The sequence below is a fragment of the Mesocricetus auratus genome, unplaced genomic scaffold (genome assembly GCF_017639785.1).
Source record: "Mesocricetus auratus isolate SY011 unplaced genomic scaffold, BCM_Maur_2.0 Super-Scaffold_100007, whole genome shotgun sequence".
Lineage (NCBI taxonomy): Eukaryota > Metazoa > Chordata > Mammalia > Rodentia > Cricetidae > Mesocricetus > Mesocricetus auratus.
Window position 1 is genome coordinate 84,392,592 of NW_024429191.1, and position 144,179 is coordinate 84,536,770.

General features: G+C 45.1%; 2 protein-coding genes across 15 annotated transcripts; one reads left to right on the forward strand and one right to left on the reverse strand.

Moving 5' to 3' along the window:
* The first annotated feature begins 710 nt into the window (after positions 1-710).
* On the forward strand, positions 711-5,539 carry CUNH17orf58 (chromosome unknown C17orf58 homolog). 2 transcript variants are annotated; one of them, XM_005070001.4, is made up of 5 exons: positions 711-914; positions 1,044-1,142; positions 2,865-3,323; positions 3,414-3,608; positions 4,635-5,539. In XM_005070001.4, exons 2-5 carry the CDS (start codon positions 1,067-1,069, stop codon positions 4,823-4,825), a joined length of 921 nt encoding a protein of 306 aa, XP_005070058.2. In that variant the 5' UTR covers positions 711-914; positions 1,044-1,066; the 3' UTR covers positions 4,826-5,539. The 2 variants fall into 2 exon arrangements, with proteins under 2 accessions (XP_005070058.2, XP_040605913.1); XM_040749979.1 differs by having other exon boundaries at positions 3,417-3,608.
* Positions 5,540-8,212: 2,673 nt separating this feature from the next.
* Positions 8,213-114,066, reverse strand: Bptf (bromodomain PHD finger transcription factor). Of its 13 annotated transcripts, none has more exons than XM_040749974.1 (32): positions 113,382-114,066; positions 90,789-91,611; positions 77,026-77,249; positions 75,589-75,798; positions 74,892-75,080; positions 67,092-67,280; positions 62,502-62,689; positions 60,061-60,416; positions 59,578-59,709; positions 54,280-54,409; positions 53,537-53,675; positions 52,038-52,217; positions 47,674-49,942; positions 43,175-43,299; positions 42,022-42,150; positions 38,737-38,887; positions 38,406-38,448; positions 36,257-36,503; positions 35,591-35,752; positions 35,227-35,378; positions 33,439-33,547; positions 31,770-31,987; positions 28,579-28,798; positions 27,182-28,050; positions 25,917-25,999; positions 25,488-25,713; positions 22,499-22,836; positions 20,168-20,341; positions 19,291-19,483; positions 18,068-18,152; positions 15,311-15,497; positions 8,213-10,921 (listed from the first exon to the last, which is right to left on the reverse strand). In XM_040749974.1, exons 1-32 carry the CDS (start codon positions 114,049-114,051, stop codon positions 10,885-10,887), a joined length of 9,447 nt encoding a protein of 3,148 aa, XP_040605908.1. In that variant the 5' UTR covers positions 114,052-114,066; the 3' UTR covers positions 8,213-10,884. The 13 variants fall into 13 exon arrangements, with proteins under 13 accessions (XP_040605908.1, XP_040605902.1, XP_040605911.1 ...); XM_040749968.1 differs by having other exon boundaries at positions 67,092-67,277; positions 113,382-114,051; XM_040749977.1 differs by having other exon boundaries at positions 27,605-28,050; positions 113,382-114,051.
* Positions 114,067-144,179: the final 30,113 nt, after the last annotated feature.

Consider the following 144,179-nt stretch of genomic DNA (forward strand, 5'->3'; position numbering starts at 1 on the left):
TTATTTCATCTGAGGGAAAGGGGCCTTTAACTCCGGACCAATCTAGGTAAGATGCTGTGTCAGGGAGCCGGAAAGGAATGTGCTTTTCTTAGAAATAAAAGGTGGGCCTTTCCCCAAGCAATGAGACGCCCCCAGGATTGGAAAGGTGGATTGCCAATTTTTTGTTGTGGTTGTTGGTTTTTGTTTTTAGAGACAGGGTTTTTCTGTGTTACAATCCTGGCTGTCTTGGAACTCACTTCGTAGACCAGGCTGGCTTCGAACTCACAGAGATCCGCCTGCCTCTGCCTCCCGAGTGCTGGAATTAAAGGCATGCGCCACCAGCGCCCGGCAGGATTGCCAATCTTTATGCATTCAGTGTACACTTGAATCTGGTCAACTGAGTACCAGTTATCAATGGATGGATGGAGTGAAGAGAGAAGAGAAGAGGGAGGAGGGGGTGGAGGAGGAGGAGGACAGGTCGGGCAAGAAGAAATATTTTGTTAAGGTCTCCCCTGACCGCCCCCGGCCCCCCGCCCGCCCCGTTTCTGGTTCTAGGATATCAAGATTGCACATATAGTCAAACAGCTTTGCCAAACTTGGTTTGTCTGGCAATTGCCTCACACGTTCTGGAATGCATTTTTTGTCATCTGGCGTCCCCTCCCCTCCCCTCCCCAAGCCCAAGCTATTCTAAGCACTGATTTATTTGTTGTTGACTTCATCACTCACTTTCCTTCATCCAGTCCCTTCAGCTCCCTCAAAACCCTCACTCTCCCCTCGCGCGGTCACCTCACCCCGAGCACACCGCCCGCCCAGAGCGAGAGCTCAAGGCCGTGGTGTTCTCCTGGCCCCCAGATCCCGTCCGGACCACACATCCGACCCCCACCCCCCCTCCCGGGAAGAGGGCGAGATCCCCGCCGCTCGGTTTTGTTTCAATGGTCTGTGCAGAGCCAGAGATGCCCGTTTCCCCAAAGGCTGCCCCTCATTAGCATGAACGGGGGTGGGGGGTGTGGAGAAGGGGTGGGGGGAGAGGAAGCGAGCCAAAGCCCTTGCTGCGTTTTTTCCAGCCCTGGGAACCCTGTCTACAAAAATGACAGCTCGAGCCCTCTGGCTTCTCTGTTTGATCATCGGATGGTCCCCCGAAGCCCCGGTGGCGGAGAGAAAAGGTGAGGTTGCTGAAAGGCAGCGTCCCAGGGACCGGGGGAAAAGGGCGCGATGCAGGGCGGGACGAGCCAAGGGTCAGAGCCTGCGGGACAAGCGACTCCGGGTCTGCGTGCGTGCCAGCGAGCGGCAACAAGGGTCCCCCAGGATTTCATGTTCTTTGGCAGCCTTTTCGGGAGGAAAGACGCGGCTTCAGCTGCTGAAATGATCGCATGAGAGCCAGGCAGGCTGGAGAAAACTTTGCATGTTAAATAGCTGCATCCCAAAGGAGGGAAAGTGTCAAAAGGGGTCGTGGCTCGCTGTGGATAGGTTCCCAGGCTAGGCATGGTGACACAGGCCAACATGGTTCGACAGCCCCGGGCATCCTGCCCCTCTCCACGTAGCTCTGGTATAGCCTCTAGTATACCTGAACCTTGATAACACATACACACACACACACACACACACACGCACGCACGCACGCACGCACGCACAAATCAGGAGGTCTTGATGACGTTTTGCTGTTTTTGTTAGGATGTTTTGTTCATTTCACTATCTCTGGGAAAAACAGTTTCCACACCTCACAGGGCAATTTATTTTAGTGTTTTTCCCCCCACATGGAAATTAAAGGACTTCAGTGGCATTTAACCCAAATGTCAAACCATCTTTCCCATGACAACAGATGGCGGTATCAGTAGGGAAGCAGTTGAGGTCAACAGTTGACACTCAGGAGTTGGATAGTAACCAGAACTTTATTTGGCTGTGCATTGTGCGTGGGTTTAATACATGAAGTTAGAACCAATGGCTTTGCAAAAGCACAGACTGTATAACTAGTCATTCCTACTGGGAGAAAGCTGATTTTTCAAAATTATTCATCTGGCAAGAGGCATCAGTATAACGAGGTGTTGTCAAAGCTGCAGGGGACAGACCAAGCTCTTTATTTAATGCAAACGGAGAGAAAAGTAGGCTCTGGGCTGTGCTTGGCTGGAGGGGCACTGGGAGGTGATATTGTGTAACTGTGCATGGAAAGTTGCCCAGATTTCAAGCTAGCTTAAGTTTGTGCAACAACCTGTATGCAGAGCTGGAGAAAATCATTAATAAGTTTTTTAAAAAGTGTCTTCATGGTACTTGGGAGAGTTTTCTAATGGGGACTAATAGAACTAATGTATGCTTTTATACTTAACCAGGCAGGGGCCTTTGCCTCTTAGCTGAGCTTCTAAAATCCTTTCTAAGCTGTTGTTTACTAGTAAGTGGTGTCCAAGAAGCCAGATAAAAATCCACTCAGAAATGCTTGATGCTGCAGGAGACCAAGATGACAGTGTAAACACGGATGGGAAAACCAAATAGTTCTGTTGTCAGGGGCGCTTAAACAATTAGGAGAAACCTGTAACTCGAGACGTTTCCCCTCGGGGCTTGCTCTTGCTACTTTCTCAACAGACTGTAAATAGCAAAAAAAGGTGTGTGTGTGTGATATATTGAAGGGTAAAGACAGAAGTTTCATCAGTGTTACCCGAAGTGTTTAGTTCTAGAATAAATAGAAGAGTCAAAAGATTTGGCAAAGCTCCTTGGCTCCATTCTTGGATTTACTTGTTTATTCTGAGGCTAGTTTGACACCGTAGCTCAGGTTGACCTCGAACCCGCCGAGGCCTGGTGCTGCTGGCGGTGCACCGATCGGGCAGGTGCTCGCTCCGAGGCTCCTTTGCTCCGGCCCCACCACCCCGGGCTCACCGCCTTGCTCTCTCCCGCAGCCCCGCCGCCGCACCGAAAGCCTGGCGCCCGGGAGACGCCGGGGCCGCGCACAGTGCCGCTGCCCGAGTTCGCGCGCCGCCCGCGGTCCACGGACGCAGGGCCGCGCGCCTGGCCCGATCCCCGGCGCCGGAAGCCCGCGCCGCCCGCTGACAACCGCGCCGGCTTCCGGGATGCGGCGCGCGCGCCCGCGGGGCTTCCGGGCCCGCGCCTCGCCCAGGCGGACAACCGGGCGTCCCCACCCGAGGACTCCCCGCGGCGCGGGCGCTCTCGAGGCCCGCGACTCCCGGCCTCGCGCGCCGCCGGCCCCGCCCACCCGAACCGGCCGCGCGCCGCCGCGCAGCCCTCTGGAACCCCGCAGGCGCTGGCGCCCGAGGACGCCGAGCTGGAGACCCAGCCCTGTGCGCGCGCCTGCAGCGCGGACGCGGACGAGCGCGAGGCTTACTGCGCCAGCGAATTCGGTGAGCTCACACACCCTCCCGGGTACCCGCGCGCCGGAACTCACGCGGCGCTGGTTGTAATGCTTCTCTCCAAATCCCCTTTTCCCAAAGCAGCCGTGAACGGAATCGTGCACGACGTGGACGTGCTGGGCGCGGGCATGCGGCTGGTTACTCTACTGGTGGACCCCGACGGGCTGTACAAGATGAGCCGCCTGTACATCACTCCCGACGGCTTTTTCTTCCGCGTGCACATACTAGCCCTGGACTCCTCCAGTTGCCATAAGCCGTGTCCAGAATTTAAACTTGGTATCGAAACTGACCCAAAAGACCAGCTCATACGTGCCATTTATTTATCTATTTGTTCGTTCGTCCATCCATCCATCCATCCATCCATCCATCCATCCATCCATCCATCCATCCATCCATCCATCCATCCATCCATCCGAGACTGGGCTTCTCTCTGTATCCCTGGCTGTCCTGGAACTTGCTTTGTAGATCAGGCTGGTCTGGAACTCAAGATATCTGCCTACCTCTGCCTCTGGCTGTTGGGGACCTTAATGCTGCAGCCTGGCTTCTGTTGGTCGCCACCCCCATCCCAAGACTAGGAATTTAGCAGGGTTTTTCACACATGCCAGGCAAGCCTGCTTCAACACATGCTGAGTTTCTGGTGGGGTTCGATCCCAGCTTTGTGGGACTGTAGTGTAACCAATGGAATTTAGATTACATACCATTTCAGGCCTCTTAAAAATGAACAGCGATGGACATAGAACAGGCCAGGATTGGTATCCTACACCTGCAACTCCAGTACCCAGGAGGGATTTGGAGGCAGGAGGATCAGAACTTCAAGGTCATCCCCCACAAAGAGAGTTCAAGACCAGCTTTGACTAATTCTCAAAAGAAACAACAAAAACATTGGGCGCGGCACCTTGAGTGTCGGCACTCGGGAGGTGGAGGCCAGCATGGTACCAGGACAGCCAGTGCTACACAGAAAAACCAACCCACCCAAACCAAAACCCCCAACACATCCCCACACTGATGTGTTGACAAAACACCACTTTCCAAAGTGTCGTCTAAGGGGTCCTACTACACAGCACTGAGTTGAGAAAGGCCTTTTTCTCAACTGTTCCATTTCTTCCTTGAGATGTTCTGGGGTGGACAGGGCTTTGTTCTGTCATGTTGGCAGTCTGTAGGCTGTCATCTCACAGATTTCCCACCTGTTGCCTAGAGACTACATAAGTTGCCACACGAATAGCAAGATAAAGATTCGAGCTCAGGTGTCACTGTTTCCTGGTATTTAAATGACATCCTTTCTCTCCTGGGTCTCTTGTTCAGGGAGCCGGTATATTGTGATGGGCCACATCTACCACAAGCGACGGCAGCTCCCTACTGCTCTGCTCCAGGTCCTGAGAGGGCGCCTGCGTCCAGGAGACGGGCTGCTCAGGGGCAGCAGCAGCTATGTGAAAAGATTTAACCGAAAACGGGAGTGGCACGTTCGAGGTGCCATCCACACCCGGTGCATCTGAACACACCAACCTGGCACTTGTGACTCCCAAGAGATTTAGAGCTCAGCAGTAAGACACAAAGGTGGTCTTCACCGATCTTCATGTAGCAGGGTTCTTCTGTTTGAAACTGGGCCCACAGCTGAAGAACTGGTGCAGCTTCACTCCAAAGCTGTCACTTTGCTTACAAAACGCTGACAAGGTGTGCTCCAGAGCACAGTGGGGGAGTCCCACAAAGTAGTAACAGTTACCACACGCCCCGTCAACACATCACACCACTTCCTGTTTTTTAAGTTATTTTAATTTAATACATCTTTTTCAGTAGAAATAGTTCACAAAACCTTTCTTGAATTTAAATATACAACTTTGAATAGTATCTATCATGTGTCAAGCCAGATTTTGTATTTAAAGCATCGAGTTTTAAGTTCCACACGAGAGTAAACATCCCCACCACAACTCATTTACGTATGACATGTCGTTTAGATGAGACACGAGGGTCAGAGCCCAGGCTAAGTATGAAAATTATACATTTCAAGGGCTAATTCAAGCAAAACACCATTCAAAGTGTGTTCCTGAATCACCCCTGTGTACTGTCATGCCTCCTTGCTCCCAATAACCTGTCTTGTGCCAAACTGGTGTCTATTCCAGCACGTTTTCTGGTGGATCTGATGTCATTTTTCTGTTAAGAGCCAGGATCACCATTGTGTTTGCAAAGCAGTAAATCTTGCCTTGAAATCAGATCTTGGATGCACCTGGCTTTTTTTTTTTTTTTTTTTTTTTGCCTTAATGATTTGAGAAAAAACTTTTCTCAAACTTCCCAAGCCCTGGAAGCCACGTTCAGCAGTGCCAGTCCACAGGCTAGTTTAGTGGAGCCGTTAGGTTTGGAGTGAAAAACCTTCAATCACTAGCTCAGTATGTCTACAAGGACATACTGATTTTTCTTTTAGAGGATCAGGCTGTATTTCAGTTAATTTCAGAACAGACACTAAGAACACACAAACTTTCAATTCCAGCCCTGGAGAGGTAGAGGCAGGTGGGTATCTGTGAGTTCGAGGCCAGCCTGGTCTATAGAGCGAGTCCCAGGACAGCCTCCAAAACAATACAGAGAAACCCTGTCTTGAAAAACCAAACCAAAAAAAAAAAAAAAAAAAAAAAAAAAAAAGACTGTCACAGGGAAGTTGCCTGGGAAGCAAGCAGCCATAGCTTATGACAGATGTGCAGCCAGATGTGGTTATGTGAACCTGCAATCCTGTGCCTGGAAGTCTGAGGGGTGTGTGTTAAGAGTTCAAGGCCAACCTGAGCTACTTGAAACCCTGTCTCATAAAAGAACATGACGTTGGGGGAGGCCATAGTCCACTTTCAATCCCAGCACTGAAGCAGAGGCAAGTGCGTCTCTGTGAATGAGGTCAGCCTGGTCTGCATAGTGAATTCCAGGATGGCCAGGGATAGAGGAAAAATAAAACAAAACAAAAACCATGTGCAATATGGTAACTATTGCCTCTTTGGCCTCAGACATGGGAAACATCAGTAAAATAAAGCTGAGAGGTTCTACTTAGTGGTAAGTAGTTACTTTTTGGGGGGTTTCTTTTGGTTTGCTAAAAGTTACACACAGCTTTGGCTGGCACTTTGGTAGAGGCCAGATTGGCCCTATACTCATGGGACAAAGGGCTCTGCAGGCTCGTTGCAACTATATCACAAACTCCCAGCTGAAGGTCTTTTAGAGAATATTCCAAAGGTGACACGTGTCCAAATTCATTAAAGCGTTTTTGTTTGTGAATGCCAAGTGTGGTAGAGTAAGCCTACAGTGCAGCACTCAGGAGGCAGAGGCAGGAGGATGATCAAGGTCATCCTTGCCTCATAAGTGTGATGCCAGCCTGGGATACAAGGGACTTTGGTCTCCATAGGGGAAGAGGGGGCTTGAGAGATTGCAGAGTTAAGATCCTTGCTGCTTTTACAGAGGGCTGGAGTCCAGACCCCAGCATCCCTATCAAGTGCCTCTCAATTCCCTTTACCCCAGGGCATCTGGCCCCCTCTCCTGGTACCTGAGTGCACACTTCCCTACAGACACAAAGGTACACATACAAACACCAGTGCCAGACCCCCAGGTCTTACCGACCTTTCCCTGACTTGGAGGTCAGGGCTATGCAGTAACCCTGCACTTGTTGTACAGATTGCCTGGATAAAAATAAATAAAAGCCATTCTTCAATCAAGGCTGGGTCTGTAAGACAAGACTAGCAAGGTTCAGTCACGGTCAGTTAGTGGTGGGCTGGAGATTGGAAAAGGAGACAGAAAAGAACCCTGGAGATTACAGGTTGGCCAGAAGGTTGGAAGAATCACCTTTTGAACATCCACACAGAACCTTGCTTGCAATTTCTAACTTTATAGAAAAATTTAACGAGCAAATCATTGTTGTCTCAATTCTTTTGTCCCATTGATAGATTCCACACACACTCACTCCCATCGCCAGTACTTGGCTCAGTGCTCCAAAGACTGAAGGGCCCTTTGTGTTAATGTACACACACAATAGCCCTTCAGCAATAAAATAATCAGTTGCCTTGAAAGAATTCAATAGCATCTGTCCTTCAAATTAAGCTGTTACTTCAAGGACTTGAGAGGGAAAGGATGTGCTTTTCTTTTGTTAGGGAAAGGTCTATAAGAGTCTCCTTCCTCCTTCTGCCTTTTGGTATGTGTGACACTAAGTTTTATGGCATTGTACAGTTCTCTTCTGAACTGATTTTTAGGGTGACCAAGCGAATGCCTGTGGCTGGCAGGACACTCTGTCAGTTTGTGCATGGTCTCTTCCAGTCTGAAAATACAGTATTTTATTGGTTGAAATTGGATCAAGGGGTATGCTATGCTCAGCAATGTCTTTCCCAGAATCTCATTTTATGTATCTAAATATTCCTCAAACTACACCAGATATCACCCTCCCCTTTCTCCAGCATCCTTGTTACCCCCCATGACCCCTGCCCATGGGCCAATCAGCCAGTACTTAGCTCAGGAGAGAACAACACTCCCAAGTTCAAGACCCTGCTGGGGATCTGCCTCCAGAGTGAATCCTGGGGGCTGGAGAGATGGCTCAGCAGTTAAAAATCACTGGCCACTCTTGCAGAGGACCTGGATTCATTCCCCAGCACCCATATCGTGGCTCACAACCGTAGTAAACTCCAGTTCCAGGGGACCCAATACCCTCTTCTGATCCCCATGGACATCAGGCACACACAGGGTGCACATACACACATGCGGGCAAAACACTCATATACATGAAAATAATGCACACACACACCCCCCACACACACGTACACACACACACACACACACAGAGCAAATATTGTCAGTCTAACTGTACAGCCACCAGGTTGACTCTTACATCAGAAACGCAAGAACTGAGATTTGACCTGACACAAATGGGCAGAGACAGGGAAAGTTTTATTTGCAGATCTTAAGTGGAAAGGTTACAAACAGCAACACATTGTCAGGGTCCCTACACAGCACTCCAGGCCACTCCAAATAGAAAAATGTCATTTTTACTGTAGAAACATCTCCAAAAGGTCACAATTTCGCTGACCTATTGTAGGACAGTAAATACAAACCCTGAAGAATTTGTACAGGAGAGAAAAGCCTCACAGACATTATGAAAATATCTCTTATGAAATGGCCTCAAATTGTGAACTTGGGAGATGAAGCACAGGAAATGCTAAAAATACTTTTAGCCAAAGAAATCTGTTAAAGCAAAGAAAGTACAGGTTATAGGTGTGAAGCCCGGGCAGAAACATCCTAACCATATCACCAATGCGCATCGGACCACGCAGACTGCCGAAGCTAACAGCTTAACGTTTCGTTGAGTAGCACAAGTTCCTCAAATCAGTAGAAAAGCAGCTTTTGAAGTAAGAATGCACGTTTTTCAAAAATTCCTTTTGAAAGACTAAAGCTCTATAGTCTGATAAAATTATAAAATGTCTTTATATGGTGATAGAAATTGCAAAAGTCTTTATACCATTAAGTATACAATATGAAATTAACATCTTCCCGGTCTCAGAAATCCACAACCCACCCCCCTTCTGTACAACTTGGCAATGCCAACAGCTACAGAAAATATATCAAACAGCAAACCAACCAACCAACCATTGTTTCATTAGAAACTGCACAGAATCCAATGTCAAAAACATTACTTTATTTTTTTTAGGATGAAATGTCCTATTACGTACAAAAAGAATTATTTAGAATTTGCTACAATTTGTTAAAAACATAGCAATCTATTGCCTACAGGTAGGAGAGCTGTTGCTGCAACAAGCTTAAGTGACGAGCCCATATATACTCAGATATATGAATAGATAGGACAGGGATACTGTGACATGGTTAGATGCAGAATCACATCCTATCATTAAAATGTAGAACTCTTGCATCAGCACGATGCTTACAACATGGAACATTTTCCTTTTGTAAACTAGAAGGACAAAATAGCCTGTGTTTAACTACTTCCACCTTGATAGTTTAAGCGAAAATTTTGTTACCATATTGAGCATTTAGTCTCTTTAGCTGTAAGCGAAGGCTAAAGTGACATCTTTATGTACAGAGGGAGTGGGCTCCAGCAGAGCGTGGGAGCCCAGAGGGACCTGTACACCTGAGCCTGGAGAAGAGAGAAATGCCAACTGTTGCCACAGTTTCCTTTCAAGAAACTACGGGCTGGGGAAGGCTTTGCATAGCAGGGCTACACCAAACGAACAGAGAAGACTTTGAAAAAACAAAAACTAGGTAGATTCTAGAACTCAGCAGGACAAGGCTAATATGTACTAGTGCAAAGTCTAGGAAACGTCTGAGAAGCTGCACAATCCGACTCTGGCTGATTTCACAACACAGAGCAGCAGCACAAGGGGAAGGAAGACGAGAACACGGGCAGGAGGCACATGCAGAACTCACCTGTCTGCTCTATCCTGCACCCTGCTTGTGTGAGTCTCCCCTACTGCAACAAAGAAAACCCAAAGGAACCCAACCAACAGAGAGTAGAGGCCAAAGTTATCTCAACACCCTTCACCCCACACAGACAGAAGGTACTGTGTGATATTCCTGCTATCAGAGGCCAGCTCCCTAGAGATTTCTGATGTGATGACAATGGACTGGGACTTAGAAACTCAGGCCTTCTGCCTGTGATTCCTGGTGGTCCTCCCTCTCCCCACAAGGGCTTACAAGCAATCATTAGCGCACATTCAAAGAGACCTCCATCTGTGGGAGAAAAATTATCTCCATTTATTTCGATTCATATACATCCATAGTTGAATTTTCATACAAAAAGAAAAAAATTAGAATCTGACAAATGTTTACAAACAAGATACCTTCAAATAGATTTTGCTCATTTAGCCTGGTGCAGAGTAAATGACAATTTGTACTGGTGTATTCAAGGCAACGAAGTCTGTAGTCCAGGACCACTTACTTATCCCAGCCTTCCTGCAAGCTTCATCTGTGTCTACCATGAACAATAAACTCATTGTTGATTCCCAGTTGTGTGTGCACATGTGTACATAGCAGCTCCTTTCATAGAAAGAAAAGACATCTAGAGGTCGCCTTGTACTTCACCTACAGGAATCATGATAAGATATAGGATGGATACACGTAACCAGGGCTGGATTTTATAAGAAAAAATAATTAGCTGACGAATGAGGGCAGCAATAAAAAAGCGTCTTTTTTGCAACAATAAATAAATACAGTCAAAAAGTTTTCTGTGAGACTCTAAACAGCTTCTTCACTGAAGAGCAGACGTGGCATTTCCACGGAGTTACACTTGACCCCATAGCAGCTTTTTTTTCTTGCTTTTTCTTTTTTTTTTCAATAAACAAAAGTTTCCTGCTTCTGCCACAATAGTAAAGCCATTTGCTCTCGACAAGACAATGGTGCCGTTGACTTTGCTTTTCCTTTGTCCGTTGGACAAAATTGGCCAAGAATACAATTGGACTGTTGTGACCAATAGGAACGAAGTTATGGTCAAGCCTTGTCAGGATAGCCTGACTGAAAACATGTGGCTTTAACTTAAATAGTTCAGGCCACCAGCCTCTTGCTGTGTCTCGCTTAGGTGACACGCTGAGCTCTAAGGAGCTGTAGACTGCAGCTTGTTGTTATGAGACCTACAGAATACAGAAAAGGGGGACAATTAAGCACCCTTCGTTTCTGAGACAATGATACTTTCTGTGGAGGCCAAGGCCAGTCTGGGGAAGCAGGCATGCTTTCACTCATCCTTGGCAAGCAAATATAAGAAAATTAACAATTAAGAAATCTTTAAGCGATAGTAGTAAAACTTTTCACTGTACAATAAACATGGCAGCTTGCTGAAAAAAGCCAATGTTTAAAAATATATGTATATATAATTGACTATATATTGTTTATTAAGATTACACCATTTCAACAAATGGGACAAAGACATTTACAGAAAGAAGCGTTACTGTAGTAAAAGGTGTGTCTGCCTATTTACAATGATGCAGGAAATGGAAAGTTCCATCAGAAGACAAGTAGCAATATTAACATCACATTTTTCAGTTGAAGTCCAGAAAGTCCTCCTCTTTTCACAGTTTCATTCACAACTTCTGTCAGTAACCAAATTCCTGTACAGGCAGCAGGACTAACTCGTAGCACTTTCTATTGCGCCAGCGGGGAATGACAGCATCCTGAGCATTTACAATTCTTTAAACACATTTTCCAACATGGCTGCCAGAATAAACTTTTTATATATCTATACATCTGTATTTAACATTATGAAATTATATTAACTAGTTTCAACCTTTGGGAGGGGAATTTTGAATTAGGCAATCACGTGGTACAATAAAGAGTGACCTCAACATCCAGTTCTGATTCCAGTTAAAAATTCAGACTAAAGATATCACAATCTGTAAGAAAAGAAAGAACATGGATGGTATAAATGAATCAGAACAAAGAAATGAGAATAATGTACACACAATCTTGGAGATCACAACTTAAAAGTGGAAGGTGTGGCCAGGGGAACACTGGAAACAGAAGAGGGCTTAAGGACCGCCTGCCCTGTGCCTGCCTGAAACTGGGAGAACAGAAGCCTGGAGCAGAGAACAGCAATGCAACGGTGAGCCACCGCGGCCTCTGCACAGCACTTCGTGTTCAATGCACTGCAGTAGAGCTGAGCCAACGTCTAAATTCAGTTCCAGTGTCTTAAATGCACATGAATGCCTTACCACACAGACAGCTACAGAAGCAACTCTGTGGCAAGATGTAACACACACACACACACACACACACACACACACACACACACACACACACACACACACACACACACACCACTAGGTTGCTAACCCTGTTCCTATCTTCTGCAAATCCTTGTTTTGCTACGAGCCCCAGGACTGTCAAGCCTTTCCTCCCCTTTAGGATTCTGCCTGCAAATCTGGCAGCAAAGGTAGGATTCCAAGCACCCAGCTACCTCCATGGCCTTCCTTTCCAACTTTTAAAGGGTACTTTTAGAAATGTGATCCAATGACTAACTGCACAAGGCATGATGGAAAAGCCCCCCCCTTCTGAAGGGACCTGCAGCCTTTGCTCTGCTTACCAGGCCTGCAGCAACTGTCTCCTCTCCTAAGCTGCACTTCTCACTTCTCCCAATTTCATTTTGCTTTGGCAAACGAGAAGTGAGCTCACCTAGCCACTCTCCCGCTTCTCTCTGAGCCCATATTATCTCCTAGAACTTCCAGTTCTATCTTTCAACAACACCCTTAGGCTGATTCAAGAAACTGAAGCCCTTGTGACTCTGGAGTTCTCTCTGCAAATCCCAGCATTTCTGATAAAGCATTTCTTATCCTCCCCTGCTACCGATTAATTCACAGGGTTAGGCTTTGTGGACTTCAACTAATTATCTCATGTCTAAACCCTTGCTCTCCCGAGACATTCCTGTCTTGGATACTCCACTGTTGTCTTCTGATCAACACTTGTTACACATATTGACCATAAAAATGTCACTGTAGGTTGCAGGCATTCTTGGTTGGTTGCTGAGACCTCTTGTTTCTTGGACTCTCACATCTAGTTTTCTTTTCCTTTATTTTTTGAGACAGGATCTCACTCAGTAGCTGAGATTAAAGACATGCATCACCAAGGAAAGAAAGGAGTCACCACGCCAGGCACCCAACGTCCTGTTTCTTTTCTTTGTCTTTTTTTTTTTCCTTCCACTTTTTGAGACAGGTTGAGTAGCCCTGGCTATCCTGGAACTCACTCTGTAGACCAGGCTGGTCTTGTTGACCTTGATGTGCTTATCTCTGCTGGAGCACACATCTTGTCACAGTAACCTGTGAGGTCCTTTCCTGACACATTAACGACGTCCAGTTTTCACTCATTGTTTTCACATCTATAAACTGTAAGCTGACCACATTTCCTCAAGAGCTGGGATTTAGTCTCCTATTCAGAGAAGACGGACACTGGTCTAATCCTGTTCTGCTCTGTCTTCGGGAAGCCCCTTTGCCTTCTCATTTAAAGGGTTCGGTGTTGTGCACGCAGTGGTTGTTTCCCACCTGTCCCTCCCTAGTGTACCAGCAGTCTTCCTCTCTCTCCGCAAGAATGCAAATGGCAGAGCTCAGGTTCCTCACTTCCCAGCATCCCCCGGGCAGCACAGAGCAGGCTGGTGCTCAATGTTCTATGTTCTGACAGTGACCTTGGAAATCTCCTTATGTTCCTCTGGGCTTCTCATTGAGTATCAGGCACAGCAACATTTCTATTTCATAATTTCCAAGATGTGAGCTTTCATCATTTACAATTTTGTCTTTTCCTAATTTTACTATCTTAGTCAGGTTTTGTTACCCCCAGTAATCTGTTCACCAGGATGTAGGTGCAGTGTGCTTGACAGGTTCTCGGGACACAAAACGGGGGCGTGTTTTCTCTTCCACCGCGGACCCTTCCTTTTCAATGCAGACTTTCCCTGCATGCCTGGCTGTTCTTGGGCATCTGCTAAACTTCACAAGAGGTACCACCTGGTGGGTACTGTGGATGAGTTCCGAGCTCCCTGATGGGCAGTTACTTCTCTGCGATTTGAGACAGAATCTGCTAGGTCTCCAACTTGATCTCCAGTGACTTCAGTGAAGAATGAGTTTTTCAGTGTCCCTGCGGATGGCCCATTCTTTGTCACGGAGGCTGGTCTGCCCAGCAGTCTGGCCTTTGTGTGCGAGATGCCAGCAATACTGCCAACATAACTGCACAGATCTTAGGTTACTTTTCTCCGTGTCTTTTTATTAAATGTTACAATTCACATATGTAGCTCTCTGGGCAATGTGCTGGGACCTCTCCTGAACTGTCTAGAAGTATCTGGATTAGGTTTGTACTGGACTGATCTTTTCCATCTGCTCACCACTGATGAGATCTCAGTGTACTCTCTGCCATTATCTTTTCAAAACCTCCTCTACTATCCATGTTCCAACACTGTCTGAAATACAGCTCTAGGGAACACCTATCTTGCTATGGGAGAAGAAAGACAAAACAGCCCCAAGACTTTCCTCAGAGGGAGGTTACGAGGCAGAACACTGAGTCACTGTGCAGTGGGGAATGAACCCAGGCCCCGGGAATGCATGCCAGGGCTCGGTCCCTGAGCTTTGCTTGGAGCCCACAATACTGACTTCAATACTTGCTATGGAATCTTTTAGGAATAGCTTATACACAGATGCCCAGGCGCCAGTCCACACAAGGTACATGGCCAGAACGCCTGGGATGACTGAGCGGGTGGGTGGGTGAATGTTGCATGGTTAATGATGATTCTTAAGGCTAGAAAATGGTAGCAGTGACATAGCTGTCACCACTGGAGAGGCACCAAACCTCTACAGGAGGGAGAAGTCATGGGCTGAGATGGGGTGGAGAAACAGAAGGGCATGAAGGTAACAGTGACAAAATTTCATACAAAACTGCTACAATGTTTTTATGGTTTAGAAAGATAAGGAGGACTTAAGATCTAGCATAGCCTAGAAAAAAATACCTGGAAAACTATCATTTGATGATTTCTAAGATGCAGCACACATAACTCAAGGAGAATATGGAGAGCCCTCTTGCTTGCTTACTCTGTGGGTGGCTCAAAGGGAGCCAGAGCCCTCTTGCTTGTCATAAGTCCTGTAGACAGACTCCCACGGACAGCATTTACAAAGTGACTTCATTTTAACCACATTAACAAACAAGGGGCTTTCTCAGTAAGGACCTGCTCCCATCCTGAAGAGTGGACCCCAATGCCATCATCTTTTTTTTTTTTTTTTTTTTTTTTTTTGGTTTTTTGAGACAGGGCTTTGGAGGCTGTCCTGGAACTCGCTTGGTAGTCCAGGCTGGTCTCGAACTCACAGAGATCCGCCTGCCTCTGCCTCCCGAGTGCTGGGATTAAAGGCGTGTGCCACCAACGCCCGGCTTCTAGTAACAGTCTTTTTATTTGCAAGGACAAACTTACTATGAACAAACCACTGGCTGATCTTTCAGTAGGCCAGTACAGACTTTGAAGAAGTGATTACATCAGCTTACTGAACACCCGTGCTTACCTGCTAGCCTTGAATCCTTTCAGTTTCTGTACAAAGAATGACTCAAGAACTTCTGCACACTGGTAAAAGGGGGAGTCACTGGGATTGTAGTAACGGCAGTTATCAAAAATTTTGGTCATATCTGCCACGAACTCTGTCAGCTTTTCATAATACCGTTTTTGTATTCTTTCTTCCATGGTGGCAAGGTCTTAAAAACACAAAACATAAAATATGTTCACAGCATTAAGGCTCTCCCAATGCGGTCACATCCTGCAGCTCTCGTGAACTCAACAAGTGTGTTTACTTGGAATCCTCCCGAATGTGCTACTCCACCTCTGGAGTAGTTTGGAATAGGCGAGCATGCCTCAGACTGTTCAACACTGTCTCTGTTCTGGGTTCTAAGACATCAATCCTGGCTGCTGCTCAGAAGGTGCTTTCATTACTAGTCAACTACACAAAACAGCTTCATTCAACTGCTTCTTATTATTTAATTTTTTGAGACAGGGTCTCTGCATAGCCCTGGCTGTTTTGGATTTCACTCTGTAGACCAGGCTGCCTCAAACTCAGAGATGCGCCTAAAGGTGTACGACACTGCCACCCGGCCTGTCTTTATCTTTTAACATATAGTAAGATACCAAACACAAACAACCATGCATACTGACTAAAGGCTAATTAAAATTCCAAATTAAGCCGGGCGTTGGTGGCGCATGCCTTTAATCCCAGCATTCAGGAGGCAGAGGCAGGAGGATCTCTGTGAGTTCGAGGCCAGCCTGGTCTGCAGAGTGAGTTCCAGGATAGCTTCCAAACAAAACAGAGAAACCCTGACTCAAAAAACAAAAACAAAAAATAAAGAATAAATAAATAAAATTCCAAATTATGAACACAATGTAGAATTATGAATAAATACCATCTGTAGTAGTGGCTTTATGATCTTATATTAGGCTCAGTAACACCATGCTGGTTCCCTCAGCCCTCAAAGCAACCAATCATTTTAAAGTTAGTCTATACTACCTTGGCATTTTTATATACATTTATGAACTTTTAGTAAATATACAATTGTCTCTGGGAATGATGGTATACACCAGTAATTCCAGCACCCCAGGGGGCTGAGGCAGGAGGATTACATGCTCTGGGACATCCATGACTATTGGATGAGACTGCATTTCTAAACAAGAAGGGAGTGGAGATGATTGGAATATGACATTTTATTGTTTAAAACCTAGACACAAGGTCCGGCGTTGGTGGCGCACGCCTTTAATCCCAGCACTCAGGAGGCAGAGGCAGGTGGATCTCTGTGAGTTTGAGACCAGCCTGGTCTACAAGAGCTAGTTCCAGGACAACCTCCAAAACAATACAGAGAAACCCCATATCAGAAAAAGCAAAACAAAACAAAACCCAAAAACACCTAGACCTAGTCAGCAGCTTTCACTTCTCTCAACAATGCCCTGCAAGTCTGCAGTCCCTCGACATATCTAAGAACAGGTGCACATTATGTTGAGCATTAACAAAAGCAAAAGGAAGGAGACAGGAAAGCATCCTAGCTCTTGAAAAGAGAATCTGAGGAGTGGATCACACCTGTCATCCCAGCACCCAAGAGCTGATAGCTTTGAGTGGGAGACCAAGGCCACCTGGGCTAGAGAACAAAATGCCTCAAAAACTACAAGACAGCTGGGCAGTGGTGGCGCACACCTTTAGTCCCAGCATTCCGGAGGCAGAAGCAAGTGGATCTCTGTGAGTTTGAGACCAGCCTGGTCTACAGAGTGAGTTCCAGGACGGCTATGGCTGTTATACAGAGAAATCCTGTCTTGAAAAACAAAAACAAAAAGACCCATGCAATTTTAAAACACCATGTTCATGTGCTGAGCAGGGGTGAGGGAGTTGGATCCCCTTGTGGTACAGCTGGTGTATCATGGGTGCTGGGACTCAAACCTGGGCCTGTTGGCAGAGCAGTCAGCTGTCCTACCCTTTGGGCCATCAGAACCACTGTTCTGAAGAGACCAACAGGGAAATGGCATCATTGCCTGTCCAGGCCTGTAAGTTTGTGAGGCAAACGCTCTCCCTGAGCTGTCCACTCAACTCGTGGATGGATTTAACTGAATCTTCCTTCCCACCCTCTTCATGTTCTCCCTTCTTTTAAGGATACTTTGCTGGCTTTCAAACACAGTTTTTCTATCAGCTAAAGGCAATGATTCAACGTTTTGGAAATTCTTCAGCTTCGGGTTTAACCTCATTGGCTGCCCGCTTTTATCCCGTCCAGTAGTGTTCTCTCCTGGAAAGGCTTCATGTTCCCTTGGCTGTCCACTGTGGTTGCTGGGTCTGCTTGTCCAACAGCCGGGTCCCCTGACCCCACCCACTCTTTGTACATGTGTACAACCCTAGTCACACATGGTGTGACCCAGTGACTCCTGGACTGGTGGTTTCCTGCACTTCTAGTGTTATGCCATCACAAACACTGCTGCCATGAATATACACAAGTTAAGCTGCTAGTTCAAAGGCATGTGTGTGTAAATTTCAGTAGATATTCCCAGAGAGCAGTGGTTCATTCCTGTGACCTTAGCACTCGGGAGGTACAGGCAGGAGGAGTCTGAGCCAGCCTGGACTAAGAGTGCCTATGAAACCCAGCTTCAAAAGCTATGTCTAGGACTCTTCAAAGTAACCGACACAGTTTGCCCTGTCACCTGCATGTCCAAGACACTCTCCTGATGCAGCAGCATCACGGACAATAGAGTTCTGCCCATGACTCTGAGAAGCATGCTCCTATTCATCTCAAGCACTTACCCATCGGCTCTTTAATAACGCCGTAATAGTCTGGTGCATCATTGGGGTCTACCGGCTCAAGGAAAGGCCAAGCCATCTTATGGGCCTACGATAAAGAACAAGCGTCATTACTATTAGTGGAAGTACACACACACACACACACACACACACACACACACACACACACACACACAAATTCAGCTGACTCACTGGATCAACAAACCCTGAGAATTCAAGTCAGTTTTACATTCAAGAAATGAAATGGTTTTCACAAGGTGACCCAGGTGGCAGTCACAAATTTTCTTAAATGAGCACGATTTCCAGTCACAGTCCTCAGGGTGGCTCTGAGGTCCTTGGTGACAGGTGTGGGGCACCAGCAAGAGAGCCATGAAACCTATACTCGGGTTCCTATGTGCTGACCTGTCAGCTGAGGAATGCTGGTACAGTCAGCTGGGTTGAACGGGTTCGAGTGTGCAGTGATTGCTGCTGCTGGGTAATGGGGTGTAGGGACGGCTGCGAAACAGCCAGGAACTGGGACTGACTCCCCAGGTCTTCTGACACTGTGACTGTGCTGACTCCCCAGGTCTTCTGACACTGTGACTGTGCTGACTCCCCAGGTCTTCTGACACTGTGACTGTGCTGACTCCCCAGGTCTTCTGACACTGTGACTGTGCTGACTCCCCAGTTCTTCTGACACTGTGACTGTGCTGACTCCCCAGTTCTTCTGACACTGTGACTGTGCTGACTCCCCAGTTCTTCTGACACTGTGACTGTGCTGACTTCCCAGGTCTTCTGACACTGTGACTGTGCTGACTCCCCAGGTCTTCTGACACTGTGACTGTGGCTACAGCCGAGATTTCATCCAATGTCCTGTCTTGCCTCATCTCTAACACTCCCAGTCTCCCCTGTTCTTTCATTTCTAGTGAGAAAATAACCAGAGCTGAATCAAACTGTTTGCTCATCTATTCCTGTGAGATAAGAGCTTTCTTTAAAAGTAGAACTGAAGTGAAACCAAACACCCTGTGACTCTATAGCGCTAGACAAGCCACAGTGGAGACGGCACACTTGGGAAACTTCATGTCACTGGCACATATGAAGGTGCACTTGGTCCCTCCCTTTGCACCTAGTGCTGGGACACAGCCAAGCGTGCTCACTGGAGAATGGCAAGTTCAAACCCTCGACACCTGTTTACGGTCGGGCGGCTTTGGTTTCATCTTCAGATACCTCGCTCGGCAGCCTCTCACCTGTAAGGAGCGCAGCACCCTCTTCAAGCCTTCATAGTCTTTCTCTGTGAGCGGGGTGAGCACCGTCATGGCATCTTCTGTCGACTGGCACTGTGGACAGACATACTCATCAATGAGCTCTGCCTCACTTTGCAAGATGCCAACACAGCGCCCGTGGTACCAATTCTGACATCGATCGCAGCCAATATAAAATCTGCAAGATCCAAAATGGAAATGTGAGGCCAGAAAGAACGGGATACTTATACTTAGATTTCCCTTTAAAAACCATCATGCAACTGAAAATCGGCTAACCCCTGGGGTATGAAATAACTTCAGCATTATGCTTTTACTACTCGAGACTGACATTCCAATGTGTTAACCAAGTACTTGGGATGTTAAGAACAATAGTAAACATGTATTAAAAGTACTCTGTACTACTGTACAACCAATTTTGAGGAAAAAAATGTAAAACATTTGATTGATTTTAAAGCTCAAAACAAAATAAGGAAAAAAAAAATCTTTCAACTAGTCCCGTATCCAATGGGTTCAAAATCAATGAGCTTATCCTCAAGGGTGCTTCTCTAGCCTATACATAGCACCCCGTCAGACAAGGTCAAGTCCCACAGTCAGGCTGTTTTCATTACTTTCTATTACATATTGAAGAATCAAATCTACTGTTATAACCACATTTCCCCCAATGCAACTCAATCATTCACTAGGAAGCAACATACATTTTGAAGGAGAGAGAAAGAGGGAAAAGAGGAAAAACCAGAAAGGCTTTGTAATGTAGGTGTATAACACACACAGCAGAGAGGCCCTGCTTTTCATTTTCAGGTTAAGTGACCAGTTGAGCAATGTGGCTTCCTCAATTGTCAAACAGACGCTCTTATCAACTCACTGTGACTCATCATAAGGTGTCCTGCAGATACAGTACAATTCCTCACTGCTGCCCTCTTGTGCCCGCTTACAATCATTACAGATGTACACATCCATTTTCTTAGCCTCCTTTTCTGTGATGCCAACACATTCTCCATGATACCAGTTAGTACAAAGATCACAGCCAATATAGAACCTAAAAGTATTCACAATGAAATGACAATGTAGTTGTCATTTTGAGCTGCATGGCATGTAAATCTGTCTTCCCTACCCTGATTCACTTTCTTACAGGGTAATTTCTGCAATGAGTCAGCTAAACCCTGAATCCAACCATTCTACCAGTGGCAAACTACAGAATCTGACACTGTACCAAGGGTGGACACGTCATCACTCACATCAATTTCAACAAACACACTGTTTAGTGAAATATGGGTCTTTAAAAACATACTGGAATTTGAAAAAAAATTAACACACCGATGGTAATGGCTTCCTTGAAATGAATGTGTGTGAAATTGAACAGGCACAAAAACCAAAGCCAAAGAGAGAATCAAAGACTTACATCTGTCAAACCTATTCTACAGAAGCCATTTCAACATCAGGGCTACTTCTTAGATAGGTTTGAAAATGTATCTCACACTTTACAATGGAAACGAAGCGAAGCGCAAACAGCGAGAAGTTACAGTACAAGGGGCATGCAGGCCAGCCAGGTGGAGAAGACAATGGTCAACACGGTATGAAGGAAGCAGGGAGAGGGCCATGTATGCAGTCGTTCCTGTTTACTGAGTTGGCAAGGGGAGTTGTGTGAGGATGCACGAGCCCGGGCGCTGAGACACGGGTCCTGGAGAGTGGTCACAAGCAGCGAATGCAGGACTGCACGGCTCACAGGCTGCCAGGCTGGCCTTGCCATCACTGGTGCCTTCCACCCCACCAGGCTGTGCCGTAAGTTAACTAGAGGGATGCTTCATGACTGTGCAGAGTGACACACAGTGAGGCGCCAACCTGTCCCCAGTGACCCTTGCTTTGGGACCACGACTCCCACAAGCCCTGCCTCAGGTGAGGACCTGCTGAGGCAATTGAAATGTAGCCTCTTCAGGTGCTACATGTTCGGGAAGGAACTTCAGGACCTGAGTTTCCATTTTTAGTAACTCTACCTAGCAGCTAAGTGACTCAATGTCCCAACTAGGCTGGTCTGGTCTGAGGTCACAAAGCATTGATAAACCCTCCTTACTCCAACTATGACAGGGAGTAAAGGAGCCTGCTGTGTTGAAATGTCAATGGCAAACTAAAAAAAAAAAAAAAAAAAAAAGGATGGAATAGCCACAAAATAATGGGCAGTCTCAACACAATGAGCACATGTACAGGTGTGCCTCATTTTAAGCAACATCAGTATCCCAGGGAAGTGGTGTCAAAATGATCTTCTGTGCACTGAACAATGTCAGGTTCCCATCCTTCGTGTGTTTTACTTAAAGGGAGGCACACTTGTACTGCTTTATGGGGGAATTAGTCCACAGAGTGCCACTCTTTACACGATGGACAATCACTAATGAGGGACACACAGTGTGAAGTGAAGACGTTTACCCTCTGCTGAGTTCTGCAGGCGGCTTGTCCCCCAGCAGAGTTCCCACCGGACATTTGCAAACTGATGGTGACAGGCAACGCCACTGGAGTGGCTTCCATGTTGCCACATACAGACAGTAAGAATTCCTAATTCTAAATCATTTTTATAAACAGTCAAACTTTTGGTATTGTAAAACACTGGCCTACATAAGCATGTTGGACAGAAGTTAAATAGTGAATAACAACAATAAAAAAAGGAACAAGAAAGTATATTTATGGACTACTATCTCTAAAATCTTATTTACGTCACCAAATGTAAGTCAAGACTGTCAAAAACAGCTTCCAATTGCTGTGTCCATCAATTTTTGAATGTCAAACTCACAAAGTGCAGTAAGGAATAGCATGTACTTCCTTTGGCTTTGGTTTCCAATAAGACAATGGAAACTTAGACAAAAATATTGTTGTTTCTTTTTTTTTAAAAAGGGAACTGATGTGACACCTCTGTGCCATCCATTTTGGAATGGACTCTGGGCAGCAAGACGCTGTGCTGGCAGACTGATTAGGAGCAAGTCCACAAAGCGCTTTGGGAAAGCAAAGAGGCCACAGCAAGCTTGTTTTTGACAGAAAAGGACATTGCTGAGGACAAACAAGACCTATGAGCGTGTGGAACAGCCCCCTTACTGCACTGTGTCAAGCCAAGTATCTTATGCGAGATGAAGCCCAGCCTCACACTGGCTCACCCTCACCCAGTGCTGCCAACGCTCGCTCAACAGCGCAGCGGGGGGAGGGCACTTACTTGGACTCATCGTAGGGTGTCTTGCAGATGCAGTACAGTCTGGTGTCCTTCTTGGCCTCCTTGGAGGTGGTGGAGATCATCTTCTTTTTCTTGGACTTGGAATCCTTCTCCTCCTCCCGCTTCCTCTTCTGGGAAGCGACAGGCAGTGGGGTTGTGGGGTGGCCCGTAGATGGCAGACTGTGTGCCAAGGGAGGTGAAGGAGGAGGGGGAGCTGAAGGGGCTGCTGGTGGTGGCGCTGGCACTGGCGCTGAGGGTGTGGACACCGCAGCAGCACTGACCGGCACCACCTGCGCCATCTCTCTCTCTCTCTTCATTTTCAGGTCTCTCTTCAGCTCTTCCTGTGGTCAAGTGAAGATACACAGATGATCACCAGGGTTACGTGAAGGAATAATCTGGGCAGGAGCCGGACATTATCCCCACCTGACAAATACCCCCCCCAATTCTTTTTTGGTTCTCTATGTAGCCTTGGCTGTCCTAGAACTCGATCTGCAGATCAGAGAGATACACCTGCCTCTGCCTCCTGAGTGCTGGGAAAAACCATGTATCATGCTGTCTAAGCAGCTCCTGTTAGGAGTCTACACATGAACCAAACACAAGACCCAAAGCATGGCCTGGTGTGCAGCGAACAGATGAAGAGAAAGACTGCCCTTGTTTATCACGCTTTGTTTGGATTTAAGATGGGAGACCTAGGGGCTGGAGAGATGGCTCAGAGGTTAAGAGCACTGACTGTTCTTCCAGAGGTCCTGAGTTCAATTCCTAGCAACCACATGGTGGCTCACAACCATCTGTAATGAGCAGGCATACACGCGGACAGAACACTCTTTATATAATAAACAAACAAACAAACAAACAAAAATGATAGGAGACCTAAGGAACAAAACACACTATTTTCTAGCTGGGTGCATAGCCCTAGCTATTGTGAGAGAAGCAAGAGGATTACAAATTAAAGGTCCTCCTTTGCAACACAGTTGAGTTTGAGACTCTCCTGGCCTACGTGAGACTTTGTCTCAAAACAAAACAAATCCCATAACAAATAAACACCTCTGAAACAACACTAATTTCTCTAAACATATTTGACCATAAATGAGGATCCTGGACCCGTGAGATGGTCCAGTGGGTAAAAGTGCTTGTCCCATTCCTACAGAGATGATGAGAGGCAGGGATGGACGGATGGACGGACGGACGGACGGACGGACACACACACACACACACACACACACACACACACACACACACACACACACACACACACACACACACACACACACCCTGACTGCAGCTAGCCTCCGCTCAGTCTGTTGCTCTCACTCCGGGTCTAGACATGCAGTTCCAGCAGCTGAGTAACAGTGGGTGCTGTAAGGCTAACTGGACGGAACCCTTGTACCTACAGGAAGGAGTCCTACACATTCTAAAGAAGAACCTCCCCTGGACACAGGGTATAGGCTCTAACCCCAGCACTCAGCAGGATGAAGCAGGAGGTCCAGGAATTTGAAGCCAGTCCTGGGCTAAAGAAAGATCCTGTTTGAAGCAAATCAAAGGCAGAGGCAGATGGATCTCTGTGAATTTGAGGCCAGCCTGGTCTACAAGGCAAGTTTCTAGGACAGATTCCAAAGCAATAAAGAGAAACCCTGTCTCAAACAAACAAACAAGAAAATGAAAGAAAGAATAAAACAATTATAAGAATTGCTCCCCAAGATTTCAAAAATGGCAACTGTATTTTTTCTTAGTATTTTGTTTTCTGTTTTGCATTTAAGATTTTAATATATCTGAGTTACGCTTTTCATTTCATTTCTTTCTTTCTTTCTTTCTTTCTTTCTTTCTTTCTTTCTTTCTTTCTTTCTTTCTTTCTTTCTTTCTTTCTTTCTTTCTTTCTTTCTTTTTTTTTGAGGCATTGTTTCACTATGTAGCTCTGGCTGTCCTGCAATTCACTTAGACCAGGCTGGCCTTGAATGCCTCCCAAGGGTAGGATTAGAGGTATGCACCACCATACCAGGACTGGAATAGTCACTTAGTGTCCCGTGTGAGGCTGTAACTTAAAGGCTTGATGCTCTGTAAATAGCTCTCTTACCTGCCCTGTGTCATAGCACCAAGTGTGGAGCTGTATTTTATGTTTTCTACTGTGAATGGGTTCTCTTTCTCAGGACATTGGGACAACAGTTGTACTCAGTGTTAATACTAATGCTGGCAACCTTTATTCTGCTAAAATTTTATTATTGTTCCCTGGGGATGTAATGTAGTAATTACACCTTACACAAAACCAATTCTGTCTCCTTTCTTGAAGTTTGTGCTTCCTTCTTTCAATCTTCCTCCAGCGAATAACCTGATTGCTGGCCCTGTCTGGTTTGTCTTCTGTGGGAAGACCTTCAGTCTTTCAGGTTATGTAAGGCCGTTTGCTGGTCTGATGGGTGTTTTCTTAAAATGTATTGATGCTGTCAATCACCTGCTTCTTAATCAGAAAGGTCTGTAAACATGCATGGATGAATTAACAGTGCCTACAGTATCACTTTTAGGCTACGAAAAGTTGTATAAATGTGTTTCCCTATGTTCACATTACTCTGCATTTTTCTTCTGGAATGTGTTCTGGATGAACGGACACAGACAATAAAAGCCACACCACATCCAACATAGCTAACACAGCTCAGCCCATGCTGGGCAGTGGTGGCGCACACCTTTAATCCCAGCACTTGGGAGGCAGAGACAATTGGATCTCAGTGAATTCGGGCCAGCCTGGTCTACAGAGAGTTCCAGGACAGACAGGGATATACAGAGAAATCCTGTCTAGAAAAACAAATAAACAAAACAAACAAAAATTCCAAAAGAGCTCAACCCTCTCAGATTGGAGGAAGACAAACTTAGAAAGGTCTGCCTCATCTCAAAAGCTCAGCAGTCCTATAACTCTCCACGCTACAAACACACAACTGTAAGTTCTAGAACAGGAGCTGGCATTTCCGCAGGTGTGTGCGCCCTGGCCGTCGGCGCTCGCTCCTACCTGCACCTGGACCTGCAGCTCCTTGTCCAGCAGGGCCCTCTTTTTCAGGATCTCGGCCTTGAGCTGCTCCTTGTGCTTGAAGAGCAGGGCAGAGAGCTTGCTGGCATTCTGCTTGCTTCGCTTCTGCTCCACACTCTCCTCGCGCTTGCGTTTCTTTGCCGCCTGTTTTTCTTCTTTATCTATCTTATCCAGAATGTACTTCATCACCTGGTTACACACAATCATTCTAGAGGAAAACACACAACCTCTGTAACACTGGCTGTTCACCCTGAGAGGTTAGGCACCATTTGTCTACGTCCCTAGATGATGTACAAACGGACTGCAGAGTTTCAAGGAGCAACTATGGCCATTCCTGGCATTAAACTTGGGTTAAGACCAAAGCCAAATCAAACTGTGCAGACTCTCAGGTGGGCCTGTGTCTCTCCCTACCTTTGATTTTCTTCTCTTTCAGCTGGAGTCATGGTCTTTTTCTGTTTTAAATGTTCTATTACAGCATTATGCTTCATCACCACCTTGAGAACAGAACAAATCCATAAATGCACATTTTATAACAGATACAAGTTCAGTTGGCACACAGGTAGAAGTAACAGCACATGCTGACGTTAGAACTAGTAAGAATTGTCTAACTAATACAGATAAAAAGAAAACTGCTACGTGGTCCCAGGCTCTCACCGTGTGCCAAGTACTGAATTAGGCTGAGCACTTGACACTGTTGATTCTCCATGTTAACCCTGAAATGTAGGGATGCTTCTTTTGTTTTCAAATAAACACTGAGACACAAAGAAATCAACCAACTTGCTTGAGATTAAATAGTAAGTAACACAGCCCAAAAATTTCACCCAACACTCATGCCCCAAAGGGCTTTACCCACTGCAGGCACCAGGCCCCTTACAAAGATCTGGAAGACAGGTCCTGGAGTAACACCCAGTTTACACATGAAACAATAAGAGCTGGGATTTGAACATGCCACAGAGGACTTACGTTCATAGAAATAATACCTTACACCTTCACAATCATATACATGATGGAATTTAATCCTGACAATCCCATGTGGCCACAAAGAGACAAGTTTAATGCAGATACAGCTCAGGGAGAAAACAGTGCTTCAGAGCTCGCTAAGACTTGGAACCTCTTGCCTAGTGCTGATGGGAGCACATGGCCGATGACCGGAATGTCCTCAGGAAGACTGCAGGTCACCAGCTTCATTTAGGCAGAACTCTAGCTATCTAAAGTGACCTCCTACACCCAGATACTATTCCAAGATCCCCCTGCTGCACATTACCACCTTTCACGGATGCTATGGAGAAACATCTGGGTTTAAGACATTTTTACAAAGGTGTGGGCAAGTTATGCAAATGAATTCAGTCTGCCCACAATTTGCTTAGTCTTAGTCGATAGGCAAACGAAGAAATGACACTTGCAAATCAAATGACTTCAAATGAATCACTACATTTTGATGGTGGCCAGACCACTTGGTTTTCTACCAGGGAAAGGTCGCTTCTGATAAGCACAGGTGCTACATGTCCATTAAGAAGTCCCAAACCAGAACCAGCAAGCAGTTTTCTGGTCTTCTGAGGCTATCCACCAGTGACCATGTCTCATTCAGGAAGCCTGTCACAACCAAAGCACTAGGTCTACCACACAGCACAGTAATCCACACTACCCAACATGCTGCTTTGACTCAATGTCTTTACCTGTTTCTGAATGATTTCCCTTTGGGTAGAAGCTTGGAGGGTGTGTTCACGCTCAATCTCTATCTGCTGCTTCTTCTTTTGCTGCTGATCCCTGAGATGCTGAACTCTCTGCAACTGCTCTTGCACACTGGCTGCCTGCACTGTGACCACACTCTGAGCATGCTGAGTCTGCACAGCACTGCTTTGCTGAACTTGAATGGGTAACTGCAGTTTGATTTGCTGGGGTACACCACCTTGCTGAGCCTGTATCTGAGCCACAACCTGTGACTGGATCTGAGAGAGAACCTGGACTTGCTGGAGCTCAGGCACAGCAATGACTTGGGGCTGCAGCTGATGTGTTTGTAGCTGAGGACAGCATGGGGACGGGACAGTAACTTGACTTAATGTTTGTCCTGGAGAAAGAGTTGGAGTTGAAGACTGTACCTGGGGCTGTGACTGTGGCTGGCCTTGGGAAGGTGTCTGCAGAGATGTGGGGGGCGGGATTGGAATCGGCTGTGAGGTTGTACTCTGAACCTGGGGCTGCTGTCCAGGAGTCACCTGGGATGGAGTTGATGGCCGTATTCGAGTCAATGGTGGGCTCTGGGCACGAACAGGAGACTGTCCTTGGACACTGCTCTGAGGCTGACACTGCTGCTGGGATTTAGATGACTGTGTCTGGGAGGGCTGTGCTTCAGAAGGGACATGGGATGAGACAGCTGGCTGGGTCTGGACGTCAGGCTGAGCTGGGGGCTGGGGCTGGGGCTGGGGCTGGGTTGCAGGCTGAGGAGTCTGTGGCTGAGCTTCTGCAGGACTCACACTTGAAGACTGGGTTGTGGCTGGTTGGACCTGGGTCTGGGGTGACAATTTACTTTGCTTTTGCTCCCCTGAACCTGTAAAAAAGAAAGACAAAGTGATTTCCCCGGCTTTAGGATGCAAGAGTGTGGGGAAGGAAGACTATGAAAGGATTTCCTGAAGCCTCAGGCTCGAAGAGGTAAGCCTGCCATTTAGGTGGACTCCGATTAGGCATCTCCTAGGCTGGGGAGCTGGGATGCTTCCTGCATGCCTTCTGTATGTCACCTAGGCTTTCTGAGGCACTCTGTCAAGCTTCGCTCTTCAGCTATGACATGGCAACAGGCACTGATGGCGTATAGGGAGCTGTTTATGTGCTGTGCGGACTCACTCTCCCTAAGCTCACCTCCAGGGCAAGGACGGGCTCCACCTGGCATACTGGTGCCATGGCATCCACTATTGTGCCCTCCTTTCTATGATTTTGTTTTGTTTCAATCGGGAAGGGTATAGGGAGTCTAGGAACAAGGCATGGAAACACAGAGCTGCCCGAATCAACTGTTCAGCTGTTAAGCAGGCAGGAGGCGGAGTACTGGGCCCTGCTACTCCAAACGGCAACACAGTGTCTCTACCTGCTGCTGCAGAAGCAGTGGCGGTGCTGCTGCTGGTGGTCGTGGCTGTTGTTGACAGGGGGGTAAAGAGGAACCGCTGGACAGTACCATTGGGCATTGCAGCTTGCATGAGCTGTTGCCCTGGCCCTGGAAGGACGGTCATCCCCTGAGGTATCAACTGCAACTGCCCAGTAGTTTGGCCTTGTCCCTGAATTACTACTGTTAAACCTTGGTTGCCGCCCTGTGGAAAAAAGCAGACAACATGAAACCATACGGCATTTAAATCACAAATCTGTAAAGGATTTCAATGAAATCATTAAGTTATGGTACCAGGAAAACTCAGGTGAATTACAGACAGCGAATGTGTCCAAACTCTCCAATGGGCAGCCTGCCACCCAGCTACAAACATCATATCTGATCCAGATCCCATTTAATTAATCAGTAAAATAAGGCCCTGAGCAGTTACTGATCCTTGCAATTGCAAGTTTGAGGCCACTCTGGGCTATAGAGTGAGACTATCTTAAAAATATCCCACTCTGCCAGAAACCCAGGAAGAAAACTTATCACTTCTTACATTCTGGTAGCATAGATTAGAGCTATCATGTTCGGATCAAAATTCTTACTTCAATCAACCAATTAACTAATTAATTAAAATTTGAGACTCTGGGTCCCTCCAGTACCCCAGGATAACTCAGAACTCACTATGACTTCACTCACCACCTGATTATTACTTTAAACCACCCTTATTCATGTTATTTTATACTTTTCAAAGATTTTTATGGGACATGGAGAGATGGCTCAGCACTTAAGAGCACTGGGAAAGAAAGTGCTCGTGTCTTGACTGTTGACAGTATGCTGTCCAAATTGGACAAGCAGGAAATAAAAGAAAGGACTGCTGGACTTTGCCACGACACAGTAGGACAGCCCTTCAGAATACCCTGCTTCATAGATAAGTGTGTAGGCTGAAGATGGCTGCCCCAACGTTGTAGAGGAACCTTGGGTGTACCATCCAGGAAGCCAGATGTTTCTGTCACCTCTCTCACAGTTTTTGGAAGCTGCTTGCTTGCACTTCCTGCTTACTCAGTATTTCCTTCTCAGATCTCTGATGGAGTTGAAGAATTTATAGTTATAATTTTCCCTGTTACCAGATTTGGGAAAACAAATTCACTAAAGAAGGAGAAAGTGTAAGTGGTTGAGAGATAGGTAATGCAAGTTAGACTAGAAAGTGAACTAGGGACAACCTTGTGGACTCACCAAGATAGGATAGACAAGGAGTGTTTTCTCTGAATCTGTCAATTATTAATGGACTAGCCACTGTTCATGAATTCATTGCCTGTTATTTATTGTATATAGTTATTGTACTTATTGTATTTATTGTATATAGTTTTTCTTTTAGTAGATATAACCTTTTATTTTAGACAAAAATGGGGAAATGTAGTGATATCTTGCTTATATTCTAACAAATAAAGCTTGCCTGAAGATCAGAGGACAGAGTTAGCCACTAGTTAACCATAGAGGTCTGGAGGTCTGTACAGACAGACAGGAAGTGATATGGCTGGGTGGAGAGAAGACGGGATAAGGTGGGAGGAGACAGGACTCAGTCTCTTTTTAGCTGGGAGGCTGGATAAGTAAGGTGGCTAGGGTTTTTCCTCCTTCGTCTCTGTATCTCTGAGCATTTCTCCATATATGTGACTCTGGGCTTTTATTATTAAGACCTACTAGGACTCGTGTTACACCTGACCTCAACATTTTATTCATGAGCCACTTTTATAGAGCTGAAGTTACCTCATTTCCATTCTGCACGAATTACCACACTTGACTGCTAGCCCACCACACAGACACCTGGTTTTTCCAAGATACGGGTGTTTATGAGTTACACTGTTCTAGGTATCTGTACCAGTGCACACTGGCACTAGTAGGAGCAGGAGAGTTTCCGACCCATCAAGCTTGTACACCAACTCCACACAGCATCAAGGTTGCTATTAAAAAGGCCTTTACTCTGACCTCTAGGTAATTCTTGCTCTTAATGAACATTCGGTTTAGACCAGTCTCTTAGGTAGATGGTTATAATACACATTTCCCTCAAGGTCTAGTGGAAATTTTGAGTTTTGAACACTGATATTTTTTCCTTCTTCATCAAGTTCATTTGATCTTTTTGCTATCAGCTTCTTCATGCAAGTGTACATGAGCATTGTGCTGAGAACTGAACACACAACCTTGCACATGCCAGGCAAATTCTCTACCACTGAGCTGTATAAATTTCCAGCTCTGAATTTATCCCTTCTTGATCTGCACTAATTTAAAAGAAATGATCTAGCAGGGGTACCCACACATGGAATTCAGGTGACAACCTCAGGTTCCAGTCCTCCCTTTCTACGTTGTTTGAGAGGGTCTCTTGTTCACTGCTGCAAATGCCAGCTGGCCACTGAACTCCTGGAGACTGTCTTTGCTATGGGTTCTGGGGTCCTGACGAATAATCAGGCTAGTGTAGTGTACCCACTAGGCCATTTCCTAGTCTCTGAGTAACTTTCCACATACTCTGGTAGTTGGGTATATTTCTAAGCTTTGTCATTGTGACCATATTCCTTGTAGTGTGCTTGATAAATAAGTTCAATTCTACTTTACTTCTTTGTAAATATTCAACTCAAGAGACTTGTGTAAGCTAGGAATGTGCTCGAACACAGAATGATACTGAAGCCCTCTTTTATTTTGAAGTCTCACTAAGTTGCCTGGATGGCTTTGAACTCATTCTGTAGCTTAGTCAGGCCTTAGAACTAACTATTACCCTGCGCCAGCCTGAGCAGCTGAGGTGACACACCTATGGCACTAGGCAAAGCTAGGATTCCTCTTTGTTGCTGTTGTACTAACAACTGAACCCAGGGCTATGAAGAGTCTGGTATGGTGGAAGTTCCACCCAAGTCCCCCTCTCCCCATCTGCTGCATCTCAGAAAGCCCGTCGAAGGATGAACCCTCCCCCAGAGATTCTCAAGAGCATTCCCACAGGGTATTTAAACTCTTTGTCGTCTCCTCTCTGGGGGGAGTTGTACCAATTAAACATGGGCTTTTTACATTCAGTTTGACTTGGTCTGATTTGGGTTGCTGCATCGGCAGAGACTTATCAAGGTCAATGTATACTTCAAAGTTGACCTAAGATCAAACGTAAACTTCAGCAAAAATAAGACTACCTCTCACATGAAAGCCAAGTCACTTACGTGGCCCTGTGTTAACTGAGTGAGCTGAGCCATGGTGAGCTTCACTTGTCCTTGCTGGGGACGAGGTGGTTGTGGGGTTGAAGGCTGTATAGCCCCAGTTGCTGTTCCTGGACTTAAAGCTTTTTGCCCAGGTGATGAAGAAGCAGTACTTGGAGCAGAAATGGCAGTGGAAACAGGCTGTCCTCGGATGATCTGAGTCACCACTTGTTGGGGAGCACCTGCACAAACAACAAGATACCCTCACTGGTCACATGCTCTTAGCATACTGGGAATCGAAATGGTCTGACACTTCAGATGGATGCTGTTAATTCCAACCTTCAAACAGACATTTGGTTGCCAATAATCCAAGGTGAGTTCAAACACAGGACTACAGCCAAAGATTCCTACTGACATCAACAGAGTTAAGGAACAATAGTCCAGGCCAGGCAATGTGGCTCACGCCTTTAATCCCAGCACCAGGGAGGCAGAGGCAGTTGGACCTCTGGGAGTTCCAGGCCAGCCTGGTCTACAGAGTCAGTTCCAAGACAGTCAGGGCTATACAAACCCTGTTTGGGAAACAAAACAAAAGGCATCTCCTTGGTCATGCAGTAAATTCTCAAATGTAATGGCTTTTGGGCTATATCTATCTGGGGGCGGGGCTTTCTTGGGAATAATGTTCTTAAGTTTGGTGGCCTTATGAAATGATTTGATAATCAGCAACAAAAGTTTTTCATTATTGCTCCTCCCTATAAACTTCTGAGTTATTCTCATGCACTCAAGATGACCCACAAGACCTAACGTGATGTCCATGCCTTGAGCACTACAGTTTGGAACAATACATGGAAAGTTACCATTTAAATGTGACACCGCTAAACTACCACAGAAGCACAGAAGAGGAGAGACGCCAGTCGTTAAAAGAACTTGATATTCTTGTCGAGAACCCTGGTTCAATTCCCAGCACTCACAACTACCCATAACTCTAACTCCAGGCATCCACCTTGGCAGGCACCAGTCCAGTAACATGGTGCACAGACATACATTCAATCAAAACACTTATACATGAAAAAATGAAATAAATAAATCTAAAAACAGACTTGTTCTGGTCAGCTACATGAGGATCACTAAGATAATCCAATACATGCATGTTCTCTTTGAAGTATCATCCAACCAAACATTCAAGCCAGGTGTCCTTAACTAATGAGTCATCTCTGTAGGTCCTGTTTTTCACTCAATTTTATATCCTCCACCCCATGCCAGGGTTCATAGACAGGGCCTTCCCTGCATGCAAAACAAAAGCTCGACCATCAAGTGCCAGGCCTAGTTCACAGTCTTTGACTTCTAATATAGTTTTAACCTGCTTATATTAATTGTGATTGATTCAAGGTCGGACACTGCCTTTGCAATTTACATACACAAAACCTTTGTTCTTCTTTTTACTTTAAGCTATCTGAATGCTATTTTGTACATTTATTAGCGGTTTCCCTTACTCACTTTATAAGTAAACTTGAGTTCACTTTTCCTCTTTTTTGGCAGGGGAAAGAATAAATGGCATCTGTGTTTGCATCTCACCATGGATTAGAAACTTAGTGTGCACTTCAGTACTAATTAAAGAGGACCAAATGAAGTGGTGTGTCACAATTTCCTAGGCACGCTGTCCAAACACTGCGCTAGTAACCCTGCATGTGAATACCTGGCTGCACCATCACAGGTGCTCGAATAATTGCTTTTCCTAGTGTTGACTGCTGCAGTGGTGTTCTAATCACCGTCATGCCAGGACGGATCTGCGGCCCCGTGAGTACCTGCGGATGAACAAAGGACAATGAATTCAACCTGCTGCAGCAAGCCTGGTGGCACATGCCTTTAATCCCAGCACTCTGAGGCAGGCAGAGGCAGGTAAATCCCTGGTCTACAGAGTGAGTTCCAGGACAGCCGGGGCTACACAGAGAAACCCTGTCTTGAAAAAGAAAAACAAACAAAATAAAAAAGAATTAAAACTGCTTCAAAATGACACGATGGACTTAGAACTCAATTTCATTAAACATCCTACAGACATAGCAGAGAATCGACACTATTTTATATATATTGGAGATAAGATTCTGCTATGTAGCCCTGGCTGCCCTGGAACTCACTATATAGATCCATTCGTCTCTGCCTACTCACAAAAACATTGTATTCAGTGTGGGTATGAAAGTGGAATTTTGAAGATAGGAACTTAGGCTCAGCTCTGTCACCTGTCACTATTGCTCAAGGAAGAGGATGGACACTAGAATAAACAAAAATTCAATATCCTTTCATTGTTTAAAAGATGACAATACTGACATTACTTAAGTTTTTAAATTAGAGCTGGAATTTTTTATTCTCTTTATCTTTTTTGAGACAGGGTTTCTCTGTGTAACAGTTCTGGCTGTCCTGACACTTGTTATGTAGACCAGGCTGGCCTTGAATTCTTAGAGATCCACCTGCTTCTGCCTCCCAAGTGCTGGGATTAAAAGCGTGTGCCACCACTGCCTAGCAAGCTGGAACATTTTTACTTTAAAACTTTTTCCATGCTACTAGTGGCAAAGAAATGCTGTACTTCATGTGTGCACGATATTTTAATCTGTTCTTTTTATTCTTAAAGATGTATTATGCATAGCGTTTTGCCTGCATGTATGTCTTCAGACCAGAAGAGGGCACCAGATCTCATCATAGATGGTTGTGAGCCACCATGTGGTTGCTGGAAATTGAACTCAGGACATCTGGAAGAGCAGCCAGTGCTCTTAGCCACTGAGCCATCTCTCTAGCTCCCTCCCTTTTTAAGATTTATTCTATGTGCATTGGTATTTTGCCCACATGTTTATCTGTGTGAGTGTGTCAGATCCTCTGGACCTGGAGTGACAGACAGTTGTGAGCTGCCATGTGGGTGCTGGGGATGCTGGGTCCTCTGGAAAAGAGTAGCCAGTGCTTTTAACCGCCGAGCCATCTCTCCAGCCCCAATCTGTTCTTTTTTGATCAAAAAGAATACAAATGAATTAAAACAAAGGTGAGCAAGATCTCTTGCAAAAGGGAGGGGCTTCAAGAGAGGGTAGGAAGTACAACACGTACCAGTGCTGTTCAAGCCACAAACAATTTTCTCTAGAAAACACTGGCAAATAATTATTACTTATAACAATATCAATATGCAATTAACCAAATGCCAAAATTAATATGTCATTACCAATATAAAAAAAAATTGCTGAGCGGTAGTGGCACACACCTTTAATCCCAGCACTAAGGGATGCAGAGATGGTGTGTGTGTGTGTGTGTGTGTGTGTGTGTGTGTGTGTGTGTGTGTGTGGTGCGTGGTGGGTGTCTCTGAGTTTCAGGCCAGTCTCATCTTCAAAGCAAGTAGGACAGCCAAGGCTATACAGAGAAACTCCGTCTCAAGGGAGAAAAACAGTATTTTTCCAAAATAGCACTTCAACATTTCTCAACAGAAAAATTCTTGAGCAACACTTACCTGTGATGTGGTAGTGGTTCCTGCAGAGGCTGAGGTATTGGGCCTAATTGTGACTGTTGCGGTCCTGGGCTGGAATGAAGTAAAGGTTTGCTGACTTGGACCTGTCGTCGATGGAATGATACCCAGGACTTTCTGCTGTACCTGGACCACACCTTAAAGAGAGATGAAGAAGACATGAACCACTACCCTTCAAGGAAAGACATCAGGTATTGCTTGGTGTCTGAGGAAAAACTACGTGTGGTGGGTTGCAGAGTGGGCTACACAGAATGTGAGACCTGACGACTGAAACCAGTGAGAGGAAATGGAGTGATGGCGACAGCATGATCTGGCGAAGGTGAACTCAAACTCTGTGAGGTTCCCTTACCTCCTTGTGTTGCTGGCACATTTACAGCGACAATCTTGCTGTTTGCAGGAAGTGGCAGTTTGGTAATTACTTTTCCTGCCACAGTGACGGGATTGCCTGTAATTTGGAACGTCTGACCTGTGCTGGCAATGGTTGTAGCAGAGGTGGCAGCTGTGCTGGTGGCTAATGGGGTATAAGACATTTAATAAGCTTTAGATCTTAGATAACCAGCAGCGCAGTGACTTCTAGAAGGGCACCGATGCAGGAAATGCGACTCGTTCTGTATCTCATGAAATCAGTCCTGTCTGCTCCAAGTGCACTTGTAGGTACTGAGGGGAGAACTACAGAGGACCCACAAAGAGCAACTACGACAAACGCCTGTCACAGTCGGCCTGCGCCGGCAGCGGCAGGAGCACAACAACACCTCAAGAAATGAATGTTAGAGGGGCCGGGCGTTGGTGGCGCACGCCTTTAATCCCAGCACTCGGGAGGCAGAGGCAGGCGGATCTCTGTGAGTTCGAGACCAGCCTGGACTACCAAGCGAGTTCCAGGACAACCTCCAAAGCCACAGAGAAACCCTGTCTCGAAAAACCAAAAAAAAAAAAAAAAAAAAAAAAAGAAATGAATGTTAGAAATGTCCCCCTCTCCCCTGCAATGAAGGCAATGCTTCATCCATCCCGGCTCTACCTGAATTGGACTGGCCTTGCTTCACCCACGTGGCAAAGGTTTGGTGGAAGTTCTTGTTTTGCTGGAATGTGACAGTGGCAGGGGATCCAACCTTGGTGGCTAGCACCATCTTCGTTCCAGGGGTGACTGAGCCACCTAAGGGAGCCACCATCACCTTCTGGGCTGGAGAGACGGTGCTGCTTGTGCTGTTTGTTGGCGACGTGGTAGACGCTGCAATGACTGCAGGCTTCTGCTGCTCCAAACGCTTCTGAGAGTCAAGGAGAGGAAACGTAAACTCCAGTTCTACACGACAAACCTCATTTGCAGGATTCCACTATGGTAAACTACCAAAAAGAAAGGCATGCCTGTCTAAATTTATTCGGAATCCTTCATGAGGTCTCAAGTCCCAAGTCTCTACATCATTATAAATTGTTCATAAATAAAAAATTTAAAGGTCAAAATGTTGTATGTAACATGTAACTTTTTACTTAAAGACTGGCAGAGTTTATCCACAGTTAAGCAACGGTTGTCTAATGAACAACAGCACAGGCTTCCATGAATGAAACATTAGGTAGGACAGACTGTACGGGGAATACTTCATTTAGCAATACTTCTCATCAAATCAGAAAGCTGGCATTGGGACACTAAGCATGAGGAAATTGAGGCTCAGAGCAGCTGTACAACTAGCCCAAGGACACATGATGGAGCTGAGATTAAGCTCACGAAAGTCCACTCAAATGGTAAGGGAGGAAGGTTGCCTTGAATTTGAGGATGCCTGAGATACAGAGGAACACTGTGTCTCAAAACCACAAACAAGAGCTGGACATGGTGACCCTGCCTATACCTGCAGCTCATGCGAGACGGAGGCAGGAGGACTACAATGAGTTTGAGGCCAGCTTGAGCCACACAGTGAGGTCAGGGACAGCCTCAGCTACGGCGAGAGTCTCAGAACTCCTATTGAGCCCAATTCCCAGGCTTCACTTCTGCTCTGTAGTCATAGTCACTCTGTTTGAATTGTTTTCGCAGACAGACCACATGCTTGATGAGAAGTTGAAGTATTTCATACCAACGTTCATTTTTCACAAGAGAAGCTGTGCAAACTCAGAGATGTCACCTGACCACATGGTTAGAAGGAAAACAGCAAAAAAAAAAAAAAAAGAAAAAAGAAAAAAAAAAAAGACACACAATTAAGTAATTAAGAGCATTTTACCGGGATAAAATGCATTAAAAACTTGAAGTGCTATGTTGATGAAAGTCTGGGTCCCCAGCTCCCTCAACCCCAAGTAAACACACAGACACTATGTTAATTGTAAAGCTGTGTCTGCACTTAGGAAGCAGAGGCAAGTGAATCTCTGAGTTTGAGGTCAGCCTAGTCCCAAGGCTACATAGAGAAACCCTGTCTCGAAAAACAAAACAAAACAAAAAAGTAAAGAGCAGAACAACTAGCCAGTTGCTATAGCAACAACAGATGCCTGTGATGTCTATAAGTTTCCATGGCAGAATTGAGCACATAAACCAAACATGCTATTTCCTCAAATTTTAAATGAGAAAGACATGTAAGATTTTGAAAAAACGTGCTTTATAAAATATGAAAAAAGAATGGCTTGAAGCCTGAAAAGCATTTTAAAAACACGTGCAGCTGGGGCTGGAGAGATGCTCTTTAATGAGCACTGGCTGCTGTTCCAGGGACCAAGGTTTGTTCCCAGCACCTGTATAGTGGCTCAGAGTCACCCGCAACTCCAGCTCCAGGGGACCTGATGCCCTCTTCCGACTATCAGAAGGCAGGCATGTGGGTGTAGACATATACACAGACAAAACACTGATACACATAAACTGAACATAAATGTGTAGCTATGATGACAGTACACACTCTTCCATCTCTATCCTCTAAGTTTGCACATTCAGTAGAAGCAAGGGTCTTTCTTGGCTTCTCAGCAGATACACATACTGATCACCACATCAGATGCCAGAAAACAACCAACAACTTAGTGAGCACCGATTACTATGAGCTCAGAGCCTTAGCGAAGTTTACTTGTTTACAGGCTACATTAGAGTAACAATAACACTCAGAGGAGGAACAGACACCCTGCAGACCCAGGTTACTGTATCACATTTGCCGCCCCCTCCCTGGGAGGGCCCTCGTGGCGGGATCCCGCTGCTGTCCACTGACCTTGGCCTGCTGCTCCACTGCTTGAGCCTTCTCCTTCTCCACTCTGTAGGGAAAGAAGCAACTCATCAGAAATCGTTTAATAAATGAAATTTGGTTGACTTTGGCATCATAGAGAAGAATGGACTATTTCTATTTTAAATGAATGTTTAAGATATTTTAAAAATAGCAAATGTAAAATATTAGCACACTAAAATTTAGAAACAGGACTTAACTATCCAGGTAGAAAGGTAGAAAACAATGAACTCAAATAGACCACAGCAACTACTAATGTGACAATTCCCTAACTGTGAAGTGCTAAAATCCTTAATATGACCAGATGTCACCCGATTACCTCTCAGCAAAAGCCCTGATCTCCCAGAGTTCCAACTCCTCTTCTGCCACCCAGGTTTCAATAATAACAGGGCCCGTCTGCTTGGGCGTTTCGGGTCTCTTTGGCCGCAGTGCGCTTGATCGAAGACCTTTCCGCTGAGGTGTGGGTGTTTCTTGGTGAAAGAAATCAGAGTGTTTCAGCAATCCTATCTGAATGGAGTTCTGACATCTCATCTCTTTAAACATAGTGGGGTGGCAAACTACATTTTTAATTTGAGACAGGGTCTGCCACATAGCCCAGGATACCACCACCAGCCAAACATTTCCTTTTAAAGGGACAGATACTGCAAACCCTTGAGACCACATAAATCAGGTAGACTATATCGCAATTGTGAACCCCAGTGCCTGCGGCAGAGGAGATGGCTCAGTGGTTAAACCCACTGGTTGCTCTTCCAAAGGACCTGTGTTCAATCCCCAATATCCACATGGCAGCTGTGTTTAACCCCAGTCTAAGGGGATCCAATGACCTTTACACATTTCCAAGACACTCAGCACACAGGGTACACAGGTATACCTGTAGGCAAAACACCTGAACACATAAATAATAAAAACAAACAAACAAACAAACAAACAATGTCTGGGGGCTGGAGAGATGGCTCAGTGGTTAAGAGCACTGGCTGATCTCCCGGAGGACCCAGGTTCAATTCCTAGGACCCACACGACAACAGTTCACAACATCTGTAACTCCAGTTCTAGGGGATCTGAAATCTTCATAGAGACGTACACGCAGGCAAAACACCAATGCACATCATTTTAAAAAAAGAACCAGTGGGAAAACAAATAACAATGTCAGAGTTGCATGCTGCTGTCTTCCAACTAAACTGCCTTTGTAAAGCAGACAGTCGTCAAGGCTCACAGGATATGCCTTATGAACCTTGATAAAGGGCTCGTGGGCCTTTACACCCCTTTCTCTCTGCCTAGGACTATACTCCTCATCCCTTCTTCACATGTGACTAAGAGCAATTTAGTGCTGAGACTCCAGAACCAATACGATTTCCTTCAAAGATCTAGCGTTTCTAGGAGGAAAGCTGAGAGCTGTGACACTAGGGAGGGGAGAGAGAGTACGCCAAATTCCTGGATCCCTCGGGACTGCTTCTCCTAGGCCGGGTGAGATCCTGAAACAACGACAAAGAGGAACGGGAGTCCGGGTGAAGAGGACACCTCAGCAAGCGCCCACAGCAGCTGTGGTTCAGGACGACCACTATCTTTGATTGGCGCAGTAGGAAGCAAGGCCAATAACCACGAGCCAAAGGCCTTCTGCGGCCATACTGTGTTTGCTCCCCCCCTCCCTTACGACCATTGCCCTCCTATGTAATGGGGGCCTAGAACTCACCATGGAACTCATGCCACACTATCTTACCTCTCCGTGTTTGAAAGACTAAAGCAAGCCTGGAGTCCATCACAGCTGAGCTGATAAAACCCATTTCCCCTCCACAGCACTGAGGAGACAGGTTATATTTACCCAGTATAAAAGGGGGATCCAGCTGGGCAATGGTGGCACATGTCTTTAATCCCAGCACTCAGCAGGCAGATCTCTATGAGTTCAAGGCCAGCCTGGTCTACAAAGCTACACAGAGGAACTCGTCTCGAAAAACCAAAAAAAAGGATGGGGGGATCCAAAAGGCTGAAGAACATATAAAAACCTCCCATTAAGACTTAAAAAACTGTACAGTAAAGAGGAATGAGCACTGAGCCTTGACCAGGGCCCAGAGCAATAGTCATATCCCAAGGAGCAGAGGGGGAGTAGAGCCCAGCCTCATAGAGCATTATAAGACAGTGGCAGTGGCCATGTTGGAGGAACTGCAGTTAGCACTGGAGTTTAGGGAGTACAGCTCACCAGACAGCACAGCTATGATGCATGTACCTGGGAGAGTCAAATTCCCAGGGGAACTGTGTCTAGAGTGTCCCTCGATTCTGCTGTGCCTTCTCTTACTTGGGGCTATCAAGTTCCTACTGTATCTGGCACAGTGTGATTACTATGGGAAAGCGTCCCACTAGTATAGTGTGGCTGTTTCATGGGAAAAGCCCCCTCCTTACTGGGCAATTAACATGAAGATCATAATTAAGATGATTTTTATAGAGCAATGATGTTTAGAGAGGTGAATGAGAGTTGCCAAGGATGGAAAATGAAAACAAGGAAGCTTCATGCATTCATGAATTCTGCCTGTGGAAAAACAGGCATGTCCCTACACCCCAGGTTAGGTCTGAGTTCCTTGGTCATGTTGCTTACAGAATTAATCACAGGTTTTGATGTGCACCTTGAAAAAAAAGTAGGGCCAGGTGGTAGTGGTGCATGCCTTTAGTCCCAGCACTTGGAGTCAGAGGCAGGTGGATCTCAGTATGTTCGAGGCCAGGCTGGTCTACAGAGTGAATTCCAGGACAGCCATGACTGTTATACAGAGAAACCCTGTCTCAAAAAACCAAAAAACCAAACAAAACAAAGTTGTGAAAGGAAATTAATTAAATGACCCTACTGTGTTAAGAAAAATAGGTGGTTAGCTGACAACTTGAGTAAGGTTTTGTAGGGTAGAAATAGGATGGAAATCTACTACACTGAAGCTATAAATAGCTCTACTTGCCAGTACAAAAGAATTGGCTGAAATACACTCAGCTTTCTTAAAACCTTGTTAATCAATATTGAAATAATCATTGCTTTGGAGTGAAGATGTTATGGTAGGAAAATTAATACTTTTTATTTACGCATGTGCATGTTTCTCATATTATGGCCATCTAAAGCAGTTGGCATTAGTTTTTTTTTTGTTTTGTTCTTTATATATATATATGTGTGTGTGTGTGTGTATGTATGTATGTATATATATATATTTTTTCCCGAGACAGGGTTTAGTCTTAGTTATGTGCATGTGTGTGAGCCTGCATGAGTTTATATGTACTTACATGCAGGAGTCCATGGACTTCAGACAAGGGCCTTGGAGGTCCCTAATCTGGAGTTGTGAGCCAACATGTAGGTGCTGGGAACTGAACCTTGGTCCTCTGCAAGAACAGTAAGCGCTCTTAACTGCTGAGTCATCTTTCTAGGCCCCAGTTTGTTTTTTGAAAGTGTCTCACTCTGTAGGCCAGGGCAGCCTGGAGCTCACAGCAATCTCCTGTCTTGGCAGTTAGTCTTTATGCTTAACACAGGAGTAGCTTGTGGTGTAAGGTAAGCAGTTAGGAGACAACTACTAGCAAATCCCAACCAACAGAGCACATGGCCAACAGGCCAGTCAGGACATGGTTTTCTATTCCTTACCCTTTGGTGCTTCTGGAACTCCAATGGGGCAAATGATCTTCCTGATACAGTACTCAGAACGAATGCCGTAAGGACCCACATCACGCCTCTTAATTATCTCTGTGGTTGTGATTTCAGTTTCAGATGTTTCTATGGGAACACGGTTTACACACTGTTAATAACCATCTGAAACAGGAGGAAACTTAGAACATGTAGTACTTGGTATTTCTTCATAGATGAGAATCTGAAATGTCCTTTCAGAACTCCCGGTTTATTAATGAGCCCAGCATCACTGCTTGCTTACAACAACTGCCTTTCTTCCCCGGAGAGAATGCGGTGCTGCTGTTTCTGCAGCAGGGTCCTCACTGTGCTGTGTAGGCGGATCACACCTTTCCTTCTGACATCATAGAGTTCCTCCCTCTATGGCCCAAGTCGGTCTAGAACTTGATACATAAGCCCAGGCTGGCATCAAACTTGTGGCAATCGTTCCACCTCAGCATGAGTAGCAGGTAAAAAAATGATTTAAGGTCCGAGTTAACTCCCAGAGGTAGCACCCAGTCAAAGCAGGGCCTGAGGGCCCAGGAATCTCCAGTTAAGTGACTTACACCCTGGAATAACAACTAACATTTGAACATTTAGATGGGTCCATGTGTGCGGATTCACCTTGAATGTGACCCTTGCTCCATAACACTGACTTTATAACCCTTGGAAAACAAGCATTTAATAAATTCAATGAATGGCATCCGATCTGATTTGATTTTTGTGCTGTGCTAGGGGTCAAGCCCAGAGCCTTGTACATGTTTTGTTTGAGAGAGTTGCCCTAGCTGGCCTTGAGCTGAGGAGCCCAAGCAGGTCACTGATTAGATGCTCTTGCCTCTCCCTCCTAAGGAGCTGGCATTTCGAGCCTATGCTGCCAGGTCTGGCTAGCTGTTTTGCTACATGGCCTCATGTAACAACAGAAGATGGCCTTGAACTCACAGGCAAGGATTACCGTAAAGTTTTGATCCTCCCTCTTCCAGCTCCTCACTGGTAAGGTTACAAGCATGCACCTCCACAACCAGGTTATGCAGTGCTAGGAACCTAACATGGGTCCACATGCTAGCTAGTGCATGAGCTAACAACTAAGCTATATCCTTAGCCTACAACTTGTAAACTTAAAGTCCAACTCCCTTACCTGTCCGTGTAGTCCCTCCTCCTGGAGGAGCCTTGGCTGCCATGTCATCCCATCTCAAACTGGCCCACAGTAACCGTAACATCAGGCTTACTCCCGCTAAGGATTTTACCGTCTGAAGTCTATACCTGAAAGAACAACCCAGATCAACTACATAATAAACATACAAACACACACCCACTCATACTCTTCCTCTCTGTGAAACTGAAGGATATGTTTCTGGTGCTCACTGTAACCTCACTGTAACATGGCTCTGTAGGACTGGCATTACACATTCTTCAAGATAACAGCTTTTAGTTCCTAGGATAGCATTTTAAATCATCTAGATTCATTTCTAATGCTATATAAGTAAATAAGAAGATGTTTTATCTTAAGATCAATAAGACAAAAATGTATAAAGATTGTTATATTAATCTACTAAAATATCTGCATGAAAACTACAGAGAAAAAAACAAAATCAATAACCATGTTACTAAATATGATAGAGGGGGTCTTGAAGATTAAAATCATGATGAAATAGTTTTTGCTAAAACAAACAAACAAAAAATCAGAAAGTGTTTATATTTTATCAAAGAGTAAAAGCACAACTAAAACACTTTGCCAATGCAAGAAGACATTTAGAACCAAAAGAAGTTTGTAGTCCATGGTGGCTCTTGAAAGTGAGTACTACACATACTATGAATACTAACAACACGGGGTAAGTTAGTAATCCTATGAAGAAAGCCATTTTCAGAAAGGCACAGTTCTGTATCAGCTACTCTGATGAAGAGAAGGGAATCTGGGCTCTTGTTTTTCTATAAACACAAGTATAAAGTTACTACATCTATTTTTTTTTATAAGTAACACTAAAAACACATTTGAAAATGAGTTTACTAAATTTCAGTGGATATTTTACCATAAAATGGAATTCACTGTAATATATATTAAAGCAGCCAATGGCTGTTAATTCCCTTTAAGACCTGTATAATTAGAGTCTCCTTTGGACATTTTCACACTACATGAAGTAAACAGATTGGCTGAATGCAGTAGAGACAAAACCTATACAATGAAAATAATTTCCTTCACTAACAGGCAAATGGTAATTTCTGGACAATTTCCGCACTGGAAGGGCGTGGATGCTTTTTAACTGTTACTGACACCGTAAGAAATGAACCACGTGAAATGGTAAAGCTCTAGTCAAATGGTTGCTGCACCTCTGCCGATTTCTGGCTCCATCTGTGACATGTTTTCTTCAATGGTAACAGTCCAGGAACCCTCGACCCTGAACAGAGCCTTTAAGACGCTGACTAGTGTGGGATATCCTGGGAGGGACAAAGTGTCTGTCACTTCAGGCCATGCCCCATGGAAAGCCTTGTGCCAGTCTGGTGGGTCGGGAGGATTTCTTATTCTCTTTATCCTCTGCTTGTTCTCTAGGGTCTAACAATAACTTCAGGTGCCCACTCTGCCTGTCTTGTTCTCTAGGGTCTAACAATAACTTCAGGTGCCCACTCTGCCTGTCTTGTTCTCTAGGGTCTAACAATAACTTCAGGTGCCCACTCTGCCTGTCTTGTTCTCTAGGGTCTAACAATAACTTCAGGTGCTCACTCTGCCTGTCTTGTTCTCTAGGGTCTAACAATAACTTCAGGTGCCCACTCTGCCTGTCTTGTTCTCTAGGGTCTAACAATAACTTCAGGTGCCCACTCTGCCTGTCTTGTTCTCTAGGGTCTAACAATAACTTCAGGTGCCCACTCTGCCTGTCTTGCCTCACACACAACACTGTCTCACCTCCACTGTACTTAGGCAGAACCCAAGGTCTGTACACAGCAGGCAAGCGCTCTGCCACGATCAAGATCCCTGCCCCCCAAAAGCTACCCTATTTTAAAAGGCAGATAACATCAGTGGGTGAACACACCCCACAGATGATTAGTCTGCTCGCTCACTCGCTCACTCACTCACTCACCCCACCAATGGAGTGCTGCCAATGGGCTGAGACTGCAGGAAGTCTGTTAGAATCTAGAGTAAGCTATTAAGATCTGCCACAGTCTCAAAGCACACGCCCATCAGATGAGTGTGGCTGGGGGACTGAAGGCGAGGGGCATAAACACGAGAAGGAACAAAGTGTGGAAAACGCACACTTCTCTCAGATGCTACACCCCACGCAGCTATGGCCAGAGGGAAGGTGTGGGGCAAACGCTGAAGCAACTTGCATGGAGAAGAAAACAGAAGCCAAAATGAGCTATGCCAGAAAGAAGGTTGAAGAGAAGCACACAAACTAGGTCCCAGCTCCCCTTCTCGTGTAGTGATCCTCAGAGTTGCGTGTTCCCCTTCCTGCAGGAGTGAGCTGTGCACCAGGCACTCAGAACAGGCCCCGCATAGAGCTGTTCCAGCAGGATTCCTCTAGCAGCATTATGGAGAACAAAATGACAGTGACAGAGTCTTGGCAGGGAAAACGGATATAAGGAAATGTATGTACAGAAGTCAAAAAGGGTTTACTGCACCCATGAGACGTGTTGATTTTTCTATAGTGTTCAGCTTTAACATTACATTAAAAAATATGTACCATGCATGCAGCTGGGCCTACGTGTAGTCCTAAGTACCGATGAGGCTGAGGTGGGAGGACAGGAGTTTGAGACCAGCCTGGGCTGCATAGCTAGACCCATGAGAACCACCCCGAACACATAAATAAATATGGGTAAGTAAACAAACAAGTAAATGAGAATCACACCATCAGCTCTCGGAATTCTTCCACTAAGCAGCAAACACATGAGACTTAAGGGTTAGTATAAAAATGTACTTTACATGAATAACTTTGTAGCAATTTTTAAAAAGTATCCTAAAATCAAAATAACACATATTTTTACCCATTCTTCCATTAGTCAGAAGTGATAGTTATTCATTTCAACTTCAACAAATTAAGAATGCACAGTAAAGTATTTCTTTCCATTAAAAAATGAGAGACTGACCAAACAGATATGTTGCTTGCCAGCGCATATCAAAACATTGTAAGTCAAGGCGCCTGCCCTGAAGCCATGCACACAGGGGCTTTGGTACCCGTTAGGATTGGGGCCTGGTTCTTTCCAGGCTCAGAGAACAGCGCTTCCCAGCAAAACTACCTTTAGTTTCAGAACACAAGGAGCAGAAAGGCCAGCTCCCTGCCTGCCAGGGCATCTTAGTTCAACTACTGGTATGTCTATAGTAACTTTTCCAGTGGGAAAGAAGTTACCTGCAGGACAGTCAAGGATGCACTTTGGGACCGCTCTCAATGAAGAAAGCAGAAAAGTGCAGAGCAATCCTACAACTCCATGAACTGCAATGCAGAGTTCCTTGATTCCCTGCAGGATTCTGCAAATCCTTCATTGCAGGCCCTGCAGAGAAAGTGTACTTTTCAGCTGTCTCTAGTGCATGTGCCATGGAGTGATGACATCTTACTTCAAACCAATGATGAGGTATAAAAATGTGCTCATACAAACGATGAGTGATCACCAGAGTGAATGAATTCCTTTAGGGAGAATTTGCATTTACACCAGTTTTGTGATCTTTCCTGACACTAGCTAGCTGACTACAATATAATGGACATAAAGAAGGATGACAGTAACTGAATCTGGAAATACTTAAGACACACTAAAATGAAGTCTTAAGAGAGATGTTGCCCTGCTTGATAACCTGCTGGAATGACCATGTAAAACCAACTGTAGCCTATAGCACACTACTTTCCAAAAATTATGTTCTTAAAGCTTATGTTCAGCCCTCTCAACAAGGGCAGAAAGATAGAGACAGAGACATGAAAAGGGACAGAACATAAATACACATGTCACAGGCAAACAGCACGTGAAGTGCTGGCTGGGGTCAGGAAGACTGGGTACTGCGCTTACCCTGGCCTCTGTGGTCATAGGGAAATTACTCTATGTCCATAGGAGAACTCCTAAGCCACCTTCCCAGTGAAAAATGAACATGGATTAGCAACTGTCACTATTATAAACTTAGAATTTGTTCCCCAAACACAGAGGGCCTAGAGCATTCTTAAATAAGACTATTTCTGCATTTCCTAAGGAAATTAGTCTATCTTTTCTTATATAAATAACAGAGAAATCAAAACACATTTATCATGCAAGTAAATTTCACGAGGAAGGTTTGACATAAAGGGCTTTATGAATTTACAGGCATGATTTTATGATCCCAGAAAGTGATCATCCAATTCTGTGGTTGTCATGGTGCAGAGCAAACGACATGCAACAACTTGAAGTTAGACCATGAAAACAAGCTTGGCATTTTCCTCTTGTCTCATGGGAGTTAAAATGGACATGCGTGTTAAAAGAACCCCTTACGTTTTTGTTAAGTCCATGGCTGCTGGGTGAACATTAGTTACCACCTGCTGGCAGAGCGAGAAGCTTTCTGTATCTCATCCATCGCCAATCCTGGTCATTACACATGAGCTTCCTCTATTCTGGGAACTCATTTTATTTAAAAATGGGATTTAAAAAACTTTAGCCTCTCCTTCCCCACATAACATATAAAGTACATACCTCCAGGTGATACCAAAGGTTGGTCTAGGAGAAGGATATGGCCATATGTCCAAAGCAGGTTTTGCATTATAATTAAAGTAAGGGACTTCCCGGATCCCTCCTTTTCTGGCCAGCTTTTTCAAGTCATCATTAGGCAACACGAAAATGCTCTTTTTGCTGCTCTTGGTAACGAACTTCCTGTAGGATGGCAGGGCTGTTCCTGAGCGGGTCTTCTTGGGTCTTGAGAACTTCATGAGTTTTACCTTGTCTCTTGTGGAGTATTCTTTGCTCACTGTCATAGAGGTCACCAGCGTGCTTCCTGCAGTGGTTAGGGAGTCTGTCACAGTCGTGGTGACCACGGTTTTGCTCTGCTCCTTTACAGAGATGGTGTCCATACCGCTGTCTGGGCAGGGTGTGGAGAGCTTTGTCACCGTGGTAGTGGTAGTTGTGACAGTGGATCTGGCACAATTTTCTGTGGAAGAAACCACAGTTTGCTTGTCGCCCTTTGCTACCTTAATAACAGTTTTTGACTCTGTGGCAACTGTGGATGTCATCGTGGTGACTTCTGTGATGATTGTTTTCCTTTTGGACTCTCCATTGACATTCTCATCTTTGCTGGAGGGCAGACCATTTTCATCCACGAAGTCATTACTAAGGCTAGACACCTCTCCACAAGTAACAGGAGATGGCATAACCTTTTTAACCCCTGGACTCTCCGTTTCCATATCTTCCACCTGATTAAACGAGTTACTTTCTGGATAAGGGGCTGAGGGCATGGTTACCTGGGTACTGTCTGACTCTTTGGTGGACGGTAGGGTATGGAGGCTGTCTTGGTGATTACCTTTGGCATCTGAAGAACTCAGTGAATGCAAGCTGGTTTCTGAACTGTTCTGTTCATTGAAATCTTCCATGATAATGTCACCGTTAACAAACGGCTTCACGGCAGATTCTTTAGTAGCCAGTGACTTGCCATTTCCAGGGATGACTTTATTGATGTTATTGACCTTTGGTTCAACAGTACCACTGGTAACTTTACCTTCAGAGCCGTCCTTTATGCACTGCCCCTTGAGGTACCCCTTAGCTTTACTATCTTTGCCGTTTATCTGAAATTTACTTGCCTTCTGTCCTTTCTTTTCAGACTCTCGATTTTCATTATTCCTTTTGTCGGTGGCATGTTTTAGGCTTATTTGGTCAGTGCATTTGTTAACTGGTCTCTCATCAGGCTTTTGGTGTTGACCTGTTCTTTTACCATTTGCTTCAGTTACTTTACCCTGTAGTTTATCTTCACAGTTTTCAGTGGATTTAGGAACTAACTCACATTTTGATGGTTCCATACTCCCTGTGCCTTGGTCTGAAGTTCTGAACTGCTCAGAGGTACATTCATTGCTATTCTGAACAATCATCTCTTCTTCACTGCTATCCTGAATATCAGAACTATTTTCCAAAGTGCTATTATATTCAGAGTCACAACCGGGTTTCCCATCAAAGTCCACTGCTTTTGGGAAGGACTGGGCATCTCTGTCACTGGCACTTTTAGGTACTGATGCAGGTAAAGTACTCTTGGTGCTACTATCTTCCTTTTTGCTCTTAGAGGTCAAAGTACCAACATCATCTGCATTGGTTGGTTTAGAGTCATCAATGAAAAAGTCACTTCCTTTTGTTTTAGTCTGACTTAGCTCTGGTCCCTTACTGGCAGGCTCAGGGATACTGGCATCTAGGTCACTTTCAACAGCATTCTGTCTCTCAGAGATTGGCCCTGAACTCTGAACACAGACATCACCTGGCACTTGATCTTTTGGATAGAGCTTGTTTGTACTCAGACTAGGTTCACTGAGGCCAAGAACCGAAGAATCACTTTGTGAGTACCCCTGCCCTGAGTCCCCAGGGCTAGCCTGGCTTGGACTAGGGCTTTGTTCCTGTCTAAGCAAGTCACCCTGACACCCTTCTCTGGCCTTTGCTGTCACTGCTGATTCAGAGGGGCTTTTAAGAGTGCTTGTGGGGGGCTTGCCCACTCCCTTCACTCCGCTCTCAAGCTTCAGCTTTTCAAGACGCTGCTTCTCCTCCAGTGTGAACTGTCGAATCCGCCTTTCCAGGAGCCCATCCAGCTTGGAGGATTTCGTTTTCTTTTTGTAACTAGTCCTTAGATGGAAGCCCTCGCTGACATTGACCACATCCACTTGAGTGTTCTCCTGACAGTGTGTGTGGGACTCTGTTCTCACATGGTCGTCTACCTCCATTGGTTCTTCCTTGAAGAGTCTGTCATTATCAGAATCTGAAACTTCCTTTGTGTCTGTGAATTAAAGACATTGATAAAAACATAAGTCTTACTCTGAAGGATTTTAAGCATGAGGAATTCTCATTTTTAGAAGTATCTACTATTGGGGCTGGAGAGATAGCTCAGTGGTTAAGAGCACTGGCTGTTCTTCCAGAGGTCCTGAGTTCAATTCCCAGCAACAACATGGTGGTTCACAACCATTTATAATGAGATCTGGTGCCCTCTTCTGGTTTGCAGACAGAGCAGTGTATATATAATAGATAAATAAAATCTTTATAAAAAAGTATCTGTTATTGTTATTTTCATATATATAGGTAGGTCATGGACACTGCTAAACTTTAAATGGGGTTAAAAAAGGATACATTTCAAATACTGGATGATTCTGATTTTTGGTACCTAAATTGAAGGGATTCTATACTGGGAAAATGACGTAGCTTATGACAGGCTATTGAGTACAATATGCCTACTGTGCTGAGCTAGAGGTGTGCTACCCAGCACTGGGGGAGGCAGAGGCAGGAATAGCAGGAGTTTGAGAACGACCTAGGTCACATAGCAAACTAACTTTTGGCACATGTGCTATCTAGCTTCTATGGGTTTAAAACTTGTTTATTTATTCCTTATTTTATTTTACTTTTTTCAGATAGGGCGGGTCTGGAACTCACTGTGCATATTAGGCTTGAGTCTGCAATGACTCATTAGACTGAGTGCTAGAATTACAGATCACTTATTTTTGTTTCTTCATTTGTTAAGAATTTCCTTCCAGTTTTATTAATTATAAATATTTCAAAATTAGTGTTTGATTCTTTGGTGGTGGTCGTGGTGCATGTCTTTAATTGCAGCACTTGTGAGGCAGGTGGATGAATGTGAATTCAAGGCCAGCCTGATATACAGATTGAGTGGCAGGACAGGCCCCAAAGCTACACGGAGAACCTTGCCTCAGGAAATGAATGAATGAATGAATGAATGAGTAAATGAATAAGTCAATCGGTGTTTGATTTCCAGCAGGAAAGTCAGATCTGGATGTGTGCAGAAATGACATGTGATCCATAGTGTGTCGTAGAGTCAGTTAAAAGTCAAGCCAGGAACTCCACTTTTGTTTTTCTGGACAGAGTCTCACTCTGTAGCCCGTGCTAGCTTCAAACTCAAGTCAATCTTCTGCCTCAGTCTCCCACATACTAGGATCATAGGTGTGAACTATCATACCAAGCCTATGTTTTTGTTTCAGAGAGATCCAATGTGCCATCTTCCAAGTTTATGTGTTTAAAAGAAAAAGTGTAACATTTTTATTTATATATGTCACTGGCCCTAAAGTTTCTCAAAAGTTTAAATATAGTGTTCCTACAGAATCTAGCAATTACACTCCTTGGTACACAACCAAGAAGTGAAAATCTGTGTCTACATTAAGACTTGTGCACAGAGCTGGTGAGAAGGTCACTAAAGGCTTAGCTGTGTGTGTGTGTGTGTCCTGTGAGTTTGATTCCTGGGACATACAATACACACACATAATGTAAAGGAAAAAACAAAAAGCAAAAACAAAAACCCAAACATTAGCTGGTTGTGGTGGCACCTTTAATCCCAGCACTCAGGAGGCAGAAGCAGATGAATCTCTGTATGCTCCAGGCCAGCCTGGTCTACAGAGTTGAGTTCCAGGCCAAACAGAGTTACACAGAGTCCCTTTCTCAAAAAAAGCAAAACAAAACAAAAACAAAAACCAAGACACAAATCCTAAAACTTAAAGTATCACTGATCAATGATCACACAGACGGTTGTGTCCTTTCAATACAGTGGAGTACTCTTTAGAATATGCTGCATTGTGGAGGAACTTTGAAAACAGTGCTGGATTAAAGGAGGACAACAGACTGCATGACTTCTTCACTTAAACGAAACGTCTAAAACAGACTAATCCACCAACACTAGGCTGATGGGCTGGAACTCTTTAGTCACAGTGAAAATGCTGTCTGATTATCATAAATGCTGATCAAGTCTGTGAACATCTAGAGCAATTACAGCGTGGTGGGGTGAGTCACACTCTTATGAGGGTACGGTGCCTCGGTGGAACCTGCTCCAGGGCACTCCCATCATCCCCGCCTGCCACACGGACCCTGCTTACCTTGGTCCTTCTTCTCAGACACCTTGGATAGCTCCATTGCGCTCTCATCTGCTCCCGCTGCAGCTTCTGCAGCTTTTGCCTCCCCTTTCTCAGAATCACATTCTGTCTTAATTTTTTTTGGACTTCGTGGACTTTTTCTTTTATCTGATTCATCCTTATTTTCATCTGTATTAATTTTAGCTAAAAAGAATCACATGTATGGCCACAGACAAATTAATATTAGAATTTTTTAAAAGAACCTTTATTATTGTTTTTTGAGGCAGGTGTGGAGCCCGGCTGTCCTGGAATTCACTTTGTAGACCAGGCTGGCCTTGAACTCACTGAGATCCATCTGCCTCTGCCTCCCGAGCGCTGGGATTAAATACATGAGCCATCACTACCCAGTCTATTTTTGTTCGTGTGTGTGTGTGTGTGTGTGTGTGTGTGTGTGTGTGTGTGTATGCATATCTGTGTGCAGATGCCCACAGAGGTGAGAAGAGGAAATCAAAGCCCCCATAGTTACATGGGGTTGTGAGCTACTGAATATGGTTTCAATGACCTAATTTCTGGTCCTCTACAAGCACTCTTAACCTGAGCCACCAGGACAGCACGACAGCATCCTGATCTAAGAACCGAATAGATCTAGTTTAGAGAAAACCACCAAGTACTATTCAATAAGTATATTCCATCATTTCTAATTCAAAAACAAAACCAAATGAAGTACCATGGACATTCTTACATTTAAGTTGATGTCAATTCCTGAAGAGGGGCAATCAAGACTGACCTCTGACCTTAACATACACAACACAACCGAAAGGAAGATGTTTTTGAGCTCTATGACTCAGAATGCAGACATCTGCCATTTCCCTTCTAGATTTATATGTGCAATAGTATTGAAAATGGCAACCAGTACTAAATATAAGGTCATGGGATGGGTGAAACCAAAAAAATTCAGATTTTGAAAATAATAATTACATGTTTCAGTACTTGTAAAAATTATTTTCTCTCATTTTTCTTTAACTAAAATCCTACATATCAAAGTTTTATAGATAAAGGTAATTTAATTTAAAAGTCTTTAGAATTTATGGGGCTTAGTAGGCTAACGGCACTTGTGGTTTTTGCACAGGACCTGGGTTCATTTCCCAGCACCCAGCTGGTGACTCACAGCTATCTCAAACTCCAGGTCCAGGGAACAAAATGGCCTCTGTCTGGTTTCTGTGTGCACCAGGCATGAACATGTGTTGTACATAGATACATGAAGGCAAACACTCATAAACACAAAATATAAATCATCTTAAATAAAAGAAACTTGGGAACTTGTAAACTAGTAAATCACAACAGTATTTTCCAGATGCTATTAAAAAATTCATAAGAATATATTTATCTGGAGTAAGGTCAATATACTATGAAATTCTAAGAAATAACACCAGTTAGATAGAAGTGCTCCTATAAACAAACAAACCATGAGCACTGGAAAGGAATTTCATACTGGCTATATCTGCTACAAGTTGATTACTCACCTCCTTCAAAGGGCTTCCTATAGTTCACGTTAGTATTGCCTGGTAATTTGGGCAGAAACCTATACACATGTGTTTTACTAATCCAGCTCCAGCCACCATAACCTGTCACTCTGTATTCCTCTCCTTTTTGTTTCCAAACCTGGCAAAAGTGAAAACACAATGGTTAAGAACCAGGCAAACTGTGCCGGGCGGTGGTGGCTCACGCCTTTAACCCCAGCACTCGGGAGACAGAGGCAGGCGGATCTCTGTGAGTTCGAGGCCGGGCTGGACCGACAGCCCCCAAAACAATACAAAGAAACCATGTCTTGTAAATACAAAAAAACAAAACAAAACAAACAAACAAACAAAAAAAACAGGCAAACTGGGCCAGAGAAATGGCAGCTTGGGGAGATGCATGGGCACACCATGACCAATGCCCTGAGTTCCAGCCCCAGGACCCACAGTGAAAACAGGAGAACCAACCCCTGCCAACCATGCTGCAACCTCTGTATGTACAGTGCCCTCACACTCACGTAATAGATAAAAGTATAATAAAAGAATCAGGCAAATTAATTAAATTCACCAAATGATCAATTTTCAGTGGGAATCTAAAGAAAAACCAAGCTTACAAAATTATAAGATGTGTTCACACCACCTCATTAATTCAAGATTGTGACAAAGTACAGCAGAATGACTGCGTTTGAAACTCTACAATAAAATACTCAGAAACAGCACACACGGGAGTAGGCCACAGTGTCAGTCACCTGATGCTTCACTGGAAACGTGTATTTCACCCATGTGGCCTGCTGCATTGTCTCCTCCTCCTCTTGTTTCTTCTCCTTTTTTTTAACTTTCTCCTTTTCTTCCCTTTCAATTGATGTCATTCTATGTAACCTAGAATACAAAGATTAAAACAAAAATACATTTAATTGTGAAAAAAAAAGAGTGCTTAGTTAGAACCCTACATCCCAGACCCTGCCCACAGACAAAAATCAGCAGATGTAGCATCCCCAACACCTCCCCAAAGAAACATAGTGTTTTATTCTTGTAACATCTCATGCTCAGGCCCACACTACAGATACCCGTGTAGAGCCCACTCTAAATAAAACTGACACCATGCAAACAACTTTTACCAGCAAATACAAACGCTTGGACCTTGCAAGTCAGATTCCTTTTTCCTAGTAGTGCTGGGGATTAAAGCACAGGCCTTGGGTTTGCTAGGCAAGAACTATACCACTAAGTTTTCCCGTATCATATTTTAAAGTACTAAAATTTGGGTGTTGTAGCAGAAGTCCTTCATCTCAGCACATAGGAGGCTAAAGCAGTATCGTGAATGTCAAGTTTGAGGGCAGACTGGGCTGGGCTGTCCACTGAGATGCTGTCTTAAAAGGCATAAACAAGGAAGCAAGCACTCTCTCCCCATCTCCTCCCACGTACTGAGAAAGCTTTGTGCCTTGTTCTTCTTGACCTCCGCACGCAGCTCATACACTGCTCACTAGTGTGGCAATGGTGGGCTCCAGGATCCTCAAAAACTGCAAGGGGATGGATGCCCGTTCCCCATCTCAGAACCAGGGAGTAAAGCAGGAGCCGCCACCAGCAGCTCCCGCAACTGTCCTACATATATTCCCGGGGACCAGCTCTAGCTCAGGTACTGAGCCATCACCCTGTTGACAGTGACCAGGAGAGCAGCTGGGCCAGGCACCCAGCTCGGGCTCTTGGTTTCTGTTGACAAGCAAACAGATCCTTTCTAACCACCCAATACAAAGGCTTCACTTTGCTTTGATATAGTTCATTGTAATGTGTGCTGAAGTAACGTTCTATTGCTCTGGCCACCATCAACAAAGTCTTTATGGGGAAGGCAGCAATACAAAGAGATCTGTAGTTCAGTCTTGTCTGCTGGGCAGAAAGCCCTGGACACGACTGATGACTGGAGCTCAAGAGAGCCCCATCAGGATGGGACCATGCAGCCCCAGCTGTCATTCCACACTTCTCTGGGGGAGGGCAGGGTGAAGAGGGTGACAGATTTTCCTTTCACCTCTCCATGGTCACCTGACAGGCAGGCAGTGCCCACGACTTTGTGCTGTGGTATTACTGCAGAGACACAACATACACGCGTGTCTTTCATCCTGAGCATGAGGAATAGTCCTCCATAGTCCCCCTCAGTGATGAGATGGCAGAGACCAGAAGTTCCTGTTCTTGAAATGCTGATGAAAGGAAAGGAGCGAAAGGCACACCTGGGCCTGTCCATCTATCACAAACCCATCTGCTGTCCCCTACCTTTGGAGCTGAGTATCACACTTACAAACAATACCATTCACTGCTTTCTATTACCAGAGAAGTCGCCATTCTCTGTGTCTACTAGCCTTTCACATGTATTTCCTGCACAATGCCTGTCTGGCTCCTTTGTCTCACTTGTACTGGACTATTAGTCCTCTTCCTTTATAAAAGGTCTTTGTCAATTGAGGACATTTTCCCTCAATTTGACATCTCTCTTTGAGTTTGATTACAATAATGGTTTTTCCACTTAGAATTTTAAATATATATGTCCCATTTCCTCCTCCATGGCACCTGGATTTTTTAATCTGTTTAAAAGAAAAGTATCAGAACAAAAATATAATTAATTCATGTTTTGTCTTTCTTCTATTAGCACTGCGGTTTGTTTAGTTTTGACTTTTAATCTTATCAACTTGAAGCCATCCTCTTTGCTCATGACATGCAGCATCCACGGCAGAGGCGCCAAGTCTCAGGCTTATTTGAAGACACCCCGAGTGCACGGTCTGCTACTTCTGACCAGGAAGTCTTCTGACAGTTTCAAATAGTCTGTTATATTTTTGAGACAAGGTTAAGTATATGTAGTTATATATAGCTCAGGCTGGCCTCCACCCTCTACAATGTAAGAGATGAAATTAAAGGCATCTATTCTTGAAATGAACATTTATTTTATTGTTTATTTAATGGGTAGATATGAGGGTCTGCATGAGTTTATGTGCACCCCCTGATTGTAGAGGGCCCACAGAGACCAGAAGAAGACACCAGCTCTTCCTGTACTGGAATTACAGACAGTTGTTAGTCACCATCTGAGTGCTGGAAACTGAACTCAGTGCTCTTAACCCTGTTTTGTTGTTGTTTGTTTCCTGAGACAGGATCTCATATAGCCTACGATGACCTCAAGTTTTGGGCTAAACTGCCCTTGTACTGATGCACCTGCCTCCATATCCTGAGTACTAAGACTGAAAGCATGTGCCTGCCGCCTGGCTTCTTGTAACTTTCTGAGCTAGGAGTTTACTAAGCTCAGGTCATCAGGCTTGGAAGGAGCCTCTAGTCACTGGACCCAAGATTTTAACAGTACTTATTCGTGCCGCACGCCTGTTCGTGCGTTTGTGTGTTGTGAGTGTGGGTGTGGGGGGGTCAGAAGGCTGAGTTCTCAGACCTCATCAGAGAAGTATTCTTGTGCAGTGACAAGGACAGTTAACTCAAATATTCACAGCTGGTCACATACAGAGAGCAAATGCCTGAGGACTGCTCAGTCACAAAAGGAACATCTGTGTCACTTCACTCCCCTAAGGCTCAGTGCCCATCACTAAAGAGGGGAAGAAAGACTGTAAGCACCAGAGGCTGGGGAGGACTACACCCAACACTGTCTTTAAGGTGAGCACCAGAGGCTGGGGAGGACTACACCCAACACTGTCTTTAAGATAAGCACCAGAGGCTGGGGAGGACTACACCCAACACTATCTTTAAGGTGAGCACCAGAGGCTGGGGAGGACTACACCCAACACTGTCTTTAAGGTGAGCACCAGAGGCTGGGGAGGACTACACCCAACACTGTCTTTAAGGCACAGCAGAACTCTGCACTGCTGTAACTACGGCAACACTTCAGCAAGGACACTTTCTGGTCTTCTCCCCCGAGACCCTGACCCACGACCTAGACAGGGTCTTACCATGTAGCCTTTACTGGCCTGCAACTTGCTATGTAGACCAGGATGGCCTCAAATTCGCAGAACGCTGCCTACCTCCACCCCCACAGGCACGGAGATTAAAGGTAAGCACCAGTACACCCAGCTCAGCTTGTCCTCAAATTGGGAGTTTTGTTACTGTTATTTCTATATAAAACTTTCAATTATCTTACCAAATTCTATCCCCAAAAATCCAACTATACATGAGTGAAATTTTATAGTAACAAGACAAAAACTGATATCATCAAGAAACTTACTTTTCTTGTCTTTTGCTTTTTGTTTTGGTGTGTGTTTGGAGAGGAAGCATTCCAAGAGAGGCTTTCTCTGTGTAGCCCTGGCTATCCTCTAACTTGTTCTGTAGACCAGGCTGGCCTCAAACTCAAAGTTCCACCTGCCTCTGCCTCCTGAGTGTTGGGATTAAAGGCATGCACCACCACTGCTTGGCACTTTTTTGGTTTTAATTGCTTGGTTTGGGGACATTCTTGTTCTGTATCCCATGCCTCAAACTCAAGGTGACCCTGCTGCCTGTACTTCCCCAAGTACTACCATTACCAACGTGAGCCACCACACTCAATTTTAAAGTCATGTTTATAAAGTAAAGCAAATCTACAGGGATGGAAAATACACTCCTACTTAAAAGCTAGGGGATTATACCATTTGAATGATCCAATAGGAGGGCAGACAGTTTGCAACAATGCTTTTGATAGTTCACCTTTTTGTTTACACAGGATCCTGCAACTTGTGATCCTCTTACCTCAGCCTCAGCGCTGAAACTAAAGGAATGTGCAACCATACATGCCATACATACATACATATATATGTTTATCTATTTAGCTTGGAATTCTGGGAACAAAATCCAAATCCAAAGTCTTGGGCATATTAGCCCAGTCCTTGTAATAATTTTAAAATATAGTTTTATTTTTATCTCTTTCCTAAGGTAGGGGTGTGTGTGTGTGTGTGTCTGTGTGTGTGTCTGTGTGTTTGTGTACGCAGGTATGCTTGGGCATGCACATTCACCTGGGGGCCAGAGGTGGACACAAGGTATCTTAACACTTTTTTATTAAAGGAGAGGGCCTTTCAATGGACCCCTGTTTCAGCTAGACTAGCTGGTCAGAGAGCCTTCATGATTGGCCTATTTCCCAAATATCTGATCCCCAGCAATGGGCTTAAAGGTGTGTGCTGTCTCAACGGGAAGAGCGTGCTGGGAAGTGATCTGCGTCAGGAGGGCAGCCAGTGCTCTGGTACACACTCTACTGCTTGCTCAAGTACACAGCTTGCAGTCTACTTGGTAGCTGTGTGATCTCTGGCCAGATATTCAAGCCTACAGAGAGAAATAAACCTGACCCTTAGCACAGTGTTGGGAACATTCTAGAACAAATGCTGTGAAAATGTGATTTCTTGGGTCTGGAGATGACTCAGCAGTGACAGCAATGGCTACTCTTGCAAAGACACAGAACCCACACAACTAACAACAGCCTGTAAGTCCAGCTCCAGGGTGTTGTAACGCCTTCTGATGTCTGCACACACCAGGAACACACATGACAAACAAACATGCACATAAGCAAAGCAGACACAGGCTCTTTCCACCCTGTCAAAAATGCTTTTCACTTGTAATATCTTTTACAATGTACGTGGGACTGGCAAAACAGCTCAGGGGGCAGTCATCTGCCAAGAATAAACTTCTCTCCATCTATTCATACCCACACATATAGACACATAATAAATAAAAATGTTTTTTAAAATAGCTTATTTTTATTTTATGTGCATTGGCATGAATGTGTTAGTTCCCCTGGAACCAGAGTTATAAACAGTTATTTTAAACTGCCATGTCGGTGCTGGGATTTGAACTCAGATCCTCTGGAAGAGTAGTCAGTGTTCTTAACCACTGAGCCAATTCTCCAGCCTCATAAATAAAAACTTAAAATAATAAAAAAATATATTTGATCTCATTTCATCTTCATTACAGTCTTGTATCCTGGGAATTAATGGAGATTGGGAAGAGATAGTCTTTACTGTGACTCCCCTGGGCTTTTCCATGATTATTAATGATCTAGCATTTTAGAAGTATCCAACACTCATCAAACCCAAGGCTTAGAATTCACTCACCTGGTGTGGCCTAAAGACTCCCGCCATATTGGTAGCATCACAACCGGCTTAACTGCACACTCCAAAATTGCAAGAGCCAATGCAAACTCTCTGGGTTTACTACACATCTGAACGGCCTTGATCCAATTAGCCCTGCGTTTCAGAAGGAAGAAACCATTTCACTCTGTTGTTCTTAACTGAAAACACAACAGCCATAGTCTAGCATGATTCAGCTTGACATCTCCAGTAAGAAAGGGCTCTCTCTATGTGGCAGGAGTGCACATAGGCACACTGGGGGCACCTAGCTCAGAGAACTGGGGACTTCACACACCAGGAGCAACTCAGGCCTCACTCGGTCGTCACAACCCCCTTGACCTACAAATTCTTTAGCTTTGGTCCCCACGTGACTCCGGAGGTAAAAACTCTGATAACCCAAAGTTATCCAAGGATGGATTTTAAGTAATCAGCATATTTGCAGCAACAAATGAACCTGAGTTTCCTTACCTGTGTGAAGCCCAGTTGGGATGAAGAAAGGAGGACGGGATGTTGCTTTCTAGCTGCGTGATGGTGAGTCTCAGCGTAGATATGGTAAGGACTTTGGACCCGTGAACAGATCCGTTCCACTTGAACTCCCCGGCTGGAGTGAGGCAGAATTTGTGCGCAAGGTGCCTCCTCTTGTCATGGTCCTCCCGGTGCTGGTGCTTATTCAGGGCAAATGAATTGGTAGAGTACTGATTGTGGTACACGCGGTACTTCCCTTCCTGTCCCAGCTTAAAATAATTGTTGATATTCCCTTTCATGACCACTTCCTTTTTGGTGCTCAACCGTGAAACTTCTCCTTGGGAGTTAACTACCAACACCTGACAAGAAAAATACAGACATCATTATTCGTACAAAAGATGCAAATATTGTTTGACCAACTGTCTTTCAATAATTGTAATCAATCATTCCAGACAAGAGATAGTTTATGACTAAGAGGTTGAAGTTTAAAAGCCAGAAATTTTGCCGGGCGTTGGTGGCGCACGCCTTTAATCCCAGCACTCGGGAGGCAGAGGCAGGCGGATCTCTGTGAGTTTGAGGTCAGCCTGGTCTACAAGAGCTAGTTCCAGGACAGCCTCCAAAGCCACAGAGAAACCCTGTCTCTAAAAACCAAAAAAAAAAAAAAAAAAAAAAACAACCAAAAACCAGAAATTTTTTTTCTTTTTGTGGGGGAGGACGTGGTGTGGTTTAAAAAAAAAAACGAAAAGAAGTTAGATTTAAAGTGAAGTTGGAGCTGGCCTATAGTGCCAAAATTCAGGAGGCTGAGGCTGGAAGAATATGAACCCAAGTCTAAGCCAGGGCTACATGGCAAGACTGTCTCAGTGCAGGAGACAGTTGGTAAAGATACTTGCCAACAAGTCTGATGACCCAACTTTAATCCCTGTACCACAAAAAGGTGGAACAAAGGAATTAGCTCCACCACTCACTAATCTGGGCACTTGTATTCAAGGGCAGCCTGGTTTACAAAGGGCTACACAGAGAAACCCAGTCTTAAAAACAAACAAAATAAAAGTGAAAGCTTGCCAAATGGGCATTGGTGGTGCTCGCCTTTAATCCCAGCACTCAGGAGGCAGAGGCAGACAGATCTCCAGCCTGGTCTACAAGAGCTGGTTCCAGGACAGCCTCCAAAGCCACAGAAAAACCCTGTCTCAAAAAACAAAACAAAACAAAAGTGAAAGCTTGTCATTTATAATCGAATAAGGAAGACTTATGACTGCAGAAAGAAGAGTGGCCTTGAGGATTAGGTTAGACACCACTGGGCATGTTCATGAATCTCAGATACACACTATCACTCTATCAAATTCTAACACAAAGTTTATCAAAATAGGAGGGCACCAGATACACTAACCCCTAAAAAATATGACTTAAAACCCCTCTACTACTGCTCTTTTCATTATTCCAACTTGAGTTGCTACAGGCACTGGGATCTTTAGGATAAAGCTGGGCTCAATCTTTCAGTGGACCATAAAAATCAATACTGGCTGGTTATTTTTCTCTGCTAATGTAGAGGCAATGGTGGGGGTTGTCAGGAATTTAGACAGGGTCTTGCTACACAGTCTGCGTTGGCCTGGCTCTCAACAGTAGTCCAGGCTTGCCTCAAAACTGGCTACATTCTTCCCTGCTTCAGTCTCCTAATGGCTCTCTCCTGCTTAACTATCCAGTAAATAATCATCAGAGACACTACTATCAACCTTCTGTGCCCATTGCTGGAAGCGAGTAGAGCTACTCATTGTCAGTTTTGATCCTGCTGACCAGTTAGGGCTACTGCAGACAGCTAACTCTACTCTACCAAGAGCTACAAGCGACAACAGTTCTTCTCAAGTGATCACAGGAAATGGGCTACAGGTGGCGGTGGTGCACACCTTTAATCCCAGCACTCAAGAGGCAGAGGTAGATGGATCTCTGTAAATTCGAAGCCAACCTAGTTTAAAAAGAAAGTTCCAAGATGGAATCCAAAGCTACAGAGAAACCCTATCTAGGAACACCACCCCCTACCACCAAAAAAGAAAGGAAAAACAATAATAAAAAATTGTATGCAATTAAGCTGACTCTAACATCATCTGCCCACTGAATTTCCAATAAATAGACTAAGTTTGGGTGTATAAATTTATTTGCCAGAATACAAGACTTTGTTCTTGGTACTCACTATAAGAAAAAAAAAACATAAATCAAAACTAGGTCTATAAATTTCCCATCCCTTTTTTAACTATTTGATTGATGTGTGTCTGACTGTGGGTGTTGGCACATGAGTGCAGGTGCCCTTGGAGGCCACAGCATCAGGTTCCTTGGAGCTGGAGTTACCAGTTGGGAGGTTAGCACTGGTGCTCTCAACCTCGGAGCCACCTCTCCTGTTGAAAACTCCAATGCTGCACAGTGCACACAAGTCTGTTTTAAACAGAACACACCTCTTTGCCCTCCTTAAACAACTTATTTGCTTCGTGGGCCGCAGCTGCCACCTGCTGACTCTTCAGCTGACTAAGTTTGCTATCGGGATTCCGCAATCTGGTGATGATCCGAGTGGAGCCAGACGCTCCTCTCCCAGCTCCAGGGGACTCAGCCATCTCTCCATTAGACTTCTCCACTCTGAAGTCACCTATTATCAAATGAAAATGCCACAAAGTGATTGCTGACAGGAAGTAAATAATTAAGAATGCCTTATTTATCCAACACTTAACATGCCATATATATCTAAAGTCCAAGAGAACCAAGCAGATTAAGTCCTTTCATAGGCAAAGCAAATGTCATCAATTCTTAATGTTTTCCTAAACAGCAAATATCAAAAAGCAAAAACACTATGAGTCATTCATTATTCTGCAGAAAACAGTGTTACCTGTTTCGAAGCTCATCTACTGAAGAGGAAGGACCTCCAAAAACTTGCAAATAACAAACATAACAACTCAAATGCATACAAAAATGTTGCCTTGTATATCTAATACGGATTTGTATATTAAAAGAATAGTTAATTTTAGAAGGATTTCCCACTTAAGTAGTAATAGTCTTGAATTTTACAAGTGCCAACTTAATTTTTTCTAAAAGTTACATAATTATTTGTGAAAACTCATTATAACAATTATTTTTTAATAGTAACAATCTTTCAACATTTGTTTTATAACTTCATTTTTGACAGTGATCTGCTTTCACTGTGGGCAAATCTCACATGGGATAACGCACATACATACATACCCAGCCATTTTATCACTGAATCTCATATGGGATAATGAACATACATGCCCAGCCATTCATCACTGTACTTTTCTACTGGCCAGAAAATTGAACAAGACCTGATTTTTAATTTAAAACTTAAAAAAAGAAATTAAACAGTGTAGCACTGGTAAATCCAAGGATAAGAATCAATTGTTTTATATAAATGGTGGTATTTTAGGCAAGTAGAGACAGATGCAAAAGGGAAAACTAGTTGTTCATTTCAGGGATTGTTTAATAGTAGTTGGCTCAATCTTTTCCCTACCTGTCCTTCCCTCTGGAGGGGATGTTCTGCCCAATAACTGTGTAACAGCAACAGATCAAGGGGCCTGCCTTTGGAAGTAGGACATAACTCGACATAACCAGACAGAACACCCCACCATCCCACTAGGCAACTCTCCCAGCCAGTCATCACCCTATTCCATTTTTGGCTTTTAAATCTGGTTTCTCCTCTCTCTCTTCTTTTCTTCTTGGGACTGAACTGAGAGCCTTGCACGTGCTGAGCACATGCTCTAATCCGGCTGAACCCTCACCTGTCATTCTGGTATTTCTATTAGTGAGCAGGAAGGGTGTGAATTAGAGGCTATAACTTGTACCTCTATGGTAGAAAGACCACTGCTTATAGGGAACAAAAATCCCCAATACTCCAGAACAGACATGAAAAGAGGAAATGTTGAGGAAGATGTCTGAATAACTTGCTTAGCTTCCTAACATGACAGTGCACCTGAGGCTTTCACCAGTCCTAGATGTTCCTGTCAAGGCCACTAATAAAATTTCATGTATGTTTTAAGCAAGGTAGATTTCTGTCGGTAGCAGTAAGTCCTAAATAATCCAGCAATTATTTTATTATTTTAAGGCTTGGTCTACAAAATATGCCACTAAGTCAACCGGCATAGATCAAGGGCTGAGTACCCTGCTTTCCAGCCTGGCGTGGCAGGACACTCAGCCAGCAATCCTGGATATTGCTATCCTCTTAGACTCTCCACGCACTGGAGCTCCAACCCAAGGCGCTCAACTCTTGGGACCACTTATTACATCCTTTGACAGACTTTATAATGGTCTCTGGGTTTAGGCTGAACTTGCTGAAAACAGAAGGAAGAGCAAGAGTTTTCTGAAAGGAGCCCCTCAGTGTACAGCTGCAATTCCGTGCTACCCAGAATTAACCTTGTGCGTTTGCGAGTTTAGCAAAAATAAAAGCAAGGAGCAACTTCATCTGCAAGGGTCAGAGCTGAAGACACAGGGTGAGGAGGAGAGGTACTCATGGAACACACTCTACCCAAGGCCACTCTGCTGTCACTAACAAGTCAATCTCTACGGGCAGCTTGGTGGCAAAATAGACATCTGCTCTAAGTCAGCCCCTCTGGCAAGCATAGGCAAAGGGCGAAGGCTGCTGGCCCACCAGACAAAGGGAGAAGTAGAAGGGCTTCTGTCCATGGAGCCTGAGGCAAGTTACTAAGTATTAGGTACTCGTGGGAATTCCTACAAATCCATAAGAGGATGTTAAATTGACATGGGGAGTGAGGGTAGGGAACTGTCCAACCCTGCCAAATCGATTGATTGTTCAGCCAACAGCAATTCCCCAAAACCCATACTGTGTAATTCATTCTATTGTGGCAGCAGAAACCAGGCTGTCACAAAAGAATGGCCCCCAGAAGAACCTGTCACAGGTTTCTCTTCTCATTTGTTGTCACCATCCCAAAATAGACCCTCCACCTTCAGGACAATAATGGTTTTTTGTTTTGGTTTTTGAGATGGTTTCTCTGTGGCTTTGGAGGTTGTCCTGGAACTAGCTCTTGTAGACCAGGATGGTCTTAAACTCGCAGAGACCCGCCTGCCTCTGCTTCCCGAGTGCTGGGATTAAAGGCGTGCAGTGCACCACCACCACCACACGACTGACAATAATGTTTAAAACAGCTAAATTCAGAATTTCATATGGGTTATAAAGTTAAGACACACCCAAACCTGTCAAACTTAATGCATAGCACAAAGAAACCTTAGACAGGGCCTAAGATATAATTACAGTTATTGGATGCAATTGTGGGCCAAGGGTTTTGGAAAAATTTTAGGTGAGGGTGAGACCTATGCACCATGTTAGACAGAGGCATTGTGAGCTGGATACATGAGAGCAGACATGAGTGACCATGCTGTGCTGACCTACCAAAGGCTGGGACTGCAGCTATCTGCTCAGTCCCCTCTTTAAAACAGACCTTGCTCTTTGGAAAATCATCCCTACCCCATTTCAATCATACACTTGTTGGAGCCATCAATAATACCTTGCCTGCCCTGGCCACAGGTGTGGAACAATATGGTCCAAGATAAGCCACTCAAATTCCTTCCTCAAAGACTTTTGATTTGGAGCAGGAGTAGGGGCTTTGCCTTTGGGCCACAGACCTTGGAAAGACATGGAAACAAATTGCTGGTGCCATCTTACCTGCAACTTGGAAAAAGCCTGTCTGTATTAGGAGAGAATGAAATTGTCACACAAATTTAAGATGTTCAAAAGAAGAAGCAGGGGTGGGGAGACAGAGCAGTTGTTATACCACTGGGTAAACTTACACTTCAGGAGAACTTGGATTTCCCAATTATATAAGTTCACAAAATTCCCTCTATATTTAAACTATTTTAAGATGGTTTCACCACTTAAGATGGAAAAAGTCCTAAGTAAAACACATCTCCAACCTTATGTCATATTTGAAATTATATTCAAGATAAATTTAAAACAGTGCTACACAGTTATGAGAAATTACTGTAAATACATTTCTTTTCGTGAGGTCATCTTCCTTAAAAAAAAAAAATGACCCACATACACACATGCAACACACAGAGAAACACTGCAGAAAGAGATGAATTTAACGACATAAAAATGTAAAATTTTCAGAAGGTAGAGAATTAAGCACAAGAAAATAATATATAAGCACATATATAAAACAGATATTAATGACCATCATACATAAGGCAATCCTAAAACTTATGAAAACATCAAAGTTCCATAGGAAAAAGTGATCAAAAACAGGAATTATCAAAACACGGAATATTAAGCACATGAAAAGAAGCAACTACATTCGTAAGTGGAGATATGCAGTATTTCCCATGAAATACTTTCTTACCATTGGTAAAAAAAAAAAAAAGATAAATGGGGTTAAATTTAAGTGTGCAAGCAGGGAAACATCAAGTATAGACTTTAGGAGGGGTGTCCCCTTTGGGTGAGTAATTAAGCAGTAGCCACTATTATCTGTAAAAGGTACCTACCATTGGACCAGCTAGTCATTTCATTCACTGTTCCCTACTCTGCCAGAAATACTTGCAGAATACAGACACGTCTGGAGGCTGGCAGAAAGCACTACCATGGTGATGGCCAAATACCAAGCAGCAGCTACAAGCAATGCATTGAACTCTAACATGAAGAGCCCTACCATGTGTCACTGAATGGGAAAACAGAAAACAAAAACAAAAACAAAAACAAGATGCGAATAACACATACAGAATGATCCCATTTATATATTAAAAAAAGAAAACCAAAAAAAAATTGCAAACGTAAAGATATGAACAATATACTGATGGTGATTATACATAAGGAAAACAAAAAGGTTTCTATTTTTTCTCTTCTTACAGGGTTTTTTCTTTTTTTTTTTTTTGTAAAGCAAAAACAGTGATCTCATGTTAACTAAAAAACAAAAAACAAAACAAAACACTAATTCTTTCCAACCCATTACACTCTTATTTAAAAAATTGAAAATGTTTAAAGAAAAAAGAAAAAGAAAACCTCTCCCCTGAGTGGATGAGCGTGCTCTTACCTGTCTCTTCTTGAGCAGAGACAGGTGTGTGGGAGTCTCCCTCTCCAACGTCAGGGTCATCCGCTGCCTTAGCAGAGTCACTCTGGGAAGAACTGAGTTCACTGCTGCTGTTACTCTTTTCCAGATTAGGCTGGATGGAGGTAGTGGTAGCACTAGTGTTACTGCTGTCACATGTCTTGTTAGAGTCTTCTAGAAAAATAGAATATCTGATTTTTACATTGAAGAACACATCAAAATCTAAATGTCAGAAAAGCACTTAATGGTTGAAGGGCTTCATCACGACACTCAATAGTAGGAAGCAGAGCTGACCATGGAGGAGCGTGAGGTGCACTGTGAGAGAAGTTGGTAGGAAACCGCCCTACAAGTCCTATGAAGTCCCTCCATCCATCCACTCACAGGCTCTTTATCATCATCCAGCACCAAACAGCTAACTTGCCACAGTCTAGAGCCAAAGAAAGAACAACCAACACAACGACTGCACTCAACTCAGGGCACATCAGATACAGATGGTTTTGCAAAAAAAAAAAAAATACCCAAAACACGAAGCTTATATTCTCACACTTCAAGGGTTCTCAAAGATCTCCATGGAAATAGAGCTAAAGAGCACTCTACCCCTAAGGTTGTCTAAGTGTGATCACCTTTTTTGGGTAATTTCACAACATCGCTAGCAATTTAGTTCCTTACCAGTTCAAAATTAGTACTAGGAAAAGCTGAAAGTCATGGGAGTTCAGAAAGTAAGTCTGCCTGCATTCCTCTTTGTCACTGACAAAGTACGCAATCACTAAGGAAAGAGTGACTGACATTAGGTTACACCAACGACATGAAATATGGTGATGAATGAGGAAACAATGCCCCCGCGTCCACCCCTCCAAATGCTTTAGAACTGACTGCACCCAATATGATGGTTACTGTAGAATAGAGAATACAGAATACAGGAATAATTACAAAGGAATGAAAGTTGCCTTTACACATATGGAAATATGACCACTTCATTCAAGCCAAGAGAATGCAAACTGAAGCTACATGGAGAGGTGGGCCATGTGCTCGCACCTGCAATCCCAGTAGGCTGAGACAGGAAGACTGAGCCGGAGGCTTAGACTCAAACAACTAGACAGAACACAAAGAACAGCCAGGAGGTGGTGGCGCACGCCTTTAATCCCAGCACTCGGGAGGCAGAGGCAGACGGATCTCTGTGAGTTTGAGACCAGCCTGGTCTACAGAATGAGTTCCAGGACAGTCAGGGCTACACAGAGGCCCTGTCTCGACACCCCCCCCCCAAAAAAACCCAAACCAAACCATAACAGAAAAGGAACTTACAGAAATATCAGTATTATCTGCTACTGATACTTGCCAAAATTCTAGACAGTGAACCCAGATGCATACAGTAAACATAAAATAAAATATAAAAACAACACCGCCCGACTTTCAGGTCTAGCCTTCTTTTACCTGAGCCACCTGACATACTCTGGACCTCTGACTGCATCCAACATGATGGCCAGCATAGCATGTCTTCTTTAATATTGGGATCCTTTGTTTTGGGGGCTAAATCTGTCATTTTTTCTTTTACCAAACTCCCTGAAAGTAATACTACTGTCTACTGAGATGTTATGTCAAGGTGAATCTTGAAATGGATGTATTTTTAGACTTTAAATTCTAATATCAAGATGGCTCAGCTGGTGAAGGCACTTTCTGTCAAGCGTTTGACTGCCAGTTCCATCCCCAGGAACCTCATGGTAGAGGGAGAAAACACTTTACCCCACAGTAAATAAACACATTTTAATGTTACAATGTTTCTACTCTAGGGGCTACAGACACAGCTCAGAGGCTTGGAGCACTCCCTGCTGTGGAGAGGATTACAAGCTAGTTCCTGGCAACCCCATCGCCGGTTCACAACTGCCTCTAACTCTGGCTCCAGAGGATCTGATGCCCTCTTGTGATCTCCATGGGCACTGCACTCACATGAACACACCCACACCCACACACCAAACAAACTTCAACAAAACTTTTCTACTGTAGAAAATAAATGCCAACCAGAAGAAAGGCAGTATAACTTGGAAATATTATTAAATGTAATGTACATTTCAAAGTGATTAAAATATTAATTTAAAAGAAACAATCAACATTAGGATGCACGTGATAAAAATGAACTGAAAGAGAGAAGCTGAGGTTAGCTCCGTGGAAAGCACTTGCCTAGCATAAGCTACTGGGTTCAGTGCGGCATCACCAAACAAAACAAATAACAAGACACAAAGGCACTTTCATAGCAAATGGCGGCAAATAATTTTAAGCACCTTACAATGAAGGGAAAGAAGATGCTTAAATTAGAGCAATGTCACTGTCTTATACTATACCCAACAAGTGTCTGTGTTTGTGTGTGTGTTTTCTTCAAGCATAAATGAGACATTTTTCAATGTCAAACTCACGCTGAGGACATTACTCAGTGGTAGAGTGCTTGCCTCTTGACCACAGAACCTGGTCCCACACCCATCGTCACCCAAAATTAATTATAAAAGTTACATGACAGCAAAACCATTGTAAGCTGCAACCTACAGTCATGGAGAGGGAAACTAAAGCACTAACAGCAAACACGGGAGGCGAGGCCATTTTAGCCTTGACTTCAGAAGCTGGATCATCAGAGACCCCCCCCAAAAAAAAGGGCAAAGAAAATAAAAGGGAAGAAATAAGAAAGACCAGCGGTGAGTAAGCCAGAGAAAAGCATGCAGTAGCTGGGTGCAGAGACCAGAGAATAACTTCACAGAGTCAGTTCTATCTAATTGTATGTAAGTTCTAGAGAATGAACTCAGATAGTCAGCCTTGCCCAGCAAGAGCCACTGAGCCATCTTCACCAGCCCTGACATGATCTCTGGGATAGTTTCTCACTGGCCTGGGATACTGTAAATAGGCCAAACTGACTGGCCAGTCTTCCCAGCACTGAGACTTTCTGCATCACGCCTGATTTATAGATTCTGGGGCAAGGACTCAAATCCTTTCAATGACTGAATTATCATCCCAGATCAAAATTACTAACATTGCTTACACTGTATTTATTATTGGGTGGGGGGCGTGTATGTGCCACAGGATGCATGATGAGTTCCGATGACAAGTTTCAGGAGCTGGCTGTTGCTTTCTACCACAGGTTCCCTGGGCTTGAGCTTAAGCTCATATGGCAAATGTTTTTACACACTGAGTCATCTCACCAGCTCCCAAGATTATTTTTAATGAAGATAAAATAATCTTGTTACTAGAGACAGATAAGGACACACAGGAAAATATATGCTAATCTCACTTATAAAAGTAGATGTAAAGTTGGGCGGTGGTGGCGCACGCCTTTAATCCCAGCACTTGGGAGGCAGAGGCAGGCGGATCTCTGTGAGTTCGACACCAAGTCTGGTCTACCAAGCAAGTTCCAGGACAGGCTCCAAAGCCACAGAGAAACCCTGTCTCAAAAAAAAAAAAAAAAAAAAGTAGATGTAAAACCCTAGCCAAAATATTACAAAGCTGGTTACAGTAATAAATGGGAAAAATAATCACAACCAAGCTGCACTTAATCAAGGATTATGAATTGGACAAAAGCGACACAGGAATTTTTGCTTTAGTGAAGACAGTCTTAAGGGAAAAAGACAGGCTCTCCAGCAAAACAAACACAAACAGAAAGTGTACAAAGGAAATGACAGGCACTTCATAAAGAGGAAAAACAAATGACCTGTGTACACACACGCACGCACACACACACACACACACACACACACACACACACACACACACACACACACACACACACACACACACACACAGTGTCCCCAGTCACCCGGTAACTACAGGTACAAGCCACAATACAATCCTCCCCACACATCCCAACTGGAAGGTTCCCTCTACTCTTGTCCCAAAGGGAAAGAGCGAATGAAGGTGTTGATGCCACTTGATGGCAATGATGTCCTGTAGGCAGAGCTCTCGCACTGTTAGAAAAGCTTACACAGCCCTTTGGAGAACCTCAGAGACTCTACTCATTATGGCACCGGATACTATGTAAATAACTATCATGGGAAGCTGGAGAGATGGCAAACAGTTAAGTACACTGGTTCTTGCAGAAGAGCCAAGTTTGGTTCTTGCCACCCACATGATGGTTGACAATGGCCTGTAATTTCGGGTCTTACACCTTCTTCTGACCTCTGATTTCACAAAGCACACACGGTACACATACATACTCACAGGCACTTGCAGATACACATAAAAGTACAAAAATCATTAAATGACCATCAACATACAAAAAAGATAAAGTAATTGTGGTACATCCATACAATGAGGTAGCAACAAATGATGGTGATCTACACCAACATTGAGTATTTCGCTCTTACTGGTATTTTAGTAAGAATAAAAGAATTTTTAAAATCAGATATTAGCTATACATGGCAACCCATGCCTTTAATCCTAGCTTTTGGGAGGGAGACGTAGACAGATCTCTTTGAGTAAGACCAGCCAGGTCTACACATAGCAAGTTCCAGGCCACGAAGACTATGTAGTAAGGTCTTATCTCAAACAAACAAAATTAGACATTAAAAATTACATTGCAGCAGTGCAGCACGGCTTGCTGGGTGCCGGGAGGAGCCAGCCTTCTCCTCCGCCTTGGAGAGCGGTGGCCTTAGCCTTCATGGTACGCTTCTAGAATCCAGAAAGCCCTATTGTACTCCATGCAAACCGAAGCATCACCCAGTTGATTCTATGCAAAATGACAAGGCCCTCTGTAAGGTGAACGTGCTTTAAAAAACAAATCCAATAAAAGAAGAGCCCCTCCCATTTAAAAAAAATTACATTGCATCTATGACTAACTTTTTTCCTTTTATCTCTTTTCAAAACAAAAACAGAGTCTGGGAAGGCAGCTTAGCAGTTAAGAGCACTTTCTCCTCTTACAAACAACCCGAGTTCGAGTCCCACACCCACATGCTTGCTCACAACCAACTGTAACTCCAGCTGTGAGGATCTGATGTCCTCTTCTGACCTCCTCAGGCACCAGGCACCAGGCAGGCGCATGATACGCAGGCATACATGCAGGCACAACAGTCATACATATGAAATACAATAAATGTAAAAATTAGTTGGGCAGTGGTGGCGCACACCTTTAATCCCAGCACTCCAGCCAGTCTGAGAGTACTATTGCATCAAAAGTCTTTTAAGTCAATAAATGTCGGGCTGGAGAGATGGCTCAGAGGTTAAGAGCACTGGCTTTTCTTCCAGATGTCCTGATTTCAATTCCCAGCAACAAGGTGGCTCACAACCATCTATATAGTGAGATCTGGTGCCATCTTATGGCATGCAGACATACATGCAGATAGAACACTATACATAATAAATAAATCTTTTAAAAATATTTTTTTTTAAAATCAATAAATGTCATGTCTAAATATATTCTCTAAGTTTAGAAAAGAAAACCAAGTGAGATGTTCCCTATCAGGGTTGACCGCCTCATCCACTGACCAGAGGGGGCATCAACAGTGATAACAAGGATTGGTTCAGGGCTTCACAAAGCACACAGCGCCCTCCCAAGGCACAGAACAGTAACACAATTCTGTGCTCGACTGGCAGGAACAAAGAGAAGCAGAGCCTGAGGAGCGGGCCAGCAGCGCATTCCCCTGGAGATCAGAAGGGCACTCTAGATCTACTGCTGTCCACAGAGTGCAGTTATGAGGACTCCACTCTACTTTGGTCATGGATGTATTCCCACCAAAAGTTGAGTCTGAAACTTAGTACAATATTACCTATTGTATAAAAACAAAAATTAAGGCTGGCAAGATGGCTCAGAAGGTAAAGGTACTTGCTGCCAAGCCTGACAACCTGAGTTCAGTCCCCAGGAAGGAGAAAACTGACTCCAGCAAGTTGTCCTTGGATCTCTACATTGGCTGTTACAAGGGCATGTGCATACATGTATACATGCTCACCATACTTGCCCACACAAAATAAATAAATGTAAAATAATCTAAAACAGCACACAAAGACTGGAATTTAAGGATCTAACAGATCAAACTCAACCAAGTTTGATTTTTTTTGGGGGGGGCGGGTTTCGAGACAGGGTTTCTCTGTATTGTTTTTGGAGGCTATCAGTCCAGCCCGGCCTCGAACTCACAGAGATCCGCCTGCCTCTGCCTCCCGAGTGCTGGGATTAAAGGCGTGCGCCACCACCGCCTGGCCCAAGTTGGACAGGCTCCAAAGCCACAGAAAAACCCAGTCTCAACCCCCCCCAAAAAAACTAATCAATCTAAAGGGACAAAGATTATAATTAAGAAGCAACAAACACATAGAAGTCCCCCTGCTGCATTATTTCAGCAATAGTATTCAACCTTCAAACCTTTTAACCCCGAATATGTGAAAATGCGAATAAAACTGACCAAAACCTAGAAAAACTCAGTTATAAAGCCAAATTATAGATCTGTGTTCCTTCTGCCCCTGAAGAAACACTCCTTCCTGGAAAATAGCACCTGTCTCACACTTCTATTTTCTAAACAATTCTAATTAATAAAGTTGTTAATAATCAATCAAAATTTCACTCCAGTTTCTACTTCTATGACTTCAAATTCCATCTCCCCAGATCAGTGCACCAAGTACTTGAGGACTATTGGATTTCCAACTGCCAAACCTACAATTTTCTGGGCTAAATGATTTCTTTTTAACTCTTTGTATTTTGACACAGGGTCTCACTTCAGAACTCCACCTAGCCTGGAGCTCACTATGCATGGCCCAAGTTCCTGCCTGCCTTACCAGCACTGAGACTACAGGCCGGACCACCACACCAGGCCAATTGCTCTCTGTCTCACTGGAGTATAGTTCCCAGATGTCCTACAGCTTAATGAGCCCAGTCTCCGATTAGTCAACTGTGTCAAATGTTCTGCTGACAGCTGGGGTTCACATGGAGACTGTATGAAACCTAAGGGCTTTCAGCAAAGTTCCAAGCTGGCTGCCCAAATCCTTCACATTCCAATCAGAAACCTGGAGGCCCTTAAAGGGTTGGATGGCATTGATTTATGGGTAGCGGACCTAGAACACACATCTTCCAGACAGCAGCGCTTCCAACACGGCCAGCACATCCCAGCACAACTAACTAACACACAGCAATCGGAACTCAAATTTGGAAACAGCAATGTTTTTATATACACAGAAAAGAACCTTTAAGGATTTCCTCCAACTATGACTTGCTTTTTGGTGACATTATTGATGTTTATTTTCTGATTTTAATCTTCTGTAATAAAAATAGCTTTGAATTTCTTGAAAGGCAAAAAGGTCATATTACACATTCTTAGTATGATAACTTACTCCAAGTAAAATTTCCATGCTAAAGAGGTTAAAGTTAGAATCACTGGTTAACATTATTAATGCACCTTGCAAAACTGTTGGTGATGATGGAGTCTCTGCTAACATTATGATTTGACATGTAGCACTACATGAGCACATGCAAACAGAAAATTAATGTGTTAGTATATACAGAGCCAGAAGGGCCATGTCACTCAGCATGGAGACAGACATTACTATGTGAGTAACTCAAATCAAATCTCTGCCAGGATGGTCTGGTGACCAGGCATACAAATCCATCTAAGAAAAACAAGCATGAGGACTAAGAGGGAGTTGCAGGCACTAACTGCAAGACCATCTGCCAAACATCGATGTTAGGTGACAGCTCAGCAATCAGGAATGGCACTGTGAGCAAGCAGCATGAATGAATGCAGACTTTCAGGTTCTAGGTGACATGCAGCTTTTACTGCAAAGGGAAGGGGTCCCCCCATTACAGAGGCATTGCTACACTGCCCTCTGTACCTGGTACATCCGGGGGGAGCTCAGATGCCACCTTCTTCTCTGCCATGTTGCTGCTATCATGGGTTTCTGAGAGACAGCCCTCGGGGCTCCTGCCTTCACAGGGACTAGTCTCTTCTGAAGAAGCATTAGTTGTGTTGTCACCAAGATTTGCTGGCACAGAGTTACCTCTATCCCCAACTTCTGTTGGCTCTACAGCAAAACGCACAACAAAACTTTAAAGATATGCTTTAAAATTGCTTTTGGACAAGTGGCCACAAACAATCAACTACTAAAGATCATCAGTCACCAAAAAGCCTGCTTCTCTCTGGTGGCCAATTTAAAGCAGTTCAGACTCTGGGGCAGCTTTGCAACAGGTCATCCAAAGATATAGAGTAAGATATTAAGAATGTCTGAGAGTTCATTTTTTTAAAAGAACATATTTTATCACATACCAAAGTGTATATTCTGGTATATATTTTTCATCAACAAATTTCAAGAGATGCCAACTTCTTGGGGAATATAAGTACAACATTATTGCAAATCCATCAATACATAAAACTCATTCCAATGGTTGTAATGTTACAAGGGACTCTCTTAAATATCTTTAGAAATCAAAAATAGCTGTTTGCTATAAATTTTTCCATTTTACAAGTAAAATTGAAGGTTCAAACAAATAGCATTAATAAAACACTTCTTTGAAACCAAGTAATTCTTTTACCCTCAGGTTTTCCTTGCCCAGGCTCTTCCCCCAGGGCTTTGTCCTCACTGTCCTTCTCAAGGGGCTGGTCTTCTGAATCTTCCCTGCTTTTCTCGGCATCTTTGGAGCTGTCACTCTCGACCTCATTCTTGTCTTTTTCTGTTTCCTCTGGACTCTGATCACAATCAATATCTTCCCCTCTTTTGATTCTTAAGGAGTCCAAAATTTCTTCTATAATGAAAAACAGATAATTGTTTTCTCCCCATAATCAGATAGAAAGTTACTAACAAAATGCACTTAGGAATTTTAATGTGTGATGGGCTTGGTGGTGCACACCTTTAATGCAAGCACTCAGGTCAGAGGCAGGTGCTCAAGAACAAAGCCAGCTTGATCTACACAGCATATTCCAGGATAACCAGGGCCACATAGTGAGACTTTGTCTCAAAAAGCTTAATGACCAATATTTTTTAAGGGTTATTTATTTATTGCATATACACTGTTCTGCCTACATGCCAGAAGAGGGCATCAGATTGAACTGTAGATGGCTGTGAGCCACCATGTGGTTGCTGGGAATTGAACTCAGGACCCCTGGGAGAGCATTCAGTGCTCTTAACCATCTCTCCAGCCCTGACCAATATTTTTAAGTCTTTAAGAAAAAACATTACACAGGCTGGAGTTCAAGGCCCTCCTAGTCTACATAGAGAGTTTTAGCACTATTATACAGAGAAACCCTGTCTTGAAAAACTAAAAAAACAAACAAAAAAATCTTTTAAGGCTATATGTAGTGGTGCACACCTTTAATTTCTGCACTCAGGAGGGAGAGGCAAGTGAATCTCTAATAAGAGTTTGAGGGAAGCCTGATCTATACATTGAGTTCCAGGACAACCAGGGCTACACAGTGAGACCCAGTCTTTAAAAAGACACCTTTTGGGGATCTCAAGACAATGGTCTAAAAGATGATGTACTAAAAGCTGAGGACACAGAAACAAGAAGTGTGTTCATTTGCTTTTGTGTGGGTGAGAGTTTTATAAAGCTGTCTGTAGTATGGAAGGAATAGAATAAAGAGGATACAAATGAGGTAGCAAAGGTAGAACATCCCTAACAGTCTCAATATTCTGATGGCTGAGGCAGGAGAATCATGAGTTCAAGGCCAACCTGGGCTACATATGAATTGAATTCAGCCTGAGTTACAAACAAAAAAATAAATGATTTGTGGGGGAGGGGGAGGACTATCAGTGACCAAAGCAAGAAACAAAACACTAAAATGCACAGCACCCAAATCTGTGTTAGCATGGATAGGATCACTGTAGAAAAAAATGACATATACAGTCAAAGCAAAGCATATGTAAGTCAGATATCTTAACACATTTATCTTAACACTTTTTCAAGTCTCAGAATATTTTACACAAGAGCCCGTCTCAAATTTAACAAGAAAAATCAAGTAAGAGCACCCCTCACCATTAGCTGCCGCTAGAAAGGATTTGTTGCTGCCCCGAGCTTTGTTGGTCAGGTCTTCCGTTATGTCCATGTGCTGGTGCATCTCCTCTCGAGTCTCTTCTAGAATTTTGCACAGTTCTGCTTCCCAGTAGTCTTTGTCTAGACAGTCTATTAATTCTGCAAGCTGGACCTTTGTACTGTAGTACCAGACTTTCTTTTCATTTTCATTTTCTGTGTCTTCTTCTCTGTTGTGAAATCAGTGAAGGGAACCATTAGACACACAGCACTTACTCACAAGCATCTCCTCAACAAGTTCAACTGTGCAATGTGGAGACTACATGCTCCATTTCTCTTGTTTCGTCTAAACAGTCTCTAATTACTTGATCTCTAAGCTCTTGCTCCTTGACAAACAATTTTCAAGTAGACAGGTCACTTGCAAACACCTAAACACAACAGAGATATGACTTTAACATCCAGAGCCATGCTCCTAGGGCTTGGCCAACAACCGCCCAGACCTTTAGCAAATCTACTGCAGCAGCGTGCTGAGAAGGGTAACCCTAAACCTTCACAAGTCTCAAAGCGTGTGAAACCACAAGACAGAGCACAGCAACACTGTTTGTTACAACGTCCAGAAACACGGCCACCAAGTTCAGGGCCTTGGAGGAATCACCCCCAGATTCAGCAGAGGTGTGTCATCTATCTCCTCTTTCTTTTTTGGAAGATTTTATTTTTATTTTATGTGTGTAACTGTACCACAGACATGCAGTGCCTAGAGAGTCTAAAGAGGATTCTGGATCCTCTTGAACCGGAGCTACATATGGTTGTGACCTGCCAAGTGGATGCTGAGACCTGAACTTGGGTTCTTTGAAAGAGTAGCAAGTGTTCTTAACTGTGGAGCCATCTCTCCAGGCCCAATTTATTTTTAAAACAGTGTCACACTGTGTCTTGCTGGTTGACCTGGAATTTGCCATGGAGACCAGGCTGGCTTTGAACTCCCTGCCTCTGGCTCCCAGTGCTGGGGACTGAGGGTGTGTACGACCACCTGGCTCTTGTATCAAAGACAACCAAAACTCAAACGGGAGGAGACATCTTCCATTCCTGCCAACTCTCCTGAGGTTCCATCACATCTAAGGGAACTGAAAACTTCAGGGGAGATGGTCACTAACTAAAAAAAACAAGGCTGATTACCACCTCAAGCAAGGTTTCAAGAATGCATCTCACACTGCTAGCAATGGCGCAACATACCTGTTACACCAGCCCTCGGGAGGCAGAGCCCCTTTACATACACACGGTCCCAAAAAACTAAAAACAAGCAAAGCACCTGACAAACCTGACACACAAGCCTGAGTTCTGGTGGCTATGGTGGCCTGCCTGTAACTCTAGCCCAAAAAGTGAAAGGTAGACACAGGGATCCTTGACACAAACTGGCTAGTGAGACTAGAAGCTAGTCGGATCATTGACCTCTGGATTTGACTGAGATGGTGCTTTAAAGAGTCAAGTGAACAGAGGTCAAAGGAAATTCCTGACATCAATCTTACATCTCTGTGAGCATGTGTACATACCTACACAAGTCTGAGATTCTAGGCCAGAGTGGTGGGTCTGGGGCCTTTCGGTTGAAGGAAGGAGGGGTGGGGATGTGGAGGGAAGTGGGTACTACTTGCTAGCCAGCCCATCTCACTAATCAGCAAGCTCCAAATTCAATGAGAGACTCTAATCTCAAAAAGACAAGGTAGAGAGCAATAGAGGACACCCTGCATTCACCTCTAGCCTAACATTAACACCAATATGTGCACACACCCACACAGACACACCACACACACACACACACACACACACACACACACTACTAGGTCCAGAAATGTAAACCACTATAGAATGTTCAAGGCCTGAGTTCTAGCCTCAACATCCCTAAGTGGAAATTGGCTCAGAATGGGCTAGGCCTCTTGAGATAAGATGGTATGGTGACAACAAACTCCCTCCAAGCCACTTATGTGCCTCACTTATACTGGGTGAGGATACAGCCACCGCCATGAGACCACTGTAGGACCTGAAGGTATTAGACAGGGCATCTATCACAGCGACCGGGAACACCATTAGTGATCAACAGACGCAACATATCATTATTACCATTATTAAGGCAGAGGCAATTTAGAGGAATTTCAGAAATGTATCATTAACATTCAGTAATTCTAAAAGGAACATATTAATTCTACATCAAGTATCAAAACCTTAAAGAAAAAAATTGCACAACTTTCCCCCCTTCAGGCATATGTGCAAACATGGGTGCAAGTCTGTACGTCCCCGTGTGCACAGGCCCCAGGTGAATTCAGGCCCTCTGCTCCATAGGCTCCACTTTGTCGGCTGAGACAGGAGCTCTGAACTGAACCTGGAGCCCCAGGAGTTTGCTTGTCTCTGCCCACAGTACACAGGTCACAGCACAGGAGCCAAGCACGGCTCTTAGGTGTTGAGATCTGAACTCAGGTCAGGGCCTCAGGCTCAGGCAACAAATGTTCCACATTGAGAGCCACTGCCCAGCTCCCACGCCACCCACTGTCTTCTTTTGGTCTTTATTTGTTATAAACACAAAACTTTTTTTGAGACGGTTTCTCTACGAAACAGTCCTGGCTGTTCTAGAACTTACTCTGTAGACTAAACTGGCCTTGAACTTAGAGACCCACCTGCCTCTGCCTCCCCAGTGCTGGGATTAAAAGCGTGCACCACCACCCGGCAACACAAAACTTTAAAAAAAATCTACTCTTCATTTTGCTCTAATAGATACTTTAACTTCTTCCCTACTCCTAACCTCTTACACACACACACACCCCACCCCCACCAGATGGGTTTTTCTCTGTGTAGCCCTGGCTTTCCTAGAACTCACTCTATAGACCAGGCCGCTAAGTACTGGGATTAAAGGGGCATTCACCACTGCCACCCTGGTTTTCTTTTCACCAGTCTGTTCTGGCATGTTTCTAGATTTCAGAAGGCCCTGGGGTGGAGGGAGAGGCAGCGTGTATACTCTGTAGTGTTTCCCACAGACTGTGTCCAATTCCCTCTTACCACCACTGGAGTGATGGACACCAGTTTTGGCCAACATGGCATAGTATCCTCTATGTCAGATTTCCTCAGAGCTGGGCAGTTGTTGGCAAGGGTAACAACTTGGCTTTGCCCTGTCTGATGAGCTTCAGGGTCTCTGTCCCAGCGCCTACTTTCCACTTCTCACAGCAAGCTGACCACTAGAACTCGTCAACTCCAGAGCTTTCGCCTTCTTTGCAGCCACCATCTTCCTGCCTTAGTGCAGGACAGCCCTCACCAAGAGCAGCCGCCAAGATGGCCAGGGAATAAGTCTCCTGAGTTCTTACCACTAATATGACAAGGATCTTAATCTAATTACCAAGGTTAACGACATCAGTCTTCTCAGCAGGAAGATTTATTGAAAGATCTTCTTGGGGGGCGGCAGGCGCGTGTTTCGAGACAAGGTTTCTCTGTGGCTTTGGAGGCTGTCCTGGAACTAGCTCTTGTAGACCAGGCTGGTCTGCACCACCACCCGGCTTTATTGAAAGGCAGTGGTAGCTCACATATTTAATCCCAGTACTCACGAGTCAGACACAGGTGATCTCTGGGTTCGAGGCCAGCCTGGTCTATAGAACAAGTTCCAGGACAGGCAAGGCTACACAGGGAGACCCTGTTTCAGGAGAGAGACCAAAAAGAAAAAAGAAAGAAAGAAAGAAAGAAAAAGCTTTCAAACACAATGCAGTGTTAAAAATTAACAATGTCAAGTACTTAATGAGTTCCAACTTCGTCAGATCTTTTATTTTCTGAAGTTTCTATCTTAAAGCTTTCTTGTTATGAAGACAGCTCAGCAGCTAAGAGCACACTCTGCTCATGCAGAGGGCCTGAGTTTGGTTCCTAGCACCTACATCAGGTGGCACACAATTATCTGGCTTTTCTCCAGTTTTAAAAAACAAAAATAAATCTTTTTTAAAAATGGGACAGTAAAAAAAAAAAAAAAAAGCCGGGCGTTGGTGGCACACGCCTTTAATCCCAGCACTCGGGAGGCAGAGGCAGGCGGGTCTCTGTGAGTTCCAGGCCGGGCTGGACCGACAACCTCCAAAACAATACAGAGAAACCCTGTCTCATAAAAACAAACAAACAAAAAAATGGGACAGTAAGATGACCTAGATGTTACAGACACTTGTCCCCAAGCATGATGGCCTGAAGGATAATAACCTCTCCCAAGTTATCTTCTGAACACACACACACACACACACACACGCTGCATGCATGCATGCATGCAAGGTGCACACATATGCAAAATAAACAAATGTAAATTTTTTTAAGGAATTAAAAGTTTGCTGGATAGAAAGCACGGTTGGGGAGTATAAGACTTCATCATGTGTCGGAACACAGTCCAAGGATAGTCTTGCAAAGGGAATTCTGGTTGCTTGTGAGAAAACTCCAAGAAAACATCTTGTGACCTGTTTATTCAAAAATACTAAATTGTTCTTGGAATGTGCTTCGGTGACCCTCCCAAGGTGTATCAGGTAGGAGTGGGTTCACTTCAGATTATTAATTACAACTGGCTATAGTTATTTGTTTATAAGCCTCTTTGGGAAAACATGCTTTGCCATGTGCGGCTAACCCACACACAGGTTATCCTTGGGTTGGACGCTTTACTCGTGTGACTCTTAACCTTACAGTATAAATTGTCTAATTCTCTGACTAAAGCGGACTACTGCATGAGACTTTAGTCTGCCCCAGTTTCAGGCCCCATTGTCCCAGGTTCACTGCCAACTACAACGGTAAACAATTATGAAATAAGATAGTATAACAGGAAGAAATTCAACTAAGTGGACATTCTGTCCAATTCTTAGATTTTATTATGCGTTCGTGTGTGTGTGTGTGTGTGTGTGTGTGTGTGTGTGTGTGTGTGTGTGTGTACCTCCGAAGGCCAGAAGACTGCATACATCTGCTGAAGCTGGAGTTCCAGGAGGCTGTGAGCACCTGGTCTAGGAAGCAAACTTGGTCCCTCTGTTAGAGGGGCAGTAAGTGCTCTCAACCACTCCCACAGCAAGCTGCACACCACTGAAAGGCTCCCTAGCCACCTACAGGCACGAGGACTCTCCTTGGTCTCTGCAGAGCTTCCCCTCTATGACACACTAACCCTGCTTTCAGACAGAAATCCATTCTGCACTCGGCTGCTTTTCTACGAGTTGCTTGGTTTATTTTTTTGTTTTTGTTTTTGTTTTTTGAGACACCGTTTCTCTGTGTAGACCTTGCTGGTCGAGAACTTGCTCTGGAGACCAGGCTGGCCTTGAACTCAGAGATCCACCTGCTTCTGCCTCCTGAGTACTGGGCTCAAGGCATGTGCCATCACTTTCAGTAAGTTCTTACTTATAATGAAATGACTCAAACCTGTAGTAATTGCAGCAATTAGTTCTGAGTCTGTCTGCAGCAGTGTGTGAGACATAGCTCACACCTCCTCCACACAAAGCCCTCACTCACAGCACCTACACTTCACACGGCTTCCTCTTCTCAGGCCGTGTGTGCTCAAACACCTCCCCACTGCTCATCTTCTCTCCCTTGATATCCCCTCTCTAAAAACGGGGTGCTGGCAACTATCTTTTATTCTGCTCATCAAAAATACATGTTCACACTGACTTTGCTCTTTTGGGGGGAGGGAAGCAGAATAAATTCATAACAAATGTAGCAATGAAATACTAAGCACAAACTGCTGATGCACCAAAGCCAGTTTATCCAATCAAAACCCGCATCCTAACTGTAAGAGGAACAACTACCTGTCTCTCTGTATAAACAAGTTGATCCACACAGAGTCTGTCTGGCTTTGGTGGAAGCTCTGTCCCTCCCAGCTCACTGGAACCGGCCTCGCTGCCCCAAGTGTCCCCACTACTTCACAGGGAGGCAGAAGGCAGGGTGGGAAGAAAAAGACTCTTGCCTAAGAACAAATACACATATTACAGGTGTGAGCTTTACAGCCTGACTTTTACCTAGACTACATACAGTAAGTGACTTAAGAAGTTTGAAGGTGGGGGCTGGAGAGATGGCTCAGAGGTTAAGAGCACTAACTGCTCTTCCAGAGGTCCTGAGTTCAATTCCCAGCAACCACATGGTGGCTCACAACCATCTACAATTCAATCTGGTGCCCTCTTCTGGCAGAACACTGTATGTGTAATAAATAAATAAATCTTAAAAAAAAAAGTTTGAAGGTGACTCACAGGTAAGTTTCAAAGTTTCTTCTCTCAACAAGTCCATAGAAGAGTAAGAAACCCTGTAATGGGCTGAATACTGGCCCCCAAAATCAGGTCCACCTAAAATCTCAGAGTGCTCTTGCTTAGAAAATGTATTTACCCACGGGTTTTGAGATAAAATCATCCTAGACTTAATGACTTCTGACTCTACAGGAGAGGAGGTGCAGAAAACTCCCTTGATTACTGCCAGTGGTGTGGCAGGTCTGTTCAAGGCTTTCCAGAAAGAGCCTTCAGAAGGAGCTGAGTCTGGCTTTCCAGGGTTCAGGCTTCAGGAAACAGGACTCTGAACCATTCAAAAGCCCTGTTTTTAGTGTTTTGCTACAGCAGCCCCAGCAGAAGTGGAGTGCTACTATAAAACATCCTAAACCATGAGGCTTTGGAAGTGGCTATGGGGAAGAGGCTAAAGAAAGGAATTTGGGGCACTTGACGGAAAGAAAGAGGAGGTCTACTTAAGCTGGTCACAGCCAAGGACCTCCTGGACGCTGGAAGCTGGGAAGGCTGAGAAAGGATTCTCTTCCCAGAGCCTGCTGACACCCTGAGGTCTGACTTCTGGCCTTCAGAACTGACTTCAGTCCCACTAAATTGTCACGTGACCCTCCTCTAACAGAGCCGGCACCCACCAGGTCAGGAGGGCTCTGGATTCCATCCTGACTCTACCACAGCCTGTGTGATCCTAAGTAAGAACTGATCTCCCTCTACCATCTCGGATGAAAACACTGACAGCTCTTGCAACATATGGATTAGGATTAGGAGATTCGAATATGTAAAGGGGTGGGACAGATGGCTCAGGAGTTGAAAGCATGTTTCATTCTTGCAGATGGTCTGAGTCTGGCTCCCGGCACCCATGCTGGTTGGCTCACAACTGCCTTTATAAGCACAGCCCCAGACATCCAATGCCTCTGGCCTCTATGGACGCCTGCAGTCATACACACAGAAACTAAAATAATAACAATAAGGGGTGGGACAGACGGCTCAGTGGTCAAGAGCACTGACTGCTTTTGCGGAGGACCGTCTCCAGCAATCCCATGGTGGCTCAAAACCACCTGTGATTCCTATTCTAGAGGATCAACACCGTCTTCTGACCTCTGCAGGCATCAAGTAAACACAAACTGCCCTTTCACAAATCTAGGCAGAGCACCCACACACACTATAAAGTCCTTCACATAATACATAAGCCAGGTGGTGGTGGCGCGTGCCTTCAATCTCTGCACTCAGGAGGCAGAGGCAAGTAGATCTCTTCAAGTTTGAGGCTAGCCTGGTCTACAGAGTAAATTCTAGGACAGCCAGTGCTATACAGAGAAACTCTATCTCAAAAAAAAAAACAAAAAACAAAAATTAAAAAAGGATCAGAAGTTGATGGTCATATTCAGTCTTATACAGAATTCAAGGCCAGTCTAGGTTACAAAAGACACTATCTCAAGGGGGGTGGGGGGGAGGATTAAAAAAAAAAAGACTATTTCAGTGCCTGGAAGTGGTGGAGCACAAGCAGATCTATGAGTTTGAGACCAGCCTGGTCTACAGAGTGAGATCCTGGATACCAAGACCACACAACACAGAGAAACCCTATCTCGAAAACAAACTAAAAAGCAGGGAACAGAATTGGGAGGGTAGTCCTATAGGAGCATTTCCTGGAGTTTAGTCTGGACATGGCATCTGCTGGTGTACATTTAGACAGAATTGGTCTCTCATTGCAGGTATTATTAACCTATACAATTAACATACTAATGCTCACTAAGTAAATGCAATGATGAAAAAAAGTCTACGAATTAATACTATGGTTAAAATACTGCTCACTGACAGACTTTGTTTCAGATAACTTCCTCTACTAAGAGCAACAGGGCCTCTCGGATTCAACATTTTAAGTTTCTGGGCTTCCAAGGAAAAACATATATCTAAACTCCACGTACATTAAGTTGACTAGTTTACATGGCTCTGAAAACTTCCATATATTCTACCATAAGGGACACTTAACCTGAAAGCATTTTAATTGAACTTTCACAAATGATGCAGAAATAGTCCAGATTTCCATCTAATTATTGACACAAACATTTAGTATCACTATAACATTTAAAGAACTCTCAGTGATATTACTCAGAAAATACTCAAAACATCCCAGCAATAAAAACACTGTTAGGTCGGTGGTGTACACCTTCAATCCTGGCCCTCTGAAGGCAGAGGCAGGCTGATCTCTGCGAGCAATATGGTCTACCTAGGAAAATCCTGTTTCAAAAATACAAAACAAGAGTAAAAACACACCACAGGACCTTAAGAGCACCAATTCCTCTTACAGAAGACCAGGGGTCCCATCTCCCATATCCTCGTGGCAGCTAACTCTAGAACCAGAGGATCTGATGCCTTCTTCTGGCCATCAGTAACACACACGATACACATACATACAGGCAAGCATCCATACACATAAAAATAAATAAATCCAAATTTTTAATACAAAACCAAAACCAAAAGAATGGTCTGTATTTGTCTGAGTGATCATTAAAGTCTGTGCACTCTCCTATGCACCAAGAGATTGAAATCTGTGACACGAAAGCTGATAAAACCAATGTTTAAATAGAATGCTATAAAACATTATAACCAAACCAAACCAAAATTAAATGAATAAATTTGCTGTTCCACTAAGAGACCACTTAAGTTCTTCAATAATGTGTGACTGATTAATCCACAAGCGCTTAAAAGTGTAACTGAAGTCCTTCAGGCCAGTGGCTTCCAAAGCTCATGCATATTCCCTTCCAGACTGGTAAGTCCTTTCCTCCTGCAGTCTTACTTTATCTGCTCTATTTGAGCACACCTGCCTGAGTCACTATGAAAAAGCAGCAATGTTATATTTTAGTTGGTGTTTCCTAAAAGTACCTTCATTTCTGAGTAAAAGTGTATGGATGAGTGTTTTGCCTGTGTAAGGGACTTTATACCACGTGAATGCAGTGCCCAAAGAAGCCAGAAGAGGGCATCAGGCCCCTTGGAACTAGTGTTACAAGCAGGGTGTTGGTCTTCTGAAGAGCACCCTAATTGCTGAACCACATCTCTCTAGACCCTTGGCATTGGTTTTAAAAGCTAAAATAACTCAAGTTGCAGGCTTTTCAAAGTGATCATTTAGAAGCTAGACTGCAGCAAACAATATGGTTAGAAGAACCTCTTTTTAGCCAGGCGGTCCAGGCTCACACCTTTAATCCCAGCTCTTCAAGTGAATCCAGACCAGCCTGGTCTACAAATAAAGTTCCAGGACAGTTAGAGAAACTGTTTGAAAAAAAAAGAGAGAGAAAAAAAACTTTCTTTTTGAAAATGTTTTTATTATTTTTAAATCTGTGTGTGTGTGTGTGTGTGTGTGTGTGTGTGTGTGTGTGTGTGTGTGTTCAATGCCTGCAGAGACAAGAGGCATCAGCTCCCCTGAAGCTAGAGTTACAGGTAGCTGTAATTGGCCAACATGTGTATATTCTAATCAATATTCAGAACATAGTTTTTTTAAATTTATTTATTTATTGTGTATGCAGCATTCTGCCTCCATGTAAGCCTCCACACCAGATCTCATTATAGATCACTGTGAGCCACCATGTAGTGCTGGGACTTGAACCAGGATCCTCTGGAAGAGTAGTCAGTGCTCTTAACCTCTGAGTCATCCTTCCAGCCCTAGAAACATTGTTATAAACAACAGCTATATAGTATTGGAGACAAGTTACTTAATCTCCCTTAGCTTTAGTCTCACCATCTATAAGTTACAGGCAGCTATAGACCTATATTATGGCATTATTATAAAGATTAATCTAAGAACTACATAGTTCTTAGACACCCAATGTATTGGGTACTCAATAATTGTGGCTTTAGACTATATCTAAGTAATTAGCTACTATTCACAGGTTTTTTTGGGGGGGGGAGGGGATTCGAGACAGGGTTTCTCTGTGGCTTTGGAGCCTGTCCTGGAACTCACAGAGACCCACCTGCCTCTGCCTCCCAAGCTATTCACAGATTTCTAAAACTAAAGAAGACCTAGACAATGATCATCTGCCCCAAAGATGCCAAGCTGTACTTAGAACATGCACTGGACACCTTTGGTCTCTCCATACAGAACCAGTAGTTTAAGAAAAGACAGAGGCTGTGAAAACCAGTCTCTAAAAGGCCAAGGAAGGGGCGGGCGTGAGGCTCAGTGTGTAAAGGAGCTTGTCATCAACTCTGACAACCTTTAGATTCCCAGGAGCCAAATGGTAAGAGCAAAGAACCAACTCCTAAAAGATGCTCTTTAACCTCCACACAGGCACTGTGTGGCATCCATGCTGCCTATCCTCCACACAAACAAATAAATGTCAAAAGAATTTATAAAAAAAAAAAACATGCCGGGCGTTGGTGGCGCACGCCTTTAATCCCAGCACTCGGGAGGCAGAGGCAGGCGAATCTCTGTGAGTTCGAGACCAGCCTGGACTACCAAGGGAGTTCCAGGACAGCCTCCAAAGCCACAGAGAAACCCTGTCTCGAAAAACCAAAAAAAAAAAAAAAAAAAAAAAAAAAAAACAAAACAAAAAAAACATGGTGAAGGTAATGGCATGTTGGCTCATAACCTCACCATACATGAAATTGAGGCAGGAGGATCTCAAGTTCCAGCCAGCCTGCCCCAAACAGCTAATAGCTTCTTTCAAAACATAGCAAAACAACCAAAAAGAACCTTTTTAAAAAGACATAAGCTCAGGACTGGGAAAAGACAATTACAAAGCTGAGAACAGGTAGTCATGTGATCACTGCCACCGTGAAAAGCCAAGAAAGCCCAGTCCCAAGCCCAGCCGCTGAGAGTCCATGCTCGGAAGACGACACAGGTGAGCGAGAGCAGGCATGGCTGTGACTGTGGCTGTGGCTGGGAACCCTGAGACACAACTGGCAGCAGGCTGGTTAAGCATACTCCTAAAGACTGCCACAGCTCTGTCTCTAGAGAATGCAGCGGAGCTGAAGCTCTCTACCGAAAGCCTCCAGGCTCGGTGTGACACACGAAATGCTGTAGGCTCAGAACAGGTAGCCTGCCTCTAAGTGCCAGTCTGCTCCAAGCAGGACAACAGAAAAGACCCATTCAGGCCCAAAAACCAGCTGCAGTAGATTGAGCGAGCTAAGGAAGGATACAGACATCAGGGACTTCCTAACACTATGACTGTCACCCCATGGTCAAGCTTGAAATCGATATGGCCACTCACATGCTTAGAGCTTCCAATCACTTGGGAGTTCCAGTATTAGCAGCAGCTTAAATCTAAGATAACAGGAGGGTGGCGGTGGCACTCGTCTTTAATCCCAGCACTCGGGAGGCAGAGGCAGGAGGATCTCTGTGAGTTTGAGGCCAGCCTGGCCTACAGGGCGAGTTCCAGGACAGGTTCCAAAGCTACACAGAGAAACCTTATCTCCGAAAACACAAACCCAAAAAACAAACAAAAAACCTAAGACATCAGAGGGAAAAGATGGAAACAAACAAGGGTAGAAGCAGCTTGGGAGAAGTTAAATCATGCAACAATGGGGGAAGGAAAGGGTTACACACCTACTCAGAACCTGAGCCTGGCAGCACACCTGTAATTCCAGCACTCTGGAGGCTGGGCCAGCCTAGACCTTCCTAGACCAGCTCAGAAACCAAACATCTCCCAGCACTTGAGAGGCTAAAGAAGGAAGACTGATGTGAACTTAAGGACCTCAACTCAAGAAACAAAATAAAATATTAATATTTTCAGAAAGGTAAAACCCTATACCCATAAAATGAAACTAGGATTTTGTCATTTTTTTAAAAAAGATTCAAAGTTGCTATTTTTACAAACAGAGCTCTTAAAAATAAGAGGCTGGAAAGGTGCCCAGCAATTTTTTAAAAATATTTTATTATGTATATAGCACTTCATGTATGCCTGCAGGCCAGAAGAGGGCACCAGATCTCATTACAGATGGTTGTGAGCCACCATGTGGTTGCTGGGAATTGAACTCAGGACCTCTTGAAGAGCAGCCAGTGCTCTTAACCTCTGAGCCATCTCTCCAGCCCGGTGCCCAGCAATTAAGAGCATGTACTTTTTTTTTTTTTTGAGGATTTGGGGGATTTTTTGTTTTGTTTTTTAAAAAATTATTTATTCTTATTTTATGTACATTGGCATTTTGCCTGCATATATGTCTGTGTGAGGGTGTCAGACAGTTGTGAGCTGCCATGTAGGTGCTGGGAATTGAACTGAGGACCTCTGGAATAACAGTCAGTACTCTTAACCACCGAATAAGTTCCAGGCCAGCCAGGACTAACTACATATTTGGACACTGTCCAAATAAAACACACACACACACACACACACACACACACACACACACACACACACACACACACCTCAAAGAGGAAAAGTGGGGAGGAAGGACAAGAACAAATGAAAGACAAATATAGCCCAACAATCAATAAAGTGACATCACAGGACAAGTACAGCAGGGCTCAGGAGGGGGAGGCCATCAGACACTGTCACTAAGTACCACAGGATCCTGCCACCATGGTGAATGCCAACTAAATGCTCAACGGGTGACAACAGATCCACACAGTGCCTATCACTGTACACCTACACAACCCCGAGATGGAGAAAATTCCACAGCTACCAGCAGAGTAAATCAATAAATTCCACAATAAGTCAAGTGTCAGGCCTCAGAGCACCACTCTCCCTCACACAGCCCCCTCAAGTTCATCTCATCAGTTTTCTCTTGACCTAATTCTCAGAACTAGAAGAAAGTCTCAAAACTGAAAAAAAAACCAAAAAAAAAACAAAAAAAAAAAAACAAAGTGGTCCATGCCCTCTACCGGGTTTCTAAGGGTACTCAATATGCAGTCCAGAATTCAATATGGCCTGGCCTTCTGACCAGGCTAAGCACAGTGCTCCATGACCCCACTTGCCCCCTGATGCTGGAAGCTTCTTTTGCACTGCTCACTTCTGTGGTCCTGGACTAAACACAGGGCCTCACATATGCTGGGCAAACAATCTGCACTGAGCTACACCCTCAGCCTCTGCTTACTTTTATTTCAAGACAGTCTTGCTAATTTGCCCAGGCTAGCCTTGAAATTGTGATCCTCCTGTCCCACAGGCATAACGCAATATTGTTTCTTGAAACCACATGACTCAGACTATGACCCTCCATGTGTTGGGATCTCCTGGGGGACTGCAACCGATAATGAATGCCCAGCCTGAGCAGTTTTTCTCCAGCTGCTCCATGCACTGCCATGTGGTAAAACTAAAGAGGAGACTGCAGTCCTAACTCTGAGTAAGGTATGAGGCTTTCAATGGGCTGCAAAACGGCTCGCAGAATTACACCCAAGACACTTCCTTTCTCTGCAAGCAGAAATGAATGGTATGCAGTCTGCGTTTCTCATGAACTCATCTTGACGCCCAGTTGTTAATGTACCACGAGAATGCCTATACTCCTTCCAGCTCAAAAGTCTTTAAGTACAATTCATTAAGACAAGTTTTGTGCATCAACAACTCTGTCGTATCAATCGTGATAAACACAAAAATGATGGCCAGGTTTACTTACATTATGAGTCTTCGGTTTAAGAACCAGTATTTCCTCCGACTTCTGTCGTAGCCAATGGGTTCGTGTCGGACATAGGGTTTATTCTTTTGGACTTCAGCAACACAGTCAGTCACACCAGGCACCTTGTGTGCCACGCAGACTTCACACTGCCACTCGTCCTCTGGCACCTCTTCCAGAGGCGGCTTCACACACTCTAAGTGGTACACAGCCGAGCACGTCTCACAGCAAAGCAAATCCCCCAGTTTGTGACAGACCCTACAATGGTCATCATACTGGATCACCCCTTCAGACATCAGCTCCTCACGAGCAATATTGGTCGTAAGGAACTGATCAACTAGAAACTGCAGAACTTTGATTTTGTTCTCCACTGGTCCATACGGATAGTCCTCTGCCTCCTGGTAAGGAAGAACATGATGGTATTCCTTATCACTCTCACAGTAGACCCGCAGGACCTCCGGCCACGTCATCCCGTCGATGAAGTACAAGGTGGAATTCACACTGTCTTTCAGGTCCGCAGGGCCGAAGGTGGTGTTAGATGTGTCCTCTTCGCGCAGAACCGCTTTCAGAAGCGCCACGTGCATCTCGGCCATGAGTGTACACTGCTCTTGGCTCACCAGAGCTGCACAGAAGTCCTCAAAGCAAAAGGGGGACAGCCGTAAAACATTGCCAAAGTTCCGCACCACCTCATAAATGGCAATGACATTCATTATATGCTCGTTAGGCACCATTAAATCCTCAGAGGACTTGGGAAATTCCAGGGGTGGGATGTCCTTTTCTTCTAATATTGGAGAGCGAGGCCGGTGTACTCTCGGTTTTCGCCTACCTGTAAATAAGGATACGACAGCATTACAGGTTAATATGGCAGCTTGCTCCTACAAACATACCAGCCAGGTTTCCTACAATACTCAAGCTAAACTAATGCCAAGATCACAGGTTATAGCTCAGTGGTAGGGCACTTAACATGTCTCAGCCTTGGACTCATCCCCAGAATTTTTTTTTATTTTGTTTTTTTGAGACAGGATTTCTTTGTGTAACAGTCCTGGCTGTCCTAGAACTCACAGAGATCCATCTGCCTCTGCCTCCTGAGCGCTGGGATTAAAGACATGCACCACTACCACCCAGCTCATGCCCAGAAATATTAAAATAGCAAACATAACACCAGTCCAGTGTGAGGGTACTGCTGCCTTTAATCCTAGTCCTCAGGAGGCAGAGGAAGGTGAAGTTCTATGAGTTCCAGGACAGCCTGATCTAAATAGTGAGACACTCTCAATAACAACAACAACCATAATAATAATAATAAGTAAAGTTCAATGAGTTAGTTCTTTAATTTTTATGACAGTCCCACTACTCTATAGTCCAGGCCAGTCTGGAGCTACATAGCCCATTTATGACTGGAATTATAAGTATAAGTCATTATACCTAATACAATGATTTAGTTCTGACTGTTAAGTCGACAAAAAAATCTAAATCCAAAGTTTTCAACTTGATTCTTTTACCTTTCTATCAGTCTACTTTTATTGCTTTTTTAAATACATTCTTTTCTTTTTAATAATTTATTTTTATTTTTATTGCCTACTTGTATGCCTTATGAGGATGTCAGATCACCTAGAACTGGAGTTTACAGACAGTTGTGAGTTGTCATGTGGGTGCTAGGAATTGAACCCAGGTCCTCTGGAAGAACAGTCAGTGCTCTTAACTGCTGAGCCATCTTGGCAACCCTGCTTTTTTGTTTTTTAAGACAAGGTTTCTCTGTATAGCTCTGTCTGTACTGGAACTGGGACTAAAGGTGTGTGCTACCACTCTTGGCTTCCTATTCAATTCTAAACCAGAAGTAAAAAAATGTAAAGTATATTCAATTACCTAAGAATTAACTATAGGCAACTGGACTTTTTTAATGTTTTGGTAAGAATTTGACAAAATATAAATGAAAAAAAAACTGCCTCCTTCATATAAAGTGACCAGAATTAACTATAGGTAACTGGTCTTTTTTAATGTGTTGGTAAAATTTTGACAAAATATAAATAAAAAATAACTACCTTTATATAAAGTACCAGCACTGGAGGGTGGGGCAGCATATCTCACATTGAATCAGGTAGACACCTCACAACCAACATAAAATTCCCAGTGCGCCCCCTCTGGACAGGAAGTAGTGAAGTGCAGGCTCAGGACAGGTAGGGAAAGGAGGCAAAGAACAGAAAGTTCCAGAACTGAAGGGGAAAGGGGTCTTGCCTGGGAAAGCAGCAAAGGACTGTAATTTTTAACCAACCAATTAAGTACACAGTCCACGCACTGCATCCATCCATCCATCCACGTATCTAGACACATGCACAGACCATGGACTAGTAACTAGCAGGACAATGGTGGTGCACGCCTTTAATCCTAGCACTTGGGAGGCAGAGGTAGGTGAATCTCACTCAGTAATTTCAAGATCAGCCTGGTCTACAAAGTGAGTTCCAGGACAGCCAAGACTACTACACAGAGAAACCCTGTCTTGAAAAACCAATTAACAGCCGGGCGGTGGTGGCGCATGCCTTTAATCCCAGCACTCGGGAGGCAGAGGCAGGCGGATATCTGTGAGTTCAAGGCCAGCTTGGTCTACAAGAGCTAGTTCCAGGACAGCTTCCAAAGCCACAGAGAAAGCCTGTCTTGAAAAACCAAAAAAAAAGCCGGGCGTTGGTGGCACACGCCTTTAATCCCAGCACTCCGGAGGCAGAGGCAGGCAGATCTCTGTGAGTTCGAGACCAGCCTGGACTACCAAGGGAGTTCCAGGACAGCCTCCAAAGCCACAGAGAAACCCTGTCTCGAAAAACCAAAAAAAAAAAAAAAAAACCACATAAAAAAACAAAAACCAGACCATGGACTAGATCTAGCTGTCTGTTTATCTGAGTATAAACACATATTCTGTGTACACACACACCAAGAACTTAGTCTATAGCATGTTCACATATAGCATTTAACCCTTTAGGTAAGTCTGAGGTATGACAGTCAGCCCTTCTTTGTAAATAACATGAGAGAGGCCTCAGTGGGTAAAGACGTTTACCAAGCAAGCCTGATGACAACTCCAAAGTTGTCCTGTGACCTCAGAGTGCACATTGGGGCATGCCCTACCCCCAATCATACACAATTACATACAATAATAAATTAAATTGGAGCGTAAAAAGAAATACTTGTTAAAAAGGAACAAGTTAGCTGGGCAGTGGTGGTGCACACCTTTAATCCCAGAACTTGGGAGGCAGGGGCAGGTGGATCTCTGTGAGCTGGAGGCCAGCCTGGTCTACAAAATGAGTTCCAGGACAGCCAGAGCTACACAGAGAAACTCTGTCTCAAAAAAAAAACAAAAAACAAAAAAAAAACAAAAAACAAAAAAGGAACAAGTTATTTCTAAACTGTTTCTATTACACTTAATTTCTGGTGTCTGTGGAATGATGTTTCTAATTTTCAAAAGTAATGTTAATGAGATCAGTTAAATTCATTCTTGTATAATTAAATTTTATTAACCATGACACTGAGTTGCTTGTAACTGCTCCCCAGCACCTTCCCTGGGTCTCTACCTGTAAATCAAGGTGGTACTAGAGAAAAGGAAGCACAAAAGAATACACACAGAAAAGACCCTCAGTGTATTCACTGTAACCCCATGTCCTATCTGGAGAACAGATTTTTCAGAGAAGAACAGAGCCATTACTTGCTGTGAAAGAAAATCTGGTCACTGTTGGCCAGACAAGGCTGCAGGACATACACAGTAAGAAAGGCAATTCCTCCACTCCAACACAGCTGGCAAGGATGACAAGTAGAAGGATGGAAATCCAAGTGTCATTGATGCCACCGTGCAGAACCACCAAGAAGTAAGATCAGGGTGAGTTAGTCAGTCTACCCAGTCTTCCGTGTGTGCTCTAGGACTTACCTGTTTCCAAGGATGCTAGCACATCTAAAGACTGGCGTCTGGAGCAAGTCCCTCTGCTCCTCAGCTGCATACTGAACATGTCTATTACAAAGTCCCTCAAGGGGCTGCAAGAGATGGCTCACCAGTTAAGAACAATGGCTGTTCTTCCAGAGGACCTGGCTTCAGTTCCTAGCAGCCACATGGCAGCTCACAACCATCTGTATCTCCATTTCCAGGGGCTCCTACACCCTCTTCTGGACTCTGTGGGCACCAGGCATACACATGGTGCACATTCATAAATAGACACTCATACACATAAAATAAAAATAAATAAATCCAAAAAAACTAAGACAGAAGAAGCCTGACGGTGAGGCTGAGAAAGGCACTTGCTGCCAAGTCTGAGAATCTGAGTTTGATCTCCAAGACTCACGTGGTGGGACTCTCCCAAGTTTTCCTGCACTCTTCACATGATGTACACTACAGGTAGATACCTAGATAGGAAATTAAAACTGTTTCCTTCAAGTCCCTGAAGCTGAAGTCTAGTCTATAACAGTGATCAATCGGAAAGGCAGGGCAAAAGAAAAGATTCTAGAAAGACTGACTCAATTCACTTGCAAAATTCCTAGGAATCCGCCACAAGACAGAGCTTCAACTCCCCACCTTCTAAAAGAGTGGGCCTAGGGACAAAGCACTCTACCAGCAAGGGCGTGGGGGCGGGGTCTTCCTCCTCACAAAACGTGCTTTTCTCTTTCAAAATGGAGACTTGTAAGACCCTATTTTACTCAGAAGAGATTTAAATAAACCCTTCAGAGACAGTGTGGGACCCTGTCCCCTCCCCCACCCAGGAAAAAACAGATCATCCCAAACCACAGTTCAATTTACATTACGCCGGCTTTTGTCTCCGGGCTTTCCATAGATTCTGAATAGGCCACTGTGGGGAGGGTATTAGATTCTTCCCCCTCCTCCACGGTCTAAACTGTAAATAAATTCCCTTATCTTGACCCTTGGCTTCTTTGGAATACAGGGTAACTGAGGCAGTAGATTTGTAGTTTAACTGCCCAAATAACAAATAACTCTGTAGGTTTTAGAAGTAAAGCAAGAAAGCCTCAAGACTCCCCCACAGTCTAGCTAGAAGTACAAACTATGCTTATACACATACCAAACCTCCTAGCCTTAACACTGAAGACCCTCATAGGGATTGAAGGAGGGTCTCTTGATGTAGTCCAGGCAATCCTGGAACTCACTCTGTAGACCAGGCTGGCCTAGAACTCAAGAGATCCACCTGCCACCGCCTCCTGACACTGGGATTAAAGGCGTGTGTCACCACTCAGGGCTAAGTTAATTTTTTTTTCAAAGAAGGCAACATGGCAAAAAAATATGAAATTCTCTTTGCCTCTTGAATCTATACCACAGGTGGATAATCCCACACACAATTAAATACAAAACACTTCATGCAACAGAATTTTTGTTGTTGTTTTTTGAGACAGGGTTTCTCTGTGGCTGTGGAGGCTGTCCTGGAACTAGCTTTTGTAGACCAGGCTGGTCTTGAACTCAGAGATCCACCCATTCAACAGAATTTATTTGCATTTTTTTCTTTTTAGCTTCAACAGGTATCAATAGTTCAGTCAATCGTGAAGCATCTACATCCATCTATGTGCTGAAACAAACCAGCTGGCTGGAGATGTTGAACAGTGATGGAGCGCGTGCCTGGCAAAAGGCCGCAGGTGCAAACTGCAGCACCATGAGAGAAAGGGAAAAAGCATCAAAAATAACATCTTTCCCTTTGTTGGTACTGGGGATGGAACCCAGGACTTCATGCTGCTTCACCATGGAATACTCCTCACCTTAGAATGTACCCGGGAGCGAACAGCCTTTGCTAGGGAACAATGAGCAGAGCCACATGGGAACAAAGGGAGGTCAGGGGCGTCTTCTAAAAGGAATTACTTCTGGGGAGAACAGAGGCTCGGAAAAAGATGACTGACTTATTTATACTTTGAGATATCTTATTCACTTTTGTTTTGTTCTCAAAGAAAAGAGTGAGTACTGAGTGTGCCGGCTCACTGACAACCCTAGCGGCTCTTTCGGAGGCCAGCCTTTTCTCAAAAAAAAAAAAAAAAAAAAAAAGGGAAGGGGTAGGAAGCAGAGAGGGTAATGAGTCAGGTAATGTTACTACTAATGACTAAGGGTGGGTGGGCTTCTGTAATGCAAATAAGATCACACTCCATTCACAGATTCAAATGCTGTATGTACATACCTGTAATCTCACATGCTGTATGTACACACCTGTAATCTCACATGCTGTGGGGGTACACACCTGTAATCTCACATGCTGTGGTGTACACACCTATAATCTCACAACTGGGATGATCTGAAGGCAGCCTGTACTACAGAGTTAGCACCCAGCACGGGAGGACACACTTTTAATCCCAGCATTTGGGATGCAGGGACAGATTTCTGTGAGTTTGAGGTCAGCCTGGCTACACAGAAAGTGCCAGAACAGCCTAGGCTACATAGAGAGACCCTATCTCAAAAAAAAAAATTAAATGTAACTAGTATCTGTAGTGTCAGGTTCACAATCTCTTGCCCCACCCACACCTAGGAAATTAGGGTTCCACCCTAGCCATTCGAAAAGCTGCCTTCAAGCACTCCTTCCTAAAACTGTGGGGAGATAGCCGGGCGTTGGTGGCACACGCCTTTAATCCCAGCACTCCGGAGGCAGAGGCAGGCGGATCTCTGTAAGTTCGAGACCAGCCTGGACTACCAAGGGAGTTCCAGGACAGCCTCCAAAGCCACAGAGAAACCCTGTCTCGAAAAAAACAAAAAAGTAAAAAAAAAAAACCGTGGGGAGATGCAATAAAATCACCCGGGCCAGCATGGATCAGAGTGCAGGACCCTATCTCAAAAGAGCTGCCAAATGCAGATCAAATGCCTAGAATCTGAGAAGTGTCTGTATTTCACCCTTCTGCTCAGTTCATTCTGAGATGCAACCAAAGTTTGAAAAGTACTAGAGAAACGAGCAGAGGGGAAAATTAGCTGAAACTAAGGAAGAGAAGTAAAAGGTTGCCTCAGGGAGAAGCCTTGGAGCTGAGCATGCAAAGGGAAAGTGTCACAGACACTGCTCAGAGTCCCAGCACTAGGAAGACCTGCACTGAGTGCAGGCCACTCCAGCAGGGTGTCCTGCTTGGGGTTCATGTGGCTGTGCATACAGATGCTTGAAATAAGGCCAAGCTCACAGCAAGCAGAATTTGGATCCCCTGAAAAGACTACATCCTCTCTGCACTCACAAACTGATTTTAGAAATATGCACCAAGGTCACAATCTTCACTTAATTTCTCATTTTTAATTAAAATAACAAAACCTCACTTTTACCTTTTAAATTGGTGCTTCTTACTTTGCTGACAAAAACATTTTTCAGGGTGCCACTCAAATGTCGCCAACATGGTGTTGTGCCACAGTGACTGAGTGCGTCTCTGACACTGTCCACCCCACTACGGCATGCACACCGTCCGTCCGTCTCCTTTGTTACTTCCTTTAGTGAGCAACAGCAATTTAACATCATCAGGCAGTGACAGGGTGGAGATACAGAGGTCATGTCAAGATTAAATCCAGAAACCACTGCTAATTTTCCAGTACTACAAAAGTTGAACCCAGGTTCTTAGTAAAAGCAGCCAGTGCTCTTAACTTCTGAACCATCTTCTGCCTAATAAAATCAAAAGTTTTAACCAGTTGTTACACATATGCAAGCTATGAATGATGTAATCATTGAAAACTGTGATGTAAACTGGGTGTGGCGGTGCACAGAGATCTCTGAGTTCGAGGCCAGCCTGGTCTACAGAGAGAGTTCCAGGAAAGCAGGGGCTGTTAACAGAGAAACCCTGTCTCAAAAAAAAAAATTAAAAAATAAACAAAGAGCCGGGCGTTGGTGGCGCACGCCTTTACTCCCAGCACTCCGGAGGCAGAGGCAGGCGGATCTCTGTGAGTTCGAGACCAGCCTGGACTACCAAGAGAGTTCCAGGACAGCCTCCAAAGCCACAGAGAAACCCTGCCTCGAAAAACCAAAAAAAATAAATAAATAAAGAAGGAAGGGAGGGAGGGAGGGAGGGAGGGAGGGAGGGAGGGAGGGAGGGAGGGAGGAAGGAAGGAAGGAAGGAAGGAAGGAAGGAAGGAAGGAAGGAAGGAAGGAAGGAAGGAGGAAACTAATTCATAAGAATTTACAAGAACTTTGCCGGGCAGTGATGGTACATGCCTTCAATCCCAGCACTTGGAAGGCAGAGGCTGGTGATGGATCTCTGTGAGTTTGAGGTCAGCCTGGTCTACAGAGTGAGTTCCAGGACAGCCAAGGCTACAAAGAGAAACCCTGTCTCAAAGAAAAAAAAATTACAAGGACTCTACAACAGATCTGGAACAGCATCCCAATCCAGTATTAGAGCTATTACTCGTAAAGCTATGTGTAAGTGCATTCCATTTGCCCCATTCCCTGGCTCTCCATGCCAGGAATAATATAAAAGCAGCAGCTAGCTTTCAGAGTACTTTTGAGGCACTTTTTAGCCCGTTATCAAATTTTATCCTCACACACACTCAACGAATAGTTACTGTTATTACTGTCTTTCAAAGATGCTCATGGAGGCAAAATGCTTTGTCCAGGTACCAGCCACTATGCTGACATCCACCCGATGCACCTTTTCCTGAATTTAAACTCTTTACTACTCAGGTGAAGCTCCTCCTCCATTGTCAAAACCAACCACCAGAGTTGATTGGTCAATGAGTTTGCCTTTGAGAAATAGCACAAAGGATTAAGAAGCCAGGAGGTGGTGGCAACACACACCTTTAATCCAGTACTTGGGAGGTAGAAGCAGGTGACTGTGAGTTCAAGGCTAGCCTGATCCACATAGTGAGTTCCAGAACTCCCTGAGCTACACCAAGAGAAACTTTGTGTCGGGGCTGGAGAGATGGTTTAGAGGTTAAGAGCACTGACTTCCAGAGGTCCTGAGTTCAATTCCCAACCAACCACCTGGTGACTCAAAACCATCTATAATGAGACCTGGTGCTCTCTTCTGTCATACAAACAGAACACTGTATGCATAATAAATAAGAATAAACCTTTTTTTTAAAGAGAGAGAGAGAACCAGGCAGTGGTGGCACATGCCTTTAATCCCACTTGGGAAGCAGAGGCAGGCTGATCTCCGTGAGTTCCAGACCAGCCTGGTCTACAAGAGCTAGTTCCAGAACAGCCTCCAAAGCCACAGAGAAATCTATCTGAGAAACGGGGGGGGAGGGAGAGAGAGAGACAGAGACAGAGAGAGAGACAGAGAGAGAGACAGAGAGAGAGAGAGAGAGAGAGAGAGAGAGGGAGGGAGGGAGGGAGGGAGGGAGGGAGGGAGAGCTGTCTCAAACCCTATGAACATTGTATACATAATAAATAAAATCATTTTTTTAAAAAGGTAATACTAGCTGGGCGGTGGTGGTGCATGCCTTTAATCCTAGCACTCGGGAGGCAGAGGCAGATTGATTTCTGTGAGTTTGAAACCAGCCTGGTCTACAAAAGCTAGTTCCAGGACAGGCTCCAAAGCCACAGAGAAACCCTGTCTCGAAAAATTAAAAATAATAATAATAATAATAATACTAACAGATTTAAAATGCTAAATTAAGTCTGGGTGTGATGATTCATTCCTTTAATCCCAGTATTTGGGAGGCTGAGGTGGGTGGATCTCTGTGAGTCTGCTGCCAGTCAGAGCTACATAGTGAAACCCTGTCTCAAATAAACATGCTAGATTGGGGGAGGGGGCTGTCAAGCATGTGTTTAGTATGTAAACGAGGCCATGTGCTCCAATCCCTGTATGTATGTCTGCAGGACAGAAGAGGGCACCAGATCTCATTATAGATGGTTGTGAGCCATGTGGTTGCTGGGAATCAAACTCAGGACCTCTGGAAGAACAGTCAGTGCTCTTAACCTCTGAGACATCTATCCAGCCCCATAACAATTTTTCTAAAAGCTGAAAACAGTTAAACATCAATACAATAGACCATCCACACTAATATAAAAACATAAAACACTCACGTACAAACATACATAGCACAAGGATAAAAATAACAATATATGCCAACTTCACAAGGACTTTTTTACCTTTGGAGAAGCAAAGAGAAGGAAAGGTCAACAATCTGTAATTTTCTTCATCTTTAAAGGTAACAGAGGTCTGAAGCAAATACCCTGAAATGTCAGTGTTTATTAGATTTAGATGCTGGTGCCAGGTGTGTGGGCAGAGACAGAAAGACCTTGAGTTTAAAGCCAGCCTGAGCTACAAAATGACAGGGCCTAAGGACCTAAACCCAGTGGCAGAGTGCCAGTACAGAAAACACAAAGCCCTGGCTCTATCCCCGGCACCAGGAAAGTGTGTGTGTGTGTGTGTGTGTGTGTGCAAGCACGCACACACACTTACACATGTGCATGTAGAAGTCAGAAGACAATTTGTGGAGATCTGTTCTCTCCAGGAATCTAACTCACATCATCAGGCTTTTACTCGATGAGCCATCTCTTAGACCCCCTCAAAATTGCTTTCGTAAAAGACAACTAAATATCAATAGCAAACACAATCATGCATTAATAAAGATAAAAAGCACTTCCTGTCTTCACATATATTCAAGGATCCTATACACATGCAGTTTATGATTCTGGCTCCCGTCTCCATCGTTAGGCTGCCCAAGACAGGGCAGAATCTCAACTCACGCTATTCATGACATTATGGACAAGATGCAAAAAAATATGAAAAGGGCAAACTCCTAAGGTTACCAAGGGTCGTCACCTGGAAATACTGAGTCAACATCCTAATGCAAATAATATACTTTTGAAATGTGTTATTTTGGGCTGGCAAGATAGCTCAGGGGTGAAGGTTCCGGCCACCAAGTCTGATGAGCTCAGTCCCATACCTAGCTGTAATTCACAGGGTAGGAGAAAACTGACTCTGACATGCTTCACTCTGATGCCACACTGGAGCCCTGGTACACATACACACACACACACACACACACACACACACACACACACACACACACGTTCAAAAAATTAAAAACCAAAACTGTGATGAAATAATGCTTTGAAAGTGGAACATGATCATAACTAAAGTTATCAATTAGAACTTCAGGAATTATGAGAAGCAACTGTGATGTCACAACAGGGAAAAGTGGATGTCAGGCAGGGCTACATTTTATTAGCTATTTTTAACATTCGATTGTTTCTTCAAACTAGGGTGTGTGCAGCTGCGTAAGCACCAGAAGAGAGAAGGATGAAAGAAACCCACAACAATTAACACGCGCATTTCTAGCTGGGGCAGTAGTGGCACACTCCTTCAACCCCAGCACTCACACGCAGCCGCATCTCTGAGATCGAGGCCAGCCTGGTCTACAGAGTGAGTTCCAGAACAACCGGGGCTACACAGAGAAACCCTGTCTAGAAAAAGAAAAAAAATTCTGAAGTTCTTTCTAGGTTCCATAATAGAACACACTGTAACAGACCTGGCAGGAGGCAATGAGAACATACAAGTCCTAAGCAGGAAACACACAAAAGCTGTGCCCTTGTGAATCACAGGACATAGCATGGCCAGGGAGAAGCCTAGAGTAACTCTCCTAGCAGACTTAAGGAGCAACTTCATCACTGTGTCATAAAAGAACCCCACCAAGATAGCAAGGAATGAACATGATTAGTTAACTAATTTGAGAGAGAACATTGAGAAAACCCTGGGACACCTAAGTAAGTAGTTCACATGGTAACTTTAAAGCACAGGAAATCTGAGTTATCAAGTTAACTTTTCAACCAAGTCTAAAGCGTGCACACACGCGCGTGCGCGTGCATGCGTGCGTGTGTAAGAGAGAGAGAGAGACAGAGACAGGGAGAGACAGAGACAGAGACAGAGAGAAACAGAGAGACTTCAAACTTTATCTTATCAAGACTTGATAAAATTTGTGTCAGATTTTCTAACATTGTTAACTGGCTACCTCTTTCCTGACCACCAAGAACCATTAGTATTTTGTAAGTATCCTAAAGATGACCCCAAAATCTTACTGCAAGAGATACAAAACCAGGCTAGAGAGATGGCTCAGCAGTTAAAAGCATTGGCTGCTCTCCCAGAGGACCCAGGTTCAATTCCCAGCACCTACATGGCAGCTCACAACTGTCTGTAACTCCAGTTCTAGGGGATCTGACGCCCTCACACAGATATATATGCAGACATACATGCATGCAAAACACCAATATATGCGAAATAAAAAATAAGTTGATTAAAAAAATAAGTCGATTAAAAAAGTACAACATCACCATCTCATAAAAACAATGCTTGACCAACAGACTCCAATTTTAGGCCATTTTAACGACTATCACACTGAATGACACAGAGGTAGAGAGTGAAAGGAATCCCTTGCAAATTAGAGGCTTAAGTCAGGCACTGAAGAGTTGGAGGGAGAGCCTCCCAGCCTACAAGTGGTGAAGGGTGCAGTGCTGGGGATTGAGCGCAGGGCTTTGTACATGCAGGGAAGCATTCTACCAGCTGAACAGCATCCCAGTTCCACTAGGCTTATTTTAAAGGAAAAAATAACCACTCTTGAGGGTGGATAAAGATATGGCTCATTTGTTAAGAGCCAGGTGGTGGTGGCCACGCCTTTAATTCTAGCACTCGGAGGCCGAGGCCGAGCCAGTCAGATCTCTGAGTTTGAGGTCAGCCTGGTCTACAAAACTACACAAAGAAACCCTACCTTGAAAAAAAAAAAAGAGAACTTTTTTGTTGTTGTTGTTGAGAAAGGGTCTCACTATGTAGCCCTTGCTGTCCTGGAACTCATAATGTAAGCCAGGCTGGCCTCAAACTCACCAAGATCCACCTAACACCACCAAAAGAAATGAAGATATATGCCAGACAAACACACACCACATAAATTCCACAGCAACTTATTTATAATAACCAAAATAATTCAAATGTCTATGGACACAGCTTGTTCATTGCCCAAACACTGTACATACAATAAAATATGAGTTTTTAAAACATTATGCTAAATGAAAAAGGCCACATAATACAGAATTCTTTTTGTTTTAAGACATAGGTATTCCAGGCTGGCCTTCAACTCATAATCCACCTGCCTCAGTCTCCCATGTGCTACAGGCATGTCCCAAACCATGCCTGGCATTTGCTTCCCTTCCCAGGGTCTCTATGGGATGTTGAAAGTCAGCCTGGGGGCGTTGGTGGCGCACGCCTTTACTCTCAGCACTCTGGAGGCAGAGGCAGGTGGATCTCTGTGAGTTCGAGGCCAGCCTGGTCTACAGAGGAGTTCCAGGACAGCCTCCAAAACAATACAGAGAAACCCTGTCTTGAAAAAACAAACAAACAAACAAACTAGCAAAGAAAACGATGAAAGCACAGTTAGGGCTGGCCAGATAGCTTAGTAGATAAAGGTGCTTGCAGCCAAAACTGACAATCTGAGAACCTGACTCAGTTCCTAAGCTCACATGGTGGATGGACAGATGGACTCCTGCAAGCTGTGACACATGTTCACCCCCACCACACCCGGTGCAAAATAAATGTAAACCAACACGATTAATTTAATAATGTAGTTTCTTTGCTTCCTTTTGATATTCCTGGTTTCACCTCTCAAGTACTAATTTTCTTTCTTTTTAGACAATCTCACTCTGTACCCAGGCTAGCCTTGAACTCATGATCCTCCTGCCTCAGTCTTCAAGCACTGTACATGGAGTGAAGGAAACTCTGAGGGAATGTGCATTCTGATATGAATTCAGCCTATGAAGGACTCCAAGGACAACAGACTCATGGGAAATTGGCAAAGTCATTACCCATATAGACCAGGCCTAAGAGGAATGGCAAGGTTCTCCTCAGGAGTTCAAATGTGTTTACGAAGATTGATCAGTGTGTTCGAAGAACACCAACTGCAGCTTCCTCCACCTGGATGTTGACAGTCTGAGACTGCTGGCCTACAGCCATCTCTTAATGGAGACTAGTAACCCTCTCCCCATGCTGTGCCTCGTGAGCATGCTGAGGCCCTTCTAGGTTTCAGCAGGTGGAAAGCCCTACCTGATTCCAGCTTCATCATACCTGTGCCTTTCCTTCATTTCTTGTGGTCCCTGAACCACCAAGGTACATAGGTCATGGTGATCCTATGCTTATGTGCATGCCCCTCTGGAACATGGTGGTCCTATGCTTATGTGCATGCCCCCTCTGGAACAGGGCATCATTGTTCCTCTATGATTTCATTTCCACACTGAGTATGGTAGCTCAAACTCATAATCCTAGCAGCAGGAAGGCTGAAGTGGGCAGATTGCTGTGAGTTCCAGGTCAGAACTGGGCTATACAATGAGATTCTGTCTCAAAATAGTAATAATAACGGGGGCTGGAGAAGTAGCTCAGGAGTTAAGAGTTGCTGCTCGTACAGACAACCCAGATTCAGTCCCCAGCCCCACATGGAGGCTCATAATCATTCATATGCCAGTCCCAGTGGTCTAATGGCTTCCTGAGAACTACCTAGACACCAAGCATGTACCAGGAACACATAAATACATGCAGGCGAAACACTCAAACACCTAAACATACCTTTAAAAAATTATAAAAACCAAAACTACCAAATAGCTGGTGTAGTGACTCATGGCCTTTAATACCAGCACTGGGGAAGCAGAAGCAGAGGCAGAAGCAGATGGATTTCTGTAAGTTCAAGGCCGGTCTAGTAGTCTACATAGTTCCAGGACAGCCAGAGCTACACAGTTGAAACCTGGTCTGGGATGGGGATGGGGGACTTAGAACAGAAACCTGCTTCCTGAGGCATCTCTTTCAGAAAACTAGAATGGGGCTCACTGCAAAACTGTGGAGCTAGTAGAGCTGGAGATTTCTCAACACTTAAGAGGACCAGATTCAATTCCCAGCATCCACATGGTGTTGAACAACTGTCTCACAGCTCTCATGGAACCTGACACTCTCTTCTAGCTTCTGAGGGCACCCAGCACACACGTGGTGAACAGACAGACGTGGAAAAAAAAAACCCATACACATAAATAACTGATTTTTTTATTATTATGACGCTGGGATTTTAACTACTCTAAGCAGGTAAAGAAAATGGACCAAGATGAGCAAGAGGAATCTAAACAATGAATCACAGCTAGGGAATTGGCTTGTCTGTCACCAGATTACTGCTGCCCATCAGTATTACACTCTATCAAGTATCCCTTGCAAGTCACAGGCACAGGGAGAACAGGGTCTCAAGAGTGAGAAAGGAGACGGGCATTGGTGGCGCACGCCTTTAATCCCAGCACTCAGGAGGCAGAGGCAGGTGGATCTTTGTGAGTTCAAGACCAGCCTGGTCTACAGAGCGAGTTCCAAGAGTGAAAAAGGAGAGCCTCACAAAAGGGACCAGAGCTCCTGGTTCCAGCCTCCCAGGTTCTGCTGCACATTTCTACACACACAGCCCCATTTCCAAATACGCCTGTGGGCGGGGACCAGAGGAGCAGGCAAGTGTAAGCCACACACAAACCTACTTATGATCACAGACATAGGACATGCCTCACCACTACTCACAGATCATGCTGCCTAGCTGCAGTAACTCTCCTGGCCCTCATTTTAATCCTCAAGGTGAACCTCCACAGGCAATGGTGCTCAAAACAGGTCTCACTTCATCTCTGATCATACTGCTTTCTTCCAGCAGCATAGCTGGAACTTTCATTCTCTACCCATAATTATGGGTCAAGGCCGGGAAACTCCTGATTGAGCTGCCATTCAGGGATACAAAACTCATCCAGATCCCGCCAGCTAGCTCACTTTCCTCCTAGTCATCCTGCTGAATCTTGCAGAACAAAAAAATCTAGCATATCACTGAAGCCAGATAGCCCACTATTCCCAGATCTTCTGATTGGTCCCAGGAACCAGAATGAAGCACACAGCACAGATCTTGAGAAAGATAGAGACTGCTTCAGGCCACCTTTCTGGTGCACCATTCAGTGCAGGGAAAAGGGCTGCCCCAGAGACACACACACAGTACATCTCCCTGACCTGATGTGATACCAGTTCAAGCATGAACACTGGGTACTGCCGGTGAAAACACAGCACATCTGCTGGGTGTTCCAGAAGGGGTAAATGCCAAGGATCACCCAACTGCCCAACTGACAGGCAAGGGGAGAAAGTGCATGGCCACAGCCTGCTTCTCTGGGATCTGCCCAGCACAGGGTAGCAAACGCGACAGCACAGCTGACTTCTTATTCATGAGCTCCAGCTCTTGCTCATCTCTTGCCACTGCCCACACTTTACTATCAGTGCTGAGATCATGCTGTTCCCTCCTCTGCCTCCAGTCTTACAACCGAAAAGCCCAACCAGGAAGTTTCTGCCTACACCAACCACCCCTCAAACCAGGGCACTGATCCTCCCTCCCAAACTCTACACTTTGTACCCCCCTTGAAGCATCAGGAATTCTGTGTATACTGACAAGACATTGGGGTGACAGTGAAGGAGTAAATACTACCAGTGGACTACTACACTCTTTGTCTGGGGATCTACAGCTCATTCAGAGCATCTCTGTCACCAGTCTCTGCTGTCATAATCCTCAGAGGACAGAAATCAGTAAGACTCCCAGGATACCAGGATTTTGTTTTGATGTAGTAAAGATGCCAAATTTTAAAAACATAGCTAAATATTCCCAGAAGTCTCACACAAGGGGCATTCTGTCTCAAACAAAACATAAATCGTTTTTGTTTATATCAGAAATGTTAAATTTCAAAGTGCTATCAAACTCTACCAAATGTCTATTGAAAATAGACTTTCTGAGCATAATGGAACATGACTGTAATCTCAATACTGGAGAGACTGAGACAGATCACCACAAATTCAAGGCCAGTTCTAGGCCAGCCAGGGGACACATAGCGAGATCATGTTTGAAAAGGAAGAGGGAAAAAATCTGATTTTCTGTTTGGCTTGGTAGTACAAAGCTACTTGGTAAGTTAAGGCAGGAAGACTGTCAAATTCAAGGCAACGTAACAAAACCCTGTCTTAAAAAGAAAAAAGGTGAAGCCAGGCATTGGTAGCACATGCCTTTAATCCCAGCACTCCGGAGGCAGAGGCAGGCAGATCTCTGTGAGTTTGAAGCCAGCCTGGTCTACAGGAGTTCCAGGACATGCTCCAAAACAATACAGAGAAACCCTGTCTCAAAAAAAAAAAAGGTCCTGGGCAGTGGTGGAGCACACCTTTAAACCTGAGAGGCAGAGGTAGGGGATCTCTGAGTTCCGAGATCAGCCTGCTCTACCTACAGAGTGAGTTTCAGGACAGCCAGGGCTACACAGAGAAACCCTGTCTCAAAAAACAAACAATCAAAAGACATAAAAAGGCTGGGCATATAGAAACTTGCTTACCTAGGTTCAAACCCCAGTACCACAATACAGGTCCTTGATGGGATGGAGAAGTAGAACACAGATTTTTCTATATATAATCTTTCTCAATATACCAGGAAATTATGCCTACCAGATAAACTAACTCTATGTAGGCTTTTTTATATATACATTTTTAGGGTTTATTTATTGTCTATGTATAAGTGTTTCTGCCTGCGTGTATGTTATGTAACCACATGGGTGCCTGGTGACCTGGGAAGTCAGAAGGGGGCATTGGATTCCCTGGAACTGGAGTTGTGAGCCACCATGTGGGTGCTGGGAATGGAACCTGGGACCTTTTCAAGAGCAACAAATGCTCAAAAGCACTGGGCCATATCTCCAGGCCAACACAAACTTTTACCAGTTAAATACCAAATACCTCTAACTCAAGCAAAAAGAGATGATTTCCAGTTTCCATTAATAATCGACATCTCTACAGCAGTATTTGCCCTGTGAAGAAAATTTTATTTGCACAATGAAAAAGGAACTAACCAGCAGAGTGTGATGGCTCACATCTTAATCCCAGTACTTGAGAGACTGAGGCAGGAGGATGACAATGAGTTCCTGGCTAGCCTGGAATAAGCTGCTATCACAAAAAGAAAATTTTGTTGTTTTTTCAAGACAGGGTTTCTCTGTGTACCCCTGGCTGTCCTGGAACTTGCTCTATAAATCAGGCTGATCTCCAACTCAATGAGATTTGCCTGCCTCTGCCTCCAGAGTGTAAATAAACTTTTAAAGCCGGGCATGGTAAAACACGCCTTTAATCCCAGCCCTCAGGAGGCAGAAGCAGAGGCAGGCTGATCTACAGAGCAAGTTCCAAGCTACATAGAGTACATAGAGAAACCCTGACTTGAAGTTTAAAATAATAAACTTTTAAAGTCTGTGACTTTAATAATATCTATGTACAGGTTAGTTTTATGTCAACTTGACACAAGCTGGAATCATATAAACGAAGGAAATTTCTTGAGAAAATGCCTCCAGAAGATAAAACTGTAGGTCATCAAGTATGTAGGCATTTTCTTTTCTTTTCTTTTTTTTCTTCTTATTTTTGGTTTTTCCAGGCAGGGTTTCTCTGTGACTTTGGAGGCTATCCTGGAACTTGCTCTGTAACCAGGCTGGCCTCGAACTCACAGAGATACGCCTGCCTCTGCCTCCCTAGTGCTGGGATTAAAGGCATGCACCACCAACGCCCGGCTGTAGGCATTTTCTTAATCAGTGATCGATTAGGAGATCAGCCCATGGTGGGTGATGTCACCCATGGTCTGGTGGTTTTCGGTTCTACAAGTAAGCAGGCTGAGCAAGCCATGGGAGAGGAAGGCCAGTAAGCCACACTCCTCCATGCCTCTGCAATAGCTCCTGACTCAAGGTTCCAGCCAGGTTTGCGTTCCTGCCTTAGCTTCCATCAATGGAGGGATGCAAGCCAAGCAAACTGTTTCCTCCTCAAGTTGCTTTTGGTTCTGGTGTTTCATCACAGCAATAGTGACCTCTAATAAGACAATCCAACCTGCATGCATCAACAGTTACATTACTTACAGAGTACTCAATAAATAGATCAATGAACTAATTATACTAGGAACTTAGTTCTTAAGCAATTTATTTAGTAATATCTACTTGTATACTGTTTGGTTAGGGAAGGTACTTGGTCTGATGTCAATCAGTGTATGTCACTATGTACCTAAGACGATTGTGAGCTTCTTTCTGTTCCTCCTGTCTCCACCTCCACAGAGCTGAGGTTACAGGCATCCACTACCAAACCCAGTATATGTGCTGCAAATTGAAGCCAGTGTTTCATGAATGCCAAGCAAGCACTGTACCAGCTAAACAACATCCACAGCTCTTTTGCCAGGAATGTAATATGCCAGTAATACTCAAGCCAGTGTGCTAACTACAAAAACTAACCAAACTAGCCAAGCCGTGATGGCGCACGCCTTTGATCCCAGCACTCAGTAGGCGGAGGCAGGTGGATCTCTGTGTTCAAGACCAGCCTGGTCTACAAGAGTTAGTTCCGCCGGGCGTTGGTGGCGCACACCTTTGATCCCAGCACTCGGGAGGCAGAGGCAGGCGGATCTCTGTGAGTTCGAGGCCAGCCTGGTCTACAAAGTGAGTTCCAGGACAGCCTCCAAAGCTACAGAGAAACCCTGTCTCGAGAAAAAAAAAAAAAAAAAAAAAAGAGTTAGTTCCAGGGCAGCCTTCAAAGCCACAGAGAAACCCTGCCTTGAAAAAACAAAAACAAAAACAAAAAACCAAAAACTAACCACACTAGGGTTAATTCCCAGCACCCACATGGCAGCTCACTGCTATCTATAACTCAGTTCCAGGAAGGACATACATGCAAATTATTAAAAAACAAAACAAAAACTAACCAAACTTTCTATATTACCTGAAGCAAATCCCTGTTTAGCCTTGACTACACAAGATATATTCCCCAACTTTCCTCTTTGGCCTCACTCTTTATTTTTGTTTTTTTGTTTGTTTGGTTGGTTTTGGTTTGGTTTTTAGAGACAGGGTTTCTCTGTGTAGCCTTGTCAGCTCCCAAGTGGCTTAAATGTACCTTAACCCAGACATACATATACTCATTGATCTGAAATCTCCTCCCAGATGCACCAAGAATAAAACCAATAGCACAATTCACTGCTGCCATGGATACTCACTGCAAACAAGAAGACATACTCTCAAAGTCAAAAACATCAAACATAGCATCCTTTTATGATCAACTGAAGAAGATCAAACCCTCAAGTTAACTCCACAGCCAATAGAGAAAGAAAAAGGAAAAGCAGTTTAAAACAGTGAACTCTGGCTGCACAGATGGCTCACCCTTAGGAACACTTACTGCTCTTTCAGAAGACCTGAGTTCAATTCCTAGCACCCATGGCAGATGGCTCTCGGACCACCTGAAACTCCAAGTCCAAGGGATCTGACCTACACATACCCTCACATAGACACACACATACACATAATTTTTAAAATAATGATAAAAACACACCTTTTTAAAAGTTTTCTTTTTAAGTATACTCTGTCTGCTGTTAGAAACAGTTACTGGTTGAAGTGTTCATCAAAATCTAATCACATCAACTTTAGTTTCTTAAAACCTGATCATTAAATTATGGCACCTACTTCAGAATTATCACGTCTCACCCACTAACAATAACTTATCCAATCAGTCTCTCATGCATATCTGCCATGGGCATGTCTATTAGGAACTGTAGACTATGGAAGATCAAACTTACACCTGTAAGTTATTAATTCACATAAATACAGGACAAGGGCACACCAAGGTAGGCTACAAGTGTCACTCAAGAGAAATGTCTTTGAAGTATCATAAGCACACAAGTTTGCCAGGCTCTGAGAGACAGAGGCAGTGGATATCTGTGAGTTTGAGGCCAGACTGGTCAATATAGTGAGTACTAGGACAGCTAGGGCTATGTAGAGAGACCCTCTCTCAAATAAATTAATTAATTTAAAAATACTTAGGAGTACACAAGTTTTATGTAGTTGTTTAAAAAGGACCCCTAGCCACAGCCTGCAACCAAATTCAAGCAGATGATCAGTCATCAATTCATCAGTACTGTCTGTCAAGACTTCGAGGAGTTAAAAGTTAACTCAAGTGCCCTGCCAAAATGCCTCAGTTCTAACTCAAAAATTAACTTCCTCCACTACTGTATGTCAGCCTCCAGTTCAATTCTGGGTTCTTTGCATAGGGATGGGCAACTCATCATTTCTTAAAGTAAAACCCATTATTATAAAGATGCACTGAACTGAGGTGGCAAGGAATGGGACTTGCCAAAAGACGTCTTCCTCCAAGCCCCTCCTCCAAGCCCCCCCCCAAGCTAAGCTAAAGACAGTCTTCCTCCAAGCCCCTCCTCCAAGCCCCCTAATCTAAGCAACTTGTTCTTAAGAGTCAGGCAAATGAGTTAGCTTTTTCACTTGATGTTAACACAGTGTAATCTGGTTTAATTCTCATACTTGTCTCAGTTAAAAATTTAATCAATTATAAGGAAAAATGGGAACATTGAAATTTAACCACTTCTACTACCCTAGTCTCTCGAAATGGTAAGGCAAGCTCTCATAAAAAGACCATCATGTCCTCACTAACTTTATTTTGTAAATGTCCTTAGAATTAATTTTAAATTTGTTAATCCAGGGTAACAGAAATATAAAGGAAACTCCTGGCAGTCTGTTGCTACAAGTTAAGGTTCCTCCCCAATAACTATTCATTTAATACAAAGGAACAACTGTATGTGTGCGTTTTATTTAAACAAGACACATCTCAGGGTCAATATCAAGAAACTATGTGAGAAAACATTCGAGAAGTCACCATGAAGAAACCCACTACAGGTCCAGGAAGGGTTTTTCCCTCAGAAACAGACTAAAAAGACAAAGTCCTGTTGAATGCAAGCTGACATTTCTACACTGTGTGACTTCAGAAAGTTCATCTTCAGCAATTACGCCTAGATGATCAACTACACATCTTCTGCAACAGGTGCCGGGAAACTGCATCTCCCACGCAAAGCCAAGATCAAACTGGTTAGGACACACGGCCCTTTGGTGTTATACTTTTATTTGGAACTTAACCAAAGCGATTCTGAATCGGAAGGCTTGCCAATTTTGGTTTGGTCAGATTTTCTGGTTTGCTCTTTAACCAGCCATTTACCAGCAACTGTTGCACGCGCCCACGAGCACTCGAAGAACACAAACAAACGCACACAGGCCAGATGAAGCTCCCTGCTAACCGGACAGCAGCCCTTCCTCCAAAACATCTTTCAAACTATATGACTAGAGGTAGGAAAGGAAGCGTGTCTATGTGTGTTACCACGACATCTAAATGCTCACTTTTAAGGAATAGGTAATTTTTCCAAATGTACAAGAAAACGCATTAGAGATGCAATGGTTTGCAAAGCAGAAGGCTGCTTTCATTGTAAAATAAATAAATAGAATACTCACACCAAAACAAGGGCAGTAAAACGAACTCAATGGATACGTGTGTGCCAAACTTTCAATCCTGCCTGGTGGAGACACCGCACTTGGCACAAATTTTGAAGAGGAAAAAGAGGGAGGGGGGAGTAGGAGAGCGAACGAATGTGTGGCCTGCAAACTGCAACAATGCAATCTCCATTTTGAACAATGCGCCTCTTTCCTCTTGCAAATCTAGTTTTGTTTTGTCTTTTTTTTTTTTTGTCACTAGACGCGCCGTGGCCTCCGCGTGGGGGACAGGCCGGAGTGGGGGGGAGCTGGAAAGCAGGATGCACCGCACTCGAGAGGGAGCAAGCCAGGGGGAGGGGAGGAGGTGGGGAAGGAGTCTCCAGGCGGCCTGGGTGGGTACCTGGAGTGCTGCTGTATGTGCTATGGCTCCTGAAGCTGCTCTCCGTGCAGTAACTGGCGTCGTCGTCGTCGTCTTCCATCTCCTCCGGATAATCGGAGTCATCGTCGTCCTCCTCCATGTCATCTTCCTCCTCGTCCTCAGAATCCTGGGTCTCCTCGGCGTCGCCGTCTTCTTCCTCCTCGTCGTCCTCCTCCGAGACCATGTCCTCCTCCTCGTCGTCGTCTTCGCTCTCGTGGTCATCGTACACCACTTTGTTGACGGCGCGGCGGGCCGGGGTGGTCCGGGCCAGGTGGCCGCCCCCGCCCCCCGTCCTGCCGCCCCCGCCTCCTCGGCCCCCCCGGCCCGGGCCGCTGGCGCTGCTGGCGGAGGCCGGCGGCGGTGGCGGCGGCGGTGGCTTCCTGCGGCCGCCCCCCCTGGGCGAGCTCAGCCGCGTCTTGGGCGCCACCTCAGCCTGGGCGGCGGCCCACCTGCCCCGACTGCTGCCGCGGTGCCGCGAGCGCAGCCCCCCGATGGGTCCGGACGCGGGCGGCGGCGGCGGCGGCGGCGGTGGAGGTGGCGGCGGCGGCGGCGGTGGTGGCGGCGGCGGAGGCGGCGGCGGCGGGGCCGGGGCGCAGCGCTCCGCAGCGGGAGCCGCGGGCTGCTTGGGCGGCCTGCCCCGCCGGCCCCTCATGTCGGAGCCGCGGCTGGGGGGGGGAGCGGAAGGAGTGGGGGGGAGGGGCGCCGGGGGGCGCCGGGGCCGAGGGGAAGGGGAGGGCGCCGGGGCCCGGGCGGGAGGGGCGCGGCCCGGCGGCGGCGGGGTGGAGAGAGAAGGCTCAGTCCGAATTGCCGGGGCCCCGCTCCGGATCGCCTGCAGCCGCCATCTTGTTTCTTCCCTCTCGCTCGGTGACTGGGGGAACCGACAGCGGCCGCAGGCCCGGAGCGCGGTCACGTGAGCTGCGCCGCCCGACGAGCCTGGGACTGAGCGAGGCGGCGCGGCGGCCGCTAGGGGGAGCGCGGGAGCGGCGCGGCGGGGGCGGGGAGGCCCCGGGGCGCCCCGGCGCGGCAGGTCCGCGGTGGCGCAGGAGCGAGGGGTGGCGTGGGGTGTCCTCTAACCTGGGGTCTTCTCCTGGGACACCCCCCAGCTGGAGCTGGAGGTCAGGGGGACCTCTACGAGTGTCTCTCCAAGCCGGGTTGCAAAACAGGGAGTTACCCCCAAGTCACTGGTCCTTTGGGGGGAATTGATGCAGAAAAGAGCCGTGAGATGTGTCGCGGAAGGGCGCGACCTAGAGACTGAGGACAGTCGCCGCGCAAAGCCAGCCACGCGGGGACAGGAGCTGGAGATAGCCAGTCCAAGTAGAAAGCTTCCAAAGGCTTGGATTGAGAGGGTCCCGAAGTTGTTCCAGGATTGCGCGTCGGGAGCCACACCCCCAGGGTGGATCACAGACTTTCTCAGAGTCCCCACCCCGAAAGCCAGGGTTAAATTCCAGAACGTGGTTCCCTGCAGTTTCCCCGCATCTTTCCCACTTCCCAGCTAGGAACTTCCGCACCTTAGCGAGAACTTGCGATAGGAAGGATGGATGGCGTCTTGTCTGTAATTGGCTTCACAAAGTTGTGTGTTTGTGTTACCTGGAAATAATGTCTACCTGACGAATCACCAGTCACAATTTGGCCCAGGGAGCTGGTCACACTGATGAAATTTCAGGCAATGCACCTCCAAGTCGCCAAATTGAGGTGACCCAAGCCAGTGTGGTCGGGGGTCGGCCCTAGGAAAAAGAGAAAGGTTTTAGGAACCTGTATGAATGCTTACTGATATGAGAACCGAAAAAGTCATTTGAAGAAAGATAATTAATAGGATTCAGTCCTCTAAATGGCTTAATACAGTATGGTTAGGTGAATAGAAATGAAATGAAAATTAAAAGCAAGTACTAATTGCCAATTCATTTATTATTTATTCACTTTACTTCAGTTGATCTCTGAGAGTGGTAAACTTACCTATAGGGACCTCATAAGTAACAAAAGTAAAGAAAGTGAGTAGCATGAATCCTTTGGTAAACAAACGAAGAGTGCAGCTACACAGCCACGTGGCTACGTGGTGGTGCACACCTTTATCCCAGCACTTGGGAGGCAGACACAGGAGGGTTTCTGTGAGTTCGAGACTGGTCAATAGAGCAAGTTCCAGGACAGGTGCCAATGCTACACAGAGAAACCCTGTCTTGAAAAACAAAACACACACATACACACACACTGAGTGCAGCTACAGGAATGCAGGCTCAAAATAGGCAGATCTTCAAGTCTTCCTTGGGAATAGTGGGCATTTTGTTAAGGTAGGGTCTCACTATACAGTCTTGGCCTGGAGTTCCCAATGTAGACCAGACTGGCCTACATGGAGACCCACCAGCTTATGCCTCCTGAGTACTAGGATTAAAAGCATTTGCCACCACACGCTGCACTGGTGGGTTTTGGGCCAGGCTTTCACTATGTATTCCAGGTTGGTCTCAAACTTTTCATGTTCCTACTTCAGCCTCCCAAACTCTGGAATTACAGACAGGTCCCTCCATGCCTATCCCTAGATTTTTCAAGAGAATATGGAGATTCCACCTGCCTCTGCCTCCTGAGTGCTAGGATTAAAGGCGTGCACCACCAACACCCTGCTGGAGTTTTTTTTTTTTTGTTTTTTTCAAGACTTAATTATTATGTGTACAGTATGTTGCCTGCAGGTCAGAGGCACTAGATCTTGTTACAGATGGTTGTGAGCCACCATGTGGTTGCTGGGAATTGAACTCAGGACCTTTAAAAGAACAGGCAGTGCTCTTTTTTTTTTTTTAGATCTATTTATTTGTTAGATCTACAGTGTTCTGCCTGCATGCATGCCTGCAGGCCAGAAAATCACACCAGATCTCATTATGGATGGTTGTGAGCCACCATGTGGTTTCTGGGAATTGAACTCAGGTCCTCTAGAAGAGCAGCCAGTGCTCTTAACCACTGAACCATCTCTCCAGCCCCGAGAATATGGAAACTTTAACTGAAACATGTTTGTTTTTAGATAAAGAGGCCTAGCCTGGCATCAGGCTGGACTGTGGGATGACACATGTGCCACCATACCCAGTCATGGCAAAAAAAAAAAATGTGAGGAGAGAAAGAGAGAGACTACAGTTATTTAATAGAGGGCAAACGGTGCCTCATGGGTAAAAAGCTCCTGGCCACCACACATTTTGACCTGTGTTCAATCCTTGGAACCCACTGGTATAGAAAGAAAACCTGCTGGGCATAGTGGCAAGCCTTCAATCCCAGCACTCACGAAGCAGAGGACTACATATAGCCACCCTTTCTCAAAATAAAAATAATAAAGACACAGAGGAGACCTAACTCCAGCTCCCAAAAGCTACCCTCTGACTTCTACACAAAAGCTGTGACGTACACACATACTCACAAATAATTAAATGCCAAACTTTTTTGGGGGGATGGGGAGAGTTGAGACAGGGTTTTCTCTGTAACAGTCCTGTCTGTCTTGGAACTCATTCTGTAGACCAGGCAGCCTCGAATTCATGGAGATTCGTCTGTCTCAACTTCCCGAGTACTGGGGTGCAAGAGGTTAAAGGTGTGAGCCACCACAGCCTGGCTAGTTAAGACAATAGAAACATTCTTTTTTTCCCTAAGATTTATTTATTTATTATGTATACAGTGTTCTGTCTGCGTGTATGCCCACAGGCCAGAAGAGGGCACCAGATCTAATTACAGATGGTTGTGAGCCACCATGTGGTTGCTGGGAATTGAACTCAGGACCCCTGGATGAGCATTCAGTGCTCTTAACCTCTGAGCAATCTCTCCAGCTCTAGAAACATATTCTTAAATGTTGACTTGTTTTGAGACAGGGTATTATGCTGGCCTCAAACTGACTCTGTAGCTAAGACCTTGAACTCCTGACCCTTCTCCCCCTACCTCACAGGTATATGACATCATAGTTCTTTTTATTTTGTTTTTGTTTTTTGTTTTTTTTTTGTTTTTTAAGCAGTGTCACTATGTAGCATAGGCTGGACTGAAACTGCTATTCCTCTTGCCTTAGCCTCCTTAATGCTGGGAATAGATGTGTGCCAGTTGGGACTTTTTTTTTAAATCAAGGTCACACAGTATTGTCCAGTCTGGTGCAAATTCCTGGCCTCAAATGCTCCTCCAGCCTCAGCATCGTGAGGTTTCAGACTAGTGGCCTGCATCGCATCAGACAACAGAAGAACAACGATGCTGCAGATTGATCCAAATATGTACTTTCTGGATACAGCCCAGACTCTACACCTTTGTAACCTGTGACCTACATTGTTCCACATACTGTAGGGAAAGCAAGGGTATTGTATTAGAAACGGGGACGGTTTTTCAGATTTTGCAAACTAACAGTGAAGAAAATGTATTTATCAAACCTTTATAAACATAATATATGGAACAATGAGAGAGATTTTTTGGCATTATGTAGACTTTTTGGTTGCCAGCCACAGAGAAGTGACTCTGGCTCATTTCATCGGGAAAGGAATTCCTAAGGAGGATGCAGAGAGCTTTAGAATTGAGGGTTCCGAGTCTAAATGGAATCCAGCCTCTGAGGCTGCTGCCTTCCATCTTCCTGATGTTCCAGAGAAGATGCAGACCACCAGTCTAAACCTGAGTCCCAGCACAGACAAATGATGCTAACCACTTCTGGGCGCAGGCATACACAATGAAGTCAGTGGCTGTCATGTAGGGTCATAAGGTCAGTCTTAGGGGCGCTACAATGTATAAGGCACTGAGTATCAGTTGGGAGAAGCTGGAGAGATGGCCGGGGTTTAAAGCACTCGCTGCTGTTTCAGAGGACCTGAGTTCAGTTCCCAGCACCCATTTCTTACAGCTCTCAACTGTCTGTAACTCTACCTCCAGGGGATCCAACACCTTCTGACCTTCACAGGCCTCACACAGACACATTAAAAATAAATTAATAAATCAAATTTTAAAAAGCTTTCAGGCGCCGGGCGTTGGTGGCGCACGCCTTTAATCCCAGCACTCGGGAGGCAGAGGCAGGCGGATCTCTGTGAGTTCGAGGCCAGCCTGGTCTACAAGAGCTAGTTCCAGGACAGCCTCCAAAGCCATAGAGAAACCCTGTCTCGAAAAACCAAAAAAAAAAAAAAAAAAAAAAAGCTTCAGGCAAGCCAGTCGTTGGTGGCACACGCCTTTCATCCCAGCACTTGGGAGGCAGAGGCAGGATCTCTGAGTTCGAGGTCAGCCTGGTCTACAGAGCAAGTTCCAGGACAGCCTCCAAAACAATACAGAGAAATCCTGTCTTTTTTTTTTAAAGATTTATTTATTTATTATGCATACAGTATTCTGCCTGCATGTATGTCTGCAGGCCAGAAGAGGACACCAGATCTCACTATAGATGGTCGTGAGCCACCATGTGGTTGCTGGGAATGAACTCAGGACCTTTGGAAGAGCAGTCAGTGCTCTTAACCTCTGAGCCATCTCTCCAGCCCGGGAAACCCTGTCTTAAAAAAAAAAAAAAGGCTTTTTCTTAAAAAAAAAAAAAAAGGCTTTCAGGTATGGTGTTGCATGTTTTTCTTAAGTGTATGTGAGTGCTTTGCCTGTATGTATGTCTGCATACTACATGCATGTGTGTGCAATACCCAATGAAGGGTAGGAGAAGGGTATAGGAACCCTTGGGATTAGAGTTCCAGACAGTCATCCTCTGCCATGCAGGTATGGGGAATTGAACCCACAGCCTGTGGAAAAGCAGCCAGTGCTCTTAACTATTGAGCCATCTCTGCAGCCAGTCTACACCTTTAATCCCAGCACCCAGGAGACTAAAACCCCATCGCAAAGGAAGAGTGAGAGAGGGAGGTAGAAAAGAAGTCACTGTATTGTTGAAATAGGCAGATGTTCAGTTGGCTTGTATATCATGAGGCTGGTAGGAGGAAACCACTTCATTGGCTGTATCATTATGATTCCTCTTAAAACCAACTCAGTAAAGGCAACAGGCAAGTCCTTCTAGAAGACAACCCGACCAAGAGCCCATTATAATCTCTGCACTGGCCTGATGGTTACTTTGTGTTACTTTGTTCATGACCTCAGATCCACAGGTCAATCTTGCAATGGATGGCTTTGCCCACTTGCACTCACTGGCTCTCTCTCTCTCTCTCTCTCTCTCTCTCTCTCTCTCTCTCTCTCTCTCTCTCTCTCTCTCTCTCTCTCTCTGAGACCATTTAAATGTGTGTGTGTGTGTGTTCATGGTTAGTCTGTGTGTATGTCTATGGACTGTGCCTGAAGAAGCCAAGAGGGCATCGGATCCCCTGGAACTGGAATTACAGATGGTGAGCCTCTATGTGGGTGCTAGGAAGCAAACCCTTGTCCTGTGGAAGAGCAGTTAGTGTTGTTTTGTTGTTTCACATGTTTATTTGTTTATTTATTCATTTACTTACTTTTTTTGAGACAAGGTTTCTCTGTGGCTTTGGAGGCTGTCCTGGAACTAGCTCTTGTAGACCAGACTGGTCTCGAACTCACAGAGATCAACCTGCCTCTGCCTCCCGAGTGCTGGGACTAAAGGCATGCACCACCACTGCCTGGCGAGTTAAGTATTCTTATACAACACAAACCCTCTTGCCTTCTATTCTATTCTTTGATGTTCCTATACATCCTTTCTGACACTCCTAAATTCATGACCACCTGGTTTGAGAACTGGGAGAGTCCTTCTTGTGGCAAAGAGAGGCAGAAGAACACGACTCACTTACATGCTGGGAAGATTTCTTCCTGCTGTCTGTCAGGGTCTTATAAAGGGGGCTGGAAAGGTGACTCATCAACTAAGTGTGCTTCCTGGGGCTAGAGAGCACTGGCTGCTCTTCCAGAGGGCCTGAGGTTCAGTTCCCAGCACCAACATGGCAGCTCATAACCCCTGTTCCAGCGGGTCAGACACCTTCCTAACAGATATACATGCAGGCAAAACACCAATGCACATAAAATATAGACAAATAGAGTGCTTCTGCTCTTCCAGAGGAATCAGAGTCGGGCTCCTAACACCCATATAGGGCAGCTCACTACTGCTTTAACTCTAGCTCCAGGAGATCTGATGGATGCCCTCTTCTGGCCTCTGCAGGCCTCTGGACACTGTAGGTGAGCACACACACACACACACACAGAGAGAGAGAGAGAGAGAGAGAGAGAGAGAGAGAGAGAGAGAGAGAGAGAGCTTACATTCACACAAACACACATACACATAAACTTTTAAAAAGTCACCTACTTCATCAGGTGAAGTTACTCCATGAAGCTGTTGCTATGAGTTGAGGGAGTGGTAGCAAGATGGGAGTTTTAAAAGCTTGGGGTTGCACTTTTCTGTGTTTTCTGGGGCATGTTCAGGCCTGTTCTTTTATGCTCTTGGAAGGGAGTATTAGCCTTGGTGGCTAAGTGGAACACATACTCTGCTCAGGATAAACTTTGTTGTTGTGTGAATGCCAGGCCTTCACGCTATGTTAGGACCCAGAGAAAGAGCAGTTTGCACACAAAGAGAGCAAGGCTTTGTACCCTAAGTGCATCCACAAAGACTCCTTTTGGAGAGCTGCAGCAGACTCTGTACAACCTCCCCGTACGCAGCTGGGTGTGGAACATGGGGTCCACTAGGTCATGAGCTCCAGTCATCAGAGCCCCTTGTGCTGTAATGCAGACCTGAGCACCCCCTGATCTGTCTTATGGCTCAACATCATCAGGCCTCAAGTCACTCTGAAAATGGAACAAATTCTTCCTAAAATTTTTTCTTTATTGCCAGGAGTGGTGGTGCACATATTACTCCCAGGATTCAGGAGGCAGAGGCAGGCATGCCTTTAATCCCAGCACTCTGATGGCAGAGGCAGCAGATATCTGAGTTTGAGACCAGCCTGGACTATGTGAAACCTTTCTCAAAAAAAGAGGGGGAAGGGCAGGAGGATGCTGGGGGATGAAGACATAGTGCTTACCATGCAAACAATAGTGCCCAAGGTCAGATCCCCAGCTTTGTAAAAAAGGCTGCATGAGCCTGTGATCCCAGTACTGGGGAGGCAGATTTTGGAGGGTTCCCGGAGCCTGCTGGCCTGCCCTTCTAGCTAAAACTGCCAGCTCAAGGTTCAGCAAGAGACCCTGTCCCAAAAAATAAGATGAGAGATGGAGAAAGATATCTAATGTGGGCCTCTCACATCCACATGCAACCACACATACACCACAGATACCAGAAAACAGAAATAAGAAAACACAAACAGAAAGGCAGTAAGCACGGCTGGTCCTGGTTATGATGAGTGCAGAGGCTCCAGCACCTGGAGGCATGGGTGAGTGATTCCTCCCACGCTAATGTCTGTGACTATCGTCCTGCACGACTCTTATTAAGACAGATTGAGAGTCAGCCAGATGGCTCGGCAGAGAAAGGCACTTGATGCAAAAACCTGATGATCTTGAGTTCAGGCCCCACAGCCCACCTGGTTGAATCAAAGACCTAACTGTTAAAAGTTGTCTCATAAGTACACCAAGTGGTGGTGGCATGGCATACGCCTCTAATCCCTTGGGAAGCAGAGGCAGGCAGATCTGTGAGTTTGAGGCCAGCCTGATCTACAGAACTAGTTCCAGGACAGTCAGAGCTATTACATAAAGAAACCCTGTCTGGAAAAACCCAAATGAGTGGAACCATTATAAATGAGGATGGAGAGACAGAGACAGACAGAGAGAGACACAGACAGACAGACAGACAGACAGACAGACAGACAGACAGACAGAGAGCACCTCGTGTGGACACTGGGGAACCACCTGCATTTCGAGAGCTGGATGAAGGGGAAGTGGCTGGGAAACGGCTCGGTGGGTAGAGCAGAGCCTTGCTTGGCCAGCATCAAAACAAACACAGAAACTAAGAAGGGGAAGCAGGCTGGGGATGCAGCTCAATTGGTAGAGAGCCTGCCTAGCATGCATAAAACAGTGAGTTGAGTCCCAGAACCACATGATACAGGCATGGTGTCCAGGTACACACCTGTAATCCCAGCACCGGGGAGGTGGAGGTAGGGGATCACAAAGTTCAAAGACATTCTCAGTTACATAGCAAGTTTGAGGTCTGGACTACATGAGACTCTATCTCAAAAAGACAAAACCAAACCAAACCTTATAAACCCCAGATTCTAGACTTCCTTCTGTGTTTGGGGCCGCTGATCTGGGTTGTAGATTCCCTTGCTATACTGCATGTTGCCTCAACTGGCATTGACCTCAGGCCAAGGCTACACAGAGAAACCCCGTCTAAAAGATTAACTCTAGCTGGGTGGTGGTGACGCACACCTTTAATCCCAGCACTAGGGAGGCAGAGGCAGGCGGATCACTGTGAGTTCGAGACCAGCCTGGTCTACCGAGTAAGTTCCAGGACAGGCTCCAAAACAACACAGAGAAACCCTGTCTCGAACAACCAAAAACAAATAAACAAACAAACAAAACCAATAAAGAAAAGAGTGACTTTGACCATCAAGTTCAGGTAGGGGTGTGTGTGTGTGTGTATGCGTATGCTGTGCCCAGCTTTTGACTTGGATGCTAGGAATCAAACTCCGGTCCTCCTATCTATGTGGTAACTTTGCCCACCTTGCTCTCTGCCCAACCACAAGCACAGACATTTGACAAATATTTGGAAGGCCTCAAGACCTTTGCAGAGGACTGTGTGAGCAGGTGGGGGCAGCGAAGCAGTGAGACGGGTACAAGGGTGACATGACCTCATTTAAAGCCATGGGCTGGAGAGGCCCAGGGTCTTTTGTGCTCTAGCTACATAACCAGGACTACAGAAGATACCTAATTTTGCCCAGTGCCTTTGTGCATGTGACTCTACCAAACACTTGAATAATTTAACAGTTGCCATTCATTCCGTCAAGACTTTTGACAGACGTTGTGGCTCCCACCTGTAATCCCAGCACTCTGGATGTGCAGCAGCAAAGTCACTGCATGTCCAAGGCTATGTTGGTCTAATGCAAGAGTTTGAGGACAGCCTGGATGTGCTGACTAGTTTTATGTTGATTTGACACAAGTTGGACTCGTCCGAGAATAGGAAATATCATTTGGGAAAACGCCTCCAGAAGACTGGGCTATATAGGCAAGCTTGTCGGCCATTTTCTTAACCAGTGATTATAAAGTGGAAGGGCCTAGCCCACTGCAGGTGGTGGCACCCCTGGCCTGTGCACACCTTTAATCCCAGCACTTGGGAGGCAGAGGCAGGCCAGTCTCTGAGTTCCAGGCCAGGCTGGTCTACAGAGTGAGTTCCAGGACAGTCAGGACTACATGGAGAAACCCTGTGTGCACTGCATGCTAGTGTTGTGCTGAACATTGTAAAGCTGTTTGTCTCACCCTCATCGTGACTCTCTGGGTAGGTGTCACACTGTGCATAATAGCACCAAAACCAAGCCAAAACAAAAAAAGCAAGCACAAAAACCAACCAAACAAAAAAGACAGCAAGCAGGCTGAGCAAGCCATGGGAGAACAAGCCAGTAAGTCACACTCCTCCATGGCCTCTGCATCAGCTCCTGCCTCCAGGTTCCAGCCTTGACTTCCCTCAATGGACTGTGACTCAGGAGATGTAAGCCAAAAAAACTCTTTCTTCCCCAAGTTGCTATTGATCATAATGTTTCATCACAGCAATAAACCATAACTAAGACACTGCTTGCAAAAGGAGATCCTATCTCACAAAATACTTTGTGGTAGAATGTTTATCCTTTTTTTCCTCAAGACAGAGAATCTCTGCGTATACTTGGCTGTCCCGTAACTCACTCTGTAGACCAGGCTGGCCTCCAGCTCACAGAGATCCACCTGCTTCATGCCCCGTCACTGCCTGTTTAAGAGTGTTTATCTTAATCATCACAAGTGCTAAAACCAAAAGCAATACAAAACAAAAAACCTCAAACAAAACAAAAAGGTCCCAACCATTTACTAAGTGTGTACTACATATTAGTGACAGAGCTAAGCTCTGTAAAGATGTTTATCTCACCCTCGTAGTGACTCTCTGGGTAGGTGTCATGCAATGCATAATGACACCAGGCTTTGAAATCAGCATCAAAATACACCTTGCAAAAGTCCTTAATAAAATCGGGTAGCAGTGGCCTTTAATCCCAGCAGTCGGTAAGCAGAGGCAGGCAGATCTCTATGAGTTCAAGACCAGCCTGGTCTCCATGATAAGTTGTAGAACAACCAGGGCTACACAGAGAAACCCTGTCTGGGAAAACAAAGATGTTGATAAACCCAACATAGTGGCTCATACCTATAATCTCAGCACTTGGGAGGCTGAAGCAGGACAATTGCATGGCCTAGGCTAGCCTGAGGATCACAGCAAAGTTATGTCTCAATAAAATAAAAATAAAATAAACAAGTAGATAAATAAATGTGGTGAGGGATGGAGAGATGGCTCAGAGGTTAAGAGCACTGACTGCTCTTCCAGAGGCCTTGAGTTCAATTCCCAGCAACCACATGGTGGCTCACAACCATCAACAATTCAATCTGGTGTATATGTAATAAATAAATAAATCTTTAAAAAAAAAAGATCGTCTTTTAAAATAAATAAATAAATAAATGTGGTGATAGTGAATGTGATAAGTTCCGAGACACATGTTTTACCTGGCTTTGCTCTACTGAGCCTTGCCTGTGCCTTGTTTTTATGTATTTATTTATTTTTGGTTTTTTGAGACACGGTTTCTCTGTATTGCTTTGGAACTTGTCCTGGAACTTGCTCTGTAGATCAGGCTGATCTTGAACTCACAGAGATCTGCCTGCCTCTGGAATTAAAGGCATGTGCCACCACCACCTGGTTTGTTTTCATTTATTTTTATATTTATTTATTTATTTGGTTTTTCTACACAGGGCTTCCACTGTGTAGCCCTAGATGCCCTGGAACTCACTCTGTAGACCAGGCTAACATCAAACACACGGAGATCTGCCTGCCTCTGCCTGCTGGGTGTGCCACCACCACCGGCTAATTTTATTTATTTATTTATTTATTTATTTATTTATTTATTGGTTTTTCGAGACAGGGTTTCTCTGTGGCTTTGGAGGCTGTCCTGGAACTCGCTCTGTAGATCAGGCTGGCCTCGAACTCACAGAGATCCGCCTGCCTCTGCCTCCCGAGTGCTGGGATTAAAGGCGTGCGCCACCAACGCCCAGCTACTTACTTATTAGACAGGTCTCATGTATCCCAGGCTGACTTTGACCATGTGACCCTCCTACCTCTGCCTCTCAAGTGCTAGGATTAAAGGCATGTGCCACCATGCCTGGCCTTTCTTGTTTTCTTTTCCTGTTCTTTTTTTTCCCCTCTCCCCTCCCCTTCCCTCCCCTCCCCCCTTCTTCCCCTTTCTCCTCTCCTTCCCATCCCCAAACTCTTTATCTTCAGTGCCGGGCTTCAACACAGACCTTTGTCTATGCTACCCCAATGTTGACTCACTAGCCAAGCACACCTGTAATCCCAGCATAGGGGAGGCTGAAGCAAGAATTCCAGGCCAGCAGGGGACACATAGGGAACCCTCCACTCAAAAGCAAACAAAGGAATTTGGAGCTCATGGTTAGTCTCCATTTCCAGAGGTGGCTTCTTGGCTTAATTTTTTCTCATGTGTAAAGTAGAAAACCAGACAGGACTTGTCTGAGGAAAAAAATGAAAGAAATCCAAGAAAGAACCTAGCAGGGACATGGAACCTAGTGGCTGTTTACCAAGGTTAGTGGATAACTAGTAGCAATTGCTACAATTTTTTGTGTGTATGCATGTGTGCATGCTGTATGTGGGTGTGTTTTAGCAGACACCCGAAAAGAATGGAAGGCAACATAATTGCACTCTTGGCCACAGCGGCTACAGAATGACATGATTTCTCAACTCTCTGAGAACTAGGTTTCTTTCAGTTAAGAAGTGAAAAAATAAAACCAGGTAGTGGTGGCATACCCTTTTAACCCCAGCACTTGGAATCTATGAGACAGGCAGATCTCTGTGAGCTCCAGGCCATCAAGGCCAGCCCAGAGTGAGTTCCAGGGCAGTGAGGGCTACACAGAGAAACTCTGGCTCAAAAACAAACAAACAAATTAAAAAGTATAAGTCTTCTTGCAGAGGACCTGAATTCTGCTTCCAGCACCCACAACTGCATACAACCCCAGCCCTAGCACTTGAATATACCTACACATATATGTGCACACATATAGACATAACTTAAAACAAAAAAAATTAGTTTTTTTGTTTTTTTTTTTCGAGACAGGGTTTCTCTGTGGCTTTGGAAGCTGTCCTGGAACTAGCTCTTGTACACCAGGCTGGTCTCGAACTCACAGGAATCTGCCTGCCTCTGCCTCCCAAAGGCTGGGTTTAAAGGCATGCACCACCTCCGCCCAGCTCTTAAAATAAATCTTAAGGCAGGTATGATAGTGTATGTCTTTGATCTCAAAATTCAGGAGGCAGAGGCAGGAGGTTTTCTGAATTTAAAGCCAACCTGATCTACATAGTGAGGTCCAAGACAGGTGGGGCTACATAGATAGACCAAGTCTCAAAATACCAAAAAATAAAAATAAACCTAACAAATAAAACAAGCAAACAAACAAAGCTTATGTGAATGGAAAGATGGCTCAAAGGTTGAGAGTATTTATTTGATGCTCAGCCAGGTGTGGTCATGCAGGCCTTTAGTCCCAGCACTCTCAAAAAACAAGAACAAAAATACAAAACAAGGCCAGGTGGTGGCGCACGCCTTTAATCCCAGTACTCAGGAGGCAGAAGCAGGCGGATCTCTGTGAGTTCGAGGCCAGCCTGGTCTACAGAGCCAGTTCCAGGACAGCCTCCAAAACAATACAGAGAAACCCTGTCTCGAAAAACCAAAAAAAAAAAAAAAAAAGAACAAAAATACAAAACAACAACAAAGAAGAATACTTGCTGCTCTTTCAGAAGACTATGGTTTGGGTCCCAGCACATGCGTAGTGACTCACTGTCATCTATAATGCCAGTTCCCCGGGGGATCTGACACCATTTCTAGCCTCCCAGGGCACCAGGCATGTACTTAACACATGCAAACAAAACACTAATACACATAAAATAAAATTACCAACAAATCATGAAGGAGGAGGAGAAGCAGCAGAGAGAGTAATTGCTACCACCAAACACAAAAGTCTTCTTATGTGGAATTTCATATAGAGTTAGCCAATTCATATGAAATATCCAGAGCTCCCAGCCACAGAAGGTAAATAACTCATCAATGAAAGACAGGGTAGGTGACTGGATGAATGGTTCAGTGGTTTTTCCAGAGGACCTAAGTTCAATTCTCAGCACCTACTGGCAGTTCATATGTCTCTGTAACTCCAGTTCCAGGGGATCAGATGCCCTCTTCTGGCCTCTATGGGCATCAGGCACTAAAGGAACATGCAGATGTACTTGCAGGAAAAGCACCATACACATAAAACAAAATAAAACAAAACAAAAAATTAAAAAAAAAAACCAAAGAGGAAAGAGTGGGGAAGACTGAGGACTGGCAATGATTCCCATGTTGCCTTTTGTGGTGATGAGAATATTCCCTAATTACACAGAGTCTACAGTTACATGACCTTGTCAGTGTACTAAACACTCACTGAATTTTGGGTTGGGGGTGTGGCTCAGTGGTCGCATGCTTTCCAAGCATGTGAAGGCTCTAGTTCAATCCCAGCACTGTAAATGTATAAATAAATGAATTGTGTGTTATATTAACTATATGTAAGAAAGGAATAATTGCAAAGCTAAGTGTGGGCCATGGAGATGCCTCATATGGTATATTAGTTTCTTTCTGTTGCCATGGTAAAACCCCGGGGCCAGAAGCCACTTGAAGAAGAAAGTTTATTTGGCTCATTTCCAGGAGCGTTCCTACTTGTGGGGAGGTGAGGGAGCAGACAACCAGCTGGAACTGAAAGGTGAGAGAACCCATTTCTACCACGTATAGGAAGGTGAGAGAAGGATCTGGAACTGGGACAAGGCCATAACCTCTCAAAGCCCACCCCAGTGACGCTCCTCCTCCAGCAAGGCTGCACCTCCTAAAGGTCCCGTAACCTCCCCCAACAGCACCAGTAACTGGGGACCAACTTTCAAATAACTGAGGGACACTGCTCATTCAAGCAAGCTTGAGGACCTGAGTTCAAATCCCCCAATATCCACATAAAAAACCAGGTGTGATGTTCCAGACCATCCCTACACTGGGGGTTAGTAGCTTACAACTGTCTGTAACTCCAATCCCAGGGTATTTTCTGACCTCTGAGGGCACCAGGCACACACATGCTGCACAAAGATACATGTAGGCAAAACATCCATATACATGAAATAAAGAAAAAATGATGCTGGGCTGTGGTGGCACAGAACTCACAGAGATCCACCTGCCTCTGCCTCCTGAGTGCTGGGATTAAAGGTGTGCGCCACCAATGCCCATCGGGGGAAAAAAGTTATTTAAAAAGAGAAAGAGAGACCAGGGATGGAGGCACAGGACTATGATCCCTGGTGTGTGTGTGTGGTGTTGTTTGAGACAAACTCTATGTGGTGCAGACTGGCCTGGAACTTGCTATGCAGCATGGGCTTGCCTTGAACTCATGATCTTCCCTCAGCCTTCTGAGTGATAAACATGCTTACTATACCCAGGTTCACAGTGACTTTTTCCCCTCCTCCTCCTCTTCCTCCTCCTCCTCCCTCTTCCCCTCCCCCTCATTCTGATAAGGTCCAAGCTGGCCTCAAACTTCCTTTGCAGCTACTGGCCTTCCCCATAAAGTTTCAGTGTGTGTGTGTGTGTGTGTGTGTGTGTGTGTGTGTGTGTGTGTGTGTTGTGATGATAGTATGTGCTTAAAATATGAACATATATATGTGCATATCTGTGGGCACTTGTGTGTAGAGGTTGGAGGTCAATGTCAAAGGTCTTCCTCAACCTCTCCATCTTATTTATGTTTAAAAGCAGGGTCAGCTGGGGCTCAGGAGTCTGCAAGCAGAGGCAGGTGGATCTCTGTGAGTCTAGATAATCAATTCCAGAACATCCTGTCCCAACAAATAAAAGACTGGTTCTTACCATGTAGACCAGGCTGGCCTCGAGCTCCTAGAGAGGACTGCTTCTGCCTTCCAGTGCTGGAAGTAAAACAGCACACCACCATACCTGGCTCCATCTTATTTCTAGACATGACGTCTCTTGCTGATCCTAGCCTTGGTGTTTTGACTAGACTGGCTGCCCAGGCAGTCCCTGGGATCCTCCTAGCTCTGCCTTCCCAGTACTCTGTGCTTCGCTTTTTTTTTTTTTTTTTTTTTTGGTTTTTCGAGACAGGGTTTCTCTGTGGCTTTGGAGGCTGTCCTGGAACCCGCTCTGTAGACCAGGCTGGCCTCGAACTCACAGAGATCCGCCTGCCTCTGCCTCCCGAGTGCTGGGATTAAAGGCGTGTGCTTAGCTTTTTATGTTGGTGTTGGGAATTGAACTCAGGTCCTCATGCTTTTGTGGCAAGCACTTTACTAGGTGAGCCATCACTTCAGCCCTGTGAGTTTTGTTTTTGCTTGTTTTTGTTTTTTGAGAAAAGAAGGTCTCAGATAGCCCAAGCTAGACTCAAACTTGCTATGTTGAGGAGGAGCTTGAGCTCCTCAACTCCCTGCCTGTTTCCGGAGTGCAGGCATGACAGGTGTGTGCCACCACATGCATGCTTTCTTCTGACCAGGCTTCCGTTATTGAGCAGCTCTTTCTGCTTGCTCCCTGGCTGGGACTGGCTAACAGAGAGTGAAGTAAGCATAGATTTTGAAAACCGAATTTGAGTTGGGCATGGTGGAGCACACCTTTGATCCCAGCACTCGGGAGGCGGAGGCAGGAGGATCTCAGTTAGTTTGAGGCCAGCCTGGACTACAAAATGAGTTCCAGATCAGCCAGGACTATTACACAGAGAAACCCTGTCTCAAAACAACAACAAGAACAAAAGAAGAAGAAGAAGGAGGAGGAAGAGGAAGAAGAGGAGGAGGAGAAGGAGAAGAAGAAGAAGGAAAAAAGAAAAGAAAGAAAATCCCATTTGGTCTTTCTAGTGGGTCATTTACAAGGAGCAATAGGAGAGCAGACTATTTTGATTTCCTACTGAACCAAAGCCACCTTGGCCATTTTATTATCACCCTGCTTGCCCCAATGTCACTCTCTCAGACAGGAAGCTGTAATGCTAACATCTGAGGAAATAAGAATTTTATTAAACAATTACTGGCATTACTGGATGTGAATACATCAATTGATCCTAAAATATATGTTCTGTTTTAGGGGAGGGACGTGAGGAAGGAAACGGCCATGCCATGCTCATGCCAGCCGCTGCTGGGGGCACTCAGGCTTCTCTTCATTTCCTAAAGCAAACAGGAAGTTGGGGGGCTAGGGAAGCACAGACTTCCTGTGTCTTGGCTAGTGTGTCCCTGAGACTGCAAGCAAGGGGTGTGTCCTATCTCACAGTGCGCATGCCCAACAGTCCACATCACACACACACCAGGCACATATTACACACAGACACACAGCATACATGCAAACCACATGCACATGCCGTACACAGGTACACACAGACACACACAAAAACCACACACACACACACACACACACACCACACTAGTCACATTCTCTGACCCTCCTACATGCATACATACCACACACATACCATGTACATACCACGAGTATATCATACCTCACACATATAGCAACAAGCATGCAACGCACAACATCATACCATACACCTACCAATACACACCCTAATACTTCAAAAACTACACACGTATCACATACGCACCCTTCCCATAGACATCTCATTTACACACCGCATTCTCCGTACACCAGTAACATCTCGCATTCCAACATATGCACACTTCCACCGCATACATGCACACATCACACATACAGACGACCTACATGCCACCCTCCTACCACTTCTCCCTCCCCCCCACCCCACACACAACACCACCCAGCACACATATATCATACATACATTTCACAGACCCACACCTCACCACCCTCCCACATACAGACACACACATGTATGTGTACACAAAGCCAATTGCCCTATAGGACAGGAATGGCCAGGCTGGATTAACGTAAAACACACATGTACCACACACCACACATAACACACCAGACACATACCCCTCAACACATACCACGACCGGCGCACGCGCGTGTGCACACGTACAATAAGTGGTGCCCAGATTCGCCAAGTTTAGAAAAGTAGCCTGGAGTCCCAGAGGCGAAGCTCCCAAGGCTGACTGCGGGCCTGCCTCAGCCTGTTTGCCCAGATGGAAGCTCTCGGTTAGAACAGTGGGCAGAAATGAAGGAGTGGAATCCTTCCGATAGCCTGCAGCGCTATCACCTGGCTGACGGAGCTGCTAAGCCAGGCTCCGTGGAACTGGGTGGTACAGAACACAGGGTGACAAGATGTGACTGGGTGTAACTGGCTCCTCAGTCTGGCCCTGCCTGCAGCCCTCCTACTGGAGACACTAGAGCATCTATGGCCCGGAAACACTCGCAACACATTTGGATCAGAAAGGGTGTTTTTGTTGTTTTGGTTATTTTGTATTTTTGAGGCATATTCTCATTATGTAGCCGGGCTGTCCTGGAACTCACTTTGTAGACCAGGCGACCTCCACCTGCTTCTGTCTTCTTTGTGCTGGGATTAAAGTTGTGAACCACCATGCCCAACTCAGATGAGCTCCTAAACTCTTATCATGGAAGAACTCCAGGCTGGGTTTGGAAGACTTATTTGGAAATTTTGATTTGTTTTTCGAGACAGGGTCTCATGTAACCCAGGATGGCCTCAAGCTTGCTATGTATTCATGGAAGCGCTTAAGCCCCAGGTTCTCATGTCTCCACACCTGAGTGCTGGGGATTACTGGCCTGTGCACCACATGGGACTGGAGTGTAGTATTTAAACCCATGTTGTTTTGGATCTGAGGCAAGGAGAGTTTAAAATAATTTTTTTTTTTTTTTTTTGGTTTTTCGAGACAAGGTTTCTCTGTGGCTTTGGAGGCTGTCCTGGAACTCACTCTGTAGACCAGGCTGGCCTCGAACTCACAGAGATCCGCCTGCCTCTGCCTCCTGAGTGCTGGGATTAAAGGAGTGCGCCACCAACGCCCAGCTGAGTTTAAAATAATTTTAAAGGAATGTTGCTGGGCGTTGGTGGCGCATGCCTTTAATCCCAGCACTCGGGAGGCAGAGGCAGGCGGATCTCTGTGAATTCGAGGCCAGCCTGGTCTACAAGAGCTAGTGCCAGGACAGCCTCCAAAGCCACAGAGAAACCCTGTCTCGAAAAACCAAAAAAAAATAATAATAATTTTAAAGGAATGTTTTAATTACTTATTTTTATTTTATGTGCATTGATGTTTTTGCCTGCATATATGTCTGTGTGGAGAATGCCAGATCTGCTGGAACTGGAGTTGCAGACAGCTGTGAGCTGCCATGTGGATGCTGGGAATTGAACTCAGGTCCTCTGAAGAGCAGTCAGTGCTCTTAACGACTGAGCCATCTCTCCAGCCCCCTTAAAATAAATGTTAAGGTAATTTCTGAGCCCTTTGGGGGGGCTGTTGGGTGTGGACAATGTCCCTCTTTCTTCCAGGGCCTGATGAAGGAGTCCAGCACACCTGTCTAGACTGTGACACCCCCTTCCACTGGGAGACATCCATCGTTTTTTCCAGATTAGTCTAACTTTTTTAGTTTAACAGCAGGGGCGCCACCTTCAGGCCAATCTTTAGAAGTGCACCTTCGTGAGGGAGGCCCTTATTTCAAGTAGTGTGTCCAAAAACTTCAGGGCAGTGTTCTATGCTCTGGGATTGGGAAATACCCTCCCCCATTCATTCTATAATCAAAGACTTCTTGGAGATTAAGAATCTGTGCAGAGCTGGATGGTGGTGGCACACATCTTTAATCCCAGCACTCAGGAGGCAGAGACAGGTGGATCTCTGAGTTCGAGACCAGCCTGGTCTACCGAGTTCCAGGACAGGCTCCAAAACAATACAGAGAAACCCTGTCTCAAAAAAACAACAACAAAAAATGCATCTGGGCAGAGATAGATGGTGGTGGCGCAGCAGCGAGCACCTTTAATCCCAGCACTCAGGCGGATTTCTGTCAGTTCAAGGTCAACCTGGTCTACAGAGTGAACTCCAAGACAGCCAAGGATACACAGAGAAACCCTGTCTCAAAAAAAAAAAAAAAAAAAAAAAGGTTCTGGGCTGGCTGGCTGTGGCTTGTATTCCTAGCTCTGCAGAGGTGGCAGGGGAGATGGTGGTAGACACAGGAGTTTGAGGAGCTTGAAGCCAGCCTGGGCTATACAGCAGGATGCTAACCCTAAGTAAGCAAATGAGTAATAAATAGTTTAAAAGATCAGGGTGCAGCCGGGCGTTGGTGGCGCACGCCTTTAATCCCAGCACTTGGGAGGCAGAGGCAGGCGGATCTCTGTGAATTCGAGGCCAGCCTGGTCTACAAGAGCTAGTGCCAGGACAGCCTCCAAAGCCACAGAGAAACCCTGTCTCAAAAAACAGAGAGAGAGAGAGAGAGAGACAGAGAGACAGAGAGAGACAGAGAGAGACAGAGAGAGACAGAGAGAGACAGAGAGAGACAGAGACAGAGACAGAGAGAGAGAGAAACAGAGAGAGAAACAGAGAGAGACACAGAAAGAGAGTTTCTTTATGTAATAGGCTTTGTAACACAAAAAATAAAAGACCCAGAGACAGATATTGGGGTTCAAGCTTCAAGCTCAAGATCAGAGAAGCAAAGCAGCAGCCAAGCCAATAGATCTTACCTCTATCCAGCTGAAATGGCTGACAATCCTGTCTCCATGAATTCTCAGAGGCAAAAGGCTCTGAATTTCTGTCTCCTCCTCCTTATATTCCTCTCTCCGCCCAGCCGTATCATCCTGTTTTCACCTCCCTAGTGCTGGGACTAAAGGTGTGCACTACCACAGGGCTAATAAAAGCTATCTTTTTTTTTCTTTTTCTTTTTCTTTTTGTTTTTTTCGAGACAGGGTTTCTCTGTATTGTTTTGGAGGCTGTCCTGGAACTCACTCGGTAGACCAGGCTTGCCTCGAACTCACAGAGATCCACCAGCCTCTGCCTCCCTCAGTGCTGGGATTAAAGGTGTGCACCACCAATGCCCGACAATAAAAGCTATCTTAAAGAAGGTATTGAAGAGCCGGGAAGTGGTGGTTCACGCCTTTAATCCCAGCACTCCGGAGGCAGAGGCAGGAGAATCTCTGAGATTGACAAAGTGAGTTCCAGGACAGTCAGGGCTACACACAGAAATCCTGTCTCAAAAGCAAAACCATATTTTATTTATCCTTTAACAAATTCATATACAAAGTATCAACCTTATCCACCTCCAATTCCACCCTCCCAACTCTTCTGGATACTCTCCCCACACATCTCCCAATATCATGTCCTTGGTTTTTTTTTTTGGTACCCAGTGAGTCCAATTAGTGCTGCTTGCTGGATGTGACTGATGTTGCACCTGTTGCCACAGCTGCAGTGAGTTCCTGAGTGCCATGGTCATGTCGCATCCAGAACACAGCGCTGCTCTTACATTCTTTTTTTTTTTTTTTTTGGTTTTACGAGACAGGTTTCTCTGTATTGTTTTGGAGGCTATCAGTCTAGCCCGGCCTCGAACTCACAGAGATCCGCCTGCCTCTGCCTCCCGAGTGCTGGGATTAAAGGCGTGTGCCACCAACACCCGGCTGCTCTTACATTCTTTTCGCCCCTTCTTCCGAGATGCTCCGTCGGTCTTGAGGGGACCACATTTGATCCCACTTTTCCAGATGTTTATCAGATACTCCACGAGGGAGATTGGGATGGCAGCTGGTGACAGGAAAGCTCCAAACTGAGAGCACCATGGCCTGTGATCCTTGCAGCTGTGCTGGGTTGACCAGGGCTGGTCTGAGTCATTCTCCACAGCCCTCATCATTGACAAGGTGGGCAGAGGTCCACTCTACAGTAAAGGACGCCTGAGATCGTCCTCTCAGGAGCAGCCAGAGGCACCCAGACGAGGTGTGATGGAGCAAGACACTGGTCATTCTGCCACCAAAGATCATCCCGAACTTGACTCATAAGGCCCTTCGGTCTGGAGGTGTAAAGCCCATCAACTTTTCTTTTCTTTTTTTTTTTTTTTTTTTTTTTTTTTTGGTTTTTACGAGACAGGGTTTCTCTGTATTGTTTCGGAGGCTATCGGTCCAGCCTGGCCTCGAACTCACAGAGATCCGCCTGCCTCTGCCTCCCGAGTGCTGGGATTAAAGGCGTGCGCCACCACCGCCCGGCTCATCAACTTTTCTTGTTTATCGTCTTCCGTAGCCTGGGCTGGCCTTGAATTCACAGTCCCTCTCCTCTCTCAGCCCCCCAAGTGCTTCTGGGATCATAAGTATGAACTGTCACAGCCAGCTAGTCTTGATCTGTGTATGTGTCCACACGTGCGTGTCAAGGTACACATGTACGTGAGCAAGGACACATGGATGTCACCTTAGGTTTTGTTGTTTTGTTTCTTGGTTACTTGTTTGCTTTTTGAGTGAGGGTCTCCGACAGGGCTGAAGCTTGCCAAATAATTGCCAATTGCTTGTTAGTCAGTGATCCCCAAGCGTCTCATCCCAGCTCTGGGATTACAAACACACCCCATCACACCAGTTTATCTAAGTATTTCTTTATTGTCCGTGCTGGGGATCCAAACTCAAGTGCTCATGTTTACAAGGTCAGTGTCTTACCAGCTGAGCTGTCTTCCCAGGTGCTCCATCTTGCCCTGTATTTATCCTGAGGCAGGGTCTTACTTGTCACGACCAGCAAGGAAGACTCGACTCAGGAACCCTTTTTTTTTTTTTTTTTTGGTTTTTACGAGACAGGGTTTCTCTGTATTGTTTTGGACAGGAACCCTTCTTGCAGACAGGTTATTCAGGACCTTGATGAACAGTGGAAAGGCAGCCGCGGGAAAAACCCCTCCTGCTCCCTAAATAGCCGAGGCCAGCCAACCCTGAATGGCCACGTATGCATATGCCATTGGTGCAACAGCTCGAGTAAGCAATCTGATGATCATGGCGTGACCCTGGCAGGATAGGAGCACGCCAAAAAGGAGTTGTTTGTTACCGAGAGCACTCACCGTCGGGATGGTGGAAGGCGGAAGCCGGCGCCATCTTTAAGGCACGGTGTGGCGTAGCCCTCCATACTTACTAACTAGCCTGGTCTGTAACCCTCCATGTATAGACCAGACTGGGCTCAAACTCGGAGATCTACTTGCCTCTGTCTCCCGAATGCCAGGATTAAAGATGTGCGGCCATACCTGGTCTTACTTTTGTTGTTGTTGGTTTTTTTTTTTTTTTTTTTTTTTGAGGCAGGGTTTCTCTGTGTAGCCCTAGCTGTCTTGGAATTCAGTTTGTATACCAGGCTGGCCTCAAACTTACATATATCCTCCTGCCTCTGCCTCCTGAATGCTGGGATTAAATGTGTATGCCACCTTACCTGGCCATAATGGAGTCTGCTAGTACCGCTGGGGCTGGTCACACTTTCCCTGAAGATGGCAGAAGAGAGATCTGGGGCCTGAACTGGGCTCCTGAAGGACACTGGCTATGGCTAAGGGTCAGGGCCCAGTTTATGAAGGTTATAGGTCAGAGATCGGGAGCCATGAAGGACACACTGGACTAGCAGAGAAACTGTCTCCTTCAGTAAACAAGATGCTAGTCTCTAAAGTCAGCCTAGCACGTGCACCAAACCATCTCTGTGGGTGAATGGTTTGCAGGGAAACACGGTGCAGAGTGAGGCTTTAAGATCAAATCTAGGTTAGCTGGAAGCCAGAAGCTTCCAGCCTCTACAGGAAAGAATGGGGTCATGGGGCTGGGTCAGAGCCCCAACAATACCCAATTACACCCACTTTCCTGACGCTCCAGGGGAACTGTGTCACTGCCAGATGGATTTAGGTGACATGGGTATGAAGGACTGTTGAGAAGTAGGGCATGGTGCGTATTGTTTATCTTTGATGCCTGGCGGCAGAGGCAGGCAGATCTCTGTGGGTTTTTTTTTTTTGAGACAGGGTTTCTCTGTGGCTTTGGAGGCTGTCCTGGAACTCGCTCTGTAGACCAGGCTGGCCTCGAACTCACAGAGATCCGCCTGCCTCTGCCTCCCGAGTGCTGGGATTAAAGGCTTGCGCCACCACCGCCCGGCGATCTCTGTGGTTTGAGGCCAGCTTGACCTACAAAGTGAGTTCCAGACCAGATATGAATACACAGTGAGACTTTTTGCAAAAAAGTAGGGGGCTTGGGGCTGGAGAGATGGCTCAGAGGTTAAGAGCACTGAATGCTCATCCAGAGGTCCTGAGTTCAATTCCCAGCAACCACACGGTGGCTCACAACCATCTGTAGGGAGATCTGTGTCCTCTTCTGGCCTGTGGGTACACGTGCAGACAGAATATTTTATACATAATAAATCTTTAAGGAGGGGGGCGGGAGATTGCACAGCGATTGGTTAATCACTCTTCTGGCCTCCCTGGGCATTGCATGTACATGGGGTCTAGTTCCATGAGAGTAAAATAACACATTTCAAAAGGGAAGGAAGGGAGGGAGGGACGGAGGGAGGGAGGAAGGAAGAAACGAATGGTGGGTGTCCTGACAAGACAAGCTGTGAGTGAGACAGGAGGAACTATCACGGTATAGAAGCTACAACCACTTTTAGGACTCTAGTTTCCAGCTAGGCAGGATGTTGTACACAGGCGACAGCAGTAGGGGGTGCTGCTGGCCCTTCTACGGGTGAGAAGTTGACCAAGACAAAGAAGAGTAGACCTCATTGCAGTTGACTGTCGTTAGCCCATGGGTTCCTTATTTCTGACTCAGTTAAGTCCCCTCCCCCACCCGTGGATAATGTTCTTTTCCCGCTCCCCTCACTCACACGCGGTATGTCAAGTCAGGTGGCTCACGCCTGTCCTTAATCTCAGCTCTTGGGAGGCAGAGGCCAGAGGATTCTGGCAAGTTTGAAGCCAGCCAGGGCTACCTAATGAGTTCCAGATCAGCCTGGGGTATATAGTGAGTCCATGTCTCAAATACAAGACAAAATCAAAGATGGTGATGCTACAACGCCTTAATCCTAACACTCGGGAGGCAGAGGCAGGCAGACTTCTGTGAGTTTAAGGCCAGCCTGGTCTACGACGGAGCTGAGGTGTTTTGGGAAGCATTTGTGGGATAATTTTCAGGGGTGGGGAGATGGTTAAACATTTATCCCCTCCTATAAGGTTCCAGTGACAACGGAAAATGGGATTCCACCAGAGTTTACCCTGAGGAACCAATGCACGTATTAGGGTTACTTACAGAGGGTGGATGAGGGGTTATGGGAAGGGAGACCAGAAAGCAGCAGCCTCCAGTGTAGATGACGGCTCCCCCATGGCTATGTAGAGGAGTCACCTCCCCTAGTCCCATTTATATAGTCTACCCCTCCTAGCGCTCACATGCAGTTAGGGCGGAATTGCATGCAGCTGTCTGGGAGGAGCGGCTCTATACTCAGGTGTGAGCTCCACGGCCCACCACACTGGTCCCTCTTTAGGAGGAAGGGCAACAGTCAACAAGCAGGCTCAGCTGAATGCCTGAAGATGTCACCTGTCTGGCTCAGAGGCTCACCTGTACGATAGTGTTGTGTGGCATTGAGGGACGCAGTATAAGATGCACCCGTTGTGTTTGAAGTCAAGGTTGCAGCGAAGGCCTGGGAGGCCTCACAGGTGAGAGCACTGCCCGGAACACCTTCCGTTCAGTTCATAGTGTCCTTGGAGAGGCTGGAGAGAGCTCAATGGTCAGGAGCACTTGTGGCTCTTACAGAGGACCTGAGTTTAATTTCTGTCCATTGTCAGCACCCTATGGGGTTGCTCACAACAGCCTGTACCTCTTAAATGCTGAGCCATTTCTTCAGCCAGGAAATAAGTTCTGGGGCTGGAGAAATGAATGGCTCAAGAGTTAAAAACACTGGATGCTCTTCCAGAGGACCCACATGGCAGCACACATCTGTTTGTAACTCCTGTTTCAGGGTTTCCGACACCCTCACACTGACATACGTGTAGGCAAATACCAATGAACATAAAATAAGAATAATAAACTATAGAAAGAAAAAAGTGCCTGGGTGGTGATGGTGCACACCTTTAATCCCAGTACTAGGGCGGGGTGGGGGCAGAGGTAGGTGAGTTCAAGACCAGCCTAGTCTACAGGGCTGGTTCCAGAACAGCTAGGGCTACACAGAAAAATCCTGTCTCAAAAAACGGAAACCAAGCCGGGCGTTGGTGGCGCACGCCTTTGATCCCAGCACTCGGGAGGCAGAGGCAGGCGGATCACTGTGAGTTCGAGACCAGCCTGGTCTACCGAGCAAGTTCCAGGACAGCCTCCAAAGCCACAGAGAAACCCTGTCTCGAAAAACAAAAAAACAAAAAAAAAAAAAAAAAGGAAACCAAAAAGGAAAAAAAGTATGTTGCAAAGGTCATTATTATTTCTACTGGGTGAATATAAGATTACTACCACAATTTTTTTTTTTTGAGACAGGGTTTCTCTGTATTGTTTTGGAGGCTGTCCTGGGACTCGCTCTATAGACCAGGCTGGCCTCAAACTCACAGAGATCTGCCTGCCTCTGCCTCCCAAGTGCTGGGATAAAAGGCCTGCTTCACCATCGCCTAGCTTACCACCACAATTTATTTACTTAGTATTATTATTGTTATTTAAATATTTATTTATTATGTATACAGTCTTCCGCCTGTGTGCCAGCAGAGGGCACCAGATCTCATTCAAGGTGGTTGTGAGCCACCATGTGGTTGCCGGGAATTGAACTCAAGACTCCTGAAAGAACAGTCAGTGCTCTTAGTAGCTGAGCCATCCCTCCTGCCCACTTATTTTTTTTTAAAGTTTCTCAAGACAGGGTCTCTTTGTGTAACCTCCATGATTGTCCTGGAACTCACTCTGTAGACCAGGCTGGCCTTGAACTTATGGAGATCTGTCTGCCTCTGCCTCCCAAGTGCTGGGGTTAAAGGCATTTGCCACCACCGCCATGCTATTTATTTACTTATTTATTTATTTTATGTGTAAGAGTCTTTTGTTTGCATGTATGTCCGTGTACCACATACATGTCTGGTGCCTGCAGAGGCCAGAAGAGGGCATTGTATCCCATGGAACTGGAGTTGGAGTGCAGAGGACCAAGCTACATCTATCTCCAGCCAGAAAACTAGGTTTCGTTTTTTGCTCATGATTTCAGAATTTTAGTTCACAGTCTTTTTTTTTCTTTTTTTTTTTTCTTTTTTTGGTTTTTCCAGACAGGGTTTCTCTGTAGCTTTGGAGGCTGTCCTGGAACTAGCTCTTGTAGACCAGGCTGGCCTCGAACTCACAGAGATCCGCCTGCCTCTGCCTACCGAGTGCTGGGATCAAAGGCGTGCGCCACCAACGCCCGGCTAGTTCCTGGGCCTGTGGTGGGGCCACACATCACTCAGGAGGTAGATTTCTGAGTTCAAGGCCAGACTGGTCTACAGAGGGAATTCCAGGACAGTAAGGGCTACACAGAGAAACCATGCTTCAACATCCCCTCCCCCCACAAAAAAAGAATAAGATCTTGATTTTAGATCTGATGTAAACTTGGAAAACATATTTTTCAACCTAGTCTAAACTTTTGACCTCACTCACATGGCATATAACTTTATGCTTATTCTTTCATTGTAGTTTCCTAACAATGTACGACAGCTGGTTTCACCCCCAGGGTTTGGGGACAGCTTCATCTTCATATTGGATTTCCCCTCCATCACCCACTGCAGACATGCAGGGAGCTGGAGGGCTGTGCTCCCAAGGATTAGCCTGCAGGAAGGAAGGGAGAGAGTTTCCCCTTCTCCACCCTGCCCCTCTTACTCCATCTTGGGTTGGGTCTGTACACACCCTATCCTGGGAGTGAGAGTTCTTCCAGGAGTCAGAGGGCAGCTGGGTGTGGACACTCAGTCAGGAGGTTCATCAGGGATGTGATGGCCCCAGGAATGATGCCAAGTTGGATTCTTTTTCTATTGTGGCCTCAATATACATTCCTTTTCAGTCCAAGCTGGAAATTCCACTGCAGGAGCATCTGCGTGTGCTCGTGGTCAGGGGAGGCTGCAGGGGAAGCTGGAAGGACAGGCATTTCTGCCTCTCCTGGCACTGAGGTAATGTGGTCGAGAATGCTGAGTAGGGAGAATCAGCCCTGGGCTCCCTCTTGGCTTATCTTGGGACATCTTGGAAGTGCATTAAGGGCTTAGTCACAAGGTCAGCAAGTCTAGAAGAACAATTTATTTCCAGAACCAGTTTGTTTGTTTTATTTATTTATTTATTTATTTATTTATTTATTTATTTATTTATTTATTTATTGGGTATTTTGAGACAGGGTTTCTCTGTGGCTTTGGAGGCTGTCCTGGAAGTCACTTGGTAGTCCAGGCTGGTCTCGAACTCACAGAGATCCGCCTGCCTCTGCCTCCCGAGTGCTGGGATCAAAGGCGTGCGCCACCAACGCCCGGCTTGGAACTAGTTCTTGTAGACCAGGCTGGTCTCGAACTCAGAGAGATCCACCTGCCTCTGCCTCCTGAGTGCTGGGATTAAAGGCATGCGCTGCCACTGCCCGGCTTCAGAACCAGTTTGTGTTTTTGAGCTGTAGCCTCCTGGGTAAGTGGAAAGAGCGTGGGGTGGGGGTGGGGAACACCAGGAAAGGCATAGAGAAGGCAGGCCGTGCACTGTTAAGTACCAACACCCCTGCCTTTGCTAGTTCATCCTGGAACTTCAGGCAAGTCACTGGGCCTACCTGGATCTTGGTTCTCTCAACTACAAGGTGGAAAGAAGGCTAACACCCACCTGGGGAAGCTAATTCTGAGAAAAGGCAAGCTTGTACCTGGAAGACAGCTTGATGAAGTAAACTGAACCCAGGGCCTTGAAGATGTGAGGCAAGCCCTCTCTCACTGATATTGGAGGGTGTTCTGTTGCTGTTGTTGCTTTGGTTTTTTTTTTTTTTTTTTTGGTTTTTCGAGACAGGGTTTCTCTGTGGCTTTGGAGGCTGTCCTGGAACTCGCTCTGTAGACCAGGCTGGCCTCGAACTCACAGAAATCCACCTGCCTCTGCCTCCCGAGTGCTGGGATTAAAGGTGTGAGCCACCAACGCCCGGCGCTTTGATTTTTTTTTTGTTGTTATTTTTAGACAAGGTCTCACTTATGTACCTGAGGCGAAGCATAAAGTGGCCATCGTCTTGGGATGGGATTACAGATTTGTTTCACTGTTTGTTTTATTATTAGTAATAATAATTATAATTATTATATTTTTGGTTTTTCAAGACAGGGTTTCTCTGTGTAGCCCTGGCTGTCCTGGAACTCACTCTGTAGACCAGGCTGCTCTCACACCCAGAGCTCTGCCTGCCTCTGCCTCCAGAGTGTTCTGATGAAAGGTGTGCACCACTGCACCACCACATTCGGGCAACTATTTTTACTTAAAAAAAATTTGTGTGTATAAGGTGTAAGTGCACATGTGTGTGTAGGTGCACATGTGTATACAAGTGCATATATGCCTGCTCATGTGTATGCCCAAGAACTACCTTGGATGTTGTTTCTTAGGAAGCTTTCTGCCTTGTTTCTTGAAGGCCTGGCTCTCAGATTGGGGGGACTAGCTCGTCATTGAGCTCCAGGGACCTGCCCATCCAGCCTCCCCAGCACTGGGATTGCAGGTATGGGATTGCAGGTATGCATGACCAGGCTTGGTCTTCCTGTGTGGGTCTGGAGACTGATGCTTACAGGGCAAGTTCTTTACCAGCTGAGCCATCTCCTTCACTCTCCATCTTGTTTTAACAGCTTCATTCCAGCCCGAACACTGACAATAGACTGTTGCGAGGCTTTACAGCAAACCAATTGAGCTCGCGGCCAGGAACTTGTAGCCCGGGACTGAGGACTAAAACAAAGGGCCTGGAAAGATGGGCTTGGCAGTTAAGAGCACTTGCTGTTCTTTCAGGGGATCAGAGTTTGGTTCCCAGCACCTATCTTAGGTGGCTCACAAAGAAATGCCTGCAGCTCCAGCTCCAGCTCTGCTATCCTCTTCTGGTCTCTCCACAGAGACCTGCACACACGACACACAAATAAATCTTTAAAGCAGAAAGTAAGCAGTGGGGAGATGGTTCAGTGGTTAAAGGCTAGGCTCACAACCAAACCAAACAAACAGAAAATAAAAAACAAGCTGGGGCTGGGTGTTGGTGGTGCACGTCTTTAGTCCCAGGACTCGGGAGGCAGAAGCATTCTGATCTCTGTACGTTCCAAGCCAGCGTGGTCTACATAATGAGTTCAGAAAAGCCAGGACTATGTAGAGAGACCCTGTAAAAACAAACAATAACCCCCCCAGAAATATTATTATGGTTTGAAATAAAATGGCCCCCATAGGCTCACAGGGAGTGGCACGATTAGGAGGTGTGGGTTTGTTGGAGTAGGTGTGGCCTCCTTGGAGAAAGTTTGTCACTGGGGGTGGGTTTTGAAGCCTATGTTCAAGCCATGTCCAATATAGCTGTCTCTTCCTGCTGCCTGCAGATCAAGACGTAGAGATCCAGTTCCTTCTCCAGCACATTGTCTGCCTGCATGTTGTCATGCTTCCTGCTGTGACAATATGAACTAAACTTCTGAAACTGCACGCCAGTCCCAATGTCAGCCGGGTGTTGGTGGCTCACAACCTTTAATCCCAGCACTTGGGAGGCAGAGGCAGGTGGATCTCTGTGAGTTCGAGACCAGCCTGGTCTACAGAGTGAGTTCCAGGACAGCCTCCAAAGCCACAGAGAAACCCTGTCTCGAAAAACAAAACAAAACAAAAACAAAATAAAACAAAACAAAAAAAATTGTCATGGTCAGCAATTCAGCAAGCTTGGTGGTGGCAGCA

Bases quoted from the DNA above. Each gene is read 5' to 3' on its own strand.
- Bptf (XM_040749974.1), bottom strand. From the start codon at position 114,051: ATGAGGGGCCGGCGGGGCAGGCCGCCCAAGCAGCCCGCGGCTCCCGCT. The intron at 36,504-38,405 runs GTCAGTGGACAG...CTTGACTCTCAG, and splicing joins CAGTGGAGCAGCAGGCCAAG to AAGCGTTTGGAGCAGCAGAA. The intron at 22,837-25,487 runs GTAGGAGCGAGC...ACTTGACCACAG, and splicing joins AGCTGCAGGTCCAGGTGCAG to GAAGAGCTGAAGAGAGACCT.
- CUNH17orf58 (XM_005070001.4), top strand. From the start codon at position 1,067: ATGACAGCTCGAGCCCTCTGGCTTCTCTGTTTGATCATCGGATGGTCC. The intron at 1,143-2,864 runs GTGAGGTTGCTG...TCTCTCCCGCAG, and splicing joins CCCGGTGGCGGAGAGAAAAG to CCCCGCCGCCGCACCGAAAG. The intron at 3,609-4,634 runs GTATCGAAACTG...TCTCTTGTTCAG, and splicing joins GTGTCCAGAATTTAAACTTG to GGAGCCGGTATATTGTGATG.